This window comes from Malus domestica, chromosome 04 (assembly GCF_042453785.1).
Source record: "Malus domestica chromosome 04, GDT2T_hap1".
Lineage (NCBI taxonomy): Eukaryota > Viridiplantae > Streptophyta > Magnoliopsida > Rosales > Rosaceae > Malus > Malus domestica.
The window spans coordinates 30,425,163-30,542,080 of NC_091664.1; the positions used below are offsets into that span (position 1 = coordinate 30,425,163).

Sequence of the window (116,918 nt, forward strand, 5' to 3'; positions counted from 1 at the left end):
TCTGCTTTATCACCATCTCTAGGTTGTCAGAGATAAGAGGACTGGAAAAACCAAGGGCTTTGGATTTGTTAGCTTTGCCAACCCTTCTGACCTGGCCGGAGCACTAAAGGAAATGAATGGTGAGAAAAATATTTACTCGTATGGTGATTAGAATCGTAGGGGTTGTTGATACGTTTTGACTTATATGATAATTGTCTTATATAATTTGCAATAATTCCAGGTAAGTACGTGGGCAATCGGCCAATCAAACTACGGAAAAGTAACTGGAGGGAGAGGATAGATTATGATGCACTAGAAAGACAAAAGGTACTGTTTCCACTTGTTTAGCGTAGTTTCAAATTTCTGGCTTTCCGAACGGTAGTCTGTGCTTACCAAGTGTTCCTGCTTTATTTCATTTGTGGCAGCACCACACTCACAAGAAACCAAAGCCTTCGAAGAAGAGTATATTGCACAAGTGAGCCAGAGACTTGTAGACGACGTGGTGAATATGGTAATTTGCGCAGCGAAGTAATTGATCATTTTATTCCTCAAATCAAACTCGGCTCCTGGTGTTAATCAAATCGATGTAGGGATGTGGTGAAGCTTAATGATGATAATTGAACGAATGATAGTATGCGACGTGCGTTTATTTTGTGTGTAATACAGGGATTAGAGGAGGATCCTTTTAAATGCACCATTAAACTTCTTTTGATGTACTAATTAAACAAGTTTGATCAAGTATATTGAAAGTTAGTTGTTAAATGTGGAAGGTTTTACTACTGTTTTTGTGTTACTTCATGTGTGTGTGGGTGGAGTTTCAATTGAGGGCCACCTTTGTAAGGGCCACTCCACCTTGTATTTCAATGACCCGAACCACTCTTTTTAGGTCATCTTTGAAGGATTTGCAAAAAATCACTCGAATCTGAAACCATGTTCGGGATATAGACATATGTATTAGAGCATATGTAACAAAATTTACCCTCACTATTACTTGTAGAAAAGGTAAAACTCAACTCGGCTAGAACCAATACGGACTTTTGGCAGCAACATGCTATGGGGTCAAATCAATACGTTTTAAGAAGAAATATTCGAATATCAATCTCATTGATATCATCGATTATCCATACGTTTTAAGAAGAAATATTCGAATATCAATCTCATTGATATCATCGATTTCATAAGTATGATGCCAAATCCTATCAATTGAATCGTTTTTTCGAGAAATATGAGACATCCAAGTCATACAAGTAAAAAAATCCATTCATTGATACAACAACAACAACAACAAAGCCTTTTCCCACTAAGTGGGGTCGGCTATATGAATCCTAGAACGCCATTGCGCTCGGTTTTGTGTCATGTCCTCCGTTAGATCCAAGTACTCTAAGTCTTTTCTTAGAGTCTCTTCCAAAGTTGTCCTAGGTCTTCCTCTACCCCTTCGGCCCTGAACCTCTGTCCCGTAGTCACATCTTCGAACCGGAGCGTCAGTCGGCCTTCTTTGCACATGTTCAAAATCACCGGAGCCGATTTTCTCTCATCTTTCCTACAATTTCGGCTACTCCTACTTTACCTCGGATATCCTCATTCCCAATCTTATCCTTTCTCGTGTGCCCACACATCCCACGAAGCATCCTCATCTCCGCTACACCCATTTTGTGTACGTGTTGATGCTTCACCACCCAACATTCTGTGCCATACAACATCGCTAGCCTTATTGCCGTCCTATAAAATTTTCCCTTGAGCTTCAGTGGCCTACGACGGTCACACAACACGCCGGATGCACTCTTTCCATCCAGCTCGTATTCTATGGTTGAGATCTCCATCTAATTCTCCGTTCTCTTGCAAGATAGATCCTAGGTAGCGAAAACGATCGCTTTTTGTGATCTTCGCTAGATTGCTCCGGTCATTAGTGTGGATAAGTATATAAATGGATAGAGATAGGAAAGCAAACACAAGATGTACGTGGTTCACCCAGATTGGCTACGTCCACGGAATAGAAGAGTTCTCATTAATTGTGAAGGGTTTACACAAGTACATAGGTTCAAGCTCTCATTTAGTGAGTACAAGTGAATGATTTAGTACAAATGACATTAGGAAATATTGTGGGAGAATGATCTCGTAATCACGAAACTTCTAAGTATCGGAGTGTGGTGTCGTCTTGACTTGCCTTATCTGTCTCATAGGTAGATGTGGCATCTTCTCTGGAAGTACTCTTCCTCCATCCAGGGGTGGTATCTTTAACTGGTGGAGATGCACAAGGTAATGTATCAATTTCACTTGAAGCTTACTTGTAGTTTCAGGCTTGGTCAAGCGCGATACAAACCATGTAGTAGGAGTCCCCCAAGTCGCCGAGCTAGGGGGTCTGCTGAAAGAGGTGACAGACAAGGTAAGCAATCAGAGCTCCGACTGATTGTTCACCTTCTCCCCATCTTGCAGCAGCATGAAGGATAAAGAGAAGAAAAATGAGAAGAGATGATATGAGATACTTTTGCTTTTGAAGAAGTAACTTTCCACAGGCTTATTCTTGAACTGAGCTGGAGGGTTTTCTGGTTTCCTCCAGAGTATAAGGCCGACTGAAGAATTTGAGGGTCAAAACAAGTCCATCAAATCTAGAGTACGTTCCACCCTGCTGATATGGGATACTTTTGCTTTTGACAGAGTAATGAATGTATCGGCACGTGTGCTGTTACGCTTGTCTCCACATGCTTCCTTGTATCCTTCGCACTTGCCCTATCTGTTCCTCAAGCAGATGCGGAATCTTCCCTGGAAACATAAGATGTTGAAGATGAGTACTCGAGAGCAATGCCAGGTAAGTAATCAGGTAAGGGGTTCCAGGCAGTCAGTTCCTGGCTGGAAGCTTGATTCCAAGTGCTGACTGATTGCTCTCTTTCTCCTTGTCTTGCAGGTAAAAACAAGGCCAAAAGAAAAGACAGGAAAAAAGCATGATATGGGATACTCTTGCTTTTAACCCTGATGATATGAGATATTCTTGCTCTAGTATAGCTTGTTTGCAGAGGTATTATCGGGGGGAAAGAAAGCTGAATATTTCGAAAGGCTTCGTTGGGAGTGCCCTCTCAGATATGATGAAGGGTTGAGCATTTTTGCAGGTCTGCCTGTCCGTTGGGGATGGAGGTCGACATATATAGGAGTCTCCCTAACAACAAGTAGTAATGCTATTCCTTTACCCTGCTTGGTCATAGCACGGTAGTGGGAGCTGCCAGTTTCACATGTTTTAACTCTGTCAGAGCACTTTGAAAAAGTGGTCTGTGGTATCTGGCTCTCGAGATTCGGAGAACGATGCCTCTTCGATTTTTGAGAAAGCAATCATGCTGGGGGTATGACTCTCGAGATTCGGAGAGCAGTGTCTCTTCGATTTTTGAGGAAGTAATCATGTTGGGAGTCTGGCTCTCGAGATTCGGAGGGTGGTGCCTCTTCGATTTTGGAGCAAGCAATCTTGTTGGGAGTGTTGTCTCGAATGTGAGTAAAGGTTGGGCATGTTTGCTAGTCTACCTTGCCACGAAGCACAAAGGTTGACACACAGGGACTTTCCAATTATCCAGCAATGGTACTGTTCCTTTACCCTCTCTTCGATTTTGAGAAAGTAGTCATGTTGGGAGTCTGGCTCTCGAGATTCGGAGGACGGTGCCTCTTCGATTTTGGAGCAAGCAATCTTATTGGGAGTGTTTTCTCGAATGTGAGTAAAGGTTGGGCATGTTTGCTAGTCTACCTTGCCACGAAGCACAGAGGTTGACACACAGGGACTTTCCAATTATCCAGCAGTGGTACTGTTCCTTTACAGTTGTGGGTAATAATATGGTAGCTAAACCTTCAAAATTTATGTGTCTAAACTTTTGTTAGTGCTGTTTCTTTGCTATTCTTTTACCTTTCTTGGTCAGAGCGATGTAGTGGGAGCTGCAAGCTTCACGTGCTCAACTTTGGCAGAGAACTTTGGCAAAGTTATTTGTGGTACCCATGAGCTATTGTTGCGTGTGGGAAGTGGGTGATTGAACAGTAAGATTCATGTGCTTTCTACTTCACCAGAAGTCTTCGACAGAATGCCCATAATTTCTGCAAAGCTGAGTGTGCGTGTGACAGGTATTGACAAGGCTAGAAAAGTAGGGCCTCTTCGATTTCTGAGATCGGCCCTCGTGGTCTCTGAGCAGCCCAGCTTTTGAGAAAGCGAGCGCCTCTTCGATTGATTCGGAGAACGATGCCTCATCGATTTTTGAGAAAGCAATCATGCTGGGGGTCTGGCTCTCGAGATTCGGGGAGCAGTGTCTCTTCGATTTTTGAGAAAGTAATCATGTTAGGAGTCTGGCTCTCGAGATTCGGAGGGCGGTGCCTCTTCGATTTTGGAGCAAGCAATCTTGTTGGGAGTGTTTTCTCGAATGTGAGTAAAGGTTGGGCATGTTTGCTAGTCTACCTTGCCACGAAGCACAGAGGTTGACACACAGGAACTTTCCAATTATCCAGCAATGGTACTGTTCCTTTACCCTCTCTTCGATTTTTAAGAAAGTAGTCATGTTGGGAGTCTGGCTCTCGAGATTCGGAGGACGGTGCCTCTTCGATTTTGGAGCAAGCAATCTTATTGGGAGTGTTTTCTCGAATGTGAGTAAAGGTTGGGCATGTTTGCTAGTCTACCTTGCCACGAAGCACAGAGGTTGACACACAGGGACTTTCCAATTATCCAGCAGTGGTACTGTTCCTTTACCCTTGTGGGTAATAATATGGTAGCTAGACCTTCAAAATTTATGGGTCTAAACTTTGTTAGTGCTGTTTCTTTGCTATTCTTTTACCCTTCTTGGTCAGAGCGATGTAGTGGGAGCTGCAAGCTTCACGTGCTCAACTTTGGCAGAGAACTTTGGCAAAGTTATCTGTGGTACCCATGAGCTATTGTTGCGTGTGGGAAGTGGGTGATTGAACAGTAAGATTCATGTGTTTTCTACTTCCCCAGAAGTCTTTGACAGAATGCCCATAATTTCCGCAAAACTGAGTGTGCGTGTGACAGGTGCTGACAAGGCTGGAAAAGGCTGAAAAAGTAGGTGCCTCTTCGATTTCTGATATCGGCCCTCGTGGTCTCTGGGGAGCCCAGCTTTTGAGAAAGCGAGCGCCTCTTCGATTTTTGAGATCGGCCTTCGTGGTCTTTGAGCAGCCCAACTTTTGAGAAAGCAAACGCCTCTTCGATTTCTGAGATCAACCCTCGTGATCTCTAAGCAGCCCAGCTTTTGAGAAAGCAAACGCCTCTTCGATTTCTGAGCAGGCGCCTCTTCGATTTCTGAAGCTTCGTCGAGTGCAGATTTTTATAGGGGCTGGCATTAAGTTCCAAAGCACACTTGAATCTCCACCAGTAGAAGCTTCATTCTTGCACTTCTAAGATCTTGATTTGTCCGACCTCTTCTCTCTTCAACACCTTTGAAAATGTCTGGCCCCTCCGACCGTCGTTTTGACTTGAACCTTGTTGAAGAGGCAGCCCCGCCTTCTCCAGACAACATATGGCGCCCATCCTTCGTCTCCCCTACTGGTCCTCTTACCGTTGGGGATTCCGTGATGAAGAATGATATGACCGCTGCGGTGGTGGCCAGGAACCTTCTCACTCCCAAAGATAACAGACTACTTTCCAAACGGTCTGATGAGTTAGCTGTTAAGGATTCGCTGGCTCTCAGTGTTCAGTGTGCAGGTTCTGTGTCTAATATGGCCCAACGCCTATTTGCTCGAACCCGCCAAGTTGAATCATTGGCGGCTGAAGTGATGAGTCTCAAACAGGAGATTAGAGGGCTCAAGCATGAGAATAAACAGTTGCACCGGCTCGCACATGACTATGCTACAAACATGAAGAGGAAGCTTGACCAGATGAAGGAAACTGATGGTCAGGTTTTACTTGATCATCAGAGATTTGTGGGTTTGTTCCAAAGGCATTTATTGCCTTCGTCTTCTGGGGCTGTACCGCGTAATGAAGCTCCAAATGATCAACCTCTGATGCCTCCTCCTTCTAGGGTTCTGTCCAGTACTGAGGCTCCAAATGATCCCCCTCCGATGCCTTCTCTTTCTGGGGCTCTACCGACTGCTGAGACTTCTCCTAAGCAACCTTTGTGAAGGCTCCCTCTTGTGTGCTTATTTTGACTCATGTATATGTACATATTTGTAGCTTATCGGGGATATCAATAAATAAGCTTTCCTTCATTTCAACGTATTGTGTTAAATACACCAAAGCCTTCTTCGCTAAGTTCTTTGAATTTTCTTTTGTTAAAGCTTGTATGTTGAAGGTTTCTGAGTGGAGCATGTAGGTTGGGGTAGTGTTCTCTTAATTTCCCGAATGAGGAAAACTTCTCGGTTGGAGACTTGGAAAATCCAAGTCACTGAGTGGGATCGGCTATATGAATCTTAGAACGCCATTGTGCTCGATCCTGTGTCATGTCCTTCGTTAGATCCAAGTACTCTAAGTCTTTTCTTAGAGTCTCTTCCAAAGTTTTCCTAGGTCTTCCTCTACCCCTTCGGCCCTGCACCTCTGTCCCATAGTCGCATCTTCTAATCGGAACGTCAGTAGGCCTTCTTTGCACATGTCCAAACCACCGTAACCGATTTTCTCTCATCTTTCCTTCAATTTCGGCTACTCCTACTTTACCCCGGATATCCTCATTCCTAATCTTTTCCTTTCTCGTGTGCCCACACATCCAACGAAGCATCCTCATCTCCGCTACACCCATTTTGTGTACGTGTTGATGTTTCACCGCCCAACATTCTGTGCCATACAGCATCGCCGGCCTTATTGCCGTCCTATAAAATTTTCCCTTGAGCTTCAGTGGCATACGGCGGTCACACAACACGCCGGATGCACTCTTCCACTTCATCCATCCAGCTTGTATTCTATGGTTGAGATCTCCATCTAATTCTCCGTTCTTTTGCAAGATAGATCCTAGGTAACGAAAACGGTCGCTCTTTGGTATTTCTTGATCTCCGATCCTCACCCCTAACTCGTTTTGGCCTCCATTTGCACTGAACTTGCACTCCATATATTCTGTCTTTGATCGGCTTAGGCGAAGACCTTTAGATTCCAACACTTCTCTCCAAAGGTTAAGCTTTGCATTTACCCCTTCCTGAGTTTCATCTATCAACACTATATCGTCTGCGAAAAGCATACACCAAGGAATATCATCTTGAATATGTCGTGTTAACTCATCCATTACCAACGCAAAAAGGTAAGGACTTAAGGATGAGCCTTGATGTAATCCTACAGTTATGGGAAAGCTTTCGGTTTGTCCTTCATGAGTTCTTACGGCAGTCTTTGCTCCTTCATACATATCCTTTATAGCTTGGATATATGCTACTCGTACTCCTTTCTTCTCTAAAATCCTCCAAAGAATGTCTCTTGGGACCCTATCATACGCTTTTTCCAAATCTATAAAGACCATGTGTAAATCTTTTTTCCCATCTCTATATCTTTCCATCAATCTTCGTAAGAGATAGATTGCCTCCATGGTTGAGCGCCCTGGCATGAACCCGAATTGGTTGTCCGAAACCCGTGTCTCTTGCCTTAATCTATGCTCAATGACTCTCTCCCAGAGCTTCATTGTATGACTCATTAGCTTAATACCCCTATAGTTCATGCAATTTTGTACGTCGCCCTTATTCTTGTAGATAGGCACCAAAGTGCTCATTCGCCACTCATTTGGCATCTTCTTCGTTTTCAAAATCCTATTGAAAAGGTCAGTGAGCCATGTTATACCTGTCTCTCCCAAAAGTTTCCACACTTCGATTGGTATATCGTCTGGGCCTATTGCTTTTTTATGCTTCATCTTCTTCAAAGCTACAACCACTTCTTCCTTCCGGATTCGACGATAAAAAGAGTAGTTTCTACACTCTTCTGAGTTACTCAACTCCCCTAAAGAAGCACTCATTTCATGTCCTTCATTGAAAAGATTATGAAAATAACCTCTCCATCTGTCTTTAACCGCGTTCTCTGTAGCAAGAACCTTTCCATCCTCATCCTTGATGCACCTCACTTGGTTTAGGTCCCTTGTCTTCTTTTCCCTTGCTCTAGATAGTTTATAGATATCCAACTCTCCTTCTTTGGTATCTAGTCGTTTATACATATCGTCGTAAGCCGCTAACTTAGCTTCTCTGACAGCTTTCTTCGCCTCTTGCTTCGCTTTTCTATACCTTTCACCATTTTCATCAGTCCTCTCCTTGTATAAGGCTTTACAACATTCCTTCTTAGCCTTCACCTTTGTTTGTACCTCCTCATTCCACCACCAAGATTCCTTTTGGTGTGGGGCAAAGCCCTTGGACTCTCCTAATACCTCTTTTGCTACTTTTCGGATACAACTAGCCATGGAATCCCACATTTGGCTAGCTTCCCCCTCTCTATCCCACACACATTGGGTGATTACCTTCTCTTTGAAAATGGCTTGTTTTTCTTCTTTTAGATTCCACCATCTAGTCCTTGGGCACTTCCAAGTCTTGTTCTTTTGTCTTACTCTTTTGATATGTACATCCATCACCAACAAGCGATGTTGATTAGCCACGCTCTCTCCTGGTATAACTTTGCAATCCTTACAAGTTATACGATCCCCTTTCCTCATTAGAAGAAAATCTATTTGTGTTTTTGACGACCCACTCTTGTAGGTGATCACATGTTCTTCTCTCTTCTTAAAGAAGGTGTTGGCTAAGAAGAGATCATATGCCATTGCAAAATCCAAGATAGCTTCCCCATCCTCGTTTCTCTCCCCAAAACCATGGCCACCATGAAAACCTCCATAGTTGCCTGTCTCCCTGCCCACGTGTCCATTTAAATCTCCTCCTATAAATAACTTCTCCGTCTGAGCAATTCCTTGCACCAAGTCTCCAAGATCTTCCCAAAATTTCTCCTTCGAACTCGTATCCAACCCTACTTGAGGTGCGTACGCACTAATCACATTGATAAGTTCTTGTCCTATTACAATCTTGATTGCCATGATTCTATCTCCTACCCTCTTGACATCTACAACATCTTGTACCAAGGTCTTGTCCACGATGATGCCAACACCGTTTCTCGTTCTATTTGTGCCCGAATACCAAAGTTTAAACCCTGAGTTTTCTAGATCCTTTGCCTTACTACCAACCCACTTAGTTTCTTGTAGGCACATAATATTTATCCTTCTCCTCACCATAACTTCCACTACTTCCATAGATTTTCCCGTTAAGGTTCCTATATTCCACGTTCCTAAACGCATTTTGCTCTCTTGAACTCTACCCTTCTGTCCTAGCTTCTTCACCCTCCCCCGTCTAATAGGATCAAAGTACTTCTTTTGTGTGTCCCGGGTAAAGTTGATAGGAGCATATGCTCCCAAACAACTTTGAGTGGAGTCGTTCGAAAAGAAGTTTCTATGGCCCCCTTGCTCATTTAACACTGCATCCGGGTGCCGATGGAGATACAGCGACCCTTGCTCACTTATCACTGTGCTCAGGCCACACAGCGCGCCACTTACGGGTGACGCCCTAGCTTTAGCGCGATTTTGTTCTGGATTCATTTTCATAAGACAGAAAAAAAACTTCTCGGTCTTGTTTACAAATAACTAGTATCTTCTTCCCAAGAAGCTACATTACTTATAGAAAAAGTAACAAAATTTACCCTCACTATTACTTGTAGAAAAAGTAAAACTCAACCCGGCTTCTCGGTCTCAATTACAGATAACTAGCATCTTCTTCCCAAGAAGCTGCATTACAGAGAAAGCAACACTGCCCCTTCAAAGTGCGACATTAGAACAAGAGTGACTGCGTGAAATGATTTCATACCGGCTTCTGGAACTTTCCATGAACCCACACCCTTTGCATGCTCTTACCCTTCCGACGGTTCACTGACTTAACACAGCAGTATTCGAGCTCAAGCTGACAAAACCGAGTGATAGAGCATTAGACAGTACTAGAAAAACAGGAAGGAAAACACACATACACGCAAAATTAGCATAAGTTCAAATAGCGAAAAACTCCAAACACTTATTTTTACTCGTTTATGAGCAAAATTAGTACCTGTTTGAAGCCGGCACCCACAAATAGATCCCTCACAGTATCTAGACAGAAGAAATAAGAACGGGTTCCATCTGATCGCATATACTCCCTGAATTGCACTCTTTTGTCCTCCTCAAATCGAAGCATGGTCATGTCATAGAGGCCTGAAGTTCATCCAACTTCTGTCAGCACAAAATATACTAGAAATATTTCCAAACACTTTAAAGCTAGAGCGCGGAAAGAGATTTATAACTCCAAGTCCAAGCCAAAATTAGATTAATCAATTACCATAATCCCTAAAGAACAGCAGGCCTCCGGGTTTTAAAACAGAAAAACACTCCTTGATGGACTCTGGCATCCTTTTAAGAGGTAATGCTGACAGTGTGAATATCTGACAGATTTCACGGTAAGAAATAAGCTCATATCCCCAAATTATTGTTTCTTAGAAGTGAAGAAAGTGGATCGAAAGTATCATAGTATCGCAGCTCAAATCACAGGATATCAAAACGAAGAGCGGGAATTGACAGAAAAATTCACCTAACAGAGACCAGTTTTAACCCTGAAGCTTTATCATTCACAATTAGCAAGAGTCCAGACAAAAAAACTTTCTAAACCAAACAGTCGTATAAGCAAAATGTAATATTTCAAAGGTTCACTGGCCAGTTTTATGAAAGAATGCTCACCAAGGTAACAAAATCAACCCCACCAACACAACATTTACTTTCTTTCAATGCATATGTATAATTTGGATCTGTTTCACTTTCGCCTCTACCATCTGGAGAAACAAACAGAGCTTTGAGTTTTTTTATCAGGGGGCCTGCTTCTACTTCATACATATTAATATACACAGATGAAGCAACTAACCTGTCAAGCGCTGCTGCGATGTTTGTGTGAAGTTTTCTCGACAAGGATTGCAGGCCAACCACGTTGGAAATGTAGTTACAGAAAAATCACAACAAAATGGATGGAAATGATGTTCAACAGCTGCAATGTTAGAGGCATCTATAGTCTCCTTAACCCTGTCAAGGGCCTCAGTGCTACAATCACAAGCATAAACAACGATGTTCTCATTGCCACTGCACGGGAAATAATGATTTGTAAGGATAACAAATAGAACACCAGCAATCACATCCATGCATTCAGTAAATTCCGAAAGGAGACAGGTTTAGAGTGTAATACCGTAATATTGGAAGAACGGTGCTGCCATTACCGCATCCCACCTCCAAAACCTTAGAATTTCCTTTCCAATTAACTAGTTCAGGGAATTCTTCTAACAAATATCTTCTTTCCTGCATTGAATCACGTTTACGGAATAAAACAAAGAATGGGGAAATGAAAGTTAAGTGTCATAAAGACCAAAAGTTGAAATAAAGGGAAAAAAAGATCAAGCAGAAGTGATTCAGAGTAAAGATTGCTTCTGGAAAGGGCTAAAAGTAGCGCTTCTAATTACATTTGGTAGAGAAACGCAAAAGCTCTGGGTCCTAAGCCCTTACTGGAGAAGCACCTGCACTCCAAGTGCTTTTCCACGGAACATTTGAACATTTAATAAATTTTTTTGATATGTTTATAATAAAAGCACTTCTAGCAAAAATGCTTCCTAACCCAATTCAGAAAATCTAGAATAACATTGAAAGATGGAGGCTTTACAGATTAACAATCTATAATTACACAGAAATATGGATAATTTCCTACAATTATCAACAAACTCAATAACCCAAATAAATAAAATGGCATATTTTATTAATTGACATAAAAAGGTAAATTAAGAGAGGGAAAGCAATGGGGACCTTGAAGAATTTGCCGGAGGAATGACGGTGGTGAAAACTGTTCCACGCGTGAGAGCCGTCGGCGGCGGAGGAACGGGATTGATCTGTTGCGACAGAATTCAGTGAGAAGGAGGTGGGTTCGAAAGGCAGCAAGTGGTAGCTGAACGACGGGTCGTTTTCCACCTGAGCTCGGAGGTCTTCCCACTCGAAGTCCTTGCTGAAGTACTCTGCTTTTCTCATTGGAAACGGAGAGACTGTAATTCTGCTGATAGCGAGCGATGTCCGGGGTTGAAGAAGGAGGACTTCCAACTGATGATTCTAACTAAAAACAAACTTGAAATATAAATTGTCAAAAAAAAAAAAACAAACAGTTCCCAATTATATTACTATTTATAAATAAATACACTTAATTTGTAATTCAATAGTATAGTACTCTAGTTTTTGCTAAGACCGTCTAACGAGACCTTTAGTCGAGGCTACATCATCCTCTTAATTTGAAGATATTCTTCCTTGTGCCCGTAAAACAAGTGATACACCACGTGTTATTATATAAGTGATGACAAATTTTATTTTTTATTATTATTACATTTTTAACATATGAATTTCACCACTTGTATAAGAATACGTGGTATACCACTTCGTATTCCGTGCTGAAAAATCTCTCATTAATTTTCACGATAGATTCTACCATGTCAATGTCAAACATCCCACCGGAGCTACTCATTGACATCTTTTCAAGGCTGCACCTCTTCTTCTTCTTCCAAAGGTAAGAATTTTATTAAAGGAAGTTTTAACGAAAATCCCGCGGTACTGTTCGAATGGAAACGCAGGGACTTGATCCGGTGCACGCATATTTCCAAAGCATCGACGCATAAATTAATTTGAAAATAAACTTTTTTTTTATTTTTTTAAAACATAAGTCCGCAAGATAATCAAAATACTCACAATACACTCATGTATCTTCTTCCTTTTCCAGCCAAAATTGTTTGTTTTTTCGTGTGCAATTGTTCGAAAAATGAATACCACCACCACCACCACCCTTTCCGGCATTTCCCCGCTCTCATATTTACACGACGGAGAACACGCGATACACATCACATTGTCCGCAAGAACCCTCGGACTTCAATCAGGAAACTGTTGAGATTCTTCCTGAATACTTGATGGTTCTTACGATCAAGGGTAGACGAAAGCTGGTTTGCGCTTGTCAGACGCTGCAATGCATTTGTCAGCCGCGATTTCAAGCTTGCATTCGCCTGCCTCTCAATCAACTCACTGCCTAATCTCTGCACAACACCAGCTCTTCAGTAAAACGTTCATTTTAAGACGCAGAACAACGAGAAAAAGTTTATTAACGAACTGACTTCCGCTTGAAGGAACCGGTCTAACATTATGGATAGAGCTTCAAGAGAACTGACCTGGTATAGGCTTTGTTCGCAAAGTATTAGCGGAAGAAGAGCATCTGCTGCACCGCTGACCAGGTCAGGACTGAAATCATGAACACGAAAGTGTTTAATTAAGATAGCAACAAAAGCAACGTGATTGACTCCCGTAACCATAAGGTGTGCCTCATGCATCATACACATTCATATCGATGCATGTGAACATTGGTCGCTTCAAGGACACAAACGGAAAGCAAATGAAACTTCTACATTTACCTATAATCCTCAAAAAGGAGCAACTGCAGCACCGAGCGAAGGAACCGGCTCAAAATGCCTTCTTGAAAATTTCCACCAGAATCCTTTAGACCTGCAGCATGTGAGCCCAAGCCTACTTTGCCAGCACTTGTTTCCTTATAGTGGTAAGAAGCAAGAGCTCTCAACGCTCTCAAACACATATCAACTATTTCCATGTCCTAACCAAACAATAAAACATACAGGTTGCGTCATTAGAGGCAGCGGCTTGGCAACCGATTTTCTTGTATAAAGAAACAATTGTGGTGCACTGTTAACGTTGGAAACTATTATTTAAAACATAAAACTACCTGATGACGAAGGCCAAACTCAAGAGTTCCTAGTACATGAGAAAACGCTTCGCTGTTCAATTGTGCAACGGTTTCAGGATAGACCTCCAATAAATGTGACAGCAACGAGAAGTACTGCACAAGAATAACACCATATATTAGCATCACAATAAGTATTAAAAATACAGAAAATGAAAATAAGGGGTCTTTTTCCCTCATGAAGGATAGAATATCTCACATCATAGCAGAACTTGGGGTATTTAAGCAGGTCCAAAGATAGTAGAGGAGTAACTATATGAAGACCAAAGTAAACGACCTGCAAGAGTAACGTATCAGATACTGTCTCTAATTTTGTCACAAGAATGAGATGCAAAGTTACCTGAGATATGTTGGTGCCCTGTGTCTCAGTAGAATCTGATGAAAAATCAACCTGTAATAATGTATTCATCAATAGGTTCATCCAAAGATCGATGGTAATGACTATACAAACAACCGCAGTGCAAAGATAGAGTTTAAAAATCATACCAGATCTTTGGAACAAAGGCTTGAAAGGAGCTGGAGAAGAGCACGTAGATCCTTGTACTTCTCAGTCTTTGCTTCAGTAAGTAAGCTGCTTGACAGACTTATTGATATCTGGAAGCACCACGAAGAAGTAGAGTGGCACAGGAAGTTAACTGTTTATCACAACCTAAGCGGGGGTATGGCTGCAATGATCATGATTTAAGTAAATACCTTGCCAATATTGTTTGATGAGTAAAGCTGAAGCAAACTCATGCAGAAGTTAACAACAGTAGCGGTCTCCTGAGGCTCTAGATAGCTTATTTGTCCATCCACCCAGGCGACTACAAACTTAAGTATCAGATACACAACTGCAGACTGAGCAATAGGTTACAGGTTACATCGTAAGGGAAAATAATTATTTAAGAGTTTTTGGGCTTCAAAATCAATGCCTCAAATACGAAGAATACCTCGTGTTTGTAGACCTCCAGAAGAACTAGAACAGGATTCATAACAGAGAATCCGAGTTCATAAATCGCTTTTTGTGTACGAGGTTCTGAGGCACTCGCAGCCCCCCGTAGCCTCTCCAGAAAGCAACTGACCTACAAGAAGCTGTGATGTTATATGGCTCTTGTAAAAGAATTAATAGAATTTTACCTTAGAATTTCTGTACTCACCATCAGGATAATATCTGGTTGTTGAGCAATGTTTTTGAAGTCAGATTTGCTTGTCATTTCTACAAGATACTTTGCCATATGACTCATGAGATCCCTCACATACCTTAATAAAAGTGTTACACAAAAAATCAGTTAGACATCATAAATTTCAAAATAAAGGATACGCAACAAAGGAAACTTAAAATTGGAAGACCCACAGATTGGATGCCTCTGAATTGCTCATGCCAGAAGCTGAACGAACAAGTGTCTGAGCAAGCGAACGCTGGAGCAAAAGAAGGAACATATAGCTAACACAATCCAAAATAACAAATAAATCCAAGTCAAAGCATATCAAATTCTCACCTGGTGAGCTGTATTTAACAAGAACAAAGTCTTTTCATTAGCAAAAGCTTTTGCTAGGTCACGCCATGAATCCTGAGAACATAGTTAGAAAATCAAGTATTATGCCTTCGATTTAATGAGATAACAAATACTTCACGTCAAACTTAATAATAGATAGTTTTTGTAATTCTTAGCAAGAGAGGTAATGCACCAAAAGCTTGTTTACAGAATTAATGGGATATACTTATCTAACTCACCAATGCAACAACAACAACAACAATAATAATAAGAATAGTGTATTTTATCCATTTCGAAGCATAAAAGCAGATGCACTTATCTAACTCACCAATGCAACAAGGTGAACACAAATATGTTTTTGCTGCACAAGGGAATGAAGTAGCTGGAAACAAGTGATTGCCTGTTAAACAAAAACTAAAAAGCGTCAACCACCACTGTTTTAATCTGGACAAGTGTTGAAGCAGATTGCCCTGTTAACTTCTCTTAGTATGTATGTAAACAATGGAAGTAATGTCTGAAAAGAAAAACGTACGACATCAAAAACAGCCACCATGAAAATGGTTTTGTAGCACACACCTGCAGATCCTTTTCCCCAGGATATGACGCCAAGGTGGTCAAGGATATGTGAACAATAATGTCAAGCACAAATTTTCCCTGATTATGTTGTCCAAAAAACCCAAGCAAGACGTTTTTAGAGGTGCTTTCTCTATTTCCTTCGGGAGACATTAGGTACGTACAAGACCATCTTGCAAGGAACCATATAACAGCCTGCATGAAGCATCAGCTCAAATAACTGAACTGGTAGGATGGATTGATAACAGCAAAAAGGAATCTCAAGGCAGCTGTTGAAACACCAGAAACCCTAACGTTCTGTTGGTTCTGAGGACATTTGGTTCATTTATAGTTGCACCAGATATGCATTTGACATCCATAGTAATGAAATCCAATGCAAGTAAGGTAGAAAGGCAAATAGCAGAGGTAATATGGACAACCCAAATGAATTTAGTGCTACCTCCATTAGTCGAGGACTGAAAACTGATGCTCTCATTTCTAGTTGTAAACTTTGCTCAGCAAACCTTATAATTGAGCTGCACAAATAATAAAAGCAAGATCATCAATTTGTATTTTTATGGATTGATATAGATGCAAAGTCTTCACTTGAAGCATCCACACGCTCAATATTTCCATTTATCTCATCATAATCTTGTAAAATAAAGTTCAAAAAAATATAATTTCATCTTTAGATAAACTGATATCCTACTACAGTAGTTGGGAGAAAGTGAGGACTTTACCTACAGAGGATGACCACAGGATGATTGTTTGCTTCCAGATTGTCTGGAAAATGAATTTGTATAGCATTTGGAATCTGAAAACAATGGAACCAATAATCAGAATTCAAAGTCATAGATCGGCCTGCACCATGTCCAAAAAAGTAACAATGGGATTTATCCAAAATGAAGGTACAGACGGTAGATGTGATATTTAAGAGTTTAATTAAAGATATAAATTAATGGGAACCCTCTGGAAACTAAGAAATTACACAAAACAATAACCAACCTTTTGGTGTCTGTTGAGTGTCAACAAACTAGAAGACAGTTCAGCACGCTCAAACATACAAGAAACAGTCACTAAAATCAAGTAAGCGAATAAGCAGAATTAATTGAATCATTACCAGCGGTGTTTCTCCGTCCCCTTCATCAGCGATCACGTGCCCAGTGATGAGTAACAATGAGTAAAGCTCCTCCAAAGTTTCAGTTGGATCAATAATGCCCCTGCCCTATAAACAAGTACATAGCTTTTAAGTAACAGGATGCAAAAGGACAAGGCATTGAAATAAAATAAAAAGGAGAAGAGAATTGAAAATATAAAAGAAGAAAATCAGATCATTTTTTTATAGTAGAGAAATGAGTTCATATTGAAAAGAAGGAAACTAATGTGGTAAATTTGAAGTTCCAAGTTTTATTAGAAATTCAGTAGCTTTCATTAACTCACGAGCTTTTCAACGTGCTTAAGAAAATGAGTTGGCATTTGACAAAAAAAATTAGTGGCAACTACAATAAATTTTTTGCCACTTTTCTTAGTAAAGTTTTATAGGACTCGAGCCAAGAAGCTTAATAGAATAGAATTTATTGAAGGCCAATATATGTAACAAATGTTCTTCAGCACCAATACTTGGTTCCACAAAGATAATTTTTCACAAATAGAGAGGTAAAGAGCACCTGATTAAGCCGTTCAAAGCGCTCAGTAAAAAGGCTTGTGAGAAAAGGAATGGTGACATCAATTGCTGCTCTAGCAATAAGAGCATATGAGCTTAACCTCTCATCCAGGGCTGCATTTATACAGTAGAAACGTGAATAAAATTTAAGCTATGATGATGATGATGATGATGATTGTTATCTTAAAACTAAAAACCATGCCATTATCCGTGTTCTTGTTTTGAAAATGTTTTAAAAAGTCAACCAATGTATTATAACAAAAGGAGGAGTCTTATATGCAATTCTCAGAGCTTTCTCCCATACCTACAATGGAAGCCTGAAGGTAGTCGGAGTCATCATCTTTAAATGCTGATGCAGAAGCAGCTATATCACAAAACATTCACCATTATGTACTGATAGTTGAAAAGAAAAGCAGGAAAAATGGTGGTAGAACCAGTGCAACAAGAAGAACAAAGTAATATGTCAGAATTACCTTTTAGTTCAGCCTGTACAATCAAGGCAAATAAACTAGCAGTGTCATTTTTCCCTTCGGTTGGAAACAATGCATTCCCACCACTCCTATTAACTGGCTGAAGAAATGCCAAAAGAAAAAATAAGACAGAGAGAAAAAAACCTCAACAACTCCCTTCGACTTTAACATAATTTGAGCAAATTACACATTCCTCATACTGATCAAACTCCATTACAAAGAAACTATAACTAACATTTTCATTCAAAACAATAGTTCCAGTAACCCAGAATGACAATTAAACACAACTAGAATAAAATACAAATATAATATTTCAAATTTGGTATCAAAAAATGATTAAGAGAACAATAAGTTCAGACTGTCTCACAAAGATGGGGAGAAAATACAATTGTCTCCAAAGTAAATAATGCATAATTGTGCATAAAAAACAACATTTACCACAAGAAGGGCAGTCCAGGTATCTAGCAAAATGTCACGTGCCTCCCAGCTCCATGTCTCTTCCTCAGAGTTATTAGTCATGAGGTTGTTAACGACATCAGACATCAGTACGCACAAGAAGGTAAGAGTGCCATAGGGCCTGAGTTCCAAAGCAAAAGGACCCAATTCAAACTAAATAACATGTGACAGCATAGAAGAAGTACCTTATGATAAATGATGAAAACTCATAATCAGAAACCAAACCACTGACCTTGTTGATTTTAACAGTTGGTCAAACACAGAGGGAGTTGTAACAGTTGCAATGGACAACAAAGCACGACAACCGTCGAGCATCTCGCTGAAGAAATCCAAAATGAAGATGAGAAATTGTAATAGCAAAGAAACATAATAATTTGGCAGGAGGGAAAAGTAATTGTCAGGGATATAACCTTTCACTCTTTCCACATTCAATCGCTTTAGAAACAGCATCAGGAGGATCAAGCCATGGTATTATTCCACAAAGCAGTTCGAGAAGGTGGCGTTCTTGCACTTGTACATTATCTAGATCATTGAATAAGTTATTATCTTGGCAGATGAAAGATAGATATGGAAACTATATAACTAATATCACATGAGAAGTTAACTTCTAGGCTTTGTTAACCGTCAATAGTCATCAACTAAACATTCAAATCCAAAAACTCCATTTAGGTTACTAAAACTATCTTATTCAAAACTCCCCCTCAATGTCTACAAAACTTCTACTACCCTCAACATGTATTCATGCTTTCCGGCCAAACGTTAAAAAGAATAAAAGCTGAATTCCTTTCAGAACTTGAAGGTGAATGATAGGTTGACAAGAAAAAATATCATTACCCATCAACTTAAGTCCCATATTGACATTTACAGTAATAGAATCCTAGAAAAATGTACTACACAGGCATTCATAGTTTTGAATAAAACAGACAAGCATCTAGCACACTCTGTCCATCGTATTAATTTCATCATTATTCATATAGGAAAAACGAAAGCATGCTACAGTTATAGAACAGGTAGAACAGGAAACAACTGTACCAGGTGGAAATATGGTTCCTGTCAGGGAGCAAAACTGTACAATTAACTTTCGGGCAGCAACAGCTATGGGGCAATCAAGCCAATAACCTTCACACAGAAACTTCTGCCTTAGAGCGCCATATAAGCTCAAGAGCCACCCTATATGGCCACTAGAAACCAAAACATCATGCCAAGCTGGACCAGGCTACAAGTAGGATAGACAGACAGAAAACTCATCAATCGAAACCACATCAAGACCATGCCATATTTCAGTATGGTTGAACATTACGCAGTTAGAGGATTTTAAGAAAGTGCAAATGTATTTTTGCCAAAAATAGCAGTAATAGGAATAATATTATTAGTATCGTGATTATATTATCTTATTATCTTCATACATAACATTTATAACATTTGCTGATATTTGGTCAACTAATATGTTATTTCAGAAACCAGGAACAATCAAAAGAAAGGTGGTAAGCAGGAATGAGTTGGTATATCTATCAAGATGACGCATCAACACAATTAGATCCATTCTCATAACTCATCAGTGCTTTATATCATACCAACAACCTTTCTTTTTAACACAAATCTTAATGCTACTTTAAAGAAGCAATTACCTGCACTAAGTTACACTCAGACCTCTTAGGTGAATCACTGCCTTGCTTGACTCCAGCGGCAAATGCACTTGTACTGAATTCCCAATTCAGAATTTGAAGCATGAGACGCAGCGCAGCAGTACAGACTTTAACCTCAGGTACCGCAGAGTCAGACTCAACTATTTTATTTGTCACACTTAAAGCAGCATCTCTTGCCCAGCAATAGAATGTCTATTATTGAAATAACCAAAACAGCAATGTGTAAGAAGAAAGAAATGAAATCAGGAAATAAAAAAACATGCCTACATTCATTATCTCAATGGAAAATTTCTAGCCATACAAAAGAAACCGAATGTATCAAATGACATGATGCAAACAGCAGTAGTGAACCTTCAAATGGTCTTGCTCTAATGACTTCCGGCAATGCTCATGAAACTCTCTAGGAAGACCAATCGGACTTGAAGTAGACGGGGAAAATTCAGAAACCTAAAACAAAAGAAATCCATAGTCCTAAATTTGTAAAATCTTAAATGCTGAAGCAAAACCAATCAGAAACTAAATGATCTAAAGGTGAAGTAAGCTTATACCAGAGATTCGACAAAATTAATTCCAGCGAACTGCACATCTACACCATGAATGCCATAAGCAGCCTGGTTTACCTGTAGTCATAATTGGCTGCTCTAAAAACCCTGGATACCTCGGAAGGAAAAAGAGGTCTAGTGTAGAAATTTCGTACCTGATAGAAAAATGCCTCCTTATCACTAACTGAAAATTCAAGCCTGCACATCATAGTTGGCAAAATAATTACATTTCCAAAGTTTCATTTTCTTCATAACCAAACCAAGAATTTATGCAGAAGTGCAACAACAGCAGCTCCTGAACTTTAATGGAGGGAAACTGTTACAGAGAATACTAAGCATTTCCCTCAAAATCATCAACTCAAGCAGAAGTGAAGAAAGTCATCCTCTAATTATGAAACTATTTCTTAACTCAGTTTGGCTTTCACATTGTCAGCTTTTCAAAGGAAATGACCACATTGTATTCCAAATTTCCAACACACCATCTTACTCATCCCAAGCTTGTTTAAGAATTCACTTAATTTCTACGTTCGCCTCTCTGGAAATAGAATATTCCTCAACTCAGGTCTATGTTTTTTAAGAACTGGACTTCTTTACTTCCCTTAGAAACATGAAATATGAAAGCGAAGAATTACAATGTGTGGTAATTCAGGTTGAATACTGTGTCCAAGATAGGCTCATGTTCATAATTGCAAGATACAAATCAGAAGAAGTAATAACATACAAATACATAACATGTGCGTTTACGTTGAAAATCATGCACCACTTACCAGCCCCTTTTCAACAATTGAGCTGCCACGGAAGATACTTTTGCTTGGACATAGCCCTCAGGTGAATTAGCATGTTGCATAACAAAACAAAGACAAAAACTGCAAGAAAAATATATACAAATACATTCAAGGAATGATGGACAAACGTATAGGCTAAGATACGTCATTATATATGATAAGAACTATACCAAATAAGCTATTTCATGAAGAACTCTAATTGCGAACTAATATTATTACTTCTCTTTTTTCTGAAGTAATGAAACTTTAATAGTTGAGGAATAGTTTATCAATATTGCTTGGAAACGAAGAAATAAGCTATAAGAACCTGATCATGCTTTTCTTGTCATCAGAGCTAAGAGAACTCCATTCTCTAATTGCTGCATTTCGAATTGCAGCTGCAGCCTCAAACCTTGCATTTGCCATTTGAGAGTTCTCTGAAATTATAAAATCACTGTTAGCATAATAACTAGATAGGACATCTTCAAAATGACAATATAAGTTATCCAAACTCCGTATTGTTAGTTTGAACCATCAAATACAGCAATCCTACTTCCATTATTATCAGCTCATGTCAGTTATTTAACTATATATTCCAGACAGGATGACGAGAAGCATGTCATGAGGCAAATACATAGCTAATTACGGAATAAAAAAAACCAAAATTTGTGTCTACTTTAACTTACCAAGAATGAATTTACATGCCTGGTATGGTTGGGGGGTCTGGGACAGCGACAAAATAGTTGCCTCAGCTGCAGCCGAATTCATATGCATCTGCTCAAGGTAAAACCATATGTAAGAGGGAGGGTGTTCGTGCACAAATATGCATGCCTTTAAAAGCACAGATACATGTATACAGGTATATTTAAACGACAAAACAGCACCCGACCAGCCAAAAAACGAACAAAAATATAAAATGGAAGTGCAAAATCAAGCAAACATTCAAACCATTATGCAATGTTGCCAGAAATGACCAAAAATATTTATTCAAGTTCAAACTTTTCCACAATAAAATACACATGCAAAAGGCCGCTAAAACCGAAAACAGGATTGCAAAACTAATAACCATTCACAAATTGTACTCATACATTACAAAATTCTTTCAGTATTATCACGTCATTTGGTATCTAAAATTTCAGCTTTTGCAGTCTCTAGTATAATCCAAATTCCTCAAACTCACTAAACACATTAACGAAAACCTACACGAGACATCAAAACTTGCGTTCTTGGATAAATTTTCCACCATTTCTGCTTTCATGCCCAACTTTCCAGCAACTGGGAATGTGGGTTTTTCGTGTTTCCGACCAAGTCTAGTTCTTGTTCGTTTTCTCATAAAAACCAATGAATTCAAAACCCAAAAAAAAAAGAGAGAGAGCAAAAAATTGGACCTGAATGGAAGTGCAGGCGAGCTCGATGGTGTGCATGGTGGACTGCAGCTGCCCCAAGTCCGCCGCTTTTCCTACTCCCTCTGGAAATCCATGCATCTTTTTCCTCACCCAAAGTCCCTCTGTTCAAAACAAATCAAAAAAATTACACAAGGTCACTGAATATTCATACAGATATGTCTACAGATATATCTTGGATTCAATCCAATGCATATTGATTGTTCTTGAGTGGCTACAAGAACATTGCAAGAACGGATTGAGCTTGGTGATTAAGGAAATGAGATAAAGAATTAATCTTGGTGATTAGTACCTAAGAGGAAAAGATTAGATCACCAGAGAGAGAGAGAGATGGAGGATGAGTATTTGTCTGCAAGAGGAGTTGTTCCACAGAGTAAACGTGAGGGGGGGGGGAGAGAGGGGGGGGGGAGTAAATAATGTGATTTTTCACAGGGTTTTTCTTTTAAAGGTGGCTGTTTTGGGTGGACATTTGAACCTATTAACTTGTGAACCGAACCGAATCAAATTGAACCGAGTTAATTGGCATCGGTTTTGGCTTTAGACCGGATCAGTTGAAACTCAGATCGAATTTTCCTATTTATAATTGTTTGTGTTTTCCGAAGATCTCACGCTATCAACATGGCGCAAGAACAAGTGAGTGGCGTTATGAAAATCATATAGTTGATAATACTCTTTTTTCACTTTTCGTTTTTCTCTTCACAACTTTCTATCTTTCACTTTTCATCATTTCCATTGTTCGTCTCATATCTTTCACTCTCTCTCTCTCTTCCCCAAACAAAAAAACAAAAAGCCAATTTTATTAATCTATCTTCAGCTTTGAAATTAAAGCGGTCTGAACCGAATTGTGCTCATCTCTCTATTTGATTGAGATTGTTTATTTGTTTGTGCATAATAAGGTAAATTTACCACTTTGAGGGGAGGAATGTCTAATTTTATCAAGTTGAGTGGAGGTTAGTGCAATTCATTAAACATGTCATTTGACCTCGATTGCTAATTTGACAAAACCCTAGTCCCTAGTAACGTCCGCCTTCTCAACTTTATCAGCAACAACGAGCTTTTCTTTCCATTACCCAAAAAAAAAAAAAAACAGAGCTTTCCTTCATCTCTCACTGCTACACAGAAGCACCGACCTAAAACCCACCGTCAAAGTACGCTTCTTTATCTCTCTCTTTATATATATATGTATGTATGTATGTATTTATACGTATTTGTATACGTTTATTTGGTTTTATATTAGATGTGTTGCAGTGTAATGAAATTGTAAAAGCTGAAGCTGAAATGGGTATGAATTCTGATGTGGGTTAGTGGATTGGCCTAAGGGCTCGTTTCTGATTGCTTTTGAAGCACTTCTGCTGGAAGTGTTGAAATTTTCATTGAAAACCAAAGTGCTTCCTGAAAAGGCAAGGCAATTGGAAAAGTGCTGTTTGGAGAAGCATCTGACAGGTGCTTGACGTTGAAGCACTTATAACTGTTGAAAATAAGGAAAGAGAAGTTGGGGTGTTTGAATTTTGGTAAAGAATGGAACTTTATTGTGAATTATCTACCGAATTGATAACCCATTTCACAGTTGGGACTTCGAACTTGTTATCCTTTATCTAGGAATGAAATGAATACACACACACACACATATACATACATACATACATACATACATATATATATATATATTTATTTGGTGAGCTGAAAGGTTGTTTTTTCGTTTTGTTTTCGTAATTGTGTTTGGTTAATTCCTTTGCCACCTTTTCGTTTTATGAAATTTGCTGGTATTGATATTTTTTCACTGAACCTTTTCACAGTTGTGGTTCTCAATCTGAAGCATAAGAGTATAGATAGCGGAATTATTGTTTTGCTTATTTCGCGTGTGTGATAATCTAGAAGATGTTCATTGCTTTGGATTATAGTGAAGAGGGATAACTGGATTACAAGATTTGCTTCTTGTTGGTCTTCCTATCTTTGTTTGACTTCATTTATTCAAGCCGAAGGAGATAAATGGCGTGTACGATTACCCAACAGAGTGGTGCTGTTGATGTTGGTTGTTTGTATGGGTGTGGAAAGCAAGTTAACCCCGGTTTTGGCATCAGCCATCTCTCAATATCAACAGTTTTAAGGAAGTATAATCGTGAAGCTCATTATTCTTTACAATGGAGAGGAGATGTTAGTTCCAAAAGAAATGTGGGTGTTTCACAGCGTAGGAGTTTTCAGCGAAGTGTTTGTATTGATAGAGTCCATGAAGTTCCCCTAGATGAATGGGGCTTTGATAGTGATGAGATGGGTTTTGAGAAAAAATCTGGAGAGGAAACGAATAACAAGAAGCCTCATAATGCTTTTGTATTGAATGTCGAAGGGCGCTTTGTGGGAAATGCTGAGGAGACCAATAATGATATTCTTCGGAACTTTTGCACCCGTGGGAAGTTAATTCATGCATCGAGGTTGGTTGAGGTCATGGCACGTCAAAACCAAGTTCCGTACTTCCCTTCTTGCACAAACTTAATCCGGGGCCTTATCAAAACAGATCGATTAGATAAAGCTGAAAAAGTTCTAAAGATCATGATCATGTCTGGTGGGGTTCCAGATATTATCACATATAACATGATGGTTGGAGGTCTATGTAAGAGTGGACAGTTAAGCTCTGCAATCGATCTTGTGGAAGACATGAGCGTGAGTGGTTGCCCTCCAGATGTGATTACTTACAATACTATAATTCGTTGCATGTTTACATTTGGGAATTACGACCAGGCGATTGCGTTTTGGAAGGACCAACTGAGAAAGGGATGCCCTCCTTATATAGTCACCTACACAATTCTCATTGAGCTAGTCTGCAGACACTGTGGAACGATGCAAGCTGTGGAAGTTTTGGGTGATATGGTGGCAGAAGGATGTTATCCTGATATTGTTACCTTCAATTCTCTGATTAACTTCACTTCCAGACAGAATAAGCTTGAAGATACTGCTTTGGTTATACATAGTCTTCTATCTCTGGGGTTGAAACCCAACACCATTACTTACAACACGATTCTCCATTCTCTTTGCAGCCGTGGGTGTTGGGAGGAAGCCGATGAAATCCTCACAATCATGAATGAAACTTCCGAACCCCCTACAGTTGTTACTTACAATATTTTGATCAATGGTTTGTGTAAATTTGGGCTTGTAGATCGTGCCGTCAACTTCTTTACTCAAATGGTTTCTCAGAATTGTTATCCCGACATCATTACTTATAACACACTCCTGGGCGCTCTTGGTAGGACGGGAATGATTGATCAGGCCCTCGAATTACTTAATCTTCTAAGTGGCACCAGTCGATCGCCTGGTTTGATCACTTACAATACTGTGATTGACGGATTGGCTAAGACAGGTTGCATGGAGAAAGCTATGGGATTGTATGGTCAAATGGTAGAAAATGGAATCATTCCTGATGAAATTACTCATCGTTCTTTGGTAGGTGGGTTTTGCCGGGCGAATCTAGTTGAGGAAGCTGTTCTGATACTGAAGGAGATGCATAAGAGAGGCCATCCGGTCCGTAATATGTCTTACAAATTTGTGATCCATGGATTATGTAGAAAGAAGAGAGTTGATATTGCGATACAAGTCCTAGAAATGATGATATCAAATCGAAGCATGCCAGATGAGGCAATTTATTCAACTATAATTGAAGGTGTAGCCGCTGCTGGTATGACAAAAGAGGCCGATGAGTTGCATCAAAAGCTGATCGAGTGGAAGGTTTTAAGTGAAGAGATCATGGTAAACTAGATCAGGTTTACGCAAAATTTTGACTTTGTTACTTCTTCTGGGCATCTAGATTGCCATTTCTCTACTGCTTTTCTCTGATAATGTTTTGCCAGAAGTCTTTTCTGCTTGATAGTTTCTGTATCTTTTTTTCCCTTTGATACAAACGATATTCTACACTAAATTCATCTTTAAATATGGCCATTTTTCTTGATATCTTATCTTTTCGTTCGTAGATTTTATTTTTTGAGTACTGAATATCTTTTCTTTTTCTTGCTGACAGTTCTGTTGCAAAAGATCTGTGTATCTACGTTAACTAAGAACACGACTCTGTCAAAGTAAACTCGTTTTCGTGGACTTGATGCTGTTCATGTTTTTGCTAGATAGGAGATATTTAGGGTCTGTTTGATACTGTACTTGAATCTAATTTTTTAAACTCAAAAACACTTTTTAAGTTTTAGGTCTTAAAAAACTTGTTTGGTAGGACTATTTTCAAAAACTGAACTCAAGACTAACTAAAAAATATAGTTTATTCTCTAAAAACATAAAAAGTGAGTTTTTAGAGTTTTTAAACTTAAACTTACTTATTTCTTTTCTCTCTCTCCTCCCCTCTCACTCCAAATCTATATCTCTTTTCTTCTTTCTTTCTCATTTTTTTTTATTACCTTTTTCGTCTCTCCTCCAATCCAATCAAGTTTAAGTCATAAGATTTAAAATTTTTAAATCGCAAACCAATCAAGTTTTTTAGTCTTAAAAAAAATTGTTTTCAATAAATGTTCTTAAGAAATATTTTGAGAAATGATACAAAATTTCAAATAGGATACCAAACAGGCTCTAAGAGTTTCAGACATTCTTCGCTTTATCTGTTGGAAAAATAGATTCAAAAAATGGAGATGAAATAGGAGAGAACATGTCTCTAGAGCAAATGTTCACAATAAATTTTGCTAAAGGTCGTACGCAGTGTACAAGGCTCCCGCTTTACGCAGGGTCTGAGAGAGGTGAATGTCGGCTAGCCTTTCCCCCATTTATGGAGAGGCTGCTCCCAAGTCTCGAACACGAGACCTACCGCTCATGGGCGAAGGCACTTGTCATCACACCAAGTGCGACATTTTTCACAATAAATTTTGCTAAATCTCCTTTTTCTGTGTTCCAAAAGAAAGATCAACACTCATAAAATGCCAAATCTGCCCTGCAAGGCAGTGCTCTCATTATTAAGGCCTGGTTTGGTACTGAGGTGATTCTGAAAAAAGTTAGGAGTTGTTTTTGTGTTTGGTAAACATTCAGCTTCAGTTTTTTTTCACAGTTTTGGGTGAAAAAAAAGCCAAAAACAAGAAGCTGCAAAACCCATCTTTGAAAAACCGGCTTTTTTCACATCTGTTTTACATAAAAGTTTACCAAACACTATAATACTGTTTTTTTTTTCAAAAGCACTTTTACAAAAAAGTTTACCAAACATTCTGCTACTTTATTTCATAGCTGCTTATTCTAACCGCAGAAACAGTTTTTTTTCAAAGCACAACAATACCAAACCAGCCCTAAGTGGATACAGGCTTCTGCTGAGCCAAAAATAGTCTTTTAATCCAACTAATTCCTCTTTGTAGCTACAAACCAAAAGCTAATTCTTAATCTCAGACAGAGTAAGCTCTTTGTACACATCAAGCATGGGAAAGGTTCTATTCAAACGTCTGAACGAATCTTCGGAAATCGCCCTTAAACTAAAAACAGAGTGGGCAAGCTGCATCGCTTCAGCTCGCCATCCTGCGAAACCAATTCCTTCAATCAACAGAGTGTAGGTGGTTTCATTTGGCCGGCACCCCTTTTCAACCATTGCCGCGAGCACTTCAATGGCATCGACAATCCTACGCGTTTTGCACAACCCGAGAAGAACAATGTTGTAACTGATAACTGTTGGCTGAAAGCCACCAGTTTCCATGTCTACCAACAACCCTATAGCCTCATTCACCATCCCATCTCTGCACAAACACGATATAAGCGAATTGTAAGTAATCCCATCGGGATCAATTCCTTTGCTTACCATTTCTGATACCATTTGCAAAGCTCGAACTCTGTCTCCACAGTTCCACAGTGCACTGAACATGGTGTTGTATGAGCTCACATTCGGAGGACATCCCACTTCACCGAGGTTCTCGAAGATTTGCAAAGCCTGATCAGCCTTTCCACTCTTACACAACGCAGCCAATATCGTATTGTAGTTCACAATATCCGGTAAGCAGCCATCCGATATCATGTAATCCAAAAACTCTATTGCCAAATCCAATCTCCCCTCTTTGCAGAAAGCAGAAACCAACGGATCATAACTATACGCATCCGGAGTCAATCCCTTGTCCTTCATGATCTTTAACACATTCACTGCATCCTCGACTTTGCAATCGCGACATAGCGTGCTAATCAAAATGCTGTAAGTCACCACGTTCGGCTCACAGCCTCTCGAACACATATTGCCCACCAGCTTCTCCCCTTCTTCCCATTTACCTCGATTCAATAGCGCTCGTAACAAAATGTTGTACGAGACTACATTAGGCGAACATCCCTTCGAATCTAAGCTCCTAACAAACTCGAAAGCCCTATCCAGCATCCCTTCTCTGCACATTCCCCTAACAACTGCATTGTAAGTATGCATGTCAGGTTTAAGCCCTCTTGACAACATCCCATCCAAAAGCTTCATTGCTTCATCAATTCCGCCTTCAGGAATCGTTGCTTCGATCAAAATCGTGTAAGTAATCACAGTTGGCCTGCAATTATCCTTCACCAACTGATCCAAAACCTTCAAAGCTAATCCTAGCTTCCCCCTCCCACAAAGACTCCCAATCATTATATTGTAAGTAACAACATCGGGTGAGAACCCCTGGCTCCTCATCCTATCAAGCACTTTGTTTGCTGCATCAATCCGATTCGCCTTACAGAACCCGCTGATCAACGCATTGTATGAAAACAAATCAGGCTCACCATACTTCTCCAAAATCTGCATAACCCGAACGGCCTTTTCGACGTTTCTCGAATTGAAGAACCCTTTGATGAGCTTTGTGCAGAGGATCACGTCGGGCTTGTACCCCTTGTTCACCATCAGCTCAAGAAAGTAGAGTGCTTCATTGTACTGCCCTGCTTTGCAGGACCTGTTGAGCACTTTCACCAAATGGGTTTCTTTGACATCATTGTTCTGCAACTGGGTCGGTCTTGCTTCGGCGGAAGCCGCGGCCTTTGACGGATTTCTGCGGCGGTTGCCGGCGTTGGACGAAATGCAAACCCCGCATCTCAAGGCACTGGTTTGGCGGGAAGAGGGTTTCACCAAATGGGTTTCCTTGACATCGTTGTTCTGCAACTGGGTCGGTCTTGCTTTGGCGAAAGCCGCCGCCTTTGGCGGGTTTCTGCGGTGGTTTCCGCCGTTTGACGAAATGCAAACCCTGCAGCTCACGGCACTGGTCTGGTGGGAGGAGGGGTTCGGGTGGGTGGTGACGTGGAGGCTCTGAGGCAACAGCTTGGCGGCAACTGTTGTCATTGGTGGAGGATTTGTTAAGGTGTTTTTTCAGCTCTCATGGAGAAATTGTTTTTGCAGAAAGTTTGGAGATTTGCATGGACAAAATTGGAAACATGTTGGGACATGGATATCATAGACAAGGATTCCGGTTGGATTTCAGGACGTGGTTTTGGATAGGATAAGGAATCTGGTCGCACGTCGTAACTTGCAGATGTTTTTGGTGTTTTGGGCCGAGGCATAAATGTGAACTCGAAACTTGGGTTGGGTCCAGCAAGTGGAGAAATTTTTGGGTCCGTCGTAGGTCACCCGATATGAGATCGGGCATGTGCGACCATCCAATAAGAAGCTGCCACTGGTGGGGCGGCATGAACCCAAATACAGAAGAAATTCTTGGGAGCGGATGGTTGTGCCACCTCAACCATCCGCCCAAGACACAAAAACATCTCACCCAGGCCACCTCTCTTGTATTCTGGCCCCATCGTTCGTGGTGCACCCGTTGGGTCTTTGGCCCAGCATCCACGTAACATGGGCATTCGGACTGAAGAACTCCAAACACAAGGGTGGATTTGTGAGCAAGGTAGCGCCGACGTGGGGGCATTTACCCTACTGAAGCTCACCTGTCGCACAACATAGCGATACCCCTAGCAATTGGGTGGGTCAGGCATCAGGTTGAGTGGGATTTGCGGGTGTTACTCTTTATGAGCATGGCCAGACGGGTGATGTGATCCACTAGCCAGACCCAACTCCGAAGAAATTTTAGCAAGGTTCATGTTAACACAGTTCCTTTTGCAAGGCTGCTTTGATACTCCAAAAATCCGGATAAGAAAACATCCTTCAGTAACATGATATGCATTAATCATGATGTATGACATTGTACATTATAATTTGAACGATTCAAACGAAAAGAGGAAGAAGTTTACAAGTTTACAACACAAAATGTGCTACACATATATTTTCCGGGGGCTAACTCTCGCTCAACTAATGTCCAGATGCTTCTACATAGCTCACTAAAGAATCCCAAGTTGAGGACCTCTCCGGGCACGCCTTATTCAACAGAGCTTTTAGGTTTTCGGTTTTCAGATTCTCTTGAAATTCAATCCGTCGGGAATCAGGGATTTGCTGAGGCAGGTAAGAGCAACATAAGCATCCAGAAAACTTGATAGAAGTGGATTGTGTAGAGTTGCAACAAATTTTAAACGGAGGGAAACTACTGTTACCTTAATCAACCATAATATGTAAGTGGCAGAATGTTTAGCCTGTGATTGGTAATCGTCAAAGCTATTATCTGGAATGATTGAGCAGGAGTCGAGGAGATGTAACTCGTTATCCATAAATATTCTTAAGTCGTTATTCATGCTGTTATTCTGCTTCCCGTGGCTGGACACACCAGTATGATCGGTTATGAAATGCTTTATCCAAAATAAGGAAAGGAAGCGACGATGAAGCCATAGAGCCTGTTTACAGCGAATACCATAGAAATTAAAACCCATGGGGTTCTCAGATGATCAGTCAAATATACGAAAACAACCCCATGTACCTCTCTTCCTATGTAGCGCTTTATCAACATTTCATCCCAATCAAGCTCCTCCTGTCATGCCCATATTTTTAAGCAGTGAATTTAAACTTAATTTCACATACAACAAAAAGACAAAAATTCGACACAAGTATTAACTGTAGAAAGCGCTCGCCCGTAGGAACTGATGATTTCATAATTACTGAAAAGAGACTGTACCTTCCACAATTGATATGTCTCAACGCTGTAACCAGAAGATGAAATTTCTTGTTTATAGCATTGCTCTTCTAAAATCTTAAGCATCAGCCGCTGAAAAATGATAGAAACATTGATTGTGAAGGAAATAAAGTCCGCATGTCAAAAACTTCATCTCTCAGAATCACAACAAAAAGAAGACAAGGTCTCACACTGCGATAATGGAAGCAACTATGATCAGCAACATGCAAGGAGGCCCAGTTTCTGGATCTTTTTAATTCATACAACAACTGCAAGCACACATTTAGAGTGCATATAGTTAACTTGTAGATGTGTCACAACTTTTTAACAGAGGAAATCTTAATGGCGTCTTTTGAGAATGAAAGGCTTAAATACAATCCTCCGCTTACCCTTTCCAAATTTATTGGAGTGCAATTTGGCTCAAAATTGTTCGCAAAACATTATAACATCTTAAATATGAAAATCTAGAAGGGAACCTGAATTATTCCCGCAAAAGGAATGGCAGGATTATATCTAACCTGTTCTCTTGTCATGTAGGTAACCAACCAGCAACGATGATTCCAAGCACGGTAATTCATTTTTGACCTCTGTAAAGAAAGATTTTAATTACAGAAAAGTGAACAATGACAAGGAAAATTCTCACAACTAAGAACATTGTGGAAGCTATAAAATGCCACACAGAATAAACATTGCTATTCAAACCATGGACACTGTACATTATGTTGGGCAAAGATACAACTATTATCGGCTCTAGTTTGGTACAGAAAAATTTGTCAGCTCAGTAGGAGCGATGGAAGGCATTTCTCAAGTCTTTAAAGTGGTGTGAATTATGTTGTTTTCTTTACGAAAGCAACAACGAGACTGACCAAAAACAACACATAGGATAATTGATTTAAAGTTTAAATAAACCTTGAAAATTAAAAGCATGCAGTTCCTGAACTGAATTTAAACCTCAGCTATTTTCTCCACCAGCTCAGAGTCTTTGGTCACAATCTCTGACAGAGTTGAACACTTTCCAGCAATTGACTTGATGATCCACTGCCTGCAATGATCGATATGTTCATAAAATTCGTGTTTTAAAGCCATTACATAGGGAAACTATAATGAGGGGCTCAATTAAACCACACCCTGCTGAGTACTTACAAATAAAAAACTATAGAATCATGCCAGTTGTTAAACATATAACGAAAACCATTTTTTTAAAGATGTTACCTATGGCTCCAAGCATACTCAGACTTAGGTGAATATGAAAGAACAAGTGCCGACAAGAGAAGTTCATCCAAAAAATCCGAGAGCTTATGCTTCTGCGACACAACAAGTTTCCTGGGTCAAATATACAAGATCAATTAGGTGTCATGACATAAATTGAAAAGCATACAAGATCAAGCAGCTCCAAAATTATTGATATATAAGAGAGAGAAAACAAGCACTACTGAACCAAAAATGAAAAGGGGGAAAACCTGGAATGCCATGCAGTGCCGAAATCACAACTTAGCAACAAAAGTGCCCTGCTATGCTTCATGACGTCACTTTCAAAACTGTTATCCAAAGATAATGACGCACACAGAGAATTCTCATCCCCGGATACATCAGATTTGCTATTAAGTGCCTTATATTGTCTACTTGCTGCCATAAACGCATGCTTAGCTGCCTTATATAATGGAAGAAGAATTTGCGTTGAAATCCCCAACTTATGATCCCTATTCCAAAAAACTGAGTTTCCATCTGTCGAGCGCAGCACAGTACTGTCATCAAATGAGGGTGAATGGCCTGCCTCTTTATTCAGCTCGGAAAACTGGGACGGGTGAAGAAATCCCACCTCATCTCTGGGTCATCAAGTGAACACAATACATTATACATACGACGGTCGCATTACTAGATTTTCCAAAGACATTAATGAGAGCCCTCTAAAAAGAGAAAACCTCTACACAAAATCGTAATGCACCCACAATTACACACACACACCCAAACAATTCAAAAACTTTCAGCAAAAGAACAAGGCAAACTTGGACCGCTATCGAAATCCCGGTCTCACTAACAGTAATGAACTAACACTGAATCAACATTTTGAATGGAACTAAAACTGAATTGACCTTTTTAAAAAAATTTGAAATCCAAGTCAAATCAAGCTGATACGTTTACATGTAAACAACTCATTCGTGATCAAATATCCTAACTTTTTCGAGACGGAAACTACAGTTTATCGAGGTTCACCATCGAAGCAAAGAATAAAAACTACATATACAAAACTCTTTGGGGCATTTCGTCAAATACAAAGTCTGCATCTTTACCGAAAACAAAGAAGCAAAACCTGCAATCAATGATCCTTTGATAGGATACAAGTACGAATTGCTCACATTTGGGGATCGGATTCCAAGATACTTTCGAATTGATTCAGAAGATCGGCCATGGTTGCTTCCGAACGACGCAGCTCCTCTTCGTTCATATTTTCTGTTTGTTTCCCGAGAAAATTACAAGGGAAAAGAAAACCCGAGGGAAAATGAAACCATATACGTTGTATGCAAAATGGTAAATTAACTCAACGTAAGTACGTGGAAGATCCCTATTTGTTGGTGCAATAAGTTGCAGGAAAAAGTAATGATTCTGGCCGTAGCGGATCCCAGATTGAGCCTATACCGCACTGACACGTATACATCTTTCTTCGACTTTTCTTTTCTGTAGAAAATTTTGGAGCTGCTATTGCTATTCTCTCTCTCTACAAATCTCTCTCTCTCTCTCCTCTTTGAGCTAAAAGTGCATCAATCGCCGAAGGATTTTCTCTCATTTCCCCTCACTTTCTCTCCCGTTTTCTCGCTCCCCAAACACTCCAATACCTCAAGGATCTGGCGTTTCTTCCACTTCAAATCTCACCTTCTTTTTTTTTCCAATCACGCAAAAAGGCAGTGAATTGGAACAAAATATAATCGAAAGGAAAGCACTTTGCGGGGATTGGGATTTCCGAATCGAGGGTTCCGTGATCTGTATTTGCGTCTCAATGACTATGGAAATCGTGGTGGATGCGGCGTCGTTTGACGCCGACTTGTTGCAGCTCAATGAGGTGTCCCCTTTGGCCCTCAAATCGAATCCGAGCTACGTCGAGTCGCTGTTCGAGCAGTGGCTTTCGCTTCCCGATACTAATCGCCTGGTACTTGAAAACCCGAATTTTGCCTTCAAAATTTGAAATTTTTGGTGTTTTTGCATTGTTTTGGTTGTGCATCTTATTAGGTTTCGAAGAATTTATGGGTACATTTTTTTTATTTTTGAATTTGGTGAGCTTGGTTTTTTGCTAATTATATAAGAATTACTGAATTATGTGTGTTTTTTCTGGATATGTATAGAATTTGTATGGATGTGTAAATGTATTTTGTGCTGGCGTGTGAAAATAGCATGAGAGCTAAGAAATAATGATGCTGAATTGATTTTAGCATGTAGTAATTTTCCCGCCATGGTATTGAATTGGTTCGGAAACGATGTCATTGTGATGAAAGAAGCATTAAAGGGAACATGTCAGTATGAAAAAAGGGATGAAATTTGTAGATTATGAGCACCCGGGGTTTATATTTCCGAGTACCTTAAGGTAGTTCTTTAAGTATTTGTAATTAGTTATTCGAATTGCTACTCCCTACAAGTTTTATTTTTCAATTGGGATACGTTTACTGTACATTATTTCATATTGTTTCCTGCTTTTCTGATGCATGGCGGTTTTTTCATTTTCCTGAACTTATGATTGCAGGTGACACAACTGCTAACTGAAGCAAAGGCAGGTGGGCCCCTGAATGTCCAGGGAAACTCTTCTAGTCCACATGCCACTGGAGGCAGTACGTTGCCTTCCATGTTTCCAGCCGGCAGTGCACCACCACTGTCACCAAGAAGTTCATCTGGATCCCCTCGCATTATGAAACAGAGGATTGGTCCTTCTCATTTAGGTTCTCCCCTGAAAGTAGTTAGCGAGCCGGTTAAGGAAGTGATACCTCAGGTTTGACAAATCCTAATCTTTTTCGGCAATCTTGTGGCACTGTTTTTCTGTTTCTTTGGTAAAGCATGTCATTCATCATTTGAACTATCTATCTGCAATGGTTTTCCTTTTAGAGGGAAAGGTAGATTATTATTTCTAACTTGGATTTTGTACCACTTGTAGTTTTACTTTCTACATGGTCGCCCACCTCCAAATGAACTAAAAGATCAATGCTTGTTTAGAATCAATCAGTTTTTCTCTGGCAACTCAGACGGACTGCAGATGCATGGTGAGATGCACTTAAGATATGAGTTTATGGTGTACTACTGGAATAAGATTTTAACCAATCTCTTTGGTGTATCAGAATTTAAATCAGTTGCTAAGGATATCTGCAAGCTGCCTTCATTCTTCTCCACATCTCTCTTCAAAAAGATTGATGCTAATAGCACTGGATTTGTAACAAGGTAATATTCACTTTTGTCATTGCTTATGAAAGGATGTAGTTTCAAAGTTGCTATCCCCACCCCTTTACTGTGGTTTATCTTATGTGCCACAACTATTATCCTCTACTATTAAAATGTCTTAATTATTGTTCACCTACCCTATTACCCCCACTTTAAGGAGCATGAATCTTTCAGCCTGAAGTGGACAAAAATGCCCTTTATAAGGGTTGATTGGGGAGAAGGGGTTCAAGTAGCTTTCTTGGAGGCTATTTTTTTCTGAGCTGACTTTTAGCCATCTCCTGGTATAAACTAATGTGGTTACCTCATCTGACTAAAAGTTCCGGGTGACCCCTCTCTGGTCATGTTTCTTTAGTTCTTCTCTCTGGACTTTGTTAATTCTCTTGTTATTGAAGCTTGGCTGTTTCCTTTGCAAACCATACTCTTAATTTTTTCTACTAATTTGTTTGTAGGGACACATTTGTTGATTATTGGGTCACTGGAAACATGTTGACGATGGATATAGCTACTCAGATATATTCCATCTTAAAGCAACCAGATCTCAAATACCTCACTCAGGTTTTTGTCTTGCTTTATTTGTTTCCCTCGTTTATGTTTTATTGCAAATCTGTGTTCAACCTGATATCTCTACAAATATGTATAATTAATCATTATACCATTAAATGCAGTGTTGATCATTAAAATTATTACGTTTGGTGCACTACCTAGCATCTAAATCCTGTTCCTGTTTGATAACAGGATGACTTTAAACCTGTCCTTCGAGAACTTTTGGCAACTCATCCAGGGTTGGAGTTCTTGCAGAGCACGCAAGAGTTTCAGGAAAGATATGGTTTGTTCTCCACCTACAATCAGCCTTTTCTTGATACCATATGTTTGTTGAGTTTTCCATTCCCCTCTCTCCTCCTCCTTTGTTTTCTCCCTTCCTCCCACTTAGGCTGTTTTAGTATTGCATTTTCACTGTGGTTATGATTGATGCAATTCCTTTCACATGATGCACACGTTAACTTGAGATATTCTTGCAAATGGTCCAGCTGAAACTGTAATATACAGAATATTTTACTACATAAATAGATCTGGGAACGGTCATCTCACACTCAGGGAGTTGAAGCGTGGAAACTTGATTGATGCAATGCAACATGCAGATGAAGAAGAGGACATCAACAAGGTTTTGAGGTAAAGATTCAGGATACAGACTTAGTCTGTGTTACTATAGACTATAGGGTGTGGCCAGTAGAATTAGGAACCATCAAGCCTGTTTTCTTTCACACAATCTGGAACAGGTTGCGGGAGTGTTCCTCACTGCATGTTGGTGTGTTTTATGTGATATCAGTGATTTTTGGTCTTCAAAACTCCTTTTTTCTTATATGATCTGTCACAGGTACTTCTCGTATGAGCACTTTTATGTGATATACTGCAAGTTTTGGGAGCTGGATACAGATCATGATTTCCTGATCGACAAAGAGAACCTGATCAGATATGGTAACCATGCACTTACCTACCGGATTGTTGACAGAATATTTTCTCAGGTTTGTCATGAAGCTTTTGTTTACCAACTTTAAGAAAAGGTTCTCAATCAATAAAAGCTTAAACCTTGATCTATTACCTACCTCCCTCCCTCCCTCCCTCCCTCCCTCCCTCCCTCTCTCTCTCTCTCTCTGAGGCATGCAGTCTCGTTTATGTAATTAATGAGTTTATTTTTTGTTTCTCAGGTCGCAAGAAAGTTTACGAGCCAGGTTGAAGGAAAGATGGGGTATCAAGATTTTGTCTACTTCATTCTCTCAGAGGAGGATAAGACTTCTGAGCCTAGCCTTGAGTTCTGGTATATCTTTACCTCTTATCTATTTCAGTCAGTAACTTGCTTCACTAGACTTAGCAGTCAAGTGTAATCATGGGTAATGCAGCAATATAAGATAGAAGTCCAAGTGGAACATATGTGCTGGGTAGTATGATGGAAAAAGTGGAAAGATTACAAAATACGTAAAAATGGGTTTCCACCATTGTTGTATTAATTTTCTTAATCAGCCTTGTTGATTCAACATTCATTTAAAGTCAGCCATGCACTAAAAAGAATTAGGCTAGTCAGGAACGAATTGTGATTTATTTCTAAAAAGAATAAAGATTAAATCAATCATTGGATGGGTGAATTCAGTTGCCTAATAATCGTATAGAAGTATTATTAGGTGGAAACTTTATTCTCTATACTTCATGTAGCAGTACTGGAAACTTTTTCCCTGAAAACTTTTTAAGTAGAACCATTGCTATGTCCTGCTTTCAGAGGCGGTTCGGAAGATTCATTGTTCTTGTTAGGTTTTGATCAGATTTGACTTTGGGATGGGACAGAGACCGATATTTGAGCCTTCAATTAAGTGTAATTGAATGTGCAGTCTCAGTTTGCCAAGTGATGGATGGAGGGATCCACTTGCTTCAACTTTACAGTTAATTATTCTATCAATTCTGTAGTAGCTGTGACACTACATTGTTCATGTTAGGTTCAAATGCATAGATTTGGATGGAAATGGAGTTTTGACACGGAATGAACTGAATTTCTTTTATGAGGAGCAATTGCATAGAATGGAGTGCATGGCCCAAGAACCTGTTCTCTTTGAGGATATTTTGTGCCAGATAATTGACATGATTGGACCAGAGGTTTGCCTTTTCTGACAGTGCCTTTTACTCATATCTTATCTTTTTTTGGAATAAACTGAACGTTGTTTAAACAAAGTCTTAAAGTACAAGGTTGAGGGCAAGTGGTCCTTATCGGAATAATTGTAACCCCTCCTTAATTGATCATTGCGTTGCTGGCATGTAACATCCTGGAAATAAGCATCTGCCGAGCTTTATTGCCTCAAGAAAATTGTTTAAAAGAATGGAATACTATGCAGCTTGTTAGATATGGTTTTATTGTCATTGACATGAAGTTTTGTTCTTGCAGAATGAGAGCTATATCACACTCCATGATCTGAAAGGCTGTAAGCTTTCAGGAAGTGTTTTCAATATCCTTTTCAACCTTAACAAGTTCATGGCCTTTGAAACTCGTGATCCATTTCTCATTCGTCAGGTATTCAAAACAGTTTTTCTTTTCATCATTTGATGTTGGAAGATTACGGATAAACATGTGGTAGACTGCATTTCTATTGTTGGAACAGACTTGCTGTTGCTGATATTGTGATGTTTACAGGAACGTGAGAATCCAACCTTGACAGAGTGGGATCGATTTGCACATAGAGAATACATCAGACTTTCAATGGAAGAAGATGTTGAAGATGCCTCAAATGGAAGTGCCGAAGTTTGGGACGAATCACTAGAGGCTCCCTTTTGAGTTCAACTCAGGTAATCTACCTTAGTTTGAAGTCAATAAAATATGGCATTGCTTTATTTTAATTATATTACCCTTTCCTTTTTATTTTGATTCATTCCTATGATGGGCTGATGGGTATACAAAACATGTTATTAACCTCAGTTTCTTGGACTCTGCATATCATGTAGTGGAAACAGATAAAAATTACAATACTTTTGATCTACTTTGTGTAAACACAAGTCTCACAAAACTCTGAATGTTTAACTCAACATGCAGTAAAGATATTTATTTGTCCGTAGATTCTCATCGGAAACATCATGAATATTGTATGATCACAAATATCAACGCCATGAACTTGTGAATGATGTTATGCATAATTCCTTTCTCGTCTCCATTGCCTATGGAAATTCCACCTTTGCATTTGTCTTTGCAGGAATAGGATAGGTAATTTCAGTTTCTTCTTTAAACTGGCAATCAGACAGAACTGACGACTCGTAGAATCAGTATGTCAAACGAGCTGTTGTAGTGCAGATACCTGCACTGTTGTTGAGGGTAAATTCTGAACTCGGTGGTGTCAAGGTACCTTTTTTTCCAGCAGCAAAACTGGAAGAATACTGGTCTACATGTGCATGAATTGAACAAACGACGGGTCAGAATGGAAGCCCCATAGCCCCAAATCATAGCATTCGGAATAGCTGTCTGCTCACGATTAACCACGGCCAGTTGAAAGATAATAACATCCCGTAACACTCAAAGCTACCATCTTTCTCTCCTTTTGGTTCAATTTGTTGCCTCAAGTTGTAAGGTATCACTTATTTAAGGTTTTAATTTATGTCATAGTGATTGGTTGTTTGAATACTTTCATTTGTAAAGTTCTTTAGGTCGTGCCGGGCTTCTTTGTCAAGCAATTTTGGTTCCTATCAATTGATATTCATGGTTCATAATCTTTTCGTGTTTATTCATCTTATTGTACGCAAACTGAGTAAGATAATGACCTGATATTCGAGTGGATGCAATCGATTTCTTCCCTATCAAGAGAAGCAGCATTTTGCTCGGATTTGCAAGACTATTTCTTGCAAAACCGAGCAAAAACCCGGGCAACCCTATGAATGCTTGATCTGAAAGAGCTTATGGTATGGAATTGGGCAACTTTTGCCTCAACTGTGTCTTCTAAATTTTGCACAAGCATTGTTAGTGTAAAACATGTCAATGGCTACTTTTCAGAGTAGACCAGGAGCATAAAAAATATCAGAACCTAGACTGGCTTTTGAGATACGAGAGAGTTTAACATGTGACGGGGCGTATATTTTTACATTATTGTCACGTCGTATGTTTCTATATTATTGTCACGTGAGAAGAGATGCTTACAGGGAACACACATCCAGTCACGCCCCATAATTTCCTCCTTGTATCACATACGATACAAGAGATGGTAATGTGGGATATACCTTCGGTAACGCCTATAAATTCCCCAAAGCACGAAACAATTTTCTGCCACTATCGACCTCTAACCCTAAGGGAGAAGGTTTTCTTAATAAATTAATTTTAAAAAAAATTAACACGGACAAGTGCCAATCCTTATTCTGGCCCGCCCATAGTTTAAAACGGACAAGGATTGTCTGCCCTCTCACTTCTGGTGCCCTTCCGTGCCCTCTTGTTTTGTGTGGTTACGGTTAAGCCATGTCAACATTTTATATTGTTTTTTTTATAGAGATAATAAGACAAAAATAAATAGCAATATAAAATGTTGATGTAGCTTAACCGTAACCATACAAACAGGAGAGCACGGGAGGGCACCGAAAGTGGGAGGGCAGACAATCTTTATCCGTTTAAAACAACATTTGTTTCCATTCGGATTCACTTTGTGGGAATCTTAGGGATTCTACGTCTTTGTCATTCATCGTGTATCATGCAGTAAGAAATTATTTGATTTTTTTATTTAAAATTAAACACAAATAGTATTTGACGAAAATTGATCGTACGATGTACGATGAATAGCTAAGATATAGGGATTTCTACTATTCCAACAGAGTGGATCCGGATAGGAACCTCTTCCGTTTAAAACCATATGAAAGTTTGTTTGAATTTTTTTTTTAAATAATTAAAAACGTTTTTAATGAAAATATTTTTAAAATTAATCATTGGTTAAAATTCAAGTGAATTATAAAAAAGCATTTAAGTGATTCGACATATCTAATGCTTCTAAAAAAATATTTAAAATAATTTTAGATCCAAAATTAGTTTCATAAAAAACGTTTCCAGACATTTTAAAAAACTTTCAAAAGTCCAAAACAAAAAGTTTCTTCGTGAGGAAGGTAAAAACAACTAAGCACCTCTCCCAATTACACAATCCCAAAACCCTGCCTTTCCCAGAAACTCAGAGAAGTTGAAAGCAGGTTTTGGGTAAGCTTTAGCGCAGCGGCGGGTGCGGTTAGACTGTTAGAGCAGCAGGCGGAGATGAAGGTGGTTGCTTTAGTAAGCGGTGGCAAGGACAGCTGCTATGCCATGATGAAGTGCATCCAATACGGCCACCAGGTTCGTTACTTTCCGTTTGGTTCCCTAGAAAATGCAGGAAATTCATAGCAAAGATTGATTTTTTCCTGATCTTTCACGTTGTTTTCACCTTTTGTGTATTTGGGTTTTCACTGAAAGTTCAGCTTGACTTTGAGTTTAGATTGCTAATGGCATTGGGATTGATGACTGAGTGTTTGGTGGCTGAGAAAATCCAGGATTGTTAAAGAAAAAAGGAGAAAATTTCGTTCCTTTTTTGCCTTTTTATAACTGGTTTCTGAATTGCTTATATCTCTTGGGTTCAGTTTTCGCTTTTGAGTGATTGCTGGTTAAATAAATAATTGGGCTCATTTGAGATTGCTTCTGTAAAAGCAGTTCTGCTCATAGTGCTTACATTAGAAACACGTTGAAGTTTTTATTGAAATCTAAGTGGTTTATGAAAAAGCATCTAGCAAGTGATTCTCTAGAAAGCGGTTCTATTCACCCAGAAGCACTTGAAACGCAGTCATAAACGCTTTTGGTTGCCATGTTCAAAGAGTTTAAAGATTCTTTATAAATGTCATATTCAAAGTTTGATAATTGATACGTGCTTTTTATTACGCAGATTGTTGCAGTGGCAAATTTGATGCCAGCTGATGATTCTGTGGACGAGCTTGATAGCTACATGTATCAAACTGTAAGTCTCTCTTTCCTTCCTCACTACAATTACGTATTCGAATTAAAGTTAAGGAAATCCAGTGATGTGATTGTTGAGTCTGATTACGTTCCTTAGGTTGGGCACCAGATAGTCGTCAGCTATGCAGAATGCATGGGAGTCCCGTTGTTCAGAAGGAGAATACAAGGATCCACAAGGCAAGATTTTAAGAAGGAAATTTTGATAAAAACATTTTATCCTAGATTGAGAAGCTGCAATCTTTGTTATTATTGTTGAGAAATTCTCACCTGTAAAGCATTTTTATATCCCCTTGATTACTTGATCGCTTTTGTGGATCATATAGGCATCAGAAGCTTAGCTATAGAATGACACCTGGCGATGAAGTCGAAGATATGTTTATTTTGTTAAATGAAGTGAAAAGACAGATTCCTTCTGTCACAGCAGTATCCTCTGGTGCTATTGCATCAGATTATCAAAGGCTGCGGGTGGAAAGTGTGTGTTCTAGGTTAGGGCTTGTTTCTCTAGCATACTTGTGGAAACAAGATCAGTCGTTGCTCCTTCAAGAAATGGTAATTTCATTTTTAACAATGTAAATGCAGTTTATTAGTAATGCATTATTTTAACTCACATACCCTTTTTGCCAACCAGATAACTAATGAGATTCTAGCAATTACAGTTAAGGTAAATTTCATTGTTTAACTTGCTATTTTGGTTGCTTGAAATCACTTGCATGCGTATTTGGACGGTTTTATGGATGGAAGCCTAATATTGTTTGAATATTGTAGGTTGCTGCTATGGGGTTGGATCCCTCAAAGCACTTGGGCAAAGGAATAGCATTCTTACAACCCTATCTGCATAAGTTGAAAGAGTATGTTTTTTTTTTTCTCTGCCCAACCCCCTTAAACCAAAGTTTCTGCAGTACATTGATATTACCATTCTTGATTGTATACGAGCATAATCCATAAAATCTGTTGGTTAATCTTCCATTCGTTGTCAGTTTGTATGGTATTAATGTATGCGGCGAAGGAGGGGAATATGAAACCTTGACACTGGACTGCCCTCTCTTTGTTGTAAGTTTATATCGTTTCTCATCCTCTGGCCATGGTCTGCTGTGAATAAGCGGGAGTGAGCAGTTGTCCCAATTCATTTTTCTTATCACATTTTTAAGTCAACATTTAGGTCACTTGTTGCATTTACGTTCTACATGATTTTTTTAATTTACAGAATGCTAGAATTGTGCTGGATGAGTTTCAAATAATACTGCACTCTTCAGATTCCATAGCTCCAGTTGGGGTGCTTCATCCCTTGGCTTTTCATTTGGAAAATAAGGCAGAGTCCTGTAGTTTGGGGAGCAGTGATCATACCAATCAAAGGTGTCAGGAGAAGAAGAGTTTTCTATTGGAGGTGCAAGGAGACCATTCACAAGGATATGATGCTGCACACAAAACTGATGCCGAAGTTGAGAATGCAGTTGAACTTGCTGATTATAAACTTCACATTTCAAGAACACAAAAGGGGGATACATTTTCTATTTGTTGCTGGTTACAAGATTCATGTACGACTTCCACAGGTGAACAGTAGATGAAGTATACTTCTCCAGTTGTAATTTTTATTCCCCGCCAGTGTATCGTTTTTCAAATAGTATTATAACAATTTAATACTGTTAAATGATCTAATTGACAGGATTGCAAGGAGATCTGGAGGCTGTCCTGAAGAAAATTGAATCACTACTTGTAGAATATGGTTTTGGTTGGGAATATGTTCTCTATATTCATCTTTATATTGCCAACATGAAAGAGTTTGCTGCAGCAAATGATACATATGTGAGGTATATAACTCAAGGTAAGTGCCCCTTTGGTGTTCCATCCCGCAGTACAATTGAACTGCCTTTGTCGCAAGTGGGTTTAGGTAAGGCATACATGGAAGTTTTGGTGGCAAATGACCATTCCAAAAAGGTTCTACATGTACAGAGTATATCTTGCTGGGCACCCAGTTGTATTGGACCTTATAGCCAGGTAAAACATACATCATCAGCTCCCAGTCAGCACCTTTCCTTTTACTTTTCTTCATTTTCCTAATGAGAACAGTAGGTTTGCATCATATAAGGTGGAAAGTTCCATGAATTTAAAATTGGTGATCTTCTAATTTCGATCAATTTGTTTGCTTCCAGGCAACTTTGCATAAGGAGATACTTCACATGGCTGGGCAGTTGGGGCTCGATCCTCCCACAATGACATTATGCCAAGGAGGCCCCATTGACGAGCTGGAAAAGGCACTAGAAAATAGTGAAGCAGTGGCTAAATCCTTTAACTGTTCAATATCAGCCTCAGCTATTGTTTTTGTCACTTACTGTTCAACAAAAATTCTATCGTCAGAGAGAGTTAAAATTCAGGAGAAGCAGGTTGCTTTCCTTAAACAAACAAGGAGCTTTGAGTTGGATCTAGGAACCAATTCTGAAGCATTTGATCCCATTTTTCTATATGTGCTTGTCCCTGATCTACCAAAAGGGTAAATTTTTTATTTATGCTCCTCATTTGTTTCGATTTTATTTCGTCGTGATTACCTGAAATAATTAGTTGCTCCTCTTTTTGGCATGCAGGGCCCTTGTAGAAATTAAGCCCATTTTATTTGTTGCAGAAGATATCGAAGAACCAACTGAGAATGCAAAAGACCAATCCTGCTCAAGCACCCCTGGTTACTGGGGTTTTCAGCATGCAGACTGGCATGATTCTTGCTATCAGAGTTGCATTGTTCCTGGAAAATTATGTACGGTTGTTTTGTCCGTGAGTAGTGAACTTGCTTCAATGATCTGTCTGGAAGACAAGAACAAAGAGGATTATCAAAATTCTTTTGCAGAGAGGCAGATGGATAGAGTATCAAGATTTTGCATATATCTTCTGGATAAAATTATGACGGAGAACGCTTTTTCTTGGCAAGACACAATGGTATGTTTCTTGTCTAATGACTCTTCTTTCTTTTGTTACTGTTTTTCGTTCGTATCATTCTAATTCTGTCTTTCCTTGCATAGTATTTGAGGTTGTATTGTCCAACAAACCTTCATGTATCTGTGGATGCACTCTCACTGATGTTGACTAATGCATTCAATGAACTCGCCGAAATGGGTCGGATCAAGACTGGCAAGGAACCCGTCTTCAACCTCATTCCGGTCTTAGGTGCTGGGAGTTCTTCAGCAACCATGAATGATATAATCACCTGTGAATTATTGGCCCAGAAGTCCTGAGTTTCATTGCTTCATGTGAAAGGAGAAAAGATCCTTTGATTTCCGATATGGTGTTTGATGCAAATGCCTAAACTGTTTGTAATCGGATAATTTTATCCGCTCGCTTAAATTACCGGGTGCAAGGGGCTGGTGGCTCAAGTAGATCAGAGCATTCCCCCTCCACCCGAGATTTTGTGTTCGATTTCCCTTCCGATGTCATTTGTATCAAAGAAATATTCTCTGGTTTTAATCCAACATTTTGTATGAATGATATTTGGAAAAAGTCACACTGCTCCAGTACTCTCTCTCTCTCTCTCTCTCTCTCTCTACCCCCGACATCTCCACACAGCAACGGCGAGCACAGTTGGAAAATGACCCGTCGTCTCCATGCATGCAAACCCTAAATTCCTTACTTCTTGTTGTGATAAAATAATAAACGATACAACGTATATTTTTCTCCGGTATGCACTCCTTGTTCAATTTAACACATAAAAAAAATACCACTGATAAGATTCAACAGGAGCGTGTCGAAGTTAATTTCAATAAAATTGAAAGACAAATTTGAAGAGTTATGTGGATAAAGTTGATGAGCTAGGGTTAGGGTTTGGACGCACCTTGAAAACAATATGGTTGGTACTTTGTCTGTTGGACACAAACCCTAAGATATTTGATTGATGATGTGTAATGTTTTGGTTTGGGTTGGCAACTTTGGCTTATTTCCAAACTCGTGCGTATGACAAGCAGATTGATGTGTTATATTATTGCATGCTTAGTTTGCTAACCCTGAGACCAAACTAGACTAATGTGATGGCAAAATGTCTTGTCTTTCTTAATAAAATCTTGAACAACTGTGATGCCAGACAATAATCTTCTTAGTTTCATGTCTAATGTCTTTATATATAGAAATCAATTCAAATCATATCATTATTAGTTAATTATATGTAATTATACGATATGGTCTTGTACGTTGCAATCCTGCCGACACCATATACCAAGGGCAACCGTAAACCAACAAGACTCCTCATTTTGTGAGGGTTCCGGAAGAAGGGATAATGGCTATGGTACGCAGCCTTACGCGTGCTGTAAAGAGGTTGTTTCCAGGACTAGATACAGGGACCTTTCAGTCACAAAGGAGGCAACAACCACCATCTCATTTTACATTACACGTGGGGTTCACGCATGTTTGAAAAAAACTCGCACTGCTCCACAACTCTCTCTCTCTCTCTCTCTCTCTCTCTCTCTCTACACTCCGACATCTCCACACAGCAACAGTGAACTCAGTTGAAAAATGACCCGTCGTTGCCATGCATGCAAACCCTAAACTCCTTACTTCTTGTAGTGATAAAATAGTAATGGGGTCATATGATACCATGCATATTTTTCTCTTGTGTACATTCCTTTTTATTGAATTTAACACATAAAAAAGAAACAACGGATAAGATTCAACATAAGTGTGTCGAAGTTAATTTCAATAAAATTGAACGGCGAAATTTGAAGAGCTACGATGTAGTTGATGAGGATTAGGGTTTGGACCATAACATAATGCTTCACCATGAAAACAATATGGGGTTGGTACTTTGTCTATTAGACATAAACCCTAAGATATTTGATTGATGATGTGTAATGTTTTGGTTTGGGTTGGCAACTTCGGCTTATTTCCAAACTCGTACGTATGACAAGCAGATTGATGTGTTATATTATTGCATGCTTAGTTTGCTAACCCTGAGACCAAACCAGACCAATGTGATGGCTAAATGTCTTGTCGTTCTTAATAAAATCTTGATCAAATGTGACGCATGGCAATAATCTTCTTAGTTTCATGTCTAATGTAATTATCAGAGTACGATTTGTAAGTTGCAATCCTGCAGACACCGTACACCAAGAGGAAGTATACATGGATGCACATTTTGGTTGGTCTTTAAGGCAGTTAGATGTGAAAAAATGCCTTCTTACAAGGCATCTTACAAGAGGAAGTATACATGGCATAACCACCTAGTTCTATTGATGCTAAGCATGGAGATTATTTATGTAACCTACACAAATCTTTATATGGATCGAAACAAGCCCCAAGGGCTTGGAATGACAGGTTTACTAGTTTTCTTCCTTGGGCTTCAACTCCACATATGCAAACTCTTCACTATTTGTTAAAACTGTTGGTGATTAATTTTGTGGTTATGTTGCTGCTTTATGTTTATGACATTATCATCACAGGAAGTGCATCTCAAGCTATCACTAATGTTATCAATTCTCCTACTAAGGAATTTGATATTAAAGACCTAGGACCACTCCATTACTTTATGGGAATACAAATTGTGCCAAATAAGGATGGTTTGTTCTTATCTGTGGATCACATATTTACTTACTAAGTTTGAGATGTTATTGTCTAAACCATGTGCCATTCCTTGTCTGCCATAACAATCCTACATTATACAAAAGCTTGGTTGGCGCCCTTCAATATCTTACATTTACCAAACCTGACATTGCCCTTGCAGTACATTAGGTTTGCCAGTTTATGCAATGTCCTATGGAGTCCCACTTTGATGGCAGTAAAGAGAATACTTTGATACTTAAGGGCAACTCGAGGTTGTGCTATTCATTATGGCAAAGGAGCATTGGATTTAGCTACATATAGTGATGCAGAGTGGGTAGTGTCCCTAATGACAGGAGGTCTACTACTGGAATGGTTGTTTTCATGGGTTCTAATCTTATATCTTGGTCATCAAAGAAAAACATTGTCTTTTGATCATCTACTGAAGCTGAATATAGAGCTTTTTCTACTACAACAGCTGAAATTGATTGGATCAAACAATTATTGGTTCTTTCTTCAAGCTTCATCTTCTGATAAACCACTCTTGTTCTGTGACAATTTAACGGCAATAGCTCTGACATGCAATCCTATTCAACATCAAATAACCAAACACATAGAGATAGATGTGCATTTTGTCAGAGAAAGAGTGGCCAAACAACTACTGCAGGTTCATTTTGTATCTTCCAATGAGGATTTTGCTGATGATATACTCGCCAAAGGACTGCCTGCACCACTATTTCAAACTCACTATGCCAATCTCATGCTTATTTTCTCTGCCTCTGAGTTTGAGGGGGAGACATTAGGAGTATTAAGGTCCAATGGTTGTTGACTAAACAATTATCATGAGATTAAGAAGGCAGTTTTGTTTGTTATAAGAGTAACTTAGCTTGTAAGCTACTGTAGCAATTGTATATAACATAATGCTTCACCATGAAAACAATATTGGGGTTGGTACTTTGTCTATTAGACATAAACCCTAAGATATTTGATTGATGTAATGTTTTGGTTCGGGTTGGCAACTTTGGCTTTATTTCAAACTCGTATGTATGACAAAGCAGATTGATGTGTTAAATTGCATGCTTAGTTTGGTAAACCAGACTAAAGTGATGACTAAATGTCTTTTCGTTCTTAATAAATCTTGACCAATGTGATGCATGACAATAATCTTCTTAATTTCACGTTGAATGTCATATATAGAAATCAATTCAAATCACATCACTATTAGTTAGTTATATGTGATTATCAGAGTACGATATGGTCTTGTAAGTTGCAATCCTGCAGACACCACCATACACATGAGATACTTCAAACCATTAAGACTCTTCATTTTGCAGGGGTCTAAGGGGAGAGAGAAAGTGTCTATTGTAAGCATGCATGCTTATCCTTACTTTGCAAAAAAAAACTGTTTCCACAACTTGAATTCAAAACCTTTTGGTCACAAACAAGCAACCATACACCAAGAAAATTAAAAACATTTACAATTCTTTTTAATGGTACGTAGCATTGAATGATACGAAAAAGAATGGCTAAGACTAAAAATAAGAAACTTAAAAGTTGTAAAAATCAAACGTAACAGCTAAAGCATCTATAACATTGAGTGTTACGTAGATTTGAAGACACCCTAAATTTCTAACTACAAAATTTGGAAATGGAGATTTATTGTTTTTTTTTTTTTTTTGGAATTGTTATTGGCACTCCAAAAATTTCATTCTACACTCCAAACTTTCTATATTTGGAAAGAACAATATACTTGTGAGGAGTGTAGAATGAGATTTTTGAAGTGCCAATAACACTTCCTTTTTTTTTTACTTGTATTACAAGGTTGTTTCAATACAATAATATATATGTATCATTTTTTTTTCCATCTAACAAACAACAATTATGACTTGTTACCTTACGTACAAGGAACGTAGGCAGGATGATAGTCATCATAACATCATTCATTAGGGATTCATACCATGTTCCTATATGAGAATGCATTTCATTATTTATTTTATTTCAAAGCATATGGTGCATCCAAATCATAGTATAGGGTATTGGGTTCCTACCCATGCATTCCGAGTTTAAAACTCATCTCCTTTAAATTATGGTAATAGTTTCAAACTCTCACCTATGTCCCTAATAATAATAAAAAATAAATATAAAAAATGACAGTTGCTTGTATAACTTCATATTAAATGACCATTAGAGTTGGATAAAATTTTTGTTTGTCACCAGGTGTATATACACACCTTAATTACGTATGTGCTACTATCTTTCATCACGCACTTCTTGGTTAATCGAGATTAATTTGAAGTATATATATGCTACAGTTGCAGGTAGACGGGGACCTCGATCATCAAATTATTCAGATCAGATCGGCAAGTGCCAACTTCTTTAGTTTAATTTGTTTCCATGGCCAAGTGTGGGGGCTTTCACTCTGAAAAAGCAAAAAGAAAAGGATGTAGATTTGGTTAGCTACCCACATGCACTAGTGACGGGGACCATATATATAAATAATACACACAGATATATATACTAATATACATACACACACACACGCATATATTACACCACCACCATGCATGGCTGTTTTAGAGATGGCAATGCATGTACGAGCAAAGAAAAAGAAGGAGTAGCAATGCACTCCAAGACTCACAGAATTTGTAGAGAAGTAGTTGAAAAGCAAGAAGGGGCATGCATGTATTCACTAGCAATGAAATCATACGGCCTGGCCTTTACATACAAATCCACTTAAACAGTGCTAGACGGAGATTTTTAAAACATGGATGACACCCCACAAACCCACATAGTTTGTAGAGTAATAGTTTAGAAGCATGAAGGGACATGCATGCATGTATTCAATCATATGCCCTGGCCTCACAGGTGGATATATATATATATATATATATATATATATATATATGTATATATGTAGATATGTATATATTTATACATACATATATATATATATATGTATATATATGTATGGTCCCCAAGGGCCAAAACCCTAAAAAGTACCCCAAAAAAACTATCAAAACTAGGATAGGAAAAGTATTTGTGATAAAAAGAAGACATAAAAGATGAATAGAATATCAAGTCTATACACCCAAGAAGCTAAGCAAAAAAGAAGAAAGTTGTTTGATTCTCTTTATTCGTTTAGTATATGTTCATTCTTACAAATTATAAGTTGTCGTTGTGAAGGTGGATGTCATGTCAATATCGTATAATTAAATTTAAAGTTTTTCGTGTTCGAAAATATTTACATATACAAATTGTGTATTAACATTTCTTTATTTACATTAAAATTTCTAACATGATGGTCACATGTTAACTAAGTTATTTTATAATAGTACACAATATAAACACATGTACTATGTGATTATTTTCTCTAATTAAGCATTCTTCTTCCAATGAGAAATAAAATTAAAATTATTTTGTAATTAAAACCATCAAAATTACTTATCGGTTGTCAATGAAAAGCATTGGGATACCATTTTTAAACTAGTCAGCCAATTAGATATCACGTGAGGACTGGATTAGAAGACCCTTATCATCCTATACTAATTAATTTCCTGATTAATAATAAGTTGGCAATTTTTCATGGCAACCATAACTTGGCAAACTGTCGGTGATCGAGAAGTGGTGGTCCTTCTGAGACCCCAAAAACTTAAAAACGAAAGAATTATTTATGTAAATATTTTAAATTTTAAAAATATCTTTGCACATTTTAGTTCCATGTGTGTGGAAGATAATACAACAAATATGGGTTAAGTGGTGGTGGATGCATTGTAGATGTAGCTCAATAAAGATTAATTACTATTAAACTATAGTTTTGTTTGAACAAGTCCCTTATTTCTTGGCCTATTAATTTGTTTTTGTATACTAATTTGGAATTTTGACCGAATTTCATTTACAAACCTCTTGTATAAAGTTTTGTAGCCAAAATGGCTCATTAAGCAAGTGGTGGATGAGCAGCCAAAATGGAGCGTTAAGTAAGTGAATATGTTTTTTCATCATCGCACTACATTTCAAATTTGGATTCTTCTTTTTTAATTTAGTTTAAAATAAAAATGTTGTTTGTGAGAAATAAAAACAAAAACTTATTAGTTTCTTTGATAAAAATATCAATTGAAATAAATAAAACTCATTAATTTTGTATGAAAAATAAATAATCACAATTGTTTTAATCTGTTGATTGCAAACCCCGAGGGGCTAGGACACACCATTTGAGACCGATTCTACTTTAACATACCGTTTGACTTAGGGCTATCATATGTGATATCGGGATTGCGATGAGAAAAAGATTAATTTGTTATTAATGTATAATGGAATACCTACTGTAAAATGTGTTGATTGGATGATTTGATCTAAAATATAAGACAATTGGTTATGATTGATGCGTCTAAATTGTTTTTTCTTATCTTGAGAATCCTTGGTTTATACTCTAAACCATCTATGATTTTTTAGTATCAAAACAAACAACATAGTATAACATTGTACCTTACCTCATTTTATAATATAAAGAATTAGTTATATAAATGGTATAAAAACAAATCTAGACTTTTTTTTTTAACTTCTTTATTTAGGAATAGGAGAGAAGGGAAAGAACTTTTCTCCTACTTTGGGCTAATCATTTTCATCACTAAAGCAATCAACCTAATGTTATATTAAAAATCTACCTTAACAATATAATAAAGGAATTCTTATTGAAACTTCAAAAATTTAATTGTGCATTCTAAATTTTTTATATTTAGAAAAAAAAAATTTATACATAGTGCACAATCAGATTTTTAGAGTGTCAATAATAATTTTTTTATTTTTATAATAATATGGTAAATTGTAATACCTAATTTACTATATTGAGGTAATCGTCGATTTCTTCCCCAATCTTGTGAAGAGCTATCAATTTTCCACCTGAATTTTAATTTTAACCGATTACCACATGAATGCTTATAATTGATCAGTTTCTAATATGAAGAGGTAAGATCACGGAGAAGATTCATAGTTGTCAATATTATGAATAAAATTCAAACAAAAGTGTACAAAGTGAACTAGCATAAGAGACGGAGAAGAAAAACAATATGTTGTCTACATTAGGTATAAAATTATATTTTTCCTCGTACAATTGCCACGTGTCTTGAATGTGATCAAGATGGATGAAAAAATTCAAAACCTAAGGTCAAGAGGAAAGTTGGCCAATTATAAAAGCTTAGAGAAAAATTGGTCAATTATAAAGTTTCGAGAATGATTGGCTAAAATTAAAGTCCAAAGAAAATATTAACAGCTTCGAGGAAGAAAATCAACAAATACCTCTTTTATTATTTACCCAAAACAAGAAAATTCACCAAGAATGGCAAGGAAGTGATTTACTGCAAAAAGGGAGGCAATTGTTTAATGGCGCTCTAAAACTGTGACAGAGAGAAAAAGCAAAAGTGAAGAGACTCAACCTGGAAATACAGAGACAGAGAGAGAGAGAGAGACAGAGAGAGAGAGAGAGAGATCTGAGGTGGGGGACTGAGTCAGGGACCGAGTCGGGTCACATCCTCTCTGTACCGAGTTGAACTTTCAAAGCTAATAATACAGTGTGAACCCAGAAGAAGAAGGGATAATAAGATCCTGGCTGTTAGATTCCACATCTGAAATTCCACTCCAGCCGTTCGATTAACCCCTCCATATCTCTCCTCTCTCTCTTCCATCTTTCTCTCTCCTTCTGCAGCTCAATCGATTTCTTGACTTGGCTTGACTTGAAAACCCAATTTCTTGTGTTTTCTCTCAGGTACTTTCTTCTTTTGTTGTTTCTGTTTTTAGAGAGAGAGAGTTGTTTTATGTTTGGTTGGTGGGAAAGTTGAGGGGAGTGAAAGAAAATGGGAGGAATGGGAGTGAAATTCTGGGTCCTTTTTAGGTGGGTATTTCGGAAATAATGTGGATAATTAAGATAGGAATCAGAAAGTTGTGATTTTGAATTTTGGGTTTCAAATTTGAGGCTGCTTGTTCCATCTTTTATTGAGAGAAAGGAGAAAGCATTATATTTTCCGTTTGGTTGCCGGGAAAGTTGAGGGGAGCGAAAGAAAATAAGAAATGGAATTGAAATTATTGATCTTTTTTAGGTGGGTATTTGTAGGAATGTAGATGCCATCCGAAAGTTATGTTTTCGAATTTCGCTTATTGGCATAAATCTGTGCTTCATTTGTACAAAGGTTTGCTTGTTGTTGTGTGATGGTTTGAGCTAAAAGATAAATCTTTTGTTTGTTCTACAGATTTGAGGCTTTCTGGTAGCTTCTAGGTGCTATGATGGAGCTCAAGATCAACTGGTGTAGTTTGGATTCGGAGATTGAGCTGCGAAAATGCTTAAAGATTTAGCAATGGTGAGTGAATAACATAGTCTGATTTGATTTTGAAATTATTCAGAATGGATTCATATTGAATTGTCGGGTTTGGGAGTTCATGGACCTAAAACACCAGTAAAACAAAAATCTAAACTTGGTAGATTTTGTTGGTGTTAAACCCTAGGCCTGGTTTGTGGTTCTTGGAATGGTGAATTTGAAGTTTTGAGGGCAATTGTTTTGAATTTGAGTTCCGAAAATGAAGAGTGAAAGCAGCAATAGCTTAGGAACTGAGAGAACAGTTAAATCCGTAGAATCAGTGGAAGATTTTTCCAAATATTCCCACAGTCCAGCTCATTTGGCAGTTGCACGCCGTGACTATGCCACTCTCAAGCGCATTATCTCTACCCTCCCTCGACTTGCCAAGGCCAGTGATGTAAGCACCGAAGATGAATCTCTTGAGGCTGAGCTCCGAGCTGATGCGGTATCTGCTGTCATTGATCGCCGAGACGTTCCTGGTCGTGAGACTCCTCTTCATCTAGCTGTGCGTCTCCGGGACCCAAGCTCAGCGGAGATTTTGATGGCAGCTGGTGCTGATTGGAGTCTTCAAAATGAGAATGGTTGGAGTGCTCTCCAAGAAGCTGTCTGCACTAGAGAGGAAGCAATTGCTATGATCATTGCACGGCACTACCAGCCCCTTGCTTGGGCTAAATGGTGTCGTAGACTTCCCCGTATTGTTGCCTCTACGGCCCGGATTCGTGATTTTTATATGGAGATAAGTTTTCATTTTGAGAGCTCAGTCATCCCGTTTATTGGTCGAATTGCTCCGTCAGATACTTACCGAATTTGGAAGCGTGGTTCTAATCTTCGAGCTGACATGACTCTTGCTGGTTTTGATGGGTTTCGCATTCAAAGGTCTGATCAAACATTTCTGTTTCTTGGAGAGGGCTACTCTTCAGAGGATGGTAATGTGAATTTGGCACCTGGTTCTTTGATTGTTCTTGCACATAAGGAGAAAGAAATCACAAATGCTTTGGAAGGAGCTGGTGCCCAACCAACCGAAGCTGAAGTTGCCCATGAAGTGGCCTTGATGTCCCAGACGAATATGTTTAGGCCGGGCATTGATGTTACTCAGGCCGAGCTTATCCCCCATTTAAATTGGAGGCGACAGGAGAGGACTGAGATGGTTGGAAATTGGAAGGCCAAAGTTTATGATATGCTTCATGTGATGGTGAGTGTGAAGTCAAGGCGGGTTCCAGGTGCTATGACTGATGAGGAACTCTTTGCAGTGGATGATGAAGAAAAGGTGGCAAATGGTGGTGATAATGATGAATATGATGATGTATTGACCGCTGAAGAAAAAAAGCAGTTGGATTCTGCACTTCGTGTGGGGAACTCAGATGGTGCTTGTGAGGATGAGGACAATGGGGTCTCTGACTGCCATGAAAAAGGTTCAGGAGGCTCGTATGAGAACTGTGAATCGAACGGTGTTGTTAAGGAGAAGAAGGGTTGGTTTGGTTGGAACAAGAAAAATTCAAAGGGAAACGATGATTCCGAAGATCCAAAGCCTTTGAAGAAGTTCTCAAAGTTGGCCCCAGAAGGTGGCAACCAGAAATCACTTGATCATCAAAAACCATCATCTGAATTCCCTAAAGACGACATTGCAGATGGGAAAAAGGGAAAAGATAAAAGCAGTAAGAAGAAAAAGAAGAAAGGGTCGACTGATTCTAAGCATGAGAGTGAGTATAAAAAGGGTTTGAGGCCTGTCTTGTGGTTGACGCCAGATTTCCCGTTGAAAACAGATGAGCTTCTTCCTTTACTAGACATCTTAGCAAACAAGGTCAAGGCTATAAGGCGACTCCGGGAGCTTTTGACCACTAAATTACCCCCTGGCACCTTTCCTGTTAAGGTAATACGGAAGTTCTAGCTTCATAGACTATTTTTTCAATCTGTTTTCCACAGTTTGATTGTTTATGCAATTTTGTTGGTTGGTATGGTCGTGCTGTCCAGTTGCTATAATAAATCACCTGATTAAAACATATTTCATAAACAAAATTCAACTTATTTGCCACAATTCCTGAATTGCTGCCAAATAATTTCTTAATATTTGGTAGATGCGTAACAAAGAAATATTCTGGGTGAAGTCTGCTGAGTGATTTGTACGAGTTCTTTTTAGAATCTTATTTTTACAAAGTTTACATGCGTGTGTTTTTGGTTCTCACTGTTCAGTTTTATCAATTAGTATGGCATCATGTAATTTATAGGTTTACCCTTTGTAGCCCTTCAGCCTCTGTTTTTGAATGTCAACCTAAAGTTGCGTTTCCCTACCGCAGGTTGCTATTCCTATTGTCCCAACAATACGAGTTCTTGTAACATTTACCAAATTTGAGGAGCTTCAGCCGGTGGAGGAGTTTTCAACCCCTCTCTCCAGTCCTGCACATTTTCAGGATGCAAAGTCAAAGGACTCAGAAGGATCCTCGTCATGGATGTCATGGGTGAGAGGAAGTCGTGGTGGGCAATCAAGTGACAGTGAAAGCCACCGGTATAAGGATGAAGTTGACCCTTTCCTCGTACCGTCAGACTATACCTGGGTTGATGCCAATGAGAAAAAACGCCGCATGAAGGCCAAGAAAGCCAAGAGCAAGAAACACAGGAGACATGCAACAGCCAAGCCTGCCGAAGCAGGACATCAGGCAAGCGAGGATGTCGAAGAATAGTTTGGCATAATTAACTACTGCTCTACCTCTAAGAGGGATTTCGTGGGAGACAAAATGAGGTAAAGCCAGTTCTTGTGCGTTCATGACCTTCATTCTTCACATTGGATTTTATCACGAAAGTCTTACCTGATACGTTTTAGGCTCGTAATTGTTGATTTAGAAGAAGAATATATGTATCTTCTTCAATTGTTGCATTGTTATGTGCCGTGAAATCTGAGGGGAACCGACCTCTCTTGTTCTTATAGTTTCTCTTGTTCTAATTTCGAGTTCGCATCAATCTTTGTATCCAAGTTGTTTCATTTTTTTGTGGTTGGTATTTTCTTGTGCTTGTCATTGTAGCCAAGACCATCATCTGTTTCGGTTCTGTATGCTTTGTGCTAAAATATGTATGAAAATGCTTAAACTTTCTCAAGATTCAATAGAAAATATATACATCTCTTTGGAATTGCATTCAAAAGTTGATGAATACAACAACAGAAAAGACAGAGAGAGGTGAGTCGGAGGAGGGGCCGCCGCGGGCTATTGGTGGCCGGCGTACGGAGTTTAGATGTGTGATGCTTTAATAGTCTTCAAACATCTTTCAGGTGGTCGTTCTATGATTTTTCTTTGGTGTCTGTACTTAAAGTGCACGATGTGAAACTCTTCGGTGCCTGTACTAAGTGCACAGTGTTTCACATCGTCGGAGTGATACATTGCCCCCTCGGGTACCGTTTGGTACGTGGGACGGAACAGAACGAAATGAGACGAAATGTTCCGTCTCACATTTGATGCACCTAAAACGGGTGAAACGTGTTGTTCCAAGGGATAAATTTTGAATGAATTTTCGTTCCACCTCACCTCCTGGAACGACTCATTCCACATCCACATCCATATCCGTCCCATTCCGTTCCGTCTGCATACCAAACGATACCTCGGAAAACTTTTTCTCAATGCCGAGTGGTACAAACACAAATACAAATGAAAGACGTTGCATGTTAACAGTCCGTCTTTGTCGGTCTTTGCTTATCTGAGCATGTACAGGGCTTACATGATTAAGACATGACGATTTTACTGTCGATACATAACGATATACAGACAACAAAATTGTTGACCTAATGATTTACATATCTATTCGCGTTGCCGGTAGTTTAGACGGATTTTCTACCAGAACCGGTCCTTGTTAACGCTTAAGTATCCGGCCATAACCTTCCCGCCGGTGTTTCTCATTCCATCGATAAGGAAGCACCAAGTTGAACCCAGTGCTCCAATGAAAAAGTCAGCTTCACTTGCCACCAAGAAATTAACAATCGGATAGTTCGTGCTAGTCTCCCTTCCAAGACTCATTTCGTAAGCAGCCATTGTCGAGTTCCCCACTTGACGGGTCACGTTCGTGTAGTAGAAGTCCCAGTGACGGTAACTTTTGGATTTGTCTATCACTTCCTGGAAGATTGTTAATGTTAGGTTACGCATGATCGATCGCTTCAAAATCTATTCGGAAACATGATGTTAATGCGAGAAAACTAAACCTGCATTTCAGTAGAGAGCCACACACTCTTGAGCTGCGGGAAGCGCTTTCTTATTCGGCCAGCAAGACCCATGTATTCTTCGAACTCCACCACCTTCATTTCGCACGCCTTGTCTCCCATTCTCACGTGCATGCTAAGGAGTGGCTGAGGCATCCACGGCTTGTGACTAGACCAAACAAATTCTTCGATATCAGACCTTGGGTCGATTGTAACATCCTGCAACGAAAGACATTATAAAGTGTAATCGTTTGAGAAGATTTGACTTGCATAATCTCAATATCGCACGCTGTATATGGTGTACTACTAATATATACAAATTGAGACCTCGTTACAATCAGAAGCCATTGTGTACGAAGACAATCAAGTGAAATTATTTGTTAACCTCTGTCCTGCAAGAAAAACAAGGCAGAAGGGACAAAAGTAACAAACCTTAGGCCATTTTCCGTCAAAACTTCTGATGACCATATGGGCAGCTTCCCTTCCAAATGCAGCATGGCGGGCAACATTCAATAAGCCGCATGTGTACTCCGTTTGAAATCTCATCAAGTATCGTACCGCCTGACATAATGTAACAACTTCCAATCAAATATGGAGCTTGCTTTTCTTTCGTAAACATAGCGGTGGTGCTTGCTTTTCTTTCATGAATATAGTGTACTTGGAAGCAAATATATTATACATTTATAGATCTATATAGACTACCTGTGCTCTCCACCACCTCCGGTCCATTTTGCGATGATAAGCAACCAAACTCCCATTTATTTCTGTCGTAGGTTGCAAATGACTCCATGGATCGCCCCATATTCTGCATTAAATATTTGACAAACGACATGAGATAAACAGAAATACATAAGCTGCTAACTATTAGGAGAAGTGAACTGAAAACCAAATGGTTAGAGATGCAAATTATTACTTGGGTGTAGGTCCAACCCATATTTGCTTTGAGTTATAACTTTCTTTTGCTGTAATGGTGCCTTTTTTCCAGGCTTCTTCACTTCCCATAAGCTCAAAAGCACGATTTCGACATTGTATGGATGTTTCTGGAAAGAAGTAGCAAGACCAACTGGAGCGGGACGAACCTGTAACACATGGAACTTATCATCCACACTTGACTATAAGAACAAAAGTCTATTTTGATGTTTCAAACTCCTATATGCTTAAGTTATATAAGAATGAAAATCGTCAAAACAGTTGAGCTGAGATGTAGTGATATTAACCTTTACAACCATCATGGTCAGCTCGATTGTAGTAGTTGGTGACAAGGACCCTGTTTTCATTGATTGCAATAGCTAGAAGCCCACACATTCCAGCGATCTGTGCTCCAATGCCAAATCCTGGTAATCTTTCCCAGTCAGCTACAAGAAATTTTACGCTAGGGTCGCCGCAGTTCAAAGGATGCTGATGCATCCATATGTCTCGTTGCACTTTTCGTGTCAAGGGATAATTTTCTTCATCGGACCCTGTAATCTGCATAAGCTTTGCTTATTAGAGAAAGATTGCAAAACACATCATCTTCTTACCTCACTAAGCCACATAAAAATTCAAAATATCATACGAAATAAATAACGTTTAAATGCATATATATATGTATGCAAGATTGCACTGACTTATACATGCTAATCTTTCCAAATTCTTGTTCTACAGGGAGAAATAGTTATGGGATTTCGAGACCTAGAAACATACCCAGGGAGCGTAGGCACCTTCGGATATATCTTGATGCCTAAAGTATCTCGACTGCTCATTAGTTGCAGCTGCAGGGTACCTGTCCAACAATCCCTTCCAACTTGTCCAAGGAGGATACTTCTCGTTCTCCGCATGCTTATCAAGGCGCTCGTTTACTTGTGCTTTCAACTTGCAGTTTTCCAAATGTGGGGCATTTGGAATACTTGATCTGCTTACTCCAATTCTCTGCAAGAGGTCACTCTCTCCAGAACCTGATTCATTTAGTACAGCACTCCAAGCTGAATACAGTAATGTGACTCTCTCATCATTGATCATTTCTTCACTTCTCAGTGAATCAACTTTTTTCGCTGTTCTGATTTGCCGTTTTGAACTGCAGTTTGTGCCTGTAACCACATCTTCAATTTCAAAACCATAAAATTAGTCCCTTGCAAATCCTTCTAATTCTTCGTTAAACTACTTGATGAATGCCATTGATTAAAATAACCGTTATTTTTATCTAGACACACGCACACCCGCCATGACTGAACCTCGAAGTCACGGAGCTGCCATTTCGCGTTAAGCGACTGAAATCTAACAGTGGTTTTGGAAGTAACCTCAAGAATCATGTAAGTAAAAAACAAAATAATGGAATCTAAAAGCTTATGGGTGAATTATTAAGGCATATATTCAGGATTTAACTAGCAAGTCTAGTCAAAGTTAAGCATTCAAGTGAAGAAAATGTGTTCATGAAGTTATTATTCTAACTTTAAGTAGCTTTGAATACACCTTTTAATTATTCCCGTCCTGCCTTCTCACCCTGATTCTCCACCCTAGTTTAGTTAATTAAACCTCATTAAAAAGTATATGAAGTCCCCAAACTCGCATGGACCTAGTCGTAGCGAAGTTGGCTAGAACATTGTGCTCCGCAACCGCACCCAAGTTCAAATACCCTCCTCGTAATTTAGATTAAATTAGAATATCGCTCGAATGACTTCAGTACTCAAGTTCAATTATAATCGTCGCGGTTTAGATTGAATTAGAATATCGCTCGAATTAAAAACACGAAAGCTCCAAATTATACATCTCAGAATGTAAAAGAGAAAGGCAAAAATGACCAAGAAATTGAAGAGTATATGAGGAAATTCGACTCACTGATGAACTCTGAGCTTGAATTCCCAGCTGAAGAACCCTCAGAAATAGACGAAAACGAAAGGCCACCATACTCAAAAGTACCAAGGGAAGTGAGTGCAGCAAGAAAGAGAGAAGTGAGGCAAACTCCACACAGAAAACCCACCACACAAATTTGACAAGGAAATGAACTCCCCATTTGCAAAGCCTTCTGTGAAACAGCTCTCTCCAGAGACTTCTGATTTAATGGCTCCATTTTTTGTTTATTTTCTTCACCTCCAAGGATCAATTAAACCAACAGAAAATCTGAAGCCTTTTCTTTTCACCAGAAATTCATGGGATGCCAACTAACTCTGATTACTGCAATCACATGAAGCAATTTAACTTTTAATCATCTACCTTCTAAAAAACTAAAACAAAATTTCTAGTTTTGTGCATGAGATTTTCATAAGTAGAAAAGCAGAAGAATTGTCAAATCTCAGCCATCTATTTCCATCACCTCAAAGACCTTGGTGGTCCACCTCCATCTTCCTTCCAGCTGCAAAAAATAAATGAAATTCTTCATCAGAGAGTGCAGAAGAACTGTTGCAAGAACCATGTGATGGTGATGGATAAATGACTTACTGACAACCAGATAAATTGCAAAATTTACATGAAAATTTTTAAAAAAAAATTTTGGTAATCAAACTTTAATTGCTCTGGTAAACAGAAGATTAGTTAGGAGACCCATAATCCAATGATCCCATTTTTGAAGTAAAAATAATACCTTCAAGAAAAGAAAAAAAAAGTGGAAAAATATTTCACCTGGATTTGAAAAAGAAAAAGAAGCAAAAGGTGGGCAGCAAAATGTCAAAAACCAAAAAAGAGAGCCCATGCAAAGAGACATGCCACTGGTTCCACAAAAAGAAGAAGCAAACAGCTTGATAGAACACAGATAAGCGTGGCTAAAAGCTGATGCCAGAAACAGCAAATTTGGTGTTTTTTTTATCTTTAATTAAGAAATAAATATTAGCACCAGAAATAATCCAAAGGGTGTCTCAGCAAAACCAAGAGTGGACAGGAACTTTCAGAGAGACAGAGAGAGAGAAAGAGAGGGAGGGAGGGACGGAGGGAGGTATATGTGGCAAGGGAGGAGCTGACCAGGTTGAGTTTCACGAGAAGGAAACAGACAAATCATCCTCTCTGAACAACCGCAGACATCCACTCGATCTTGTTAAGATTTTTGTGCAGTTAGATGATGGTGCAGAGAGTGTCTTTTTGTATAAGATAGTGGAGAGTGGTGGTTCTCGGAAGAGTGGACACATGGCACGAACCCAATTCATCAAAATACCAAACCCCTTCACTTTTTATGCTGCTTTTTTCTAGTTCTTGACTAAGTTCTTGGGATAATGTTATAGAGTTAAATTTATAAATTAAATTTCGTATACTAAATTATATAAAAATTTATAATTAAATTATTATTTAAATGTTGATTATTGTATTTATTTTTTATTAAAAACATATAATTTAATTTACAAATTTATACTACAATTTTTTCTACATAACCCAAATCCTAGTTCATTGACCAAAGACCAACTTCCTCCCCCAAATAAAACTTTACTTCCTCCCCATAATAAAACTAGGGGATTTGACCAACCTCAATAATTATGAACTGAGTTGAATAAATATATAGTTTTGGAGTGCAAAGTTGGAAATTATGATTAATTAATCCATTATTTAGCTTATTGGTATAGTATGTTCGAGACTTGACACTCACACTTGCTTTTCACTACTTTAACTATTTTGGTCCTAATGAGAGGACCTGCTTCTCTGCCCTCCCACTTCTCAAACATTTTCATCTCTTTTTATTTATGTGGTCACGGTTAAATTACTTTAATATTTTATATTACTATTATTTTTTGTCTTATTATCTTTATAAAAAAAAACATAAAATGCTGACGTAACTTAACCGTAACCGCACAAAGTAAAAAAGGATGAGAGTATATGCGAAGTGGGAGGGCAGAGAAGCCGGATCCTAACGAGAGGCTAACATATTTGGATTTTTTTTTTTTTTTTTTTAAGATAGGTACTTTTTTGTCATTAAATTACTATATTATATATTTTTATTACACAAGTGGTTCACTTTTTGAACCCCTAATAAACATGATCACATGAGTAATAGAGAAAAGAGAGTCGTTCACAGATCTCAACAATATTTAAGAAACGAGATTTGGGCTAAGCCGGTTACACAATAAATTAACTGTAATTAGATATCGAATTGATATTTATGAGAGTTAAATTTGAGAAACATATCACTAAATTAAGAGCAGTGATATTCGCATTTATTTTTACATTTCACGCACTTTTGTAAATTTTTATCTATTGATCTTCTCATATTCATTTGATTCCTATTCATTTGATTCGAAGGCCGAAAATTAAAATAAGTGCGTGAGAAGTAAAAATACGTGTGTAAACAGCATCACTCTAAATTAATCGTACATAGTTCTACTGATGAAGCTCAACTTATAAATGCATGCACTATAATTTTAGGGTAGTGTTATCCATGCATCCATTTTTACTTTATACTCTCATTTCAATTTTTAGCTGTCGGATCGAATGAATTGAAAATAATAAAAAATTAACAAAGGTGTAGAATTAAAAATAGATGTGTGAATGACACTATCTCAGTTTAATGCTAGTAGGTTGAAGTGGAGTTTGGTGGTGATGGGATTAAATTGGTAACTTAGTTTGCAACTTCCTAATCGTGCATATCTTAGATTGGAAAAACTTATTTTAATCAAGTTGGCGAAGACTAATCAAAGTAATTAGTCATCTAACTAGGGTTTGCAAGTGCAAATTTGTTTATATATAAAATGAAATTCCCAAAATTAACCCAAGTTGATGAGATGCCAACTTGTTAGTTTCTTTTTATCCACGCAGACACATACAGCTAATACAAGGACCACCATGCATATAATTATCACCTGCTAGTTAATAATGTATAGCTGAAAAAAAAAAAATCATCTTTTGTAAACCGATTCATGAATAATATGTACCTAGTGACAGATCCGTCGCACTATTTTTTTTATGTAATTTTTTATATAAGTTTTTGAGGGACTTATATTATGGTATATTTTAATAATTTGAACTGTTTATTTTTTAGTTCTTCTTACAAATATCATGTCTACAAAAAATTACTCAAATATGAAAATGTATGACCCTTGTATTAAGGGTTTAAGGTTTTTTTTTTATAGAATTGTATTTGTTTATTTTCTTATCTACAAGTGAATGTCTTAATGATTTTGGATTTGTCTATTTTTTTTTGCAATTATATGAATGATGTTTCAAAAGAAAAATAGTTCGGACCGTTAAAATACATAAAGAGTGAGCCCCAAAAAACGTGTGTCAAAAGTTGTGTAAAAAAATGATGTCACACATCTGCCCCATATATATATATATATATATATGAAGTTATGACGATTAGGACTCCCTTTTTTCAGAAGACTAAGTCTTTGTCCGGTGTGTATTTATTATTTATCTGTTTTAATGATGGGTTAAATCCATTTTAAGAAATGCAAGCTAGTGGTAGAGGTTTTTTAATTCAACTAATGGTGGACATCTCAAAAAAAAATGATAGAGAGTTGAGTGCGCTTGTTAGAACTTAGAAATTACAATATCATGAAAATATTGTAAAGAAAAATCAAATTTAATGTACTCATTTAAGTGTGAATTATTATAAAAGAGATATTGTAATCATTGTTCTGAAAATTTCCATTGTTCCAGATTAATTATAAGAGTTTGAAAATTAAGAAATATCGCCTAGATCTGCCTAGACACCCTCACATAGGTCGCAACTTTCATTTAGACTGAAAATATATAATTTTCATTTATTTTTTTAATAAATTGTAAGAGACTTGTTGAATACTTGGATGAATGCTCACTATATATTCGTTCTCCATGTTTCAAATATGATTTAATACTTTATAATCTATGAGTCTTTCAATTTTGCAATTTATGTATCTCAATATAATTATGTATTTTTTTTAAGTATAAATAAATATTTAATTATATGTTATATAATAATTTAATTAAAATTAAAAAAACCAACCTAGACCCTCAACTAGACAACTAAGTACTAAACATTTGTCTGCCGTCCAACTAGAGCTTTTTAGAACCTTGATTATAACAATTATATTGCATGTCATAAGTAGTTGATACATCTGTACACGCGAGTGCCTTCTTAGAGATTCTGTTTCGGTATTCATGTAGTGGGACAAATAATGTTCTTATATTGTTTGTTCACTTTGTGTAGCAAAAAAAAAAATTGAATACTTTGAATATTAAATAAGAAATCTTAACGAAATATTTATGGTATTATTCATTTATATTTTTATTTTGTATATTTTTATTTATTAAAAACTAAAAAATTTAATAATTTTTCGTTAGTTTTTCTTATTAAATTGTCCGTGGCCACGAAACTGTCAATATGAGATCGTAAATTATTGCATCCCGTTTCATGACCAGTGAAATGAAAACCTTGCATGAAACTGGTACTATAAAAATACCAACAGGGATACCATGTTATCTGTGGCATTCGAAGACCCACATTTCGTGGTATTCGACGTACAAGGTGCATCAAGACAACAACATTTTTGTGAATATTTCGTTTTCTGAAAACAACATATTGGTCACGAGTTACGAAAGGGTTATGTCTAGTCGTTGTCACAGTGATGGATACTTTTAGATAAATAATTATTTATTTATGCTTGGTAAGGTTCAATTTTGGTGGCTATGGTCCACTAAATTAATTGTTCGATTTAATAAGGAAGTTTGAGAGGACAGCACTTACCATACACTATACAAGTCCCACTAATCAAATAAATTGCTTTTCATACAAAAGAAAAACGAATGATGATAGTTTGAAAATTTTGAGTTTTAATTATAAAGATAAAAAAAATGGTATAATAAATAGTATCTTGAGTGATTTTTTAGTGTAAAAATATGATTTTTCATTAAAATGAACAGTACCGAAAGATTTTTATTAAAGTTCCCTTCAAAATAATCTATAAGATTCATATAACTATTCATTTTAATTTTTGAGATTTAAGATCAATAAAAATTGTTCATAAGATTATCCATCGTTAATTATTTTGGTCATTTAGTAAAAATATTTCGCTTAATTGAAAAACATCAATTTGAATAGATAGTTTCATTTTAGAAGAGAATTTCATTTTAAAAGAGTTATTTTAATATTTCTCGAACTAAGAACATATTTCAAGAGTAAAATAGGCACAACATCAACGTCTCCAACCTAATAGGACAATAAACTACTAACACATCAAAATGAACATACCTTGTGAAGGATACCAAAGGAGGATGACTCTGAACTGTAAACCAATGGTTTTATATTTTATGTGAGATAAATTAGGGTTTTTTGTGAAAGATATAGAGGAAGAGAGATGGGTGGGTTTTTAAATGTTTGGTTTTTGTGAAAGATATAGGTCAGCCACCACCGCAAGGCTATAAGGATCGTTTTCTTTGCTAGACTAAGGTTTAGGTTCGAGTTTTGTTGTCAGTAATTCTTCTTGGTCAGTTATCTGTAGTAAAATCCAAAAAATGGCTAAAACCCCCGGTAAGTCCTCAAACAAATTTGTTTTATACTCTGACCCTAGGATGGTGTAGCCTCCCCTCCCCTAAACTTTTGATCACCAGAAAAATATATATTTCAACCCTAACAAATGATTGTTTTCCCAACACATACAAAATTTCTCTAGATGGAGAGGAGAAAGAGGATCCAATATTGGGCTGGGTCACTATCATTTTAGTAGATTCTCATCCCACCCAAACCAACTTCCATTAAAAGAAGCCCAAAGACAGAATCTCAACGGGCATATTTTCAAGCTTTCAGATTCTTCGTCTTCGAACCCTCTTGACCGTTGTGTCTTCAGTCCTCTCTCTCTCTCTCTCTCTCTCTCTTCCAAAGTAAAAGTCATCCGAAAGAAGTCAGCTGTAAAAGTCCACCATCATTCATGGGGTGCTTTCCAAAGTGCTTCTCTACTTGTAAGCGCCGAAAGCTCAAAAGTTCAGTCACTGTAACTCCCTTTAAGCACCATGTAAGCCCACAAAGTTTTATTTTTCCTGTGATTTTTTACTGCCATTTCCATTTTGGTACTTTAGATTTTTACCCGTCTGAGAGTAATTTGTCACAGAGCATTGAAGTTGCTGAAGAAGCTCTTCAAATCCAACCTGCTGAAGCTGAACCCACAAAGCTAGAAGAACTTATAAAAGCCATTAAGCACAGCAGAGAATCAGAGTAAGAAATCCATTGTCAAAGCTGGGATCCTGATTTTGTTTCGTTTTTCGGAGAATCCGCTTCGATGGATCTACGGAATTTGTGTTGTTTATAATCTATGTTTGTTCATTGATGTGTGTGATTAGAGAGAAGAGTGAAGAACAATCAAAGAATGGTGATATAAAGAAAGTCGCATTTGATTTGAATGTGGAGGCAAATGATGAAGAAACACACACCAAGGAAGAACTCTCCAATGTATTGGTGGAATGTGATGAGAAGGAGAATGAAGGGGAAACAAGAAAAGGGATCGAACCGAATTCGATTGTATCAAGTGTGGTATCACCATCATCTCATCCGTTGAATCAGAATCACCGTTATGAAAAGTGCAAAAATAGTGAGGTTGAAGATGATGATTGTGCTAATGCTGATGAGTTTGAGAGTAGTAAGCAAATCTTTGTTGAAGAAGAGTCTTCCGAGTCCTTGTTTTCGCTATCGATTGATTCTCGAAAACAAGAAGTTTGTGATGATTCTGGAACAGAAGGGAAGGAGGTAAACAGTCCAATGCCAAAGCAGCAAAATGGAAGAAGAGATTGCAGAAGGCAGAGTTTTCAGGCAGTGTTGACCCCCGTGGAAAATCTTGGTCAATGGAAGGAGGAGGTCAAAGAAAAGTCAACTCCAGCAGAAGTTCCAAAGCAGCAGCACAAAGAGAAGGAGAACATAAACATGGAGGTGGAGGAGGAGCAAGATTTGAAATTACCCTTCAGTCCGGAGCCTGCTTTGAAGCAGTCGAAACTCAGCGCAAGGCCGAGGACAAAGTCGTCTTCTTGCGTCGACACGAGCCTCTCGAGCTGGCTGGTTGAGTCTGAGACCACACCAATGTCAAAAGCTAGTAGCAATAATTCTGTGGGGAACAAGTTTAAAGCACCCGGAAGCCGGGAAGATAGGCCAATCCTGGGAGCTTGGACAGCTGAGAAGCTTAAGCAGCTGTCGGCTTCTTCTACTCCGAAAAGGTCACGAAGCCCGAGTCCGGAGGAAATGCCGATCATGGGAACTGTTGGGAGCTACTGGAATCGGACTGGGCAGGCTCTTCTTGCAGAGGAATGGCCGAACCAATATGGGAAAACAAACAGGTAAGAGATTGAAGTGATCTTTCAGTTTATTCAAGCGATAAATTTCTAATCTGTTCTAAACTACGAGAAGGAGATCTCAACTTTGACGAGAAGGGGAATCAAACTACGAGAAAGTGTCATGGAAGTCCACTCCATCTGTTGTATTATTATCGTACGTATAGTATTCAACAACAAATAATCAAATACAACATTCTTCATTTCCTTTCCCTGATTACTATGAAACCCCCACAGGACGATACAGCATTGATTTGTTTCGAGTATTTCTCACTGCGCAAGCTTATCCAGCATCTCTGCTTCGAAATGGGAAATGAATTATTTCTCCTTTGACGTATCCAGCTGGTTTTTCTACACGTCGTGAAAGAGTCTCCTTATCTGGTCGACGGTAGTAGGCATCAATGTGATCGGACATCTCTTATACTGTGCCAACAACGAGACATAAAAAGATAATCGGTTACATAAGATGCAAAATATTCACAAGACAGTTTTTTCTTCCCCTGATTGGGATATATGCAGACATGTTGATGTACTCGACAGTATGCAAGATGCCGAGATCAACCTATATGCTTAGCTCCAAAGGAGATTTGATCTCTTCTTTTTTGCCATTAACCGTAATCAATTAAAAGTGGGAAGTCCGAGGATAGGCACGTAATAGACTTGCCAACGGATATGGGATGTGTGTTTATCTATTTATAAAGCTAACAGCACCTGGAGAGCCTCACCTGAGAAACATACTTGAAGATGCAGGCATAGCAGAAGACAAACCCAGAAACTGTAATTACAGATGGATTCGCACGCCTCTGTGAGCAGAGAGGACAAAGAGCTCTATCTGGTGGCAGTGGAATCCCCTCTTTGGCAACCTGTTTATAATGATAGGTTAGACTTGATTATTTAAGCAACATGCCAAGACCTTGATCGATTGGAAGTGCCATTACAGTCTAAGAACATGATTACATCTGATTTCTTTGAACTTTACCTGCGGAGGTGGAGGTGGAGGAGGTGGAGGGTATATGGTTGGAGCTGACATTCTCTCTTCAGCAGATTGGTACCACCATTCCATCATCTATAAGTATAATTCAATCCAATTTAAGTTATGATGGCAATCCATGCTAGGGGAAAAAGAAAATGACAAAAAGGATAAAAATGAAAGGTCAAACGTCTGATTCAGCTCGAAATAAAAGCGTAAAAATGGTTTTGAGGTATCGATACTTGTTGACACTAAAAGCAGGATCTTCAAAACTCATATATTCTTTATCCTGTTGTCACTTTGTTCATCTACATTCACGTTTAAAGTGTCCACCTCAATCTCCTTTCTCTTTTTATCCATTTCTCCTCCAGGACATATCCCATTTCTATTCAACCTCCGACTTTCTTACGGTTCTTAGCTATGGTTAGACTAGCCGTCTAGCACTAAAAATATGTGATTATAAAAGATTACGGAAAGAAGTCATACTCAAATTCAAGATTATTTATGCTTTCTCCAGAAACATAAATAACATTGTAGAAGCTAGTAAGGTTAGCCACACTTACTTTAAAAAAGAAAACCGCAGCAATTAACCCAGTCTGTGCATAATCAAGCACAGTGTATGTACCGCTGAGCAACGCTCCTTGTAATGCCTGTAGGTAAATTGTCAGACAAAGAGAACCAGCTCAAGTCAATACAAATATAACTCCTTCCTCATAATTTTTAAATAGTTTTATATAGATTCCTTTTTTCCTCGTGGAGTATCACTAATCAAACCAAATTATATAGCAGACTACTTGCATATGCAAGGCAAATTACTATCTTATGTTTCAAATCAACATGACTAAGAATCAAACTAAACAGATGAAGTTATACCTTCAACCATGGAGGGCCACGAAGTCTCTCACGTTCACGGGTTCTTGTTTTTGAAATTCTAGAAGAAGTATCCATCTACCTTGACACCAAAAAACTGTATTTCAACTACTGAATTATATGTACAGAAAAAAGATGCCATGACTCATGACCAGGTCTACTATCAAAAGTCCTTTTGTCACTCACATAAATATAACATTCACCTGATAAAAGTATAAAGAAACACAAAACCCCCGACTAAATGCACTAAAATAATAAAAAAGATAAATACAAGGGATCCAAAAGAAAACTTTGCCACACTATACCAGTTCTTGCCCTGTAGCACGACAGACATGAATCCCAAGCACATGTAATCCTAAGGAATAGAATCCAGTTGCATCCAACAAGTATAACATCTGGTAAGCGAACGAAAATCCTGCATCATCAATTCTTGGTTAAAATGTATTATCTAACCAGAGGTACGGTGACAGTTAACACAGATAAAGGAGTTACAGTACTTCTCAACAGACATCACCATATAGATTCACCAAGAAGATGTAACATCGCACATTGGAAACACTACACAGAACACTATACATCATGGGGACTGTAGATAAATATCTTCCATTACATTAAAGATTAACGATCACGTCAACATGACCTTTTGTATAAGAAAAAGTATGCAAGTAGTAATCTTCTGAATAAGTATTTATATAATTACACAAATTAAGTTACTTGCTTCAGTTTCTACTATTGTTTTATGCATGGCATGTGTATCCTCACAAATATACGCGAGAAAAGAAAAAATCAGATCTAGAAAAGTTAAATGGTCATTCTTTGCAAATATAGCCCAAGCTAGAAAGATGCACATACCTTCACTACTAGCATGCAGCAATGGGTAGCAAGCACCTATAAATTCCTGGATCTTTGTGGTCAAACGCGTCCTAACTGATACGACCATATCTGAAGTTCCCCGTGAAACAACAACATCTTCTCCTCTATCAATTATGTCAGCATCATCAAAATTTTCATCAACGTGTCCCCATAAACTCGCTTGAAGTCTGGCTTCCCTTTCTCTATTGTAGATTGAATGCAGTTTTGACTTAAAGTAAGGCAACACAACCTGATACATATTGGTTCACAAATCATCACTCCTTCATATAGCTAGAGCTAAAAGAGAAGAAACCGTCATAGCACTAAGTTGAAAAAAATTGGATGATTTCGGATTGATGAAGTTCGAAACGGAAACTTTTAAAATAATCTCACATGTTCCACCATCCTAAAACATTTCCTTCCTTTTGAGCGGTCTATCTATTGCCTCTCAGAAAGAGTATCAGTGCTACAAACGATAAGCAACCTACATGTCTAAAAGTTATAACTTTTTACACCCAGCAATCACCAATCACTCCAGTAAGAATAAATATGTTCCTAAAACTATTTCATCAACCAATGGCGCGACCAAAAACGAAACTTTTCAATCAAATTGATAAACAGAATGAACAAGGAGCAGAGGAGAGACGGTACCAAAAACACAACCGAAAGAAGTCTCTGGCGCTTCTCTAAGCCAGAATGCCGAATTTCATCACCTGGGTTCAGTCGAGGATCATCATTCCTCATAGCTTTTATCTTCACGGCCCTCCTTCTCAACCCGTACAACGATTCCGAAAACGAAGCATCTGCAGCAGAAAACAAACAGGATCCAGAAAACAAAACCAAATTATTAAACAAATTAAGTAACAACAAAACAGAAACAGCCATTGATGGATTCATGAAGATTCTGAATTCCGAAAACGTGCCTGTAGTTCGTAAGCTGTGAGTTTCGAGGACGAGCATGAGCAAGGAGAAGAACTCGTCCTCGTAGTCCAGAACCCTGTGGAGGAAGGGTCTTCGTAAAGCTAATACCTGTGGTTTTATTGAATTAATTCGACATTAATTTAGTTTACAGAAGATAAAAAGATCAAATTTTTTAAGGCTCCCAAAAAACCCCCAGGGAGGAAGAATCAATCGAATTTCAGAGAAAGGAAGAAATGAACTTACGCCGATGGAATAGGTGAGGGCGGCGCGGAGACTGGCAGGGAGCTGCTGAGCCGCCGCCATCTCGAAGAAGGTGGGGCGAGTCCCTTGGCCTCCCACCTGAAACAACATCTTCTTCCTTCTCTCTCTCCTTGGTGTTTTCTGAGCTTTGATTTGCTGGGATGTTGCTGCAGAGGAGGAGGAGGAACTGAGTAAAACACTTTGCTTTCGCTTTGGAAACTTGACGGTTTGGAAGGTACGAATTTCACCACCACATCCAACCACAAAAGCATGCCAATGCCATTCAATTATCAGTTTATGCTTTTTTCTATTCTTTTTTCTTTGTGGGAAAAATTGGGAAAGGGATCAACTCCGGATCCCTTCCACCAAATTCATCCCATCAATCAATTCGGACATTTGAAATTTAATCTAACGGTTAAAAACAATGACCTCTTTAAAATTTATAATAACTTTAACCGTTAGGTCAAATTTCAAAGGTCCGTATTGATTGATATTATGTATTTGGTGGAAGAGATCCGAAGATAATCCCTTTCCAAAAAGCAAAAGAAAAATCTTGGTAATGTAGGCTTCGTTTGGATGTGCTTTTAAAATGGCTGAAAGCACTTTTAGAGAAAATATTTTTAGGTTCCAAAAGCACTTTTAAATGTTTTCTACAAGAAGCATCAGTTATGTATTTCTTCCAGTAAGCAATTTAAGTGATTTTTCAGGATTTACTTGCATTTTTACTAAGGATTGGTTCCAAAAACATTTTCATCAAAAGGACTTTCAGTCATTTTAAAACCACATCCAAACAAATTCGTATTGCATTCCGATTTCAAAATACGGTAAAAATCGATATGTGACAGTTAAAAGTAGCGCTACATGATACATCAACGAAGACACATACACAATATACGTCAAATACGAAAACAAAATTAAAATAAAAGTAAGCTAACCCTACTCTCGACTACATTGCACACATCAGCTACATCGCTTGGAATCCTCCTTTATAACCACTACAATCTACATGCATTTATATGTATGCATATGCATCAATCAGTGAGGAAGACGAAACCCTACACTTGGGATCTACGTTTTTCGAGGGGCCAGACTGGTCGATATCCATCCGGTGGCCGTCCAGCGGTTTCAACTTATTCTCTTGCTGTTGCTGCTCGCAGCAGACACCGTCTGCGTTATTCGTCGTCGGTAGCTTGCACTTGTTCCATTATCATCATCAATGGCTCACACAATAACAAATTTTTCATTGTGATCGGGACACGGATAGTATACCACGTGTTTTAATATAAGTGGTGAAATTTTTTATTTTTTAAGTATTAACTTTTTAATACACATATCTCACAATTTGTGTAATAACATGTAGACATGTGGTATGCTATCTCGTGTTCCGATCATATTGAAAAATCTCTCTCACTCCTTCCCGTCCTTCATCATTTGAGTGGCTGTGATCTGCATGCAAAAATATAGCACATCTTTCATTTTTTAAGCCTTTGCTCTATTGAAATAAATGTGGATAAAAATGGCCATTGGATATGTTTTCGGCTGTGATCAAAACGCTGAGATTAGAAGTAAAAGGAATAGTGCTGAACTTCGTCCTTTCTCAAAGGGAAATTTTATTTGAACATATGTAACTTCTTTCTACACTCAACTTAAATTTTGAATTGTTAATTGTCTATTTTACCCTATTGCATAATTACTATTAAGTACAAAATGAAATTAATAATAAAACTCAAATTTATCAATAAACCCACACACTATAATTAAATTCTACCATCACTTCTTGTTTATCCTACATTTATACCGATTAAAACCCTAATAGCTCTTGTAGAGAAAAACAAGTTTTTTTTTATTGATGGATGGTGATTGAAGTTTTGAATCCTCCAACTAAGGTATGACTCAATTTATGAATATTTTGTTTGTTTGATTTCAATTTTTTAAAAGTTTAAAAGATGAGTATTTGGGTTTCAATTTTTTTTCATCAATCCTGCATTGTTTGTTAAACTTTCTGCAAACTTTGGATTCCGGTGTTTGTCTGCACCCTAAAACACCAAAACGACTTGAACTGTTTGTGTTTGCCCCAAAACTTTCTGCAACACTTTGGGTTCTGGTGTCTATTTGCACCCCAAAACAGTTTGGATTCCGGTGTCTGACAAGGAACTCCTTTTTATTGTTTTTCTCTGCCGATGTCTATCTACACCCCAAAACACCATTTGGCATCAATGTAACTATTTCCTATTGTGCCACCTATCACTTTGTTTACAAGTAATATGCCTTTTAGTACAGACTTGTAGACTTGCAGAATTGCAGAATTGCAAGGACCTTAACACATTAACACTTCATATTTTTAATCGACTTAAATCTTACATGTGGTGAGATCAGGCCCCTACTATAAATTATATTCTTCTAGTAAAAAAATGAAAAATATACAAAAATTCTAGTTGAGAGCTTGTTTCAACATGTTACTTCTATTGATGAAATTTTATATTTTTCGAGTAAATATATGAAAACTCCATCCTCACCGTGATTAGATAATTCAAGCTTAGAGCTTATATGTTTAAAAACTTTATTAACTTTGTCCTTCATGGCCACTTATTAATACGGTTTTGACATTTATTTTTTTAGCAACAAGAATTCGATGATGCCTCTGATCGAGGCAAAGAGGTTGGACAAGAGTGTGTAGTGGATTATACTGATCAATTTACAAATCATGAGATAATCATTTATTTTCAGTGTTGTTGACGTGTTAGTTAATTTTAGAATTTTACTTCTAAATAGATAGGTGTTATATGCAGATATTCAAAGGAAAAGATGCGTTGATTAGGTGGGTTCATGAACAAGGAAAGCTGAATAATATGGTAATTGTTATTTAAGGGTGTGATTTAGGAGGTGAAGGTAAGCTTGTGAGTCACCCTCGACTAACACTTGCTTGTGAAAGAAACGGTACATATCCGCCATACAAGTGTGTTGTAGCATATGGTCAAAGGTCAGATGAGATTGGTCACACAAAAAAAACAATCTAGGAGTTCTGGTACGAAAAAATGTGATGTCCATTATTGTTGAAAGGTGTGAATATTGATGATGAGGACGATTGGACATTGAAAATAGTATGTGGAGTGCATAATCATCTTGCTTCAGTGTATCTTGAAGGACATTCTTTTGCGAGGTGACTTTCTAAAGAGAAGAACGAATTGTTGGTGGATATATCTAAGAGTTTGGTGAGGCCCAAAGATATCTTGGTCTCTATCAAAGACAGAGATGCACAAAAATGTATCAACTATAAGAACAATATATAATGCTAGGTACCGAAGTAGGATGAAAGAATTTTCCGGGAGAACACAGATGCAACAATTGCTTTATAAGTTGTCAGAGCACAAGTATGTTGAGTGGCACAGGAGTTGTGTGATTGACCTTTTATGGGCTCACCCTATTAATGTTGAGATATTATGAGCATTCTCACATGTACTTATCATGGATTGCACATATAAGACTAACAGGTACCGTTTTTCACTTTTACAAATTGTGGGTGTGACATTCACTAATATGACATTCTCAGTTGCTTTTGTGTATATGGAGGCTGATAAAGAAGACAATTACACTTGGGGTTTGACTAGATTAAAGACATTGCTTCATGACTATTGTTTTCCTGGGGTTATTGCCACCGATCAAGATTTAGCACTTTTGAATTTCATCAAGTCTATATTTCCTAGTGCGCAACATTTATTGTGTATATGACATATTAACAAAAAAGTGATGTCAAAGTGCAAGAAAATGTTTGAGTCAAATAAGCAATGGAATAAATTTAATAGAGATTGGAACTGCCTTGTGAGTTCGGAAACAGAATGAGTGTCAGCGTTCTTTGCAAGAAATGAAATCTAAGTTCAGTAATTATAATGATGCTCTTGAGTACATACGAAACAATTGGTTAATTCCATATAAGGATAAATTCGTAGGCAGTTGGACAGATAATTGTATGCATCTTGGTACTACAACCTCCAACGGGTATATTTCTCCTTACTTTTAAAATTCTATATATGGTTTATGATTACTCACATATTGTTGTAAACATGGCAGAAAGTGCACATGCAAAGTTGAAGCGACAACTTCGCTCTAGTCAACTTAACTTTGAGACATTGTGGGTACATATACACTCCTTATTGGAGTTGTATCATACAGAGGTTAAAGCATCTTTTGAAAAAAGTCGATGTTTTGTTCAACTCAAATTCAAGAAACCTGAGTTGCAACGACTAGTAGGTTTTGTTTCTATCCATGCCTTGAACTTAATTGTCTGTGAGTCCAAAAGGTAGTTTGGGTTTGCCTTGCATTTACGAAATGATTATTTAGCCTTTTAAACTATATTGTATTTCAAGGTGACTTAAATTATATTGTATTCCTTTTTAATAACAGGTTGGAAAAATAAAGGGTGATTGTTGTATCTTGTGGTTGCACCATTTGCCAAACTCATCAGTTGCCGTGTGCACATGAGATTGCATAATATAGAAGGTTTGGTAAGTCGATCCCACTTGACGCTCTTTATCCACATTGGAGAAAATTAGATTTTATCAATATGCCAAATGGTAGTGAACAACTAATTCCTCCGGAAAAGTCACGGGTGGAAAGATTTAATAGGTGGTATGAAGAAAAAGATGATGATAAGAAACGAGAGCTCGAGATAAAAATTGAAGAGCTAATGAACCCAGGTATGACTTCACTTAATGCTCCAAAAGAAAAGATTAAGATAAAAAGACGACCATGCAAAGTTGACAGTTCTACCATGTGGCACAAAAAGAGTCAAATGAGCAGTGATATTAGAGTGAACAACTTGTACTCAAAATACCAGGGGTGTGTTGATCAAATTAAGCAACTTTGAGGGTTAGAGAATGTAGCCACTAATGATGTTCTGGCTCTTGAAGATGATTAAAAATGTTTTGATAGATATGTTGAAATTTCCTTTTCTTTAGTTTATTTTCTATCATGTTTTAAGTTTAGAACTCACAGTGGAAAAATTCGTAATGTAAAAATATGAACTAGTTACAACAATCTTCCTGTAATTCTTTGAATCAAGACAAGCAAGTTTAACTACTTACTGTTGGAAAAGTTGATAATTGGTTTCTTTTAATTGCAAGGTCTTAGGTTTTTTAAATCTCAGTGTTTTCCATGTTGTCAAATATCTATGCCTCGTAATTGGAAAAATTTCAAGGATAATTGTTTGATTTGTTGCTTATGCGCATCAGCAGAAAGAAAAAAAAGGCAAATGTGTGGGTTTGGTACAGAAAGATAAAAAGTAGCCATGAAAATGCTAGTGGGAAGAAGGGGGTGGGGCAAGGACGCCATTTTGAACAGGAAAAAAAAAAACAATTAGATATGTTATTTATAAAGGGAATGAGTTTAAAGATAATTTATCATTTTGAATTGGGTTTGAGATGATAGTTTAGGTAATAAATTTGGGTTTAAAGAGATATTAGTTCTTTAATAAAAAACAATATGGGTGAAAATAGTAAGTTGAGTGTAGAAAGAGGTTACATGGGTTGAAATAAAATTTTCTTTTCCTTTATTGATTTTTAATAGCCTTTTGATTTGGCCGAAGGTTTAAGGTTGTATGATTAGGACTTTGGCACACCAATAGTGGGGCCATCACTGATATATAAAGTAATGCTAGTTGAGAAATGCTCTGGGCTCTCAAAAGTAAAACTTTCTAGAACTTCGTAACTTAATGTCAATTTTTTTACTAATATTATAAAAAATTATGTCAAAAATATAAGGTTGCAGAAAGTCTTACTTTTAGCTAAGAGAATCTCCTAAGTATTTCTCATGCTAGTTTAATTGGAGTCTGCTGCTATAGTGCATATTCTCATGACAACAAGAGTTTCGTAATTCAGATTCTGTATTGTGTTCTTTCGATGTTAAATAGGAAAATAGAATGCAATGCAATTATTTGAAGTCCAGGACTCCAGGAAATGGGAAAAACTTGTTTGGGGCTCGGTTTGCTACTGGACTTTGCTTAGTGTCAGTGCAAGTCCACAAATGAAGTTCTTTCCTTTCCAACTGGTTTCCTAATTGTTCTTATTTCACGACAATACATTTCTATCGAAAACAGAAGAAAAGATTGCTTTGATCTGCCGCATCAAATTACCTAGGTCGTACCGTCGATGACTGAGGTGGTATTCTGAACACGATTGGCAGCCTTCGTTGCCTGAAATGAGGAACTGTATTAAACATGGACAAAATGCTATTAGCAAGGTGAAACGAAGGACATGTCCTGAACTTACCTCTTTATTCCAATCAGTGCGTAAATTTACCACCACAAGTGCTGTTAGTTGAACAACAAGTCCACAAATGATTCCCATCCAAAGCCCCTATACACACAAATTTAAACTTCAATGGCTGATACATACATACATATATATATACACACACAAACACACAGAGAGAGAGAGAGAGAGAGAGAGAGAGAGACTCACCATACCTCCAATATGGAGGACGAAGGCGAAAACCACAGCAGTAGGAATTCCCACAGCATAATAAGCAATAAAATTTATGGCTACACAAAGATTCTGCCATCCACAGCCTCTGGCAGCCCCTGCATACCCAATTATTAATTCTTTTTAGCTGCGAAATGAGAATTTTGAAAAGAAATAAAGCACTTAAAATATGTTAAGTTTCAAACTTCATGAAGCCATTGGATTCAGTAATTGCTAGAACCTGAAAGCACACATTGGAATCCATCCAAGAAGTCGGAAACTGCAAGCAGTAGCATCATTTTAGCAACATATTTGATCACTTGATGCTCATTGCTGTAGAGCTTTCCCCAAACATGGCGTATCAAAACCGTTGCTATTGCGATTGCAGCACCCTGTAATAAAGCCATCACAGTCATGACTCGTAGAGCTAATTTTGCGCCTTGTGGTCGTCCAGCACCCAATTCATTTGACACTCTTGTGCTGTTACGATAACAGGAAAATATTATTCTCAATTTCTCAGATTAGAAGATAAATACAAGTACAAGATTGAATGTTGATATGCTGTTAGAAATCACATGAATCACCGACCTTATTGCGCTGCCAAGGCCAACTGATATCGTATAAACCATCCAACATGTGTTTAGGCTGCAAAGACAACAACAAAATCAGAAACTATTCAAATTTACTTACGAGTGAACGAATAATAGTTCTCTATAGTTTTCTACATTCTGTACCTTATTGATAACACAGATGTTTCTAGTTTTGGGTTCGGGAGAAGACCGGATAAGAGAACAACCATTTCGAAACACCAATATTCGAGGCTGCAATTCGAAAGCGTGTATATAGTCAGTGATTCAAATAGAAAAAAAAAAAAGATCCAACATTTCTGGTACACATGACAATTTTGATGTTTTGTACTATCTGTTAAGCAGAAAATGAAACGTACCATAGCATTACAGCTGAAGAAATGGCAAGTTTGACAAAGCTGAAAATGTCATGCAATGCCTGTTTCGAAAATCCAGTCCAAGTTTTCTTGCAGGCGGGCGAGAACAGCACATAACTTGCCACTAACACCACGTTAAGCCAATGCGAAATGCTAATTGCCAACGCGGCACCTTTGTTTCGCAGTCCAGATTTAAAAATAAGTCCCCAACAAACCGCAATGTGGAGAAAAGCTGTGACTCCAGAGGTGATCATCATTGGAAACACATTGTTTTGCGTCTGTAAAAATCTGTTGAGGCATTGGAGGAGGCTGAAGGCGAACAGACTCGGAATCATCCAGCGGTTGAAGGTTCCTGCCTCGGCAGATATCTCGTGGTCTTGGTGAAGAGCCATGAGAATGTCGCTTGTGTAGAACCAGATGAGTGACAAGGGAATGCTTACTGCTAATAATATTAGCATTGCTTTTTGCATGTGGACTCCAAGCATGCGGTACTGTTTGGCTCCGTAGGCTTGCCCACATAGTGTTTCCAATGCACTTCCCATTCCCAACTGCGAGACATGTTTGATAATTTTTTACTGGCCTCTAATAAAATGCTTACTGCAAAAGCACCCGTGTATGACCGAAAGTGTTTCCTAAAAAACATGCTTACTGCAAAAGCACCCGTATATGACCAAAAGTGTTTCCTAAAAAACATTTCTAAATGAGCCCCTAAAGAATTAAATCATATTCATGTTTTTATTCTAATGAGAGTCGAATACAGTAACAGTCCAATGCAATAACAAATAGATCAAACTAGACTTGGACAATACAATACTTTTTATTATCCATCGTAACCAACATGAGGACTTTCATGCAACGGGAACGTCACATTGGCGCCGTGACAAATGGAGAAAAGCTTAAACACCGCCACTTACCAAAAGAAAATTTGAACAAAATGTTGAAGAGAAAGTCACTTACCAAGACACTGAATCCAGTGACATTAGCAAAGGAAGAGGCCATGGAAGCACTAGAAAGTTCCAACTCTCCGAGATGGCCGACAAACATGACTGCTGTGATGTTGGAAGCTAACCAGCTCCTAGAGTCGGGGAGTCGAAGGCAGCAAGATACTCCCGAGCAAAAGGATGTCATCTGCATCGAAGAAGAAGAAAGAAAATGAAGGGTTCTAGTCTCCAACGGCTAGTTTTGTTTTTAAATGTTTGTGTAAGTGTGTGAGTGACAAGTGTACACTCCAGATTAAATCATTTAACCCCAAAATGAAGGGTTAGGATGTAATCTGGAGTAGTAAGGCTTAATGGTTGTTAAAGCCTCTTGTCAATCACCTTTTGTAGAAGTATGGGTGATGGAAATGCACCATACTCTTGTGTAAAAATCACTCTACTTATTCAATTAAGTCTGCTGCATTATTTGCATAGCAGAAACCAATCTCCAAGTTCCTTTCTTTTTCAATTTCTCTACTATCCTACCCAAGAAACCGATTCAAACACTCAATCAAAAACATAAAACAAACAAACTTTATCATGGCCTCAGAGCTTTGTTATTGATCTTACAACTTTCGGGGCGTAATCTGTGCAAGATAAGATCTTTGGGAGCACCAACGTAGTGTCTTCTATAACAATAATCAACAAACAATTCTGGAAATGAAAGGATCCAGCAGTAGCAGTGAGCTAAAAGCTCCAGTCTTTGATGGGGAGAATTATGATTTTTGGAGAATAAGAATGACAACCATTTTCAAATCCTATGATCTATGGGATATGGTTCAACATGGGTATGAACTACCTGAGATGGAGATCGATGCTCTAGAGGAGGATCTCACAGAAACACAACTCAAAACACTGAAGCAGAATCGGATGGAGGATGCTAGAGCACTTGGAATCATTCAAGGTGCTGTCTCAGACACCATTTTTCCGAGGATAGCAAATGAAGAGACTGCAAAGGGAGCTTGGGAAGTTTTACAGCAAGAATACAGAGGAGACACCAAAGTTAGAAAGGTAAAACTTCAGTCCCTTAGAAGAGATTTTGAGTATACAAGAATGAGGGAAAATGAGCTGTTAAAAGACTACTTCACTAGGCTGTTTGATGTTGTAAACAAGATGAAAACATATGGTGAGGAACTGCCTAATGAAAGAATTGTCCAAAAACTGTTGATTAGTTTGACTAAACCCTATGATTCAATAGTGAGTGTTATAGAAGAAACCAAAGACACTGAAACTCTCAGTGTACAAGAGGTGATGGCATCCTTAAGAGCTTTTGATCAAAGGCTCGAGAGGCATGCTGACTCTGCACCTGAGAAAGCCTTTCAAACACTCAATGTTGGATCTAGTAGTCAAGCCAGTGCAAGCAATCAGAAACCACAGTGGAAGGGCAAAAGCAAGAAATGGGAAGGAAAAGGGTATCACAACTCAAGACCTAACCAAGGCAGCAACACCAATGTAGGTCCAAGAACCAAGCAGCAATGTAAGCACTGTGATAAATTCCACCTTGGAGAGTGTTGGTTCAAGGACAAGCCTAGATGCCACAAATGCAACAGGTTTGGGCACATTATGAAGGACTGCAGATCAAAGAATGTGCAACAAGTAAACTGTGCAAATCAAGTGGAAGAAGAAGCAAATGTGTTCTGTGCTTTCAATGCAAAAATGGAGAGAAACAATGAAGTGTGGTACATTGACAGTGGCTGCAGCAACCACATGACTGCACATGAGTCTTTACTTATTGACATCGACACAAACTTCACTGGAAAAGTGAAAATGGGTGATGGAAACATTGTCAAAGCCACTGGAAGAGGAACTCTGGTTATCAACACCAAGAAAGGAAGAAGATGTATAAGGGAGGTGATGCTAGTGCCTGGATTGGATGAGAATCTACTTAGTGTGGGTCAAATGATGGAGCATGGCTATTTCCTACTCTTTGGGGGAACTGTGGTTGAGATCTATGATGACAGATCCCTATCAAACTTGGTGACCAAAGTGGAAGTGAAAAACAGAAGCTTTCCACTTGTACTGAAGTACTTAGAAGAAATGGCAAAGAAAGCAAGTGTGACAAGTTCTATGAAACTATGGCACAAGAGACTTGGTCATTTAAACATGACAAGCTTACAAAATCTGCAAAAGGATGAAATGGTGCAAGGTATACCAAAAATGGATCAATGCAATGAAATCTGTGAAGGGTGTGTGTTTGGCAAGCATCACAGAGATTCATTTGAAGCTGGAAAGGCTTGGAGGGCAACAAAGCCACTCGAATTGATTCACTCAGATGTGTGTGGACCAATGAGAACAACAACAATCAGTGGAAACAGGTATTTCCTAACCTTCATTGATGATTATTCACGGATGTGTTGGGTGTATTTCATGAGGTTCAAGTCTGAGGTATTCACAATATTCAAGAAGTTTAAGGCAATGGTGGAATTGCAAAGTGGATACCAAATCAAAAGACTAAGAAGTGATAGGGGTGGTGAGTACACCTCACATGAGTTCAATGTATTCTGTGAAGATGTAGGGTTGGAGAAGCAACTCACTGTGGCATATTCACCACAACAGAATGGGATTGCAGAAAGGAAGAATAGGACAATAGTCGAAATGGCTAAGTCTATGATGCATGAGAAGAACATGCCTTATAAATTTTGGGGTGAAGCTGTGAACACCTCAGTGTATCTATTGAATAGGTGTCCTACTAAGGCATTGGAGAAGAAGACTCCATTTGAAGTGTTCAGTGGAAGGAAGCCTTCTGTGAAGCATCTGAGAGTGTTTGGCTCAGTATGCTACAATCTCATCCCTCATCAACTAAGGCACAAGTTGGAGAAATCAAGTAACAAGGGTGTTTTTGTAGGCTATGGTACCAGTGAGAAAGGATACAGAGTTTATAATGTATTGACTCAAAAGATAATCCTATCAAGGGATGTTATCTTTGATGAAGACTCAATGTGGAACTGGGATACAATGGTAGAGGAAAAGGACAGTGTCTCTCTACAAATTGACCTAAACAAAAGGCAAACAAGGGAGCCTATAGAGACCTCAGTTCAAGAAGAAGTCACAGATAATGGTGACATACAAGGGACCCCACAGCAAGCTACTATGAGTCCACAATCAAGTCAATCACAGACAACAACTCCTAGTTCAACTCCAGTAAGATTGAGAAATCTGGATGAGATTTATGCTACATGTAATTACTGTGTAGTAGAACCAGAAACGTATGAAGAAGCTGAGAAAGACATAGCTTGGAAGAAAGCAATGAAGGAAGAGCTTGAAATGATAGAAAAGAATGACACTTGGGAACTTGTAAATCGACCAAGTGAGAAGCCTGTGATTGGTGTAAAATGGGTGTACAAAGTGAAGCTAAATCTAGATGGTTCTGTGCAAAAGAACAAGGCCAGGTTAGTGGCCAAAGGTTACTCACAGAAACCTGGTGTAGACTTCAATGAAACCTTTGCTCCAGTAGCAAGGTTAGACACCATAAGGACCTTGATAGCACTAGCAGCCAAGAAGGGTTGGAAGCTGCATCAATTGGATGTTAAATCTGCATTTCTAAATGGAGTGCTAGAGGAGGAAGTGTTTGTGGAACAACCTCAAGGGTTCACAAATCAAGAGTTTCCAGAAAAAGTGTACAAGTTAAGGAAGGCTCTTTATGGCCTAAAACAAGCTCCAAGAGCTTGGTACAGTGAGATTGATTCATATTTCATTGAGAAAGGATTTCAGAAAAGTCCTAGTGAAGCTACACTCTACACCAAGACAGAAAGCAACAACAAGACACTCATTGTCTCAATCTATGTGGATGATGTTGTCTACACTGGAAATGATGCTGCAATGATGGAAGAGTTCAAGGAAGAAATGATGAAGAGGTACGAGATGACTGACCTAGGCCTCTTGCATCATTTTCTTGGCATTGGGGTAATTCAAAAAGCAAGTAGCATCTTTATTCATCAAAAGAAGTATGCTGAAACTTTGCTTGAAAAGTTTGGTTTGAAGGGTTGCAAACCAGTTTCTACACCCTTAATTGCAAATGAGAAGCTCAAGAAGGAGGATGGAAGTGAACCTGCAGATGCTAGTCTCTATAAAAGCATTGTTGGCAGTCTATTGTATCTAACTGCAACAAGGCCAGATCTGATGTTCTCAGCAAGCCTACTTTCTAGGTTTATGCAGAATCCTAGCAAGATACATATGGGCACAGCTAAGAGAGTACTAAGATATGTACAAGGAACTCTTGATTATGGGATCAAATATGAGATGGGAAAGTCATCTATTCTAATTGGATTCTGTGATAGTGACTGGGGTGGCAGTGAGGATGATAGTAGAAGCACATCGGGCTATGCTTTCACTTTCGGATCAGGGGTTTTTTCATGGGCCTCTGTGAAGCAACAAAGTGTTGCACTGTCCACAGCCGAGGCAGAGTATGTGAGTGCATCAGAAGCTACATCTCAAGCTATTTGGCTAAGGTTCATACTTAAAGATTTTGGCGAATTGCAAGTTGAAGCCACACCACTTCTGTGTGACAACACCTCTGCAATTGCCATGACTAAAAACCCAGTATTTCATCAGAGAACAAAACACATCAAGAGAAGATATCATTTCATCAGAGAAGCATTGCAAGACAACACAATCAAGCTAATCTATTGCAGCACAGAAGATCAGATCGCAGACATATTCACAAAAGCACTACCGAAGGAGAGATTCAATTACCTGAGGGGTTTGCTCGGATTGACTCCCAGAAGCAGTTTAGAAGGGAGTGTTGGAAGCTAACCAGCTCCTGGAGTCGGGGAGTCGAAGGCAGCAAGATACTCCCGAGCAAAAGGATGTCATCTGCATCGAAGAAGAAGAAAGAAAATGAAGGGTTCTAGTCTCCAACGGCTAGTTTTGTTTTTAAATGTTTGTGTAAGTGTGTGAGTGACAAGTGTACACTCCAGATTAAATCATTTAACCCCAAAATGAAGGGTTAGGATGTAATCTGGAGTAGTAAGGCTTAATGGTTGTTAAAGCCTCTTGTCAATCACCTTTTGTAGAAGTATGGGTGATGGAAATGCACCATACTCTTGTGTAAAAATCACTCTACTTATTCAATTAAGTCTGCTGCATTATTTGCATAGCAGAAACCAATCTCCAAGTTCCTTTCTTTTTCAATTTCTCTACTATCCTACCCAAGAAACCGATTCAAACACTCAATCAAAAACATAAAACAAACAAACTTTATCATGTGACCTGTAAGCTGTACTGCAACAAGCTCACTGCAATCAGAGGACCCGCCAGCCACAGTTGCAACTTCGCTTCTTGAATTACAAGCCATCTTTTAGAAACCGGCACGTTCGGCGATATATCGGAATTTTGAGGCGTTGGCATTGGAAAAAGGGGTGACTATTTCTTCAGATGTATCGGTCGCCAAAAGAGAGTTAAATTTCGGAAATTCTGGAAAAAAATTTTACCTAGCGTCGGAATGAGTCTGGGTTGCAGAGCCTCGCGAAGAACGACGTGAAAATTGAAACCCTTCTGTTGCGTTTTTCCTTCTCTTTTGACACGTGGCATAATCTACACCCTCCACTACAATCCTATTATAATTTGTATTCTTCTATTATAATTTACACCCTCCACTACAATCCTATTATAATTTGTATTCTTCTATGTATATTATGGCACAAGATGAAAGCACTGCAGTAAAGATTCTTGAACAAGTCCCCTGGGCTGTCATGAAGCGGAATTTCTGTCAAGAGATGGCCGCCTGAGCTTGCACTTGAGGAGATCCAGATGGAGCTGGTCCCCTTCTGGGTATAAATATGGGGTGTTCCGCTATACCTGAGTACGGATACAATGTTCGACGCCTGGCTAAGGAGATTGTTGAGTTCGTTGAGCTAGAAGACACCTCCAAGGCGCGTGGGTTCTTACGAGTGACAGTCACTGTTAATACCCAAAACCCATTGACGACGGGATGCTGGTGATAGAGATTTTACCACTAGCAAACATTTAAAAATACTAATAAGATAATTGTAGTGTAACAGTTTAAGTAAGGTCGTTCTTCATAGGGATTGAATGAATAATTTATGTAAAAACCAAATCTTAATTAATTTTTTGAAACAAGATTTTGGAAAAGATTGTTTTTATGACCTAAAATATTAAAAAAGAAATTTAATTAAAAACAATTAAAAATTGGAAAAGTAAAGAAAATAAAAGAAAATAGTTTTGAAAATAATTTTAAGCACTAGGATTCTGCCGTCATCATTAACAATCCTATGTAATTTTACCAATTACTTCTAAATTTCTACATACATGCTTTGAAGGTTAGGTTTTCTTAATACATATTTTCCTCGTGATGTTTAAGCGAAAACGTATATCTAACATGCAACTCTGATGTGATGTTCATATCAAATATGGGTTTGAGATGATAGTTTAGGTAATAAATTTGGGTTTAAAGAGAGATAGTTCTTTAATAAAAAACAATATGGATGAAAAAAGTAAGTTGGGTGTAAAAAGATGTTACATGGTCTCAAATAAAATTTTTCTTTCCCAAAATGACCCATGACACGTCAACCGTCAGATTAGGACCTCAAATTGAATCCATCCGTTGAACCAATCAACGGTTTTTCTTTCTTTTTTATGGAAATCATTACAAGTTTACGAAAGCTATAAAAGCAGGCGCAACCTCTTCCTTTTTCCTTCCCTCTGCAGTCTGCACTATCCAATTCTGCGGTATCCTTCTCCTCTGAAATTCTGATCTCATCATCTGGATATTACGGTGCGTGCAAGCTACATACCGACGATGAACGTTGACGTGAACGGCGTCTGCTGTGAGCAACAACAGCAAGACAATAAGATGAAGCCGCGGGAAGAGGTTCCAAACGGCCACCGAATGGACATCGACAAGTACTCTCGCCCTTCAGAGGACATAGATCCCAAGTATCAAGCCAAATCATTCTCTAGGAATTTTCATAAATCCATAGGTACGTGCCTCTCCCATCGATCTCTAGTTATTATTATTATTTTTTTAATTTCGTTTTTCTTTGTGTTAATTAATTAGGCTGCTCGTAAATTTTAATTTACTGAAAGGAAAATTTCGATTTTGTTTTGATTTTTTGTTGAGAAATTGGGTGAAAGAAGCAGGTAGTTAAACATATTTTCTTTGATTTGAAAGAATCGTCTAATATTTATTTGATATTTTTGGTCATATTTTTGTTTACTTCTAACAATAGAACAACTTACAATATTGCCACGATAATTATTTAGATACGCAAATGATTTCTGACGTATGAGGCTTGGCATTATCTTGTGCAGAAAAAGATTTGCAAGAAGCTTGGCCCATGATTAAATCTGCTTTAGACCAGTATAATATTTTATGCTCATTGGATCTGGTATGCAGTAATAATTATTCGTGAAATGTGATGAATTTTGAAACATGAATTATAATTATTCATACATTACTAAATTGTTTACTTTTGATCATGTTTAGGCCAGGGGTTACATGATAATCGTAGTGATCATGAATACAGACCCATATATTATTATCAGGGCAAGAAATCTTCTTCACCTTCTCTCAATTGGAGTTCCTGCATCTCAGGTAACAATTGACAGATCCTTAATTTGTTATTATTCCTTAGCTATATAGAGCCAATAAGCTATTCTCTGAGTTCAGGTAATTCTTGTATATAAACCTATTATATATTTCGTTTCAGGCATTAGAAGTTCTGAATGGAAAGATATGCGATATCATCGACGTAGGGTTTAAAAGGAATGGACTTTGCTCAAAATTTGGTATCCAAAAGGTGTCTGTTCTTAATAAATTTCCTTGCATTAGTTGTTCTTGCAGTTGTTTGTCATTTTTCTTGGAACAAATGTCAGGTTACAAAAATCTTGTCGTTTATGTTCTCGGATGCATTCGCTATAGCTGTGATGTAGAGCCTTTTTATTTCAGCAATATTTTGACATTGTTAATGGAATATGTGGGCACGGAATGTTGGACGGTGAAGCATCAACACGTACATAAAATGAGTGTAGCGGAGATGAGATTGCTTCATTGGATATTTGGGCACACAAGAAAGGATAAGATTAGGAATGATGATATCCGAGGTAAAGTAGGAGTAGCTGAAATTGAAGAAAAGATGAGAGAAAATTGGTTACGGTGGTTTGGACATGTGAAACAAAGGCCTACTGACGCTCTGGTTAAAAGGTGTGATTACGAGATAGAGGTTCAAGGCCGAAGGGATAGATGAAGACCTAGAAAGACTTTGGAAGATACTCTAAGAAAAGACTTGGAGTACTTAGATCTAACTGAAGATGTGGCACAGAACTGAGTGCAATGGCGTTCTAGGATTCATACAACTAAATCTCACTTAGTGGAAAAATGTTTTATTGTTGTTGTTGTTGGATCTTTAATTTGTTTGATATTAGAAAGAATTATAGTTAGTTAGGGTTTAGTGAACAGTAATTTATGTGAGGAAGAATAAGGAATACGGGGCTTTGTTGTCATATGCTACCTGCTATATGATGAGTACCGTTTCTAATCTCTAGTTATTGTGCAGGATCAATATGTTGAACGACGACATCTTCTCTGCGGCTCCTTGCAGGTGCAGGATCATTATCTTCTACGTTTCTTTAGTCATCTCTGAAAACTTCATTAGTTTCTTCCCGTTTGTCATTCTCTAATTTTTTCTTTTTCTTCTTAAAATATAATTGAAATGTAGGCAATGGCAGATCTAACAGCCACTCAGATTTTCTTGCTTGTAAGTGTTAAGTGTTATTTTTTATTTTTATGTGAAGAAAGGATGATTAATTTACTAATTTTTAACTTGTCTGCAAATGAATAGGGTGAAGTCGTTGCTGCTATAGGGGGTTCATCTCTTGGATTAAACATATTCAGGAAGATTGTGGAAGACTGTATAGTCCATAAAGTGCCTCCTGCATACCATATCAAGAATTTTAAGATGAGAAAACAAGTGATGAAGGATCTCGAGGCTATGCGTTTATAATCTACATAGAGAGCTTATAATCCACAGCTTATCATTATGAGTAGAATTCTAGCTTGTCGGTCATTTCAACAAAAGGAATAATCAAAGATCCATTGAAGCTGAGGTGACGTCCAAGTTTACTGGCATGACCGTTGACGTGCAAGTGAAACCAACCGAAGATGTAAGGAAGCTAAGGGAGTCGCTGCCGAGCTTTGGAGATTATTTGTTCCCTCTCCCAGCAGAAGCGTATGCCTTCCGTGTACAAGGAGCAATATATCATGGACGAAGGGAAGCCCTTTTTCTGGCATCACGTAGTTGGCGATGATGATACCATATATATTGATGCCTCTCCTCTGTGAGTGAGCCTACAGCAAACCAACATGCAGATGCAGTAGCCTTAATTTATAGGGGATACTGTAACCTAGCACGAACATGCAGATGCAGAAGCGTATGTCTCCTCATCTCCTACCTCCCTCTTTCGCCATCGAGAAGCCCTTCCAGATTTCAGAATCTCTAGTGGGAACAGCCCATTCAACCGCAAACAACCATGTAGAACCGACGAGTTTACTTTGCTCTAATATTGCTATCATAAAATGTTGTTGCGGACTGATGCATTGTGCTTTTTTCTTTGCTTCCCATCAAGATCCACAATCCCCCTTAAACCCAGAATTTATGGATTACCTATGGAAAAATTCTATAGCATTAGGGATGGGAATTTATACCCATGGGTTAAAGAATTTTTCAGTAGGTTTTCAGCAGGTTAGGGGGGAAGATTTGGAAAAAGACTTTAAGAAAAGATATGCGAAGATTTGGCACAAAAATGAGAACAGTGACTTTTTAGAATTCATGCAACCAACTTTAAATACTTAGTTGAATAAGAGTTTGTTGTTGTTTATGTTTGAAGTCGATCGGAAACGGTACCCATAGAGAAATAATACGATCAGGTAAAATAAAGGGTGGATTTGTCAAAGAAGTGTTCTTGTTTGAAATAATCTGAGAGAGGAAGTGAAGAAAGAGAGAAATAGAATTAGAAAGGGGGGAATGGAGAAGCTAAACACGAACGGAAATAATGTGTCCAACTCCTCGAAATTGGTTTTGCTTCGTTCTTCCTCACCTTTAGGGTAATGTTAGACCAAAATTTTAAACCAAATATGCAAACCAAATGATATGTCACCTATAGAAAATACATATATTAATCAATATTTAAATAATAATTCAATCATTAATAACCCCATTATTTAGTTTGTAAATTTAGTCTCCCTCACTAGCATTATCCTCACCCCAATACACTTTCAAAATTTCACTTTTTGCAAATAACTTATTAACTTCGCCGCATGCATCGTATGTGTCATTTTCAAAATGTAGTATGACAAATACGGTAAAAATAACATTTCTCATTTATAAGTAAGTTTATTTTCAACGGTCATCTATATTTTTCATCAAACCCCACTTTACCCCTTACATTCTATACTGTCTAGCTTTACCGTATATCACTTTACCCAATCATGTCAAACAAGTTATAGAATTCGTGAATTGTACCAATGTATTATGGACAATGGTAATTGAACAATATTGAGTTAAGAAAAACATGATTAACTTGAACAATATTGAATTTGACAATAAGAATCGCAGTCAAAGGCATAAAAAGTAAATTCATCATCCAAGGTGGTGACATTTCTCAATGCAGAATACATCCCTTGTCAGAGAATGCTAATCAAGAAACTCATAGACTACAGTTTTATTCGCCCATGAAAACTAAAGTTTAAACGACCAAAACTAGAACCTTCAAACTCTGGAACATTTCCTGATTCCGGTCAGCTTGGTTCGTCCTACAATAATATACCACATGCTCCTTATCAAAGCTTACTTCGAGACAAATCCTAAGAATACTGTCATTTTTATCCATTCCTGGCTCGTTTTGTGGGCTGAGCACCAAACTCGACACCATCTGGATCCTCAGGACATTCAGGTTCGTGTGCCTCCCTGCTTGCATCTTGTGAACCATCTTCTAAGGGGATGCTGATCGCTGTTTTATCATGCTGATGATTAGAGGTTTCTGGTTTATCCTCTCCAGGGTGAGGACATACAATGTTTGATAGCGGAGTAGGGTGGTCATCCACAGTGGATGATCCGGACGTGACCCTGTTGTCTTCGATTTTTCTTTGTTGCTCAAACATCTTCTCAAGGTACTTCCCTTGTTCTTCAATTTTCAACTGCAGCTTTCTTTGGTTCTGCAAAATTTAACCATAACATCAGAACATGTGAAAACCCAATATCAACTCTTGTGTTTATGTTTCTGTGTCCACATTTCAACAGTAGTAGAGTCACTTGAGTACCATACCCAGTTACCGACAAGCAAAGTTTGTTACAAATTCTAAACAGAAGGTACAGAAGGCAATTCAAGTCTTCCAACTGCATACCTCAAGTTGTTCATGAAGCCGCTTCTGGAGTTCCACCTGCAACCGCAATGCTTCAGTAATACCCATGCTCCTGCAAGAGGTACACAAAAACTTTCAGCCTGATTTCAACTTAATGGCTCACAAGTAGATCATAGATAGATAGGTGAGTTACCATTTTAGCTCCAACAATGAGATTAAAAATGCATAAAATAAAGTTGGAAAGTTCCTCTAAGGACCATTAACGAAAAATGGCAAACTGTAACAACTAACAAGTAACTAGAACTGAATTTGGTCCTACAAGCAAACAGATCGCCTCATAACCATTTAATATTCAAAGTTCAATTGCTTAATGTATGAAACTTTTTCTGGGGATGCAAAAAATACATGAAACCTGATAACAAAGCATATCAAACTAGGGAAGATGAAAGAGGAAGAAAACAAAAGAGAGATGTATATTCTTCAATATTTTGGGTGAACGAAAAGTACGTACCCTTTCACATCTAGAGGATTTGTTTCTTCCACTGGAGTTGAAACTTTCTCGCATGGTCCTGACATAAAAATAAAATAGAATAATTCACTTATAATTCAAATGCTAAATTCTTTTAGAAATGGATGTCTACATACATAACACACACACATAGTGCATTTCTTTTTCCAAAAAGAGAGAATTATAAAGAAATAAGACGTATATTTCATACCATACCACAAAGACATAGGATATGAGGGGAAGAGAAATATATATTTGAAAGCGGTTTAACATTGCTAAGAGTTTGAAGTTAAACATGTAGCAGCACAGTTGTTATCAATCAGGAAGAAAACATTTTTATATATGAAATCTGGCAAACAATAGGTCTCAAAGATGTTTTCAAGCCAATCATCAGAGAAAAAATAAAAGAGAAGGTAATGTTTACCTTCTGATGACTCCGGTTTGTATCTTGCTGTTCTATATTTCTGAAATTAGAAGAAGAAAAAAAGAAAAAAAAAGTCCATCGAAATGAATAAAACTAACCACACTTCGTTATAAGGAACCAATCGAGGATAGAAATATATTCATATACCTGTAAATGGCTTTTTACATGATAGATTGTCAATCCTTCAACTTTCATGAGGTTTACGATACCCTTAGGAGTGGCTCCTGTTTGTTAAAGGTATTAGTCAATGAGAAAAGAAGTCATTTCTCAACATGTGGAAACAAAGAGCTACAACAGTATGGCCAGAGAAAAAATACGAAAGCATGTGTTACCCACGTTCATTACCACCAAGATGGTTAACAGCTTCCACAAAGGCCTCATGAAGTTCTTGAGTCCAACGCATTCTGGATTTGGTTGGAGGAACACTGGACAATGGTTCAGGACTAGGACGAAATTCTACAGCTTGTACCGACTGATGCTGTTGAATCTGGGGCTGATGTTGTTGAATCTGGGGATGATGTTGTTGAATCTGGGGATGATGTTGCTGAATCTGGAGCTGATATTGTTGTATCTGGGGAGGATGTTGTTGAACCTGGGGCCGCTGCACTTGGATATCAGAATATGGTTAATACATGTCATATTAAGGTCACAAAAACTGTTGACTGGACAAAAAATTATTCTCAATGGAGTCTCGAAAAATAGAATATAATATCACGTATTATTCGCCTAAGAATACAAGAGCCATGATATTATAAAACTTGGCTCTATTGGGAATATTGACTGTAATTATCCAACAGAAACTTCAAAAGTATTAAAGACACACCGTCAGTTTAGGATCCATTGTATCAACATCAACCGGAAGCTCCCAATTTGGGTCCAGAGCGTCATCAAATGAAATTAATCTATCCCAATCAGACCAATTGGTCTTTCCAGCATGTTCCTCAGATGTTATGACACCGGCACTACTATCCACTAGGCCATTCTGGTCAGGGACACTTTCAGAGAAGTGAAGAAAATCCGGAAGTGAATCTGGGCACCAAGAAATATCTTTATTTTCTTCAGGGTAATTAATCAAAGCTGTCGGTTGCACTTCTAAATGGGGAGAATGGGAAGAATGGGAAGAACGGTGCAGTGACAATGACTTTCCGTCAACTGGTGATTTAAAAATGAAAGGAGAGTTTTGGGAACTCTGTTCACAAGGGGGAACTGAAGAAATATGAATATCATTGGGCCTAGAAGCTGATGGAAATAAGTTCCCAGGGGAAGAAGCCTGCAGTTGCATAGAGTATATACTCTTCTCCCGTTGTGATGAAACCTGAAAAGAATCCGGCAAATTGGTATACTTGTCGTCTAGGGGGCCATGGAGACGCGGAAATGATGAAGACATAGCTTTGGAAGCCCCAAATTCACTCATCTGGTTCGCATCTGACTTTTAAATAAATAGAGCAGGGTGCATGCTCGTTATATTAAGTGTGCCAACTAGTGTCTTCTTAGCCACTCCCGCAACTTTAATCTTCATTGCCAACATTATAGGAACATCATGTGCACATAAGGAGAACTTTGAGCCCATTCAGCTTAATGTTCACATTCACTATCATTCGATGAACTGACTGCCGGTATCTGTAAGAATAAAATAACAAAAAGAAGGATTCTGGTTAAAGTACACAACATATCTGAAAAAACCATCTTGCATAAACTTCATGCCTAAAACTATAACACATAAACTACTTATTTAAGTATTCGCCATTGCAAGAACATTAAACTTTCTAGTGTTTATCAATGCATTTCTATTTATAAAGCTAGAAAAATGGTCAGGTTATTATTCAAGTTTCATACAAAAGACAAACATTAGACGGGAAGAAAAATAAAGCACATCTCAGAATTTCAGGGTTTAATCCAGAGCAAGATGAAAAAAAAAACCCAACTGAGATTAGGAAAAAGGAGGAAATTGGTTACATCCGTAGAAAAGAAAAACTAGGAACTTGCAACAAAGAGTAAAGGATAACTATCAACGAGGAATTACGAGTACACTCATGGAGCATCCAGAACACATATAGATTGTCAATAACCATTCTGAAATCTTCTACCTTGGCTTTCTTTTCTTATCTATTAAGTATTAACGACTCTTATAATTTTTTTTTTCAATTAATCTGATAAGCCTAACACAATTTCTCAAATAAACAAAATCCACCTAGCTACAGATTTCAATAACTTCATGAACTTTGCGGTCATTACAAAAACTGCTTATTATAATGTCTCGAACAAAAAACCAAAAGTTCTTGAAGGGAGAAGGCTGTAATTGAAGTACTAGTGTCCGGATACTAGGAACATCAGTACATCTTTTAACCAGATGAATTGGCACTGAGGGTCAACTCATAGCGATACAACAATGAGTGTCATATGTCACCACAGATGGAGCGTTGACACATTAACAACACAAATTCCAGCACAATAACACACATTAACAGCACTCGTTTCTCTGTGCATGACGGTGAATATTCTAGGGAACTAAATGAACTCGACAATGCGAACACCACTGCAATTTTTTTACATAAGAAGCGTATTGAAAATTATAGGAAGCACAAAGTTAATTCGCCCGCCCGCCCGCCTATATAACCGTCCTTATGCAGACACCATGTGTGAGTATTTTCTTGTATCAAACTGATGGGGGGGAAGATGCCTAGCCAAAAGTGGTGTAAACAAAAGTCAAGCCACAAAGGTTGAGCATCTGTAACAACTTAAGCCCCATATTTCCTATTTAATTACATATCAAATCATTAAAAGCACAGCTAAGATTTTGCATGAGAGTTTGAAAAGCAAGCTGAAATTAACTTTTCCAGAAAGCTTTTGATATATCCAACCATCCAATCCAAATTCCAAACAATAAACTCCCACTTAGCATCGTAAACACATCACTAATCACAAATTAAATTATCAAATACGTGATCAAAATTACTGACAACCCAGCAGATTATACAACAAACCGAAGATTAGCAGCACACTAAGTTCAGATTATTTCAAAGAATATGAACACTGGAATGGAGATATCAAACTATACAGAAAATACCATCTATAAATTTAATTTGCATGTTTTTTTTTTTAAAAAAGAAGGGAACTTCAAAGGGGATTTACCAATCTTACCCAAGAGTGAGAGAAACTGAGAACTGAACCCCAAAGGCTGGAACTTCGAATCAAAAGCCCAAAGCTTTGAGGTTTCCGCTCCAGAAAAAAGCACTAAGAAAAAAGCACTTCTGTGAAAGATTCTGGTGGACACAAAGATGGCTGTGTTCTCTCCCTCTTGACTTGGTCTCTCACAAGTCACAACACAAGTAGAATTCTCTCTCTCCCTCTCTCTCTCTCTCTCTCTCTCTCTCTCTCCCTCCCTCCCTCCCTCCCTCCTCACAAGAAAGAGAGAAGTGTTCGTCGTTGTTTTGTCTCTCTTCTTTCTTTTTGTGATGACTCGGAAAATTGATAAGCTGCCACCAGAGAATATTGATCATAGATTCTGGCCGTTGGATTTGGGTTTAATAATTATTAATTTGATGATTAATCAACAGTTGTGATTTGAGAAGAAGAATATATATATTGGTGGGGATCTACATGGCTGCCGCCTGCCATGCACACAAGGAGGGTGGGAACCATTTAAAAGTGGTCCCTCTTTGTCTTTTGACGTTATTTCCCATTTATTCTTGGGTCTACTTGCAAAATTTTTATTTTCTTTTGGAAAGTAAATTTTTAAACAAACGATATTATTTATACTAAAAATAAAAAATGGTAAAACCTCACAATGAGCTGGTAATAATGGTTCAAATTCACTTTTGACGAGAATCGAACCTAAGATATTTTACTTACAAATGAAGAGGAATATCTCTAAACCGTAGTACTAAATGACGAAAAGTAATTTTCTTAGTAAACGAAAGAAAAAGTAATTTTGCAAAATTAAAATGTGAGCTTTTTTTAATAAATTTATGGTTTATAGCAAAAAGGTAAAAAGATACCACCGTTGTAATTAGTGTGCATATTCAAGAATGTAACGGTGTAAACCTAAAATAGAATTTCGAGAAGATTTAGAGATCAATTCTCATAAGCTTTGTATTATTTATAAAGCAAAAAAGACCACCATAATTGATATAAATAAAGTTACAAGGTTTGGAAACGCAATTCACATGCACTTGAGCCGTTCGCTCTCTTTTTGGCCGTCTGTCTCTCACCCACTCAGAAAGTTAGTCTTAGGGTTTATCTAAATTTGGTCAATTACTTATTGCTCCTTGATCACATGAATTGAGCTTTCTTTCCCCATAATATGGATCATTTTTCATGTTCATGTGACTTTTTTTTAACTAATCGAGGTTGATAAATATTTTTCTGTTGATAAACGATAAGATTATACTACAAAAAGGAGGATTTGAACATTGAATTTCGGGTGCATGAGCAAAGATTCTTAACCAACTGAGTTACAAGTCACTTGCAGAATGTTCGTGTGACTCGCTTTGAAACCTTTTTTTTTTAATTATTTTATTGAGGGGAGAGTACAAACTACTACAATAACTTAGAAGAATAAGAGTTTCAAAGTCGGGACGCATATGTGCAAAATTAGGAGTTACGGTGGAAAATTAAAAAAATTAAGGGAGTATGTTAGTGAGTTTAAATTGAAATTATCTATATATCTTTAGTTTTGAGAACAATCATTGAATCATCACTGAAATCAGGGCAATCAAGATTTAGCCAATTTACTCATTCATGATCTTATGGACAGCTAGTCAAACATGTTTTGATGAAGTAAGATTTAAATTGACAGATCAACAGTTCACTACTAATCACATTAATATTGTTTTTCACTTGCATTCTACGGCCTACTAACACAATAGACATGAGGTTTTATCACAAAATATTATGATGTCATTATACATGCAAGATGAATCGGAGTTACAAAAATAATTATTGTGATAGTAAAGCGTTCTTAAGTACAACGAGTGAAAACATTCGTTATACATTGTAACTTAATCTGTTAAATTTCCAATGTATGATTCTTGTTATCTTCAATGTAAAGGCCGGCCAACATGGCAAATAAATTCTCATCATGCATTCACTCCAGCTACTTATACTTTTTTACACGAGTGCATGATGATTATTAATATTATATTATAACGTTGATATCATACTATATTCATATATAATATCGCATATAAAGTAGTAACAACATATGATAGTGTTGAAAAGTAAAAAATACAAGCGATAACCACTGCGAGTCACTTGGAGTTTGTTGTGCTTAATTTTCATTTTCTTAATTATCTCTTTTCAAAATGATTTGTTCTATATTAATTAATATTTAGAGTAATTAATTACAATCACAGAGAAAATTAAGTTCCTTGTGAACATAATTATTAGCTGAAGTGCTGAAAGAGAGAGAGGGAGAGGGAGAGGGAGAGAGAGATGGCAGCAGATCAGGGCCAGCAGCAGGCATCCAGTGAGTCCATGGCAACGGTGGCTGAGAAGGCTCCGATCACCGCGGAGAGGAAGGTCCGCAATGATTTGGAAACCAAGCTCCCCAAACCATGTATGTGTATATTATGGTCGTACAGTTTGCGTTTTACAATGATATTGATAGATTATTGATGATATATTCACAGTATATGTTCCTTAATATAAAAAAATATACGTTCGTTCCATGGCCGAACTAGTGGTTTAAGTTTTACCTTTATGTTCTAGAAAAATTAGCGATAGTTTCACATGATCACATGCATAATAATGCATGAATCAACTGCTCATTTTTTATTTATTTTTAATTAAATTTTGTTAATTTAAGACATGCCTAGGGCTACGATTGCACCTGATATGGAGAACATCAATGGCACATCGGGCCATAAGCATTCCAACATGTCTGTGCTTCAACAGCATGCAGCTTTCTTCGACCAAGACAACGATGGCATAATCTACCCTTCTGAAACATTCAGAGGTAAATCAATTTTGAAGTTTTAGGGTTTTCGATTGTCATGTACAAAAATGGATCGTCTTACTTGAATCTGTTCTTGCAGGATTTCGTGCCCTCGGGTTTAATCCGGTTGCTTCATTCCTTTTCATGGTTCTTGTCCATGCAGCTATGAGTTATGCTACCCTTCCTGTAAGTTTTGCAATCTTTAAACGGACAAAGCGAGATATTCTAATCTAGTCTAATTTGTGGGAAGCGATTCAAACTTGAGTACAAGGGTGCAAGCACACTATCCTGACGCACATTCGCGGCAATAGTTAACTTTTTACAGCCAACTATCTGCATTGTCTGATTCATTTGTCATTAGAACTGCTTAATTTTTGTCTTCATTACTTCTTATGCAGACATGGATACCGTCGCCTTTCTTCGCAATTCACATAAAGAACATACATATGGCAAAGCATGGAAGTGACTCAGGGACCTATGACACAGAGGGAAGGTGAGAACACCTGCCCATAAACCCAAAGAAGAGTCTCTCAGATGTGATTGTTCGATTCGAAACGTGTGTTATAGGTTATTTGAAGAATTATTTGTTCATGAGATTTGATGTCATTATCTCCTCCAATAAAATGGGGAAACTACGTGTCACTAAACCGGATGATCATTACTGTCGGAGTTCTACTATAACTACTTCAAACTTAATATATCTTTGATTTGCATGTATACTGCAGGTACATTCCTGCAAATCTGGAGAACATGTTCAGTAAGTATGCCCGCACCGTGCCTGATAAGCTTTCATTCAAGGAGCTTTGGCACATGACTCAGGCTAACCGTGACGCCTTTGATTTCTTTGGCTGGTCGGTCCCTCTCTCTCTTTCTCTCGAGCACACACAAATACACGCGAAAACATAACACGGAAGTGCAGTTCATTAATTTCCGTTACTGTTTGCAGGATTGCAAGTAAACTGGAATGGGGAGTTCTGTATGTTCTTGCAAAAGATGAAAACGGCTACTTGGCAAAGGAAGCCGTGAGACGCTGTTTCGATGGAAGCTTGTTCGAGTACTGTTCAAAGTTGCAGAAGGGCGCTGTTGGTAAGATGGGATGATGCGGAGCAAAGTAGAGGATCGAACGTTCGTTAATGAGCTGCAGATTGTGTTTCGTATTAGTTTTTGAGAGCTTTCTTTTGGTCTGAGTTTTGATAGACTGATAAGCGATGATAGAAAGAGGCTTAAATAATGTGACTTTAAGGAGTTGAGTTGGATGAACAACTCCTAGACTTCTCAATTGTTCCAATTTCCAACTCAGTAAAAGCCTCTGATTTTTCCTACGCTTAAAACTGTTAACGTTAAAATTCTTTAGTCACAGCTAAACAAGAAGATTCTACTACACAACCCTTAGGATTTCCGGTCTCCTCTCTCATCTGCAGACCAGGTCACATTCACGGGATAAGAGAGATGTCACTATACCACTTCAACCGTAGGACATCTCTCACAAGGACTTACATGGCACTGGTTCACCGCCAAGATGGCATCCGTGCCAATGAAATGAGGGACGTGGAAGTTTTTTGTGTGTAGGGTTTAGGGTTGAGATAAAGCATAACCACAATCAACTCAAACCAGTCTATTACACCTTAATGCACTAGTTCGATTTGGCAATGCAATCACGCAAAAATCGCGCAACCGAAACTGATCTATGACAGATCAAAAAGGGTCGGGAAGAAAATGGAGAAAGAAATGGACTCAGACACGATAGTGAAAATTTAATATCCCGAAAACCGGCAGACATTTAAACGAAAGAGGATCCATTTCATAATCATAGAGTCTACATGGTAGTGAATTTAATATCCAGAAAACCAGCAAATACATCCTAAAGACAGGAAAGTGAAGTACTTAAACGATGGCATTGGCAGCACTTGCAATTCTTGGCCACAGATCTGCGCATTCCTTTCCTATAGGTCCGGTGATTGCAGAACCTACAACAATACCAAGAAAATATGAGTTAGTATTCAGTATAACAAGTGCAAAGTGAAATGAAGAACATTATTACGATGATGGTCCTACAATGTTAAAAGTTAACAACAGTAACGTCAAATGACGCAATTGCATTTCAGGCAGACAAGTATTTTTTCAAATCAGCTGAAACTAAGACAACATTACTTGGGACTTCAAGGCTACATAATCAATGAGTTTAATCAATAATGCATGCTCTGTAAAGCTCCGAAACCACACAATGGTATATTATCGTATTGAAGTTATTAATAGGCTGAGATGTTATAGAATTGCTACGCACCTTTCATTTCTCCCTTCGGATTGACAATGACACCAGCATTATCTGCATCACAAGAACAATCATGGTCAGAAACCTTGAGAAGCAGAGCCATTTTCTCATCATAAGAGCAGATCTTCAACTAAAAGCACTCCAAGATACTTCAATTTTCAAGATGAGCTAAACTAATACTGCAACACATAATACTTACTACCTCTTCCTAAATTCTCTTATTGTCCGAACCAAAAATGGTCAGCATATTGTTAAATTCATACAGAAATAAAACGCACCGTATGTTAACAAAAAGTAAATAATCAATCAGAGAAACCATCCTAAACAACCATTCAAATTCCAAAATCCCCAATTTCCCACAACTATTCCCCAAACAATATTAACAAAAACAAGGTGATGCAGGAGAACATGGAACTACAAAGTCCAACTACCAAATCAAATTAACTCTAAATCCCAACATCCCGAAAACTTCCACATTTGCTATAAGCATTCGTTTCAATCTGACTCAAAACCATTCAAACACTTTTGCTTCCTCTAAACATGTTCATATCATAACCAATCAAACACTTTTGCTTCCTCTAAACATGTTCATATCATGACAAAGGAACATAATGTATCCAATAAAAACACAATCAACAACCTTCAAATTACACGAAAACACCGTCCTTTCGGTTTTTTTTCCTCTAAACATATTCATATCAAATTATCAATACAAAGGAACATCATTTATCCAATACAAACACAATTAACTACCTTCAAAGTACATGAAAACCCCATCCTTTCGGCGCCACGGCTTGCGCTGGCGGACAATGACGGCCGGCAAGACCTTCTTTCGGAGGTCAGGCTTGCCCTTCTTGACTGTAGCCATGACCATGTCACCAACACAAGCAGAAGGAAGGCGATTGAGGCGACCCTTGATTCCCTTCACGGAGATGATGTAAAGGTTCTTGGCACCGGTGTTGTCGGCACAGTTCACGGTGGCGGCCACCGGCAGACCCAGCGACATCCGGAACTTGTTTCCGGCGGACCCTCCACGCCCTGCAGTCCAAACGAATCGAAAATTAAAAAAAAAATTAATTAACTTTTAACATCGGACAAAAAAATCCCATCAAGTTCTGATTGGTTGCTCAGAAAATTTTAGATCAGAAAGCAGGAAAGTTTGAATCTTTGAAAGACCCAGAAATACTAAAACGTGAGAGAGAGAGAGAGACCTCGTTTCGACATAGCTGCACCAGAGAGGCTTCAGATCTCAAGAGTGAGAAGTGTGACAGTGGTTTTGGGCGCCGGAGGCTAAATATTAGTGAGGTTCTAGGGTTTTTCGTCTACACAACTTTTTTGCTATTATAATATTTTTTTAAAAAATTAAGAGGAAAAATATAGTATAATTATTGAAAATATTAAAATGTATTTTGATAAATCAATAGTTTTTATTTTTATTTTTTATGTGAAAGTATTAAAAAGAAGTTGGTAAAATCAAATAATTAGAAATATTCAAGTCTGCATACTAATTTATTCTGGTTCAATTTATAAAAAGAAACATCAGTTGCTAGTTGGAGATATAGTTTATATCTCGTGATCTTGTAATATTCTTTTTTTTTTCTTTTTCTTTCGGTCTTATGCCCATTGTCAACCAAAAAAAAAAATGAGTGAACAAGTATGGGCACGCAAGTTGACATTTTACATTACACATTATACCAACATTCTTTTTAATGTTTATTCACAATCGTTATTTTCCGAAATAACTAATTTTATACTTGGATTTATATATAGATGCAATTTTTGCATAATTTTTTTTATCTTTTTATACATCCATGTTTAATTTTGACCGTTGATTTCATTTGATTTATTTAATTTGATGGTCATAAATAAATAGGGATGTGTAATAAGCTAAAAATAACATATAAAAATCATTTTCCTATATATATATATATACATATATATATTACGGGGTGATTGATACATTAGTTAGGCACTTGTCATTTACGGAATTTTAACCTATGACCTCTCATAATTTTTCAATCAATAAGTTGATATTTTTGACAAAAAAAAAGGTTGATATTTAAACTTATGAATGATAATTAGTTCCTCTAATTACATTGACCTACAAATCCTTATAGGGCATCAATGTCCCTTCATTTAGGACAGGGGAGAACACAACACCATTGTATAAAGACTTTCTCTTACCAAAACTGAAAAACATGAGGTCATTCTCAACGTTAAATGAGAGCAAATAAGAGAAACAGAAACGTAAAAGTAAGTCAGTTGGTACTACGGTTTAGTGGTATTCCTCTTTACTTATAAGTAAGAGATTCTTAATATAGATAATATCGTTTGTTCAAAAAAGTAAAACGAAAAAACCTAAATAATATCATCCGGTGTTTAAAACACTGCTTCAACTACAGCTTCTACAAAAGTTCGTCTCCAACGTTCTGCTTACATTTTCCTCCTCCAACACAAAATTCCCCAGTTTCGGAGCTCGGAAGGAAACACTGCCATACTCGAATGATCAGCTGCTGGTTCTCGGTACCAATCTTTTCCCTGCACATTAAAACAGCGATAATCACCAGCAACGAAGAGGGTTTGAAGTAGATAAACTTAAAGTTTTCGTGACTGGAGGGCGGAACATAATCTGCATTGACCCTTTTCGTTTCACATTCAAATTCATTCATCTTCTGTACTTCTTATAGGGCATCCCAATCTTGGTTTCAGTTCATAGTCTATTGAAAATATTGTAATGTGCGAGCAGTGCCATGGAAAAACCGTAAACAAAGTGAAATATCGCTCATCCCTTGTAGAACATGACATCTACAAACCAAGCACCCTACTTAAAACTATATCGGATATATAGCTGGATTTCCGCGAAATCTATTTCAGTAGAGCATTTGATGTTTGTGGCGCGCGGAAATAAGCTTTGAATGCCTTTCTAAGATGTGTAGCATTAGTTTACCTCTGCGTTCTTTCCGTCCATTCTGTTTCTTTCCCCGGCAAGCTACACTACCACAATTACACGAAAATGCCTTTATAGGGTGTCCATGATCATCAAAGTCAATACCATAATCCTGTAAAAGGATTTTCCTTATCATTTTGTGAACACAAACATATTAATATATGGAAACAGAAACATCGACCATAGAAGATAAATTATAGCAAACATATAACAGTAGGCAAGCGTTCACTCACCCACGACAGCTCTTCAAATGCATTCACTTTCCTGGTAGTAAAAAAGGCAAGCTGCAGACGCACAAAGAAGGTACTCAGAGAAGCTCTTTCGCACGGTGTATAATTACAGTGTGTGTATGTGTGTGTGAGCATTGACATAGAAAGCAATCCAACCCATACGTGATAGTAGTGACGGTCAGGAGTCTCCACTTGAACTGGGATATCAATCAAGTTTGCATCAGAGCATCTGGAATCACGAGAATATTCAAACAAACACAAGTTCAATACAGGCAGACGATTCGCAAGCATAGCTATTGATTAAAAACTTCAGATTTAGATGATCTTTGTTGAGATCAATGAATATGACAATTGTTCTTAATAGTTTATAAGATGCAAGAAGTTCCACTAGTTTTTTTTAACTCGGTAGGAATTAGTGGTGAACTTTCTGACAACTTATGCTAAGATTCGTCAACTCTAAGTCGTAGCACCGAAATGGCAAGCGTACTAAGGGTTAAAAATGCAGGTACATGTACAATTTATAAAGACGTGCAAATGGCAAAGGTGACCTGCTTAGCGTAAGACAAAGATAAAGAAATGAACAGCCACCAAAATATACATAAACCAAAATGCACACGGATTGAAGTATTACCTATGATTGATAAATCTGGCAACATTACCATGAGATGTTGCATCAAGACAAAGGGCATCATCATCCTTCAAAATTTGCTCTGAGCCCCAATCTCCGTCTAGCAATACGGGGTAGGTATGTCTCTTAGCTCCACTGCTTTGGTTATTTCTCTCGTATAATTCGGTGTTGGTCAGTATCTCCCCAACATATTCACAGACAAATGTTCCCTTCTGCAAGACCTCTAATGTCCTAACACCCCAGCCCTTCCCTTCAGGAGTCACGAATACCTGAAGCATATCAGAACAAGAAATGCTCACTGACTACTTGCGAATTAACGATCTTCAAATGGCATATTTGTAAAGATGAAATTTGGGAGAGCTACTAGTGCTCATTGTTCCATGGATGCTTCAAGAAGAAACTACAAGATTAAAATAGCACAAAAATAAAGAAACAAAAATTATGTTGAAACATTATGCAGCTTCTATTAGTAAATTCCTTTAGAATATACAGACAGTAATAGTTTCGACACCTAACAGCCAAAAAGCATCTCTTTACTATACTTCTTCGAACTTAGATGCAATGTGAAGGTAATGAAACTCATATTAGTTTTGGTATGACAGTTCAAAGTCCAAAAAGGAAGTTCCTAATGGAAGATACAAAGTGAAACTAACCTGTAACTTGTAAGAAATGCCCCTTTGCACTACCCGATTTCCACACGACAAGTCACATCCACATTTTCTCCAGCATTCTTTTATAAACTTCCTGATGTGGTGACCTTTGCATTTTTCAGGGTAGTACTCGTTCTTGGACCTCTCATTTGGACAGTCTTGACAATAAACAAAGTTGTGCTCTTCCGGTTCCTTGACACAAGCTGCTAAAAAATCTTCTTTTAGGAGGCCTTGTGGTGTGTAAACAAACTCCCCACCAGTTTCACGAGCACATGCACATGGTATTGCCGCTGAAAGACAATCTCCAGAGCAGTCAGTGCAGCAATCTTCATCTGAAATCCGAGCTAGTGAGATATTCACATTTGCATTTTGGTAGATAATATTGTTTGGTATATAATTGAACTTTGGCAGGCACTCATTTCCAGTTTCATCTACCAATGATATTTTCACTTTCTCCATAGATTTCGTAATGTCATGGAAAAAATTGACTGGCTTCCTGCCCTCATGAGTGATGGGACAGCTTGAATCCACACCATTTAAATCAGCTTGTGAATGTTCTGTTCCACATTGCCGATTCTTCGGTCTTGAAACATGGTCACCCCCACAAGTGAGGTCACAAGCACTTCTACCCACATCAGTAGAGGATGATCCAGAGTTACCCCCAGTTGAACCTCGAGACAAATCTGGAAGAGCTAGACAACATAATTATAGGTAGTCAGGATAAGAAAGTAATCATATTTATGGAGGCCCCGTTAACTGACTAGAACCTTTGGATTCTGTTGTCAAGGTATCTAGGATTGGAATGAGTTGGATAAATCTTGGATAACCCTCAATGTATGTTGAAGGAAAACGTATATGCCAACTTCCAAAATTTGTAAGGTCGAAGATGAATTAGTCATGAATGAAATTATCGCTCTCAATCCTACTATTTTGGGGGGATTGGGAAGAGAATCATGATAAGTTTCCATAATACCTGATTCAACTCCTATGATTAACATTGACAATTTGGAAGTAAGCATTTATTTCTTCATTCAACATACGTTGAATCTAGTGAGTTTTCCAATACAATCCTTGACACGAAATGAGGCCTAAAGGAACGGATTCTGACCATCTTGTAACAGATAACAATAATATCATGCAGTGGGAAGAAAAGAAGTACCTGGACGTCTCGCCGGTACTGCACATTCGAAAGAAGATGAAATGCTATCTGTGCCTTCCTCTGTTTTTGGAATCACCAAGTCTTTCTTGTGATTACCAATTGAAATTTTTCTATCTCCAGAGACCAGATGAGGTGCAATTGGTTTCTTTCCTCTGTCATTGGGCTGTTTGAGGGGGTGTTGAGAACTACATCCAGCTCTGCCATTGGTTAAACACTGTTTGGATGACTCCATGGTTCTGCTTCCATGATCTTGGTCCACAGCAGCTCTGCCATTGGCCAAATGCAGCCTTTTTCCTGGTCTTTCATACCCATCAAGCTCTGTAGCAGCTTCTCTTTTCTCTTCTTTTCCCTATTCCAAAGCAGAAAAGATTAAAGGCAAGAACTAGTACAAACTCATCTCCAATGCACCTGAAAATTGGACTCAAATGTTTTAGTTCGGTCCAAATGTAACATTTGTCCTCCCCAAAACACCGGAATGTTAAAACTCATATATAGCTATTGAGTCAAATCAAACGTTATATTTCGGTTTAAATGTAACTCTCGGGCAAGAAGAATAAGATTTGAATTGTAACGTCAACCATCTCCATTACACATACCAAAATTGTTTAAACTCAAATTTGAGTTTCGACTCCAATGTTTTTCCTTTCACGCACGTAGCAAAGTATTAAAACCCAAACCCACCACCACTTTTGACCCTAAATGTAAATACATAGGTTAAGCGTTTTGAGTCCATTTGTTCCCAATTTAAACTGTCACAAGTGTGTGTGTGAATAACTACAACAACAAATAATAGGTACTACCTTGTTTTCCTTAGACTCAAAGTATGCATCTATAAGAGTCCTGTAGTTGTCTTCTTCTATAAGCTCCCACTTTTTATCATACATTCGCAGCAAACCCTTCAGGACCGGTTTGATCTCTGCATCAGGAATCCCCAAGGCCCTCGTCACACGAAACGCGTTTACAACTTTCGGGTTACCAGACATGGCCAATGCAGAAGTTTGATGAACAAGCAATCTCCCAAATCAGAGCCCTCTTGCTCTTTAGGTGCTAGTTCCACAGAACCAAAGTGCCACTGCAATACAGAAGTTTTTACCAAGCAATCAGTTTAATTTGGCAAATCATCTTCATCAAATCACTAACAAAAACGACTCATAAATTAAAGATTAAGAAATAACACAGAAGGCTTCAAAAAGAAGAGAAATTAATCACTTTCTATACAATATAATTCGAGTTAAACAAGTTTATCATGTTAAAATTAGGTTGTTCACATTCTAAATGTTAACTTGACTATTTTTTAAGCGCATTAACGAATCATATCATATTCGTGTTTGTATTAAGCAATGTTGGACACCTATAGTAACGAGTCATATCATATTCGTGCTTCCATCAAGCAACATACAGCGTGAACCCGCTAACTCCATATCGGATTCAACACATGCAAAAACAAGCGGTTGACCAAAAAATTGCAAATTACAAGTGAAACCCCACATACCCCACAAAAATAACATGACCCACAAATACTGGATAGTTTAGTCCCCTACTAACCTGCAATCCCATTAATCCATAAACCACTCGTACCGAAAAAAATCAATTCTAATATAATATAATGTAATACTGCACGGATTTCAATATCTTTTTTGCTTTTCGGCATCAGTGGTTCTGTTTGGCTGCCGAGAAAATGCGAGAATTCCCAAAGCTTCCTCCTTTTTTTCTCCCACTTACCAAATAGCGATCACAGGCAGCTCAAAATCAAAACCCACTAAACGAAAAATAAAAAAGATCTGTTTGGATGCCGAGAAAATGTAGGAGTAAATAGAAAAACCGAAGCTTTTCCTCTTCCTCCTCAGCCACAAACTTTCCACCATCCAAACAACAAGTAGAAGCAGGAAAAAAAAAAATCTGATTACTATAACGCATTGTACGGAATAAACCATCAAATTTCCAGATATAAAATAAAAAAATAATAAAAAGCTGAAAATTCATAGTTTTAGGGTGTGACAGCAAACAAATTTCAGAGAAGGGCTCCACCTGCCGTCATTGTGCAGAGCAAAGCAGGACGGAAGAAAATAATCGAGTCCGGGGGTCTCCGTCCAGTCCACTCCAGTAGAGCCCCGTCGGAGTATCTCCTGAGCCGGCGTTCAGGGCTATGATTTAGACCGGTCCTTCTGTTGAAGACGGCTTGAGGGAATATTTTTGCTCACCATTCTCAAGTTGTTGCTCAACATCTCATTTATCACCGTTAGATAAAGTTAAATTTCGAGATCTGTACAGTAGACAAATCTCAAAATTTTAAAAGAAAATAACGAAAAGTCTAAAAAAACTTTAGTTTTAATAAAAAATGACAAATAATGAATATAAATTCAAAAAATAAAAATGTAATTTTTTGTTAAAAGTGAGCAGAAACAAAAGTATTTTGTTACAACTTCCGAATTTTAAATATCCAATATTTTTATTTATGGGCATTACAATAACTTAATGTAATGAGCAAAAAATGCACTCCGGCAAGATGTGTGCTATTGCTTGATTAAGGCCCCACCACAACATACAGATGTTACTTAGCACTATCCTCTATTACATTCTTCTAATTTTTTAACTGAAAGATTTTAGATTTACTTTTTATAAATAACGAATTCGATATTAAATTAATAATTTTCGTCCAAGCTGTTAAAATTTTTTTGATAAATTTGATCAATTGAATCCAAAAAAGTGTGCAAATAGAAGTAAAAATTAGAGATAAAGAACAAAGTAACGAATCTCGACAAGCTGAATAAATAGAAAATATTGAATTTAGGTTTAGGAAGAATTTGGAAGATTAACGGAAATATTTTTTAGTGTGATCGGCACATGAGGTGGTACACCACGTGTTACTATACAAATGATGAGATATATGTGTTAAAAAATTAATAACTTCAAAAATAAAATTTCTTATCACTTACATAAAAACACGTGACATATTATTCGTATTCTTGTCACAATAAAAAAAATTTCGATTAACGAAGTATTTGTGTGGCCCTAACCCCTAAGCAAGTGTAGTGCTTTTTTCGAGAGTCTTGAGCAATTATTGGAAAGATAATTTACTTAATCAAGTAGCACGATGCGCGGGTTGCAATCAAATCTAACATGAAAATTACGTTGGTTGTTTTTTTTTTTTTGTGGTAAAAAAATTACTTTGGTTGTTTAACCAAGATTTTAAGCAAGTTTAACCGAAAATCGAATCTGGCCTGTAGAAGAACAAGTGTAGTGCACTTTAAGAGGTCTTCCAATAAGTATCCATAATAACCACAAGCTAGTGGTCTAGTTGCTGGTGTGGATGCCAAACTTGTTGTCACATCCCAAACCAACTCCGTCGTAGCACAATATTGTCCGTTTTGGATCTCGGCCACGCCCTCACGGTTTTGTTTTTTGTAACTCACACGAAAACTTCTTAGTAGGTCACTCATCCTGAAAATGCTCTCGCTCGAACTCACTTAACTTCGAAATTCCAATGAAACCCAAAGCTAGTGAGTTCCCAAAAGACCTTGTGCTATAGGCAGGGGAGCACATATAAGGCACATCACTCCCTCTCCGTTGGTCGATGTTGGATCTTACACTTGTGATCAGAGAAAGCTAAAACGTTTATGTAAGTCTTTCCATTCCTAAAAGCGATGGATAACCGTGACTTACCAGTTATTCTTTAAAAAAAAAAAAAAGTATCCATAATTAGCCAAAAAGCGAGATATATATGATTAAAGTAGTGTAACACTGCATTACAATCAAAATGACACGAAAACTACAATGATTGGTTAACCCAGATAAGAGAATCTGGCCTTTAAAGTAACTGTAATGCACTTTTAGAGGGCCGCCAATAATTACCCATAAAGTAAGACCTACATGATCAAGTAATGTAACCTATTCGTTACAAATCAAAATGATATGAGGACTAGATCGATTGATTCTCCAAAATTTTATACAATTTCAGTTTCTTTCTTCTTCTTTTTTTTTTAATTTCGAGTACCCTAGAGTTTTGGATGGCAACGAGGTGGATCGGATTCAGATGTGTCATTCTCATACTTGAATCTAAAACTATAGAATCGTTCTAACAAGTTTTTTTTGTGATCGAATCCGTCGAATAACGAATTTTCCAAGTAATAATGTTCCCCATTAGAGCAAGTCCAGCCTTGGACAGTGTTCGGGGATAGGGGAGAGGAAAGGGCCCAAGGCCTGGTGGACAACCCTCCAGCCTTGGAGAGCCCGAGAGAGGGTGGGAGCCCGAGCATAAGGGGGTGGGGAATTGACAGGCCTGCAACCCGAGGGCCAGACATTTTTTTTATTTTTTTTTGTGTCAGCCCGAGGGCCTACAGCCCCATTTCCATGTTTTTTTTATTTTGTATTGTCAGGGGGGAGGGCTCCAAGGGTGGAGATGTAAAAGGTAATTACTGTTCATTAATGACAGTTACTATTCATTAAAGGCAGTTACTGTTCAATATGGTGAATTCAATAGTGGATTGTCAGGGGGAGGGCTCCAAGGATAGAGTTGCTCTTATGATATATTTATTTATATTATTAATTAAATAGTGAATTTTAGATAAAAATAAAATTAAATAGACTGCTGATACAATGCATATAATTAACATAATAAATAATATTAAATAGTGCATTATTAATACAAATGATGCAATGTATATAATAAATAATATTAAAAACGAAATTATTAATATTCAAATAATGCATTATTAATACAACTGAATGAGAATCCCGGGGATCCTTACATTATGTCCGTCCATTGTACATCGTACTGTTAGTTTTTGTCAGGTACTGTTTATATTTAATTTTACATAGTAAAAATTTAAAATGATTTATGACCACACGATGTACGATAAATAAATACAATGTGAGGATCTCTGGGATCCTCATAAAGAGGATCCGAAGCATTCAATACAACTCATACAAATGCACGTACATATAATAAATGATTATTGATAGTTTGTTTCTCCATATAATAAATGTTTATATTTTTGTTTATTAAAAATGAAAATGGTTCGGTCTCGGGGAGGGGTTCGGGGTAAATACCCCAATAACCGTAACCGAAGTTGAAATAAAAAACTTTACCCCACATTTCCTATAACCCTAAAGTACTCGAAATTTAATTCCCACCATCGAACCATTCGAATCAACTACTTGTAGGATTATATTTGACGAGTTATATTGTCATCCCTAATTGGAGTAAAATCCCAGAGCTTAAGCATGACATTGGTAATGTCAAGCCAATTAACTAGGATAAGTGTTGTTTGTACCATACTTGACCAATCCCGAAACTACCGAACACCGGCCAACGCTATACTGTCAAGGACCCAGAAGAGTTCCCCTCCGACCAGGAGGCCAATCACTACTCGACACGTGTCAAGATTAGAAGCCAATCAGAGCGCAGCACGTGTAAACATCAAGAACCAATCATAACATGACACATGTCAATGTGACAAAGCTACAAGTTTTTCTATAAATAGGGGTCATTCCCCCACAATATTGCAAAAATGCCATTTTGTGTTAAATCATTCACAAGAACTCACTAAATTGAGAGCTTGATCCTTTGTACTTGTGTAAGCCCTTCACTACTAATAAGAACTCCTCTACTCCGTGGACGTAGCCAATCTGGGTGAACCACGTACATCCTGTGTTTGCTTCTCTGTCTCTATTCATTTACGTACTTATCCTCACTAGTGACCGAAGCAACCAAGCGAAGGTCACAAAACCTGACACTTTCTGTTGTACCAAAGTCTTCGCTGATTTTGTGCATCAACATTTGGCGCCGTCTGTGGGAAACGACACTTATTCCTACTCTCTTCAGCTGTGTCAAGCTGGTTTCTATCATTCGTACACTTTCTTTTGACCAGGCATCCCTCTCCAACATGGGAAGCGAAGGAAGCCACAACACACAGAATGACACCCCCTTTGCACATAGTGCGAAACAACGAAAGAAGGAAGGAAAACGAGTTCTTCTTCAAGCTAAAGTCGATGAGTTGGAAGCTCAGAACAACAAGATAGCAATAAGGAATGAGGTCCTCCAGGAGCAATATGAGAAGCTCTTCGAGACACTCCACGAAGCTAGGCAAGCTCAGACACGCGAGCTTGTTGCCCCCGTGGAAGTCAACCATCAACTGGGTGCCCTCCAACATGGAGGGTCACATGCATTCGACATAGATATCCCTGATAGGGAACAGATTACCCCTCGACTTGATAATCAACATGAGGCTTCTCTTAACCCAGTTGCTTCGACCCGAACCATGAGAAGTGGAGGGAGACACCTCTTTACTGAAGGGGCAGAAGGATCGAAAGCCGTCTTTCGCGATTGTCGGGATTTCCTGAAGCAACGTCGAGAGAATTCCATCCATATAAGCTCAAAGATTAATGACCCAAGGATTTCTGAGAGACTCGGTCCCCTGCCACGGCCCAAGCCGGCCACCAATTTGGGGAAGGGGCAACAAGTCCCAGAGAGACATGAGGGTACAGGGGACTCAGAGGTGTTCCGACAGACATACCCTGGAAGCCAGTACAGCGAGTCCAGGGAAAAATCACATGCCCTTGATCAAACCTTCCTAATTCCAAGAGGAGATGGAGATTTACGAAAGAAAGCTCCAGTGACACATAACTCCGCTCAGGACCCCCTTGTCCTACAACTTCTTGAGGAAGTAAACAAGTTGAAGGCTGAACGTCAGGCTGAAATACCTGACTGGAACCAACCCAGGCCTGGCCCTCTTACAAGGAGGATCCTCAACACCCCCCTTCAAGCAAAGACAAAGCAAAAGCTTGGCTTGCAACTTTATACTGGAAAAGAGGACCCGATTGAGCACCTTAACCTCTTTGAGTCCACCATGGCATACCGGATGCACACCGACGAAGAGCGATGTCTTCTCTTCCCCTCCACCCTCTCTGGTGGAGCTCTAAATTGGTATTGTCGTCTTACACCTGAGACGGTAGACTCATTTGAGGAATTGAGGAAACTATTTGTTTCCCAACACATTTTCCAAACCGATCGCTTGCACTCTGCAGATGACTTGTACACTATCCGCCAGAAGCCAGACGAGTCATTACGTATGTATGCTGGCCGCTTCAGCCATGAATACTCCCGGTGTGCCGAGGCAGATGACAAGACTGCCCTCAAAGCCTTCACGGCAGGCCTACGTGATTGTTTCTTTAAATACATGATCAATGCCAATACTTGGAAGACTTACTCTGAGGTGATGGCGCAGGCTTATAACCATGCCTCCGCCGAGGCAAAGACATATCAGGGGAAACCCCCTACAACCATCCTTTATCAACAAGTGGGAGGTGGAAGCCAGACTCACCTAAATGAGAAGACCTCGACTTCCCAAACAGCAGTGGCACCTCCCCATGCCTTGCATAATGCTTCACCGAATCAACAGACATATCAATTTCAAGGCAAGAGGAAGGATTTCCATCCTCACCACTCTCCTTTCAGTAAAAAGAGTAAGGGACACTATCCCGATAACCAAGGGTATCGCCACAATAACGCTCGCCCCCAGGCAGTCAATGTAGTGGGTCAAACCCGCGTCAAGATACCCCCTACCCCAAGGTATGAGACATACACGCCCTTGAATGCCACATGCGCGGCCATTTACCCCAGCATAGCTCACCTGATACCAAAACCAAAGCCGAGGCACCCAGATTACACGCCCCCGAATAACGCGGGCACGTTTTGTTGCTACCATGAGCATAACGGCCATGATAGCGAGAAATGTATCATCCTCCGTGATCGTATTGAAGCTTTGGCACGAGAAGGAAAAATTGATCAATTCCTTCTTCACCCTCAAAGGGATAACTGTAACCAACGCCAGGTGAATGTCATATATTCCATAAGCGGCGGCACACCCATATCTGAATCTTCCAATAGGGCCATGAAAAACAGTGAACGAAGTCTGAGGACTGGTCACCAAGTGTTTCACGTGGAAGACATCAGGGGAGGGAAGTATCAAAAACCTAACTGGGATCCGATATGTTTCTACCCTGAGGAAGAAAGAGGCATCATCTACCCTCATAACGACCCATTGATCGTGGAGGCTCACATAGCCAACTTTGATGTTCGACGAATCCTCGTAGACACAGGGGCTTCGGTCAATATCATGTTTGCCGAAGCTTTCAGGGCGCTCAGTGTAGCTGAACACTTGCTCGATCGCTCGATTTCTCCTCTGATAAGCTTCTCCGGTGATATCGTGCAACCCTTAGGGAGCATACATTTACCCTTTACTATTGGTACAGGCCCTTACACGGCTACCATTACCACTAACTTCCTAGTGGTTGACTGCCCAACGGCATACAATGTCATCTTTGGGCGCACAGGCATCAATGATCTCAAGGCTATGGTATCCACGCATATGCTGTTGATGAAATTTCCAACCCCCCATGGCAACGGCTACATCAAAGGAGATCAGCTTAGTGCACGATCATGTTACAACACTTCAGTTAAGCAACAACACTTGCCCGGACCCAAGGAAACCCTGTCTGTACATGACCAAGTCACAAAGACCAGCCTAGATGAAGCGAACTTGGATCTTCCTGATAGCAACAATCAACCCGATGATCCTCGAGATGACTCTTTCACCCAGCAAGCCCAACCTGCTGAAGAGTTGGAGAAGGTACCTATCTCAAGAGATTATCCAGATCGCATGGTGAAGATTGGCACCACATTGTCACCACCCCTTCGGTTAGCATTGATATCTTTTTTGAAAGAGAACACTGAAGTATTCGCCTGGTCATACGAGGACATGCCAGGCATCTCTCCCGATGTCATCTGTCATCGTTTGAGTATTGACCCCAAGATCAAGCCGGTGAGACAGAAGCGAAGATCTTATGACGCTGAACGATACGAGGCAATGAAAGCAGAAGTTGAAAAACTCAAAGGCATAGGCTTTATCCGCGAAGTCAATTACCCGACATGGGTAGCAAATGTGGTCCTTGTTAAGAAAAATCCGACCAAAGAAAGTCTTTTGCTTCAAAAGGTCTTGTGGAGAATGTGTGTTGACTACACCGACCTAAACAAAGGGTGTCCGAAAGATAGCTTCCCTCTTCCTCTTATTGACAGACTTATAGACTCTACGGCCGGGTGTGAACTCCTGAGCTTCATGGATGCTTACTCAGGATACAACCAAATCCTCATGAACCCTTCGGATCAAGAACACACAGCCTTCACTACCGACAGAGGACTATACTGCTATAAAGTCATGCCTTTCGGCCTAAAGAATGCAGGAGCGACTTATCAGAGACTAGTCAACTCAATGTTCGCCGAGCAGATTGGGAAGAGCATGGAAGTTTACGTTGATGATATGTTAGTCAAGAGCAAACATGCTGACCAACACATCACCAACCTATCTGAAACTTTCACCATTTTGAAGAGGTATCGAATGAGGTTAAACCCCAACAAATGTGCCTTCGGCGTAGGCTCTGGCAAATTCTTAGGTTTCATGATTAGCCAACGAGGCATTGAAGCTAATCCCGAGAAGATCAAAGCAATCCTCGACATGAAGGAACCGGTAACTTCAAAAGACATCCAGAGCCTTACTGGCAAGGTGGCAGCCTTAACCAGGTTCATTTCTAAGGCCACAGACAAATGTGCTCCCTTTTTTAAAGCACTTAAGGGAAGTAGGAAGTACATTACATGGACTGATGAATGTGCCGAGGCATTCAAAAACCTCAAGGAGTACATGAGTAAAGCCCCTCTACTCTCCAAGCCCGAGGTAGGAGACATTCTCATTATCTACCTATCGGTATCAGCTTCAGCCGTAAGTTCCGTTCTCATTCGAAAGGATGGGAATATTGAGCGACCTGTCTACTACGCTAGCAAAGCCCTACAAGATGCGGAGACACG

The 116,918-nt window shown here is 38.2% G+C and overlaps 18 protein-coding genes across 33 annotated transcripts in view; 8 read left to right on the plus strand and 10 right to left on the minus strand.

Annotated features, from left to right (window-relative positions):
* The window catches only part of LOC103419509 (uncharacterized), a 9,788-nt gene extending 9,047 nt beyond the window's left edge, over nucleotides 1–741 (plus strand). For both annotated transcript variants that reach the window (XR_011579729.1, XM_008357604.4), the window contains exons 4-6: nucleotides 23–119; nucleotides 221–306; nucleotides 405–741. Coding sequence is in view for 1 of the 2 variants with exons in the window: in XM_008357604.4 (XP_008355826.2) it covers nucleotides 23–119; nucleotides 221–306; nucleotides 405–458 (237 nt within the window). In the remaining variant the exon portion in view is untranslated. The remainder of the gene's footprint in view (nucleotides 1–22; nucleotides 120–220; nucleotides 307–404) is intronic.
* Nucleotides 742–9,481: 8,740 nt separating this feature from the next.
* LOC103427747 (uncharacterized) lies at nucleotides 9,482–12,150 on the minus strand. 2 transcript variants are annotated; one of them, XM_070820068.1, is made up of 7 exons: nucleotides 11,748–12,150; nucleotides 11,140–11,249; nucleotides 10,825–11,036; nucleotides 10,644–10,735; nucleotides 10,249–10,351; nucleotides 9,982–10,124; nucleotides 9,482–9,840 (listed from the first exon to the last, which is right to left on the minus strand). In XM_070820068.1, the coding sequence occupies exons 1-7, from the start codon at nucleotides 11,964–11,966 to the stop codon at nucleotides 9,742–9,744; spliced, it is 978 nt and encodes a 325-aa protein (XP_070676169.1). In that variant the 5' UTR covers nucleotides 11,967–12,150; the 3' UTR covers nucleotides 9,482–9,741. The 2 variants fall into 2 exon arrangements, with proteins under 2 accessions (XP_070676169.1, XP_070676171.1); XM_070820070.1 differs by lacking the exons at nucleotides 10,249–10,351; nucleotides 10,644–10,735 and having other exon boundaries at nucleotides 11,748–12,068.
* Nucleotides 12,151–12,579: 429 nt separating this feature from the next.
* LOC103427745 (uncharacterized) lies at nucleotides 12,580–23,140 on the minus strand. Its single transcript, XM_008365817.4, has 33 exons — nucleotides 22,989–23,140; nucleotides 22,682–22,800; nucleotides 21,980–22,067; nucleotides 21,622–21,730; nucleotides 21,297–21,395; nucleotides 20,685–20,727; nucleotides 20,536–20,607; nucleotides 20,339–20,434; nucleotides 19,970–20,179; nucleotides 19,374–19,557; nucleotides 18,752–18,863; nucleotides 18,574–18,660; nucleotides 18,324–18,462; nucleotides 17,889–17,985; nucleotides 17,720–17,779; nucleotides 17,420–17,529; nucleotides 16,873–16,977; nucleotides 16,493–16,566; nucleotides 16,213–16,288; nucleotides 15,777–15,968; nucleotides 15,529–15,600; nucleotides 15,204–15,275; nucleotides 15,059–15,123; nucleotides 14,862–14,964; nucleotides 14,655–14,786; nucleotides 14,419–14,562; nucleotides 14,212–14,319; nucleotides 14,066–14,116; nucleotides 13,925–14,002; nucleotides 13,708–13,821; nucleotides 13,382–13,578; nucleotides 13,142–13,211; nucleotides 12,580–13,009 (listed from the first exon to the last, which is right to left on the minus strand). Exons 2-33 carry the CDS (start codon nucleotides 22,775–22,777, stop codon nucleotides 12,821–12,823), a joined length of 3,444 nt encoding a protein of 1,147 aa, XP_008364039.3. The 5' UTR covers nucleotides 22,778–22,800; nucleotides 22,989–23,140; the 3' UTR covers nucleotides 12,580–12,820.
* A 533-nt stretch (nucleotides 23,141–23,673) lies between these two features.
* LOC103434207 (pentatricopeptide repeat-containing protein At1g08610) lies at nucleotides 23,674–26,633 on the plus strand. The gene is made up of 2 exons (XM_008372523.4): nucleotides 23,674–23,844; nucleotides 24,493–26,633. The coding sequence occupies exon 2, from the start codon at nucleotides 24,686–24,688 to the stop codon at nucleotides 26,441–26,443; it is 1,758 nt and encodes a 585-aa protein (XP_008370745.3). The 5' UTR covers nucleotides 23,674–23,844; nucleotides 24,493–24,685; the 3' UTR covers nucleotides 26,444–26,633.
* A 1,230-nt stretch (nucleotides 26,634–27,863) lies between these two features.
* On the minus strand, nucleotides 27,864–30,076 carry LOC103434210 (pentatricopeptide repeat-containing protein At3g04760, chloroplastic-like). The gene has a single exon (XM_008372526.4). It carries the CDS (start codon nucleotides 29,934–29,936, stop codon nucleotides 28,035–28,037), a length of 1,902 nt encoding a protein of 633 aa, XP_008370748.3. The 5' UTR covers nucleotides 29,937–30,076; the 3' UTR covers nucleotides 27,864–28,034.
* Nucleotides 30,077–30,748: 672 nt separating this feature from the next.
* Nucleotides 30,749–34,167, minus strand: LOC103434211 (uncharacterized). Its single transcript, XM_008372527.4, has 10 exons — nucleotides 34,002–34,167; nucleotides 33,105–33,470; nucleotides 32,857–32,967; nucleotides 32,596–32,686; nucleotides 32,163–32,231; nucleotides 31,836–31,913; nucleotides 31,648–31,737; nucleotides 31,453–31,503; nucleotides 31,133–31,369; nucleotides 30,749–31,034 (listed from the first exon to the last, which is right to left on the minus strand). Exons 1-10 carry the CDS (start codon nucleotides 34,088–34,090, stop codon nucleotides 30,894–30,896), a joined length of 1,323 nt encoding a protein of 440 aa, XP_008370749.3. The 5' UTR covers nucleotides 34,091–34,167; the 3' UTR covers nucleotides 30,749–30,893.
* Nucleotides 34,168–34,306: 139 nt separating this feature from the next.
* LOC103434343 (serine/threonine protein phosphatase 2A regulatory subunit B''beta) lies at nucleotides 34,307–40,302 on the plus strand. The gene is made up of 13 exons (XM_008372676.4): nucleotides 34,307–34,789; nucleotides 35,378–35,620; nucleotides 35,783–35,888; nucleotides 35,964–36,063; nucleotides 36,513–36,618; nucleotides 36,799–36,889; nucleotides 37,092–37,233; nucleotides 37,439–37,586; nucleotides 37,770–37,879; nucleotides 38,550–38,706; nucleotides 38,993–39,118; nucleotides 39,239–39,390; nucleotides 39,792–40,302. The coding sequence occupies exons 1-12, from the start codon at nucleotides 34,640–34,642 to the stop codon at nucleotides 39,377–39,379; spliced, it is 1,620 nt and encodes a 539-aa protein (XP_008370898.3). The 5' UTR covers nucleotides 34,307–34,639; the 3' UTR covers nucleotides 39,380–39,390; nucleotides 39,792–40,302.
* Nucleotides 40,303–41,617: 1,315 nt separating this feature from the next.
* On the plus strand, nucleotides 41,618–46,027 carry LOC103434213 (diphthine--ammonia ligase). Its single transcript, XM_008372528.4, has 12 exons — nucleotides 41,618–41,893; nucleotides 42,474–42,545; nucleotides 42,642–42,721; nucleotides 42,868–43,093; nucleotides 43,173–43,205; nucleotides 43,310–43,392; nucleotides 43,522–43,594; nucleotides 43,749–44,094; nucleotides 44,208–44,539; nucleotides 44,695–45,032; nucleotides 45,124–45,469; nucleotides 45,553–46,027. Exons 1-12 carry the CDS (start codon nucleotides 41,816–41,818, stop codon nucleotides 45,763–45,765), a joined length of 2,220 nt encoding a protein of 739 aa, XP_008370750.3. The 5' UTR covers nucleotides 41,618–41,815; the 3' UTR covers nucleotides 45,766–46,027.
* A 7,248-nt stretch (nucleotides 46,028–53,275) lies between these two features.
* LOC103419514 (uncharacterized) lies at nucleotides 53,276–57,519 on the plus strand. Of its 3 annotated transcripts, none has more exons than XM_029101572.2 (4): nucleotides 53,276–53,810; nucleotides 54,292–54,399; nucleotides 54,545–56,266; nucleotides 56,691–57,519. In XM_029101572.2, exons 3-4 carry the CDS (start codon nucleotides 54,617–54,619, stop codon nucleotides 57,072–57,074), a joined length of 2,034 nt encoding a protein of 677 aa, XP_028957405.2. In that variant the 5' UTR covers nucleotides 53,276–53,810; nucleotides 54,292–54,399; nucleotides 54,545–54,616; the 3' UTR covers nucleotides 57,075–57,519. The 3 variants fall into 3 exon arrangements, with proteins under 3 accessions (XP_028957405.2, XP_070676172.1, XP_008355831.3); XM_008357609.4 differs by having other exon boundaries at nucleotides 53,484–54,141; XM_070820071.1 differs by having other exon boundaries at nucleotides 54,292–56,266.
* A 507-nt stretch (nucleotides 57,520–58,026) lies between these two features.
* On the minus strand, nucleotides 58,027–62,756 carry LOC103434215 (uncharacterized). Of its 5 annotated transcripts, none has more exons than XM_008372530.4 (10): nucleotides 62,507–62,756; nucleotides 61,866–61,904; nucleotides 61,391–61,726; nucleotides 60,260–60,654; nucleotides 59,794–60,043; nucleotides 59,490–59,655; nucleotides 59,279–59,381; nucleotides 59,009–59,137; nucleotides 58,580–58,795; nucleotides 58,027–58,493 (listed from the first exon to the last, which is right to left on the minus strand). In XM_008372530.4, exons 3-10 carry the CDS (start codon nucleotides 61,620–61,622, stop codon nucleotides 58,215–58,217), a joined length of 1,770 nt encoding a protein of 589 aa, XP_008370752.3. In that variant the 5' UTR covers nucleotides 61,623–61,726; nucleotides 61,866–61,904; nucleotides 62,507–62,756; the 3' UTR covers nucleotides 58,027–58,214. The 5 variants fall into 5 exon arrangements, with proteins under 5 accessions (XP_008370752.3, XP_028957406.2, XP_008370753.3 ...); XM_029101573.2 differs by having other exon boundaries at nucleotides 60,260–60,642; nucleotides 62,507–62,740; XM_008372531.4 differs by having other exon boundaries at nucleotides 62,171–62,681.
* Nucleotides 62,757–67,231: 4,475 nt separating this feature from the next.
* LOC103434345 (uncharacterized) lies at nucleotides 67,232–68,964 on the plus strand. The gene is made up of 3 exons (XM_070820075.1): nucleotides 67,232–67,458; nucleotides 67,555–67,658; nucleotides 67,784–68,964. Exons 1-3 carry the CDS (start codon nucleotides 67,375–67,377, stop codon nucleotides 68,769–68,771), a joined length of 1,176 nt encoding a protein of 391 aa, XP_070676176.1. The 5' UTR covers nucleotides 67,232–67,374; the 3' UTR covers nucleotides 68,772–68,964.
* On the minus strand, nucleotides 68,872–72,902 carry LOC103434214 (peroxisome biogenesis protein 12). Its single transcript, XM_008372529.4, has 10 exons — nucleotides 72,618–72,902; nucleotides 72,377–72,482; nucleotides 72,105–72,256; nucleotides 71,454–71,703; nucleotides 70,907–71,016; nucleotides 70,605–70,679; nucleotides 70,295–70,381; nucleotides 69,741–69,827; nucleotides 69,487–69,624; nucleotides 68,872–69,184 (listed from the first exon to the last, which is right to left on the minus strand). The coding sequence occupies exons 1-10, from the start codon at nucleotides 72,723–72,725 to the stop codon at nucleotides 69,113–69,115; spliced, it is 1,185 nt and encodes a 394-aa protein (XP_008370751.3). The 5' UTR covers nucleotides 72,726–72,902; the 3' UTR covers nucleotides 68,872–69,112.
* Nucleotides 72,903–78,476: 5,574 nt separating this feature from the next.
* On the minus strand, nucleotides 78,477–85,822 carry LOC103419566 (protein DETOXIFICATION 16-like). Of its 3 annotated transcripts, XM_070820897.1 has the most exons (9): nucleotides 85,682–85,822; nucleotides 80,970–81,140; nucleotides 80,016–80,560; nucleotides 79,804–79,890; nucleotides 79,658–79,714; nucleotides 79,311–79,549; nucleotides 79,070–79,188; nucleotides 78,878–78,964; nucleotides 78,477–78,801 (listed from the first exon to the last, which is right to left on the minus strand). In XM_070820897.1, the coding sequence occupies exons 2-9, from the start codon at nucleotides 81,138–81,140 to the stop codon at nucleotides 78,742–78,744; spliced, it is 1,365 nt and encodes a 454-aa protein (XP_070676998.1). In that variant the 5' UTR covers nucleotides 85,682–85,822; the 3' UTR covers nucleotides 78,477–78,741. The 3 variants fall into 3 exon arrangements, with proteins under 3 accessions (XP_070676998.1, XP_070676997.1, XP_070676999.1); XM_070820896.1 differs by lacking the exon at nucleotides 85,682–85,822 and having other exon boundaries at nucleotides 80,970–81,428; XM_070820898.1 differs by lacking the exon at nucleotides 85,682–85,822 and having other exon boundaries at nucleotides 78,545–78,801; nucleotides 79,075–79,188; nucleotides 80,970–81,428.
* A 1,836-nt stretch (nucleotides 85,823–87,658) lies between these two features.
* On the plus strand, nucleotides 87,659–90,538 carry LOC103434346 (KRR1 small subunit processome component homolog). Its single transcript, XM_029101575.2, has 7 exons — nucleotides 87,659–87,927; nucleotides 88,259–88,335; nucleotides 88,434–88,541; nucleotides 88,657–88,746; nucleotides 89,503–89,547; nucleotides 89,665–89,703; nucleotides 89,788–90,538. Exons 1-7 carry the CDS (start codon nucleotides 87,747–87,749, stop codon nucleotides 89,947–89,949), a joined length of 702 nt encoding a protein of 233 aa, XP_028957408.2. The 5' UTR covers nucleotides 87,659–87,746; the 3' UTR covers nucleotides 89,950–90,538.
* A 1,016-nt stretch (nucleotides 90,539–91,554) lies between these two features.
* On the minus strand, nucleotides 91,555–96,790 carry LOC103434216 (protein PHR1-LIKE 1). 2 transcript variants are annotated; one of them, XM_029101576.2, is made up of 8 exons: nucleotides 96,380–96,790; nucleotides 94,062–94,858; nucleotides 93,575–93,839; nucleotides 93,386–93,462; nucleotides 93,239–93,278; nucleotides 92,818–92,875; nucleotides 92,349–92,418; nucleotides 91,555–92,159 (listed from the first exon to the last, which is right to left on the minus strand). In XM_029101576.2, the coding sequence occupies exons 2-8, from the start codon at nucleotides 94,650–94,652 to the stop codon at nucleotides 91,827–91,829; spliced, it is 1,434 nt and encodes a 477-aa protein (XP_028957409.2). In that variant the 5' UTR covers nucleotides 94,653–94,858; nucleotides 96,380–96,790; the 3' UTR covers nucleotides 91,555–91,826. The 2 variants fall into 2 exon arrangements, with proteins under 2 accessions (XP_028957409.2, XP_028957410.2); XM_029101577.2 differs by having other exon boundaries at nucleotides 93,584–93,839; nucleotides 96,380–96,676.
* A 1,812-nt stretch (nucleotides 96,791–98,602) lies between these two features.
* Nucleotides 98,603–100,495, plus strand: LOC103427748 (peroxygenase-like). Its single transcript, XM_029101578.2, has 6 exons — nucleotides 98,603–98,795; nucleotides 99,045–99,194; nucleotides 99,274–99,359; nucleotides 99,572–99,666; nucleotides 99,899–100,024; nucleotides 100,120–100,495. Exons 1-6 carry the CDS (start codon nucleotides 98,672–98,674, stop codon nucleotides 100,271–100,273), a joined length of 735 nt encoding a protein of 244 aa, XP_028957411.2. The 5' UTR covers nucleotides 98,603–98,671; the 3' UTR covers nucleotides 100,274–100,495.
* Nucleotides 100,496–100,952: 457 nt separating this feature from the next.
* On the minus strand, nucleotides 100,953–102,943 carry LOC103434217 (large ribosomal subunit protein uL14x/uL14z/uL14y). The gene is made up of 4 exons (XM_029101579.2): nucleotides 102,657–102,943; nucleotides 102,199–102,483; nucleotides 101,458–101,499; nucleotides 100,953–101,140 (listed from the first exon to the last, which is right to left on the minus strand). The coding sequence occupies exons 1-4, from the start codon at nucleotides 102,667–102,669 to the stop codon at nucleotides 101,058–101,060; spliced, it is 423 nt and encodes a 140-aa protein (XP_028957412.1). The 5' UTR covers nucleotides 102,670–102,943; the 3' UTR covers nucleotides 100,953–101,057.
* A 776-nt stretch (nucleotides 102,944–103,719) lies between these two features.
* Nucleotides 103,720–109,297, minus strand: LOC103419515 (histone-lysine N-methyltransferase SUVR4). Of its 5 annotated transcripts, none has more exons than XM_029101582.2 (9): nucleotides 109,088–109,297; nucleotides 107,860–108,131; nucleotides 107,060–107,408; nucleotides 105,904–106,583; nucleotides 105,254–105,519; nucleotides 104,785–104,851; nucleotides 104,626–104,676; nucleotides 104,393–104,504; nucleotides 103,720–103,983 (listed from the first exon to the last, which is right to left on the minus strand). In XM_029101582.2, the coding sequence occupies exons 2-9, from the start codon at nucleotides 108,040–108,042 to the stop codon at nucleotides 103,952–103,954; spliced, it is 1,740 nt and encodes a 579-aa protein (XP_028957415.2). In that variant the 5' UTR covers nucleotides 108,043–108,131; nucleotides 109,088–109,297; the 3' UTR covers nucleotides 103,720–103,951. The 5 variants fall into 5 exon arrangements, with proteins under 5 accessions (XP_028957415.2, XP_028957413.2, XP_070677001.1 ...); XM_029101580.2 differs by having other exon boundaries at nucleotides 105,904–106,592; nucleotides 109,088–109,282; XM_070820900.1 differs by lacking the exon at nucleotides 109,088–109,297 and adding an exon at nucleotides 108,605–108,937.
* Nucleotides 109,298–116,918: the final 7,621 nt, after the last annotated feature.

Excerpts from the sequence above, each read along its gene's own strand:
- LOC103427747 (XM_070820068.1), bottom strand. The coding sequence starts at position 11,966 with ATGAGAAAAGCAGAGTACTTCAGCAAGGACTTCGAGTGGGAAGACCTC. Across the intron at positions 11,037-11,139 it reads ACCGTTCTTCCAATATTACG|TGGCAATGAGAACATCGTTG; the intron begins GTATTACACTCT and ends TTTCCCGTGCAG. Across the intron at positions 10,125-10,248 it reads GCTGTTCTTTAGGGATTATG|GCCTCTATGACATGACCATG; the intron begins GTAATTGATTAA and ends GATGAACTTCAG.
- LOC103427745 (XM_008365817.4), bottom strand. The coding sequence starts at position 22,777 with ATGCATGGATTTCCAGAGGGAGTAGGAAAAGCGGCGGACTTGGGGCAG. Across the intron at positions 16,567-16,872 it reads GGGACGGAGAAACACCGCTG|ATTCCAAATGCTATACAAAT; the intron begins GTAATGATTCAA and ends CATTGTTTTCAG. Across the intron at positions 16,289-16,492 it reads CCTGTGGTCATCCTCTGTAG|CTCAATTATAAGGTTTGCTG; the intron begins GTAAAGTCCTCA and ends TTATTTGTGCAG.
- LOC103434207 (XM_008372523.4), top strand. The coding sequence starts at position 24,686 with ATGGCGTGTACGATTACCCAACAGAGTGGTGCTGTTGATGTTGGTTGT.
- LOC103434210 (XM_008372526.4), bottom strand. The coding sequence starts at position 29,936 with ATGACAACAGTTGCCGCCAAGCTGTTGCCTCAGAGCCTCCACGTCACC.
- LOC103434211 (XM_008372527.4), bottom strand. The coding sequence starts at position 34,090 with ATGAACGAAGAGGAGCTGCGTCGTTCGGAAGCAACCATGGCCGATCTT. Across the intron at positions 32,687-32,856 it reads GAGTATGCTTGGAGCCATAG|GCAGTGGATCATCAAGTCAA; the intron begins GTAACATCTTTA and ends CGATCATTGCAG. Across the intron at positions 31,738-31,835 it reads GTTGCTTCCATTATCGCAGT|CGGCTGATGCTTAAGATTTT; the intron begins GTGAGACCTTGT and ends ATCATTTTTCAG.
- LOC103434343 (XM_008372676.4), top strand. The coding sequence starts at position 34,640 with ATGACTATGGAAATCGTGGTGGATGCGGCGTCGTTTGACGCCGACTTG. Across the intron at positions 35,621-35,782 it reads TTAAGGAAGTGATACCTCAG|TTTTACTTTCTACATGGTCG; the intron begins GTTTGACAAATC and ends TACCACTTGTAG. Across the intron at positions 37,234-37,438 it reads GACATCAACAAGGTTTTGAG|GTACTTCTCGTATGAGCACT; the intron begins GTAAAGATTCAG and ends GATCTGTCACAG.
- LOC103434213 (XM_008372528.4), top strand. The coding sequence starts at position 41,816 with ATGAAGGTGGTTGCTTTAGTAAGCGGTGGCAAGGACAGCTGCTATGCC. Across the intron at positions 43,094-43,172 it reads CGTTGCTCCTTCAAGAAATG|ATAACTAATGAGATTCTAGC; the intron begins GTAATTTCATTT and ends TTTGCCAACCAG. Across the intron at positions 45,033-45,123 it reads GTCCCTGATCTACCAAAAGG|GGCCCTTGTAGAAATTAAGC; the intron begins GTAAATTTTTTA and ends TTTGGCATGCAG.
- LOC103419514 (XM_070820071.1), top strand. The coding sequence starts at position 54,617 with ATGAAGAGTGAAAGCAGCAATAGCTTAGGAACTGAGAGAACAGTTAAA. Across the intron at positions 56,267-56,690 it reads CTGGCACCTTTCCTGTTAAG|GTTGCTATTCCTATTGTCCC; the intron begins GTAATACGGAAG and ends TCCCTACCGCAG.
- LOC103434215 (XM_008372530.4), bottom strand. The coding sequence starts at position 61,622 with ATGGAGCCATTAAATCAGAAGTCTCTGGAGAGAGCTGTTTCACAGAAG. Across the intron at positions 59,382-59,489 it reads TGGGTTGGACCTACACCCAA|AATATGGGGCGATCCATGGA; the intron begins GTAATAATTTGC and ends TATTTAATGCAG. Across the intron at positions 58,494-58,579 it reads GGCTCTCTACTGAAATGCAG|GAAGTGATAGACAAATCCAA; the intron begins GTTTAGTTTTCT and ends ACAATCTTCCAG.
- LOC103434345 (XM_070820075.1), top strand. The coding sequence starts at position 67,375 with ATGGGGTGCTTTCCAAAGTGCTTCTCTACTTGTAAGCGCCGAAAGCTC. Across the intron at positions 67,459-67,554 it reads TAACTCCCTTTAAGCACCAT|AGCATTGAAGTTGCTGAAGA; the intron begins GTAAGCCCACAA and ends AATTTGTCACAG. Across the intron at positions 67,659-67,783 it reads AAGCACAGCAGAGAATCAGA|AGAGAAGAGTGAAGAACAAT; the intron begins GTAAGAAATCCA and ends GTGTGTGATTAG.
- LOC103434214 (XM_008372529.4), bottom strand. The coding sequence starts at position 72,725 with ATGTTGTTTCAGGTGGGAGGCCAAGGGACTCGCCCCACCTTCTTCGAG. Across the intron at positions 71,704-72,104 it reads TTCTTTCGGTTGTGTTTTTG|GTTGTGTTGCCTTACTTTAA; the intron begins GTACCGTCTCTC and ends AATATGTATCAG. Across the intron at positions 69,828-70,294 it reads CTGCGGTTTTCTTTTTTAAA|ATGATGGAATGGTGGTACCA; the intron begins GTAAGTGTGGCT and ends TTATACTTATAG.
- LOC103419566 (XM_070820896.1), bottom strand. The coding sequence starts at position 81,146 with ATGCAGATGACATCCTTTTGCTCGGGAGTATCTTGCTGCCTTCGACTC. Across the intron at positions 80,561-80,969 it reads TCACTGGATTCAGTGTCTTG|TTGGGAATGGGAAGTGCATT; the intron begins GTAAGTGACTTT and ends CATGTCTCGCAG. Across the intron at positions 79,550-79,657 it reads GGCCTTGGCAGCGCAATAAG|CACAAGAGTGTCAAATGAAT; the intron begins GTCGGTGATTCA and ends TTATCGTAACAG.
- LOC103434346 (XM_029101575.2), top strand. The coding sequence starts at position 87,747 with ATGAACGTTGACGTGAACGGCGTCTGCTGTGAGCAACAACAGCAAGAC. Across the intron at positions 88,336-88,433 it reads TTTTATGCTCATTGGATCTG|GCCAGGGGTTACATGATAAT; the intron begins GTATGCAGTAAT and ends GATCATGTTTAG. Across the intron at positions 88,747-89,502 it reads CAAAATTTGGTATCCAAAAG|GATCAATATGTTGAACGACG; the intron begins GTGTCTGTTCTT and ends GTTATTGTGCAG.
- LOC103434216 (XM_029101576.2), bottom strand. The coding sequence starts at position 94,652 with ATGAGTGAATTTGGGGCTTCCAAAGCTATGTCTTCATCATTTCCGCGT. Across the intron at positions 93,463-93,574 it reads CCATCTTGGTGGTAATGAAC|GAGCCACTCCTAAGGGTATC; the intron begins GTGGGTAACACA and ends TTTAACAAACAG. Across the intron at positions 92,160-92,348 it reads GGCTTCATGAACAACTTGAG|AACCAAAGAAAGCTGCAGTT; the intron begins GTATGCAGTTGG and ends TAAATTTTGCAG.
- LOC103427748 (XM_029101578.2), top strand. The coding sequence starts at position 98,672 with ATGGCAGCAGATCAGGGCCAGCAGCAGGCATCCAGTGAGTCCATGGCA. Across the intron at positions 99,360-99,571 it reads TGAGTTATGCTACCCTTCCT|ACATGGATACCGTCGCCTTT; the intron begins GTAAGTTTTGCA and ends CTTCTTATGCAG. Across the intron at positions 99,667-99,898 it reads ACCTATGACACAGAGGGAAG|GTACATTCCTGCAAATCTGG; the intron begins GTGAGAACACCT and ends TGTATACTGCAG.
- LOC103434217 (XM_029101579.2), bottom strand. Across the intron at positions 101,500-102,198 it reads GGTTTTCATGTACTTTGAAG|ATAATGCTGGTGTCATTGTC; the intron begins GTAGTTAATTGT and ends CTTGTGATGCAG. Across the intron at positions 101,141-101,457 it reads TCCGAAGGGAGAAATGAAAG|GTTCTGCAATCACCGGACCT; the intron begins GTGCGTAGCAAT and ends GTATTGTTGTAG.
- LOC103419515 (XM_029101580.2), bottom strand. The coding sequence starts at position 108,042 with ATGTCTGGTAACCCGAAAGTTGTAAACGCGTTTCGTGTGACGAGGGCC. Across the intron at positions 107,409-107,859 it reads TTGAGTCTAAGGAAAACAAG|GGAAAAGAAGAGAAAAGAGA; the intron begins GTAGTACCTATT and ends GCTTTGGAATAG. Across the intron at positions 106,593-107,059 it reads AGTACCGGCGAGACGTCCAG|CTCTTCCAGATTTGTCTCGA; the intron begins GTACTTCTTTTC and ends TATGTTGTCTAG.